This window comes from Pyrus communis, chromosome 15, assembly GCF_963583255.1.
Source record: "Pyrus communis chromosome 15, drPyrComm1.1, whole genome shotgun sequence".
Lineage (NCBI taxonomy): Eukaryota > Viridiplantae > Streptophyta > Magnoliopsida > Rosales > Rosaceae > Pyrus > Pyrus communis.
This window is the reverse complement of record NC_084817.1, coordinates 2,504,721-2,614,539: the sequence shown is the minus strand read 5'-3', so window position 1 is coordinate 2,614,539 and position 109,819 is coordinate 2,504,721. Positions and strand designations below refer to the sequence as shown.

At 37.2% G+C, this 109,819-nt stretch overlaps 15 protein-coding genes, 1 long non-coding RNA gene and 2 pseudogenes across 18 annotated transcripts; 6 read left to right on the top strand and 12 right to left on the bottom strand.

Annotated features, from left to right (window-relative positions):
- Nucleotides 1-4,993: 4,993 nt before the first annotated feature.
- Nucleotides 4,994-6,460, bottom strand: LOC137718760 (E3 ubiquitin-protein ligase AIP2-like; annotated as a pseudogene).
- Nucleotides 6,461-9,982: 3,522 nt separating this feature from the next.
- LOC137718745 (uncharacterized) lies at nucleotides 9,983-12,243 on the bottom strand (annotated as a pseudogene).
- Nucleotides 12,244-19,979: 7,736 nt separating this feature from the next.
- Nucleotides 19,980-24,355, top strand: LOC137717345 (putative disease resistance protein RGA3). The gene is made up of 3 exons (XM_068456676.1): nucleotides 19,980-23,328; nucleotides 23,415-23,480; nucleotides 23,906-24,355. The coding sequence occupies exons 1-2, from the start codon at nucleotides 20,426-20,428 to the stop codon at nucleotides 23,422-23,424; spliced, it is 2,913 nt and encodes a 970-aa protein (XP_068312777.1). The 5' UTR covers nucleotides 19,980-20,425; the 3' UTR covers nucleotides 23,425-23,480; nucleotides 23,906-24,355.
- LOC137717346 (uncharacterized) lies at nucleotides 23,973-25,035 on the bottom strand. Its single transcript, XR_011065769.1, has 2 exons — nucleotides 24,992-25,035; nucleotides 23,973-24,876 (listed from the first exon to the last, which is right to left on the bottom strand). It is a non-coding gene; the product is annotated as an uncharacterized lncRNA (long non-coding RNA).
- Nucleotides 25,036-28,030: 2,995 nt separating this feature from the next.
- Nucleotides 28,031-28,705, top strand: LOC137718089 (copper transporter 5.1-like). Its single transcript, XM_068457601.1, has one exon. It carries the CDS (start codon nucleotides 28,152-28,154, stop codon nucleotides 28,593-28,595), a length of 444 nt encoding a protein of 147 aa, XP_068313702.1. The 5' UTR covers nucleotides 28,031-28,151; the 3' UTR covers nucleotides 28,596-28,705.
- Nucleotides 28,706-29,242: 537 nt separating this feature from the next.
- On the bottom strand, nucleotides 29,243-31,576 carry LOC137717376 (uncharacterized). Its single transcript, XM_068456735.1, has one exon. It carries the CDS (start codon nucleotides 31,433-31,435, stop codon nucleotides 29,342-29,344), a length of 2,094 nt encoding a protein of 697 aa, XP_068312836.1. The 5' UTR covers nucleotides 31,436-31,576; the 3' UTR covers nucleotides 29,243-29,341.
- Nucleotides 31,577-31,869: 293 nt separating this feature from the next.
- Nucleotides 31,870-35,032, top strand: LOC137717377 (uncharacterized). The gene is made up of 9 exons (XM_068456736.1): nucleotides 31,870-32,014; nucleotides 32,564-32,644; nucleotides 32,938-32,987; nucleotides 33,463-33,540; nucleotides 33,922-33,979; nucleotides 34,065-34,114; nucleotides 34,287-34,395; nucleotides 34,473-34,534; nucleotides 34,745-35,032. The coding sequence occupies exons 1-9, from the start codon at nucleotides 31,931-31,933 to the stop codon at nucleotides 34,782-34,784; spliced, it is 612 nt and encodes a 203-aa protein (XP_068312837.1). The 5' UTR covers nucleotides 31,870-31,930; the 3' UTR covers nucleotides 34,785-35,032.
- Nucleotides 35,033-35,655: 623 nt separating this feature from the next.
- On the top strand, nucleotides 35,656-36,908 carry LOC137717375 (uncharacterized protein C6G9.01c-like). Of its 2 annotated transcripts, none has more exons than XM_068456733.1 (2): nucleotides 35,656-35,775; nucleotides 36,170-36,908. In XM_068456733.1, exon 2 carries the CDS (start codon nucleotides 36,194-36,196, stop codon nucleotides 36,653-36,655), a length of 462 nt encoding a protein of 153 aa, XP_068312834.1. In that variant the 5' UTR covers nucleotides 35,656-35,775; nucleotides 36,170-36,193; the 3' UTR covers nucleotides 36,656-36,908. The 2 variants fall into 2 exon arrangements, with proteins under 2 accessions (XP_068312834.1, XP_068312835.1); XM_068456734.1 differs by lacking the exon at nucleotides 35,656-35,775 and adding an exon at nucleotides 35,804-36,018.
- Nucleotides 36,909-40,389: 3,481 nt separating this feature from the next.
- LOC137718305 (ferrochelatase-2, chloroplastic) lies at nucleotides 40,390-43,760 on the top strand. Its single transcript, XM_068457828.1, has 9 exons — nucleotides 40,390-40,587; nucleotides 41,086-41,389; nucleotides 41,490-41,633; nucleotides 41,821-41,922; nucleotides 42,129-42,232; nucleotides 42,316-42,442; nucleotides 42,624-42,776; nucleotides 42,934-43,034; nucleotides 43,133-43,760. Exons 1-9 carry the CDS (start codon nucleotides 40,517-40,519, stop codon nucleotides 43,446-43,448), a joined length of 1,422 nt encoding a protein of 473 aa, XP_068313929.1. The 5' UTR covers nucleotides 40,390-40,516; the 3' UTR covers nucleotides 43,449-43,760.
- Nucleotides 43,726-44,494, bottom strand: LOC137718086 (uncharacterized). The gene is made up of 3 exons (XM_068457599.1): nucleotides 44,310-44,494; nucleotides 43,979-44,179; nucleotides 43,726-43,840 (listed from the first exon to the last, which is right to left on the bottom strand). Exons 1-3 carry the CDS (start codon nucleotides 44,492-44,494, stop codon nucleotides 43,726-43,728), a joined length of 501 nt encoding a protein of 166 aa, XP_068313700.1.
- A 1,483-nt stretch (nucleotides 44,495-45,977) lies between these two features.
- On the bottom strand, nucleotides 45,978-52,011 carry LOC137717457 (uncharacterized). The gene is made up of 6 exons (XM_068456839.1): nucleotides 51,655-52,011; nucleotides 51,112-51,398; nucleotides 50,823-50,912; nucleotides 50,669-50,740; nucleotides 50,346-50,462; nucleotides 45,978-47,342 (listed from the first exon to the last, which is right to left on the bottom strand). The coding sequence occupies exons 1-6, from the start codon at nucleotides 51,956-51,958 to the stop codon at nucleotides 46,161-46,163; spliced, it is 2,052 nt and encodes a 683-aa protein (XP_068312940.1). The 5' UTR covers nucleotides 51,959-52,011; the 3' UTR covers nucleotides 45,978-46,160.
- Nucleotides 52,012-53,242: 1,231 nt separating this feature from the next.
- Nucleotides 53,243-55,086, bottom strand: LOC137717459 (NADH dehydrogenase [ubiquinone] iron-sulfur protein 7, mitochondrial). The gene is made up of 2 exons (XM_068456842.1): nucleotides 54,592-55,086; nucleotides 53,243-53,761 (listed from the first exon to the last, which is right to left on the bottom strand). The coding sequence occupies exons 1-2, from the start codon at nucleotides 54,996-54,998 to the stop codon at nucleotides 53,527-53,529; spliced, it is 642 nt and encodes a 213-aa protein (XP_068312943.1). The 5' UTR covers nucleotides 54,999-55,086; the 3' UTR covers nucleotides 53,243-53,526.
- Nucleotides 55,087-56,452: 1,366 nt separating this feature from the next.
- Nucleotides 56,453-62,595, bottom strand: LOC137717458 (serine/threonine protein phosphatase 2A 55 kDa regulatory subunit B beta isoform-like). 2 transcript variants are annotated; one of them, XM_068456840.1, is made up of 14 exons: nucleotides 62,210-62,595; nucleotides 61,383-61,486; nucleotides 61,147-61,245; nucleotides 60,911-61,030; nucleotides 60,412-60,603; nucleotides 60,170-60,261; nucleotides 59,683-59,801; nucleotides 59,204-59,327; nucleotides 58,937-59,060; nucleotides 58,296-58,364; nucleotides 58,093-58,184; nucleotides 57,912-57,989; nucleotides 57,704-57,771; nucleotides 56,453-57,424 (listed from the first exon to the last, which is right to left on the bottom strand). In XM_068456840.1, exons 1-14 carry the CDS (start codon nucleotides 62,328-62,330, stop codon nucleotides 57,288-57,290), a joined length of 1,539 nt encoding a protein of 512 aa, XP_068312941.1. In that variant the 5' UTR covers nucleotides 62,331-62,595; the 3' UTR covers nucleotides 56,453-57,287. The 2 variants fall into 2 exon arrangements, with proteins under 2 accessions (XP_068312941.1, XP_068312942.1); XM_068456841.1 differs by having other exon boundaries at nucleotides 60,415-60,603.
- Nucleotides 62,596-72,165: 9,570 nt separating this feature from the next.
- LOC137717923 (protein NDL2-like) lies at nucleotides 72,166-76,093 on the top strand. Its single transcript, XM_068457428.1, has 11 exons — nucleotides 72,166-72,381; nucleotides 73,168-73,267; nucleotides 73,731-73,828; nucleotides 73,969-74,057; nucleotides 74,359-74,419; nucleotides 74,513-74,599; nucleotides 74,686-74,763; nucleotides 74,854-74,910; nucleotides 75,029-75,084; nucleotides 75,331-75,466; nucleotides 75,569-76,093. Exons 1-11 carry the CDS (start codon nucleotides 72,322-72,324, stop codon nucleotides 75,785-75,787), a joined length of 1,041 nt encoding a protein of 346 aa, XP_068313529.1. The 5' UTR covers nucleotides 72,166-72,321; the 3' UTR covers nucleotides 75,788-76,093.
- A 1,157-nt stretch (nucleotides 76,094-77,250) lies between these two features.
- On the bottom strand, nucleotides 77,251-79,678 carry LOC137716842 (homeobox protein ATH1-like). The gene is made up of 4 exons (XM_068456210.1): nucleotides 78,425-79,678; nucleotides 77,893-78,239; nucleotides 77,717-77,777; nucleotides 77,251-77,632 (listed from the first exon to the last, which is right to left on the bottom strand). Exons 1-4 carry the CDS (start codon nucleotides 79,553-79,555, stop codon nucleotides 77,468-77,470), a joined length of 1,704 nt encoding a protein of 567 aa, XP_068312311.1. The 5' UTR covers nucleotides 79,556-79,678; the 3' UTR covers nucleotides 77,251-77,467.
- Nucleotides 79,679-87,591: 7,913 nt separating this feature from the next.
- Nucleotides 87,592-88,280, bottom strand: LOC137716853 (abscisic acid receptor PYL2-like). The gene has a single exon (XM_068456217.1). It carries the CDS (start codon nucleotides 88,195-88,197, stop codon nucleotides 87,592-87,594), a length of 606 nt encoding a protein of 201 aa, XP_068312318.1. The 5' UTR covers nucleotides 88,198-88,280.
- A 4,969-nt stretch (nucleotides 88,281-93,249) lies between these two features.
- On the bottom strand, nucleotides 93,250-99,394 carry LOC137717522 (K(+) efflux antiporter 6-like). Its single transcript, XM_068456912.1, has 20 exons — nucleotides 98,895-99,394; nucleotides 98,553-98,596; nucleotides 98,256-98,314; nucleotides 98,071-98,149; nucleotides 97,926-97,987; nucleotides 97,757-97,832; nucleotides 97,565-97,639; nucleotides 97,256-97,327; nucleotides 97,034-97,117; nucleotides 96,630-96,698; nucleotides 96,425-96,502; nucleotides 96,210-96,298; nucleotides 95,717-95,813; nucleotides 95,578-95,631; nucleotides 94,988-95,083; nucleotides 94,502-94,690; nucleotides 94,329-94,406; nucleotides 94,137-94,181; nucleotides 93,827-93,916; nucleotides 93,250-93,709 (listed from the first exon to the last, which is right to left on the bottom strand). Exons 1-20 carry the CDS (start codon nucleotides 99,163-99,165, stop codon nucleotides 93,626-93,628), a joined length of 1,791 nt encoding a protein of 596 aa, XP_068313013.1. The 5' UTR covers nucleotides 99,166-99,394; the 3' UTR covers nucleotides 93,250-93,625.
- A 2,369-nt stretch (nucleotides 99,395-101,763) lies between these two features.
- Nucleotides 101,764-105,114, bottom strand: LOC137717929 (histone deacetylase 2). The gene is made up of 13 exons (XM_068457437.1): nucleotides 104,831-105,114; nucleotides 104,696-104,751; nucleotides 104,211-104,328; nucleotides 104,054-104,116; nucleotides 103,833-103,901; nucleotides 103,565-103,731; nucleotides 103,383-103,447; nucleotides 103,249-103,295; nucleotides 103,063-103,107; nucleotides 102,920-102,970; nucleotides 102,682-102,768; nucleotides 102,440-102,527; nucleotides 101,764-102,183 (listed from the first exon to the last, which is right to left on the bottom strand). Exons 1-13 carry the CDS (start codon nucleotides 105,074-105,076, stop codon nucleotides 102,083-102,085), a joined length of 1,203 nt encoding a protein of 400 aa, XP_068313538.1. The 5' UTR covers nucleotides 105,077-105,114; the 3' UTR covers nucleotides 101,764-102,082.
- Between the last annotated feature and the right edge of the window lie 4,705 nt (nucleotides 105,115-109,819).

The following is a 109,819-nucleotide window of genomic DNA, read 5'->3' as shown; positions in this document are numbered from 1 at the left end:
ATATATATAATAAAAAGAAAGAAAAAAACAATGATGGTGCTTCTGGCACCATCTGAAATATATATATATATAAACGAATGGTGGATCAGTGCCACCGAAAGCAAAGAAAAGTAAAAAAAAAAAAAAAAAAAAAAAAAAAAAACAAATAAATAATAGTAAATAATAAAATAAAATAAAAAGTAATGATGATGGATGGTGATGTATATGTTTTATCTGTATTTAGCACAATACACTGAATAAAATAAAACATGTCCATTAATCTCCAAGAAATTACAAGTGTGTACAAAAAAAAAAAAAAAAAAAAAAAAAAAAAAAGATGGAGCTTTCACAAAGGGTGCTCACGTGAAGCCCCATTACTTGGCAAAACTCTAGAAGCGGAAGGCATCGAAGCGGGAGGCATTGAAGCTAGAGCATTCCAGGCCTCAATACTTGGCCAAACGCTGGAAGACCCAGGAAAAAGGTGCCTCTGGAGGAAAGACGAAAACCTTTGACGATCACTTTGAATCCGACCTTCAGATTCTTGCAGCTCATCAAGCTTCCTCTTCATGCCCGTCGAATAGTTGTTTGCAAGCACGTGCAAACTTCTATTCTCATACTTCAGCTGCTTGATCTCTTGCTTGAGACTTTCCACCTCTGCCATCAACGATTCAACCTGACGGGAGCGAGCAAGTAGGCGTTGGCCCATGTTGGACACAGAGCCTGCACACTGAACGCTGAGAGCGAGGGACTCTTGAACGGCCAACTCATCGGACCGTCCTGACAGCAGCCTACTATCTTTTGGAGTGAGGAGGTTCCTAGCTACTATTGTAGCTGTTGTGGCGTCCTGCATCACGGAGTCTTCACCTGTAAGAGGACCGTTAGAAGATAAAAAAGAAGGGCGCCATACATTACCTTGACCGGGTGCAACCGGATCGCTGCTGAGACTCAAATCTAAGCAAAGGTTCGATGAGTTAGTCATTTTTTTCAAAGGTGTTCAGAGAGAATGGGTGGATAAAGATAATTCTCAAAAGGCCGGAGACAATTTTCAAGAATGGGCAATTTTCAGAGTGTGTATGTTGGAGTGATCGATACCTCTGTAAAAAGCCAAGCGACACGACCACCGATTCAAAAATCCGGATTTTCCTGCGTGAAGTTCGGCGACGCGTTCGTGGCTTTTCAGAAAATGCGTTCAACTTTGTCAAAAGATATCTGACAAAGTCGAGAACACGTGGAGGCCATCATCACAACTACACGTCTTTAGCCGACAAGCGCAAAGTTCGGCGACGCTTTCTCTGCTTTTCAGAAAACGCGTGCAACTTTGTCAAAAGTGGCGCTCGTTCAGAAATCGAAGAGGCGTCGTTCAGAAATCGAAGAGGCATCGTTCAGATATCGAAGAGACGTTTGTCGACAAGGGTAAAAGAACGGTACCACCACTTGCTATTAAGAAATCCCTATATGTGTCGACCTTCGTCTCTTATGGCAAGGCAGACCTGAAGAAAATGCCCATCTCTTCCTCACCTCTGAGGGCGCACTCCCAGCAAAGCCTCTCGAAATACACAATTCTTCTTCTTCCTTTGAGAAAACCTATTCAACCTTTGAAGATACCAGATGCCTGGAGTACAGATGACCCAGGAGGAAACGATAGATTGAAGCATGTGCTGATTCATTCACCGCTTCTTCAAAAGCAAAGGTATCTCATATCATCAAGGGCGAAAGCAAAGGTATCTCATATCATGCTTTTTCCCTATCTTTTCCTTTGCCCTTGTTCTCACCTGCCAAGACAAGGACAGAGGAAGCAATATGTCGGAACCTCCACTCAAACCAGTTGCCACCAAGGAGTGAAGCACCATTTAAATGCAAAGGTTGCATTCAACTCCTGCATCGGAGGACAAATACTACAAGAGAAGATGCTAAACCTGCATAAGGAAATACCACTTCTGCAAAGGGGAGCAAGTAAGGCAAGTGAAAATGATACATCGAAGCATGTGGAGACAAGCACAACAAATATATGTGTTGATTCATTCGCTGCTTCTTCGAAAGTAAAGGTATCTCATATCATGCTTTTTCCCTGTCTTTTCCTTTGTCCTTGTTCTTACTCGCATGGCAAAGTGAAAGAAGCAATCAGCCGGCACTTGGAGTCAGTCTTCCGATCTGGAACCGACTACCTGGAACCTATTCCTGATTGCTTACCTAGTATTGCTCTCGAGTAGTCATCTTCAACGGTTGATACACTGCCAGAGAAGGGACAAGGAAACTTCAATCTTTCCGATTCGTATTCAATACGATTTGGAAAGATTGAACAAAGAAACAGGTCAGCACCTCCACTTCGTACTTGCCTGCCATATCCTGAAACCGCTCGTAGACCTTCGGGGGGAGACCAAAAGAATCCTGCTGCCCAGTTCAAGAGTAGCACAAAGGAAAATCAACGATGGGAGGAAACCAGAAAATCTTCCAGTCGAACTCAAGATCAAGCCTCAATGGCCCTTGAAGAAATCACAAGTCCGATTCAAAATCAAGTGTTCACCACCCTTGAATCAAATTCAACTCCTGATAAAAGGAGTAAGTTCAAACCTTCGGAGGAGACCAAAAGAATCTTCCAGCCCAGTTCAAGATTAAGCTTGTGGAAAATCAACGATAGGAGGAAACCAGAAAATCTTCCAGTCGAACTCAAGATCAAGCCTCAATGGCCCTTGAAGAAATTTCCAGCTCAATTCAAGATCAAGCCTCGACGGCCCTTGGGTTGACATCTACATTAAGGGACTTCAAAACGCATCTTCTACACGTGACAAGCACATGTCTACGACGCGCCTTGAAGTGGGGGCATTTGTAGACATCGAAATTTCGGTGAAATGAATGTTAACCAATAATTAAAATTTCAACGCTTACGTGTCACATAAATTTTACATGTAGCGTGTGACTCAACGAAAAATCGAAATAAATTGGAAAGGTCATCAAATAGGACACGTGTCAATATCTGGCAGAAATGATTTATTTCATCTGATTATTTAAATCCAAAAATCAAGTTTTGGAATTCTATAAATAGGAGGCCAAGGCATTCATTTAAGAGGGGAGGAAGGAAAGGAAGAAAAAGAAAGGAAGAAAGAAAGGAAGGAAGGAAGAAAAAAAGAAAGGAAGAAGCCTTGAAACTCTAAAGCTCTCAAGCAAATCCCGAAGGATCAAGAAAGCTCTCTTCGTTCTTCGTCAAATCCTCCTTCAAGATCAAGCCCCAACGGCCCTTGAAGAACTTCCACCAACTCAAGATCAAGCCCCGACGGCCCTTGAGGAAAGTGTTCATCGTTCATCATCCATTCATCCTAAGATCAAGCCCCAACGGCCCTTTGGATCAACAACCTCAACAAATCCACACATACACTCAGTCTTCAAGATTAGGCCCAAAAGCCCTTGAAGATCCGTTCATCCATCAACCTTCAAGATCAAGCCCCAACGCCCCCTTGAAGAAATCTAGACACCCAGTCTTCAAGATTAGGCCCAAAAGCCCTTGAAGATCCGCTCATCCATCAACAACCTCAAGACATCTGTTCAGTCTTCAAGATCAAGCCCCGACGGCCCTTGAAGAGAAGTGTTCATCATCCGTTCGTCCTAAGATCAAGCCCCAACGGCCCTTTGGATCAACAACCTCAACAAATCCACATATCCAATAAGTCTTCAAGATTAGGTCCAAAAGCCCTTGAAGATCCGCTCATCCATCAACCTTCAAGATCAAGCCCAAAAGCCCTTGAAGATCCGTTCATCAACTGTTCATCCCTAGATCAAGCCCCGACGGCCCTTTGGATCAACAGCTCATCCACAAACCTACACCCTACGAAGATAGAATCAGAGGATCAAATTACAAAGAGATTGTAACCCCAAAATCATTAATACAAAAAATATATTTTGTACACGTATTCTTGTCTCTTGTTTCAGGAATTTTCCGTGTTTACACATCTTACTGATTTATGAAGCACTTTTTAGTAACTGTTCATACGTACGTACCAAATTCGATATCAAATTTGCACGGCGCATAATTTTCTTATCTTAGTTGCTCAAGTTTTCGCAGAAAATAGTAAGACCTGAGCAAAGGTGAGCCAAATGAAAGAGCGTCAGTTGAGGTCACCTTCAGGTTTCTCATGAGGTTTGTTGTTTGGCTTTAATATACATTATTTGCTTGTTTCTTAGGAAAATTTAATTCTAGGACAATGTCATAGAGATGTTGCTGAATCGGTAATTTACCTATCGTTTCAGGGATTCTGTAGATCCTAAAAGCGTGATGTCGACCATTAACATACCACTACTGAAGCTTCCCCACAAATTTTGATCTTCTTCACCGAAGCCATGAGAACTTGCAGGCACTGGAAAGTGATTCCTCAAAGCATTCCTCTGCTGACTCCTCATTGCTCGGACCTGCGCTTAATGATCCTTCATGGCCATATTTCAACAGGTCAAACACAATCATGTGAACAGGGAAGCTAACTGCATTTCACATGGACGTAGTTTGGTTTGAGGAGCTTACATGATTGTAGATCTCCTTGTAAAGGATAGTCATACCATGTAATTTTGGTGTGTACAGTTCTTTTCTCCTTCGGTTGGGTTGAAATCCCGGACAAAGTTTTTACTGAGGTCCCCTTTCAGTGGTGCACCCCATCCTCTCTTGTACGTATTCTCTCATAACGCTAATGAATATCGTACTTCTTTCCAACAAAAGAAAAATGTTCCGAAATACACGAATTAACCACTATTAAGACGAAGTTGGGGGTATAGTATAGTTGGGCGACCTGGAATAAAAGCCATGAACCTGGAATAAATGGTTAGCTCTCTACCACCTCGGCCTTGTCTTAAGAAAAAGGCCAGTACTTGAGTTCCAAGCAAAGAAACTCAACAAATAGCTCACAACAACAGATGCATTTATAACAGTTTAAGTTGTCCGAACGCACTTTGAGCAATTCTGAAAGCACTTCAAAACAGGCTCACATCAAAACACACTCAGAGACATGCTTAATGTGATGGACTGAATTTATTAATGAAGCTGCAAATTTGACAATTGTTGAAGCAAATGTCATCATCTAAACATTAAACATACATGTATTCACCACCTCGAATCGCATTCGCAGCTCCTTTTCTGTCTTCTTCGGCCTCATTCTCCCTCTCCTTCCAGTTCTCGTACACATGATCATCCGTCTGCAGCTCATGCCAGCATGTCGGACAAGAATTGTGCTCATCCTGCCACAATCAAAACAACCCAAAAACCCCAGTCAATCAGCCACATCAAATTCGAATTGAACACAACCAATGAGATACATTAGCAATACAGCAAATGTTGAAAAATTCGAATTACCAGCCATGGCTTTAGGCAAGGAGGATGAAAAGTTGTGCTTGCAGAGCGACTCCTGCATTTTGTCATTGACAACCAAGTTTTCCTTACAAATGCAGCAATCTGCGTCCTCTCCGAGCTCCTTAAACACTTCCTCCGGGATCATGATCACCGGAAGATTCGCCACCACCTGTTTGCTCGCAGGCGGGACCGTCGGAACCTCCATCGCGTCATCCAAAATCCCCTGAGGCAAAACGCTGTCGAGGTTGTCAATGAGCGACTGAAGCAGATTCACTGCGCCTTCCGAGTTCTCTTCGATTCCGGGACCCAACTCAGAAGACGACCCCGCCGCCATGGCCGCCGTCAATATTTTTAAAGTTTTTGCAACTTTCCACGAAAATTCAAACAAATTTCCCAAATAATTACCCAAAAAAAAAAAAAAAAAAAATTCAAAATCAACAAAAAAAGAACAAGGGGTTTCTATAATTTTCTGAAAAGGGAGATATTTCATACCTTGATTCGGAGAAGACGACGGCTGCGGGGGGTCCTTTTCCTGATGAACGACCTCTCTTGCCTCATCGATGCAAGCGAGCAAGTGGGCCTTCTCGGAAGCGTCTGAAACGATGGAATGGGCGAGCTGAAAGAAGGCGAGTCCGGCGGCCCAGAAACACGGGGAGGTGTACCGTGTCTTCAACACGGTGGAAACCCGTCAAACGACGCCGTAGTACAGTTTCCGCAGCAACGGAGAAGCGGAGGAGTAGTGGCCCCGGAGCAGCGAAGTAAGAGCGGCGACGGCGTCCTCGAACTTCTGCTTCTTGGAAACGTCCTTGTGGAGCTCCTCCAATCACTGCTCCAATTTCTTTTCGTCTTTGAATTTGACTTCCATTTTCAGATTCGGGTTAAATCGGTTTGTATCGTATCGGATTTTTTATTTTTCTGCGTTTTTCGGTTTCGGATTATTCTTATATTTCTGTGAGTTTGGCTTGGCGGGAGGTCACCGTTGGGAGACGGAGGTGGCAATCGGATCGTCTGCGCGCCGTCTCACATTCCAACTGTCTGTCCACGTCACTGCGTTCTCACGCCTTCTCGTTACTTCATAAACGACACCTTTATCAACGTCGTTTGATTTACATTTGTTCACTTGCTTGAGTTGCCTGGTGGGTGAGTGGTAGGGTTGGGTTCATCTAATTCAATGTTTGACACTCAAAAATTTAATATGAAGCAAAAGATTACCAAAAAGTTAGGACATGCAGGAAGTTGTTTGTGCTTCAGTTTTCTTTTATTATTTTTGCTTTTAGATTTTTTTCTTTTTTTTTTTCATGTTATTTTATTTGAGTTCGTTTAGTTTTCAATCATGTTAACATAAGATTCTTGTAGACCCATTAGAATATGTAGTTATTGTGCCCATGGGTTATAGAGAGCCTACTAAAAGATGAAAAGATCAAGTCATTGGGCTAGTAAGCTAGTCCAAGGAATCTATGTGACAGAACACCACCACGAGAACGAAAGACGACCGCTCATAGCTATGGATTGTCTACCAACAAGGAGAGACGAGCGCAAAACTTAAATTATTGTTTATCAATCTTCAATTATATGGTGTTTGATGATATAAAAGTATATGAGTCTAAGCCATTTGAAGATATCAGTCAAGATATCGTGAAGAAATTGTGAAGAAATGCAAAGGTTTACCTCTCGCTGCAAAGGTTTTAGGTGATCTCATGTATAATAAGAAAACAAGGAGGAAATGGCTAGATGTCTTGAACAGTAAAATATGAATCGAAAAGAGGTGGAGCAAGAAGTTTTTCAACCACTATGCTATCATCATATTTGTTTAATTTGCTTATTTTTCTTTTTTCAAAATTCAGATAATCTTCAAAGGACATGAACAATGACAATCAACTGGTGACTCGCAAGCTAGGCATATCTATTAATCTTCTTTGAAAAGGCATTTTCTTTCCTTTATGTGTGTATATATATATGTTGTGATATCTTTATCAAATGGGGTGTGCGATCCACACATCACTTTTTACTTCTCACGCACCTCTTGCTGATTTTTGTCATTTGATCTTCTTCAATTCATCTAATCCGACGATTGAAAATTAAAAGGATGTGTGAGAAGTAAAAAGGAGTGTGTGAATATCACACTCCTTATCAAATTAGTAATGTTATATAAATATAAATATTAGATAATTAGGTGTACTTGATTAAGTGTGTATTCTACAATTGCTTTTTATGTGTCTTTGTTCAAAATACAATGATTTATTAGAAAATAAAGTCCAAGTGTTTTTCCAACCATCGAGCAACTTTTTATACAAAAACAAAAAAAGAAAAAGAAAAAAGAAAAAAACCCATAAAGCAATTGTATATTGTGATTCAAATTCCTAGACAATCAAGAAATTCATGGATTGTTGAATATGAGAGAATTCAACATGCTTGAAACATGAGGCGTGATACTCCAATTATATAATAACATGTGATGTTTTGTTTCGTATACTAAGTACATTGAAAAATTTGTTGTAGAATAGCGAGCAAAGTTGCAATTCACTCTTGATGGCCATCCGCTGAAAGTCATCATTCAAATTTTGTTTGTTTGTACTATCTAATTTTTATTTACTATTCACCTAAATAATTGCATTTGCTTCATCTAAAGAGAGCAAGAAGAAGATAAGGTTGGTTCCTCTCTAGAATTTAGTGCTCCGAGTCTAAGGACAGGAAATCCGTGCTTGTGTGAAAGAGAGAAATAAGAGTCATTGATTTGTGAGGTGGGCTAGCGAAATGAGTTAATAGGGACCATCATATTCAATTTTGAGTAGTCCAAATTGCCCGATCCTTGAGCTTTGGACAATTAGATACAAAGTGGATCTCTACCCTAGGTTAGTACTTCCTGCATATCAAAATCTAAGACTTAATAGGAAGTGAGAGGTTTTAAGTTCGAATCTCGTGGATGGCAAATTCGATACCAAATTAAGTTGCCCGTTGTGTGGCTTAGTCGAACTCCCTCTCTCTTTAGTGTAAAAATATCTATGTACTAAAAAAAAAAAAATTGTAAGACTTAATAGGCCTAGTCTCCTTTGATGTAGAAGTTTTGATTGAATATATTGGATTGGAACAAGTGAGACTACATTCATAATACCACAATCCAACTTGAAAAGATTTGATCTTATTAAAAAGGCACTTGAAGAGATCAAAATAGCAAAACTTGCCATTTACAAGAGGACTTGCATAAAGCTGATTTCCTATCTTGCGACCTCCTGATCTAATAATTCAATGTTATATAAAAAAAATACAAACAACATCAAAACGTCATAATAGTGATAAATCCGATCCAGACAAGTTGCTCTCGCTTTTGGAGAGAAAGGGAAGAAACTACGTTGGGCTTCGTTTACTTTCTTTACCAACTTCGATCCTTGTACTGCATTTTGGGTTTTTTTTCCTTAGGACAAAATTGCCATCAAGCCCAAATACTTAGCGGGGCCCCATATTTTCTAAATTCCAAATCAGCCCCTCTAAACACTGTTAATCATACAGAATCAAAAGACGTCTAGAAACCGATGGAGACAAAACCGTAAATAATAACAACTCCAAGGGTACATCCCAACGCACATCTCGTACCAAACAATTAACAATGTAGTAGTACTACACACCAAACGGACCAAACTTTTCATTTTTCTAAATTTCTTACCCGTCTCTCGCGAGTCTTGTTCTCCAAAAATCCGCTGCTTCTACTTTCTCTCTCTAGAAATCGAAGAAGATGATGCATATGACCTTCTACTGGAGCCGGCAGGTAACGCTCCCTCACGCTGCTCGCCTGCCTTCTACCAGTACCTCGAGGACCTGCGCGTGCGCATCAAGCTCGCGGCCTCCTCATCTTCCCTGAAATCCTCGTCCGACACGCCGATCCGGGCCCCGTTGCTCAGTGCCAAGCTCGGCGGCGCCGGAGGTAGGTTCTCGGCGGGGAGGCTGGCGGAGAGCGTGCTTTTCGGAGTCAACGCGGCGATCGGGTACATGATTATGCTGGCGATCATGTCGTTTAACGGCGGAGTGTTCGTGGCCATCGTTTTGGGGCTGGCGATTGGTTACCTGGCGTTTCGGAGTGGGGACGATGACGTGGTGGTGGATAATCCGTGTGCGTGTGCTTAGAGATTTTTGGGTGAATTTAGTAAATTTTTAGATACTATTCGAAAGGCTGCAATTCGCATTTGCCGATGTGCTATGAATTTAGTAAATTTCTATAAAAAAAATCTTGTATTATTGTTGTTGATTGTAATTTATACGTTGCTTGATGCATTAGGAAGATATGAATCCAAAAGCAAATACACGTTAGCTTTCAAAATGAGTTAATCACTTTCGTTTTAAAAACATTTCAAGTGTTTTCTACACGGAATATCATATGTTTTTTCTAATTTTACTAAAGATTGATTTCAAAATATTTACACGAAAATATATTTTAAAACATTTTCAAACGAACACTTTGATTTAAAAGTACCTTTTAAAAATTTTCAAGTATTAAAAACGTTTTTTCTGAAAATATTTTTATTAAAAGAGTAATGTTATTCATACCATATTTTTATACTATATTATCATTATTTAATTAAATAATTTTTTTTAATTATTAATTTATTAAATAATGATCTAAATTTAAAATTTTGATAAATTTAAATAATGTGGCTGTCATCAAATGCAATCTAAATAGTACGAAAATATGATATAAAAACATGGTATGAAACTATGAATAACAATACTCTTAATAAAAACTTTAAAAAACACCCAAGTATTTTTTTATAAGTGCTTTAATAAAAAAAAAAGTCTAAAATTAAAATCACTTCCAAACGATTCTCATGATACCCGAAACATACAATGTACTATGTTTCTTTATCGTCCCCATCCTCCGCAGAATAATCTTTTCGCCTCTTCCAATTGTAGGCAGCTTCGAAGAGCTTGCAGTTTGTGTTAAGAGCTTCTTCTGGAAAAAGATGATCAATGTATTCTTCAAACCCAGCAGAAACACCATCTTCAATAACTATTGGCCTCTTCCTCTTCAATCTCCGCGGCAACTTCGCTTGCACCAACGTAACATCACCGAAATCCCCAAACTCCTTCTCCATGTTCAGCCATTGTTCTAGCAGCATACTTCTTTGTTCCTTAAGTTCCGGTGCTGAAGTCCTAAAATAGTCCGACGCTCTCTCGAAAACCCTTCTGGCGCGCTGAATGCATTGTTCATTTTGCTCAATAACATCTTCTGAGTGCATTCCGTCTCCTCCCACCATAGCCGATGCCTCGAATGCTGCGTAATTGATCCAGACTTTAACGTGTCGGGTCCGTTCTAATAGTCGCCCGTACAGATTTCTAGCTCTCTCAAACTCTCTCTCTGCTAGTTCAAAGTCAATGTATGACTTCCACAGCAATTCGGGCTTGTCGAGTTGTTTTTGGCCGATGGCAAGTTCATAAACCGATCTGGCTCGTTCTGTGTCGCAAATTCTTTTCTCAAACTCTGCATACCTCATCCACGCGTAGCAATTTTCCGGCGACCAATGCAGATACTTTTCATACAGTTTGCGACAGCGATAAGCATTACATAGTTGCCACTCAATCTCAATGTACTTCTTAAATATCTTGCCTTTAGCTGCCTTGCCAACTGCAGTACCAAGTATCTTACGTGCAGACTCGAGTTTCAGTTGTCGGATCTCAAACTCGGCTGCGAGAATCCACATTTTTGCAAATGTAAACTTCTTATGAGGAATCAGTTCAAGGCACATTCTATAGACAGCGCGTGCATGGTCCTCATCGCGAGCATCAATCTCCTCATACAGTGCATAGTTGATCCATAGATAAATGTAGCGTTGCCAATACCGCTTTTCTTGAGCCGGTGGAACATTGGCAATCGCTCGATCATAAACTTGTCTAATCTTCTCTTTGTTCCCTGCATTTTCTTCTAGCCTTATATAACCAAACCAGGCATCATAATCCATAAGATTCTTCCTAACCTCCTGCTCGTACTTGAACCTTGCCTTGTTCAAAATTCCATCCTCGATCGCTTGTCTGTCCCCATACCGCTCCTCAAATTCCTCGAACATCCTATGTAAAGAATCAGCCTTTCCTTTTGGTATACGATCACGCCCTAACTTATAAATACTCCTCGCACGCTCGATTTCTTTGCACCCTTCTTCAAATTCAGCAAAAGCCAGAAACAACTGTTCGGCCCCCTCATCATTGTCTAGCATATCCACTGCCGTCTGAAACACATCCCTTACCCTTGCAAGGTCACCATTCTTCATCTCAAACTTGGCATACCGAATCCAAGCGTCAGCTTTTGGATGACATTGTACGAACTGCTCAAAAATCGCTCTCGCGTGATCTACTTCATTATACCGAAGCTCAAACTCGATGAATTCGATCCAGCCTTGCCGGTCCAGCATCCAATCCATCCACCTCCGAAATATTTCCCGAGCACGAGCCACATTCCCTATCATCTTATCCATGTGAATATATTTGTACCAAAGCTGATCCACCCTCGGCAAGAGTTTCACAGCACGCTCCCACACATTCCTCGCATGGTTGATCATCTTATTCTTCATCTCCATCGCGGCATACTTGACCTAGACGGTGTGGCTTCGATAATCTACCTCAAGTAGCCGCTCCCAAACAGAGCGTGCACGGTCCAATTCCTTCTGGGACTCCTCCCACCGAGCATACTTGATCCAAACGCAGGCATTCCACTTCTGGCGCTGGACTTGGTCCTCGAATCCATTGCTCATTCGGAGGCGAAAATCAGCAAGCTCGGTAGCATCATTTATTTGCTGTTGGGGAGGACGGATTTCACCCTCCTGACCCTCACGCGCCTCGCGGAGGAGTTGCTCTGCGGTGATTTGGACAGGGGCTGGGGCTTTATTCTTAACCCTTCTCGCCTGCGGCAGCTTGTCATCGGTGTCCTTGTAGCCATTGCTGTCATTCGCCATAATTCTTTAGAAACTAAAAAGCTTGAACTCGAATTCGAAAAAACCCCAAATCAAAGTGTGGAATGGAAAGAATGAGAGGTGTGATTTTTAATTATGGTTACGAAAATCACAATATATAAGAGACTGAGAGTCCCAAATCAAATAGGAAATCGAGAATCCCAAATCAAACAGGAAACTGAGTCCGCGATAAAATTGGACTAGGAGTTCCCCTCTGTTCCCTTTACTTTTGTGCCAATTTCGTAAGGGTAAATTGTAGTAACGTTTTTTTAAAACATCAATGGGTTTCGTAACTAAAAATTTATTATTATTAATTCCTTAATTTATCAAAACATGCACACTTAATTAAAAATTCATTACCATTAGTTCTTCAATTTTAATTTAACTAGAGAAATTGTTCCTCAACTCTAACCAAATTGGAGCAATGATCCTTTAACTTTAACTAAATTGTAGTAATGATCCTTCCAACTTAGCTCATTTTGATACAAATGTGACGAAAATGACCATAGCCACACGTTTTGATGAGTTGAGGGATCCCAATTGCAACAATGATCATTCCAACATAACTTATTTTGATAAAATTCTAACGAAGTTGATGAAAATGACCAAATCTACATATTTTGATGAGCAAACATAACTCATTTTGATAAAATTCTAACGAAGTTGACGAAAATGACCAGATCTACACATCCGCGAGGATCATGATCGTTCGTAATTTTCTTGTGAGGGAAAGAGGGATGGCTTGCCTGTACGACCACAGCCGCGAGGATCATGATTGTTCGTCGGGTTGGACTCTTTACGAGCATATCGACCTCCCCAAGGTCCAAATTCTCTGCCTTTCTCCTTTAATTGCTCTTAATTTTACTATTCTTGCGTTTTTTATTTTTCCCGTGAGCTATCACACTGCTGCTCTATATATGTAATTTTTTGGATGGTTTTTTGGGTTCGTCGGAAAGTACCCAGATGGAAATTTTTAGTTGAAAGATCAGTGAGTCGGATTAACCCGTTGAGCTAAAGTTCTATATCTTGCTAAGCGTTTTGGGTAAGCATTGTGTTTGTTGTGTATGGATTTCTTGATTTTAGTGGAACGTTATGAAATGGGTTTGTTGGGTTTTTTTGTGTGTGGTTGGCTTTGCGAGGAGTATTCGATGATTTCTGCTGTGGGTTTGTTGATACTTTGGAATACTTTCACACTTAATTGTTCTGTAAATGGCGTGTTTCATTGGAGCTTGTCTTTATAACGTGAGCTACTGACTGCATGAAATGAAATGGACGGGGACCGGTAGATGCAGTGTTTCAGTAGTTTCACCCATTTTCCATCCTTCCGTTCGATGTCAATGGTAACATGTGCCTGATTCTCCTTTTATAATCTGGTCTGTATGAGTTTGAGCAAGGGACTTAACCTCAGTAGCATCTTCAGGTTCTTCCAAAACATGGCACATAATATGTGCATCATTTTATGATTATCCTTTTTTCTTGCACTCATAGCTTCTTTCGTTGTTCTTGAATGGCTTGTCATTCCTGTGAAATCCGTAGGAGATACAAGTCATGATGTTGAGGATTTATTACTTTTCATTGCTTGTTTCTGCAGAGATTTTATTAGAACCTAGTATTCGCTGATGTTCTAAAATCGTCCAACGCTCTCTCGAAAACCCTTCTGGCGCGCTGAATGCATTGTTCCTTTTGCTCAATAGCATCTTCTGAGCGCATTCCGTCTCCTCCCGCAATAGCCGATGCCTTGAATGCTGCGCATTCCGTCGCCCGTACAGATTTCTGGCTCTCTCAAACTCTCTCTCTGCTAGTTCAAAGTCATTGTATGAATTCCACAGCAATTCGGGCTTGTCGAGTTGTTTTCGGCCGATGGCTAGTTCGAGTTGTTTTCGGCCGATGGCAAGTTCATAAACTGATCTGGCAAGTTCATAAACTAGATTTCACTGGGGAAAAAGGGTGTTGGTGTGCTACAAGGATACGCCTAGGGCTAAATCTCACATTCGTAGCGACAAGTGCTACAAGGATACTCTCACGCGATATGACACGGTGGTCAATAAAAGTCAACGTTTTACCTCAAAGGGCATTTTCATAAATTCACTTTAAAATTATAGATAAAAACGTAAAATTAAGGACGGGTCGTTACAATCTACCTCCTTAATAAAATTTTATCTCTGAAATTTGAAATAACTTGCTATATGTAAAATACCCGAAAATATGGGGAAAACATATATATATATATATAAGGAAGAAATTAAGTTAGAATGGTTGTATAAAAGAGAATGTCATTCCGTCGCGATAGGATTGCAATGATTCCTCTTACATGGCGCCAAGCTCATACCTTCTTTCTTTCTTTCTTAATATGGTAGTATAGTATAATACTCGTATAAAATATAAAGTTGAAAATACAAATTATTATGTAGTAACATAAAGTCAAAAATATATATACATATAATAAGACGACAATAAAAATAGATATATAAAAACGTACAATTCCAATATTTGTACTGAGTTTAAAATCGAAAGTAGAAATAACTACCTTACCAGAGAAACCAAATTTGCTGTATTATTTGTCTGAATCACAACATACCTTACCAGAGAAACAGAGCACACAATCACGGCCATGCTTAATGCGATGGAATGAATAAGAATTTATGGACGAAGCTGCAAATTTGACAAACTGTTGAACCAAATATCATCCTTTAAACATTAAACATATATGTATTCACCACCTCGAATCGCATTCGAAGCCCCTTTTCTATCTTCTTCGGCCTCCTTCCAGCTCTCGTATGCATGATCATCCATCTGCGACTCATGCCGGCGTATCGGACAAAAATTGCGCTCATCCTGCTACACTCAAAACAACCCAAAAACCCCAGTCAGTCAGTCCGTCGAAAATCGAATTGAACGCAACCAATGAGATACATTAACAATATAACAAGTGTTCAAATATTTGAATACAATGCAAGGAGGGTGAAAAGTGTGCTTGCAGGGTAACTCCTGCATTTTTTTTTTTTTTTTTTTTCATTCACAAACAAGTTTTCCTTACAAATGCAGCGATAAGCCCACGCCGAGCTTTTTCAACACCTCCTCCGTGATCGTGATCACGGCAATATTCGCCGCCACCAGTTTGCATGCCGGCAGAACCCTCGGAGCCGCCTCACGTCATTCAGAACTCCCTGTTTGGACCCAAAATTAAGAAGTTGGGCCTAACCAAGGCCCAACATCTCACTTAATTCATGTTTCGCTGTTGGGTATTTATTTTTACCATAAATGAACAGTGAACAGCCCAAAGGTTTGAAAGTACTTCTGACATGGCAAGAATGGGCGGCGAAGATGCTCTCTTCCACACTGAAAGAGGCTTACTCAGCGAATTTTGCAGAGCCATGGCAAAATCTGTAATTTCGAGAGGACTAAAGCTCAAGTATCCAATTGGGAGCTCATGGCAAAATCTGTAATTTTGCAGAGCTTACTCAGGGCTTGACCAAGAAACCTTTAAATTAACAACACTTTCTCACTCACTTTCAGGGGAGGTTGTGTGGGATCTCGCATCCAACACCCCTAGCGGCAAAACATTGTCGAGAGATGCCAGCGATCCAATAATATCCTCAAAATTTAGCCAGGCACAGTCGAGAATTATGTTTGTCTTGAATGCATATTTCCATTGAATTGTGTACGTATATACGTATCAGATTCCTTGTACAATGGGAAAACCAAAATTCTAGGGATACAATGTAAATATAAAAAAGTGTTGTTATTTCTATCTCAATGTTTTATATTCCCACCCACATTTTAATGTATTTGTTAATAACAAGTTTGCCCGTTTATAAAATGACCGATAATGACCTTAAAAAATATATAATAACAAACTTAATACGAAACAGTCATGTATTTTTCTTATGTTAGATGAAGCAAATGAAATTTTATAACGATTATGTCCTTAATCTTAGTTTTATATATAATTGTTTATATTCTATTTTCTAAGAGGATAAGTTTATAACTTTAGATATATATTAGAGGTTATTTTAGGAATAATAGTGGGTGAAGAAATAACATTTCAATTTTTGAACTCTTTACGGTGGGTGGAATTATAGTGTAGGTGAGAAAATAGAACATCATGGTGTGTATAGCAACTCTCATACATAATCAATCATATATAAGTTTCCTATCTAATCACCGTGACTTTCTAACAACCCCATCAAGTTGGAGAGTGGATGTCAAGAACTCCCAACTTGCGTAACATCACCGAGAACATTTTCTTGCCCAATAGTTTCATAAAAACATCGGCTAATTTGAGAAGAATTCACATGTCATGGAATTTTTGTGCCATCAACTATCTTGTCCATGATGAGATGAGAATACATCTCAATGTGCTAAGTTTTTTTATGAAAAACTGGATTCACCTCTATACATCTCAATGTCCAGAATGCGGCAGTTGTAAACCTTCCAAAATAAAATGTAGCCGAGTACACAAGAAGTACCAGCCATAGCTCTATACTCGACTTGACCTTTAAAATTTACACAAAAAAAAAAAAAAAAAAAAAACGTAAAACCAGATCTAGTGTTCTTTCTATCGGATATGATGCATATGATTAATGAACAAATGTTTACAAGCGGTGCCGACATGAACTTTAAAAACAGAGATTTGGATGGGGATCTTAGAGATCCTCATATTTTATCTGTTTATTACATATTGTGGAATCCAAAATTATTTTGAATTTTTTAAGTTAAAATTAAACAAAAATAATAATTAACGAAAACTGATCGTATAATTTACAATGATAATTATAATATGAAAATTCCTAATACCTCTACAAAGAAGGGAATCCTCTTCCCAAAAACAGAGCTAGTGTTTGAATACAAATTACCAAGTAATAGTTGAACGCTTGTCGTTTATAAATGGCATGGTAATGAAAGCTAGATGATTTTTGTCCTTTTCCTTTTCACATGATCACTTTATTTATGCGGTGTGAGTTGGAGTTGGCCTCCACAGAATACGACAGCACACCGACCACTAACTTTACTTTACTTTAATTGACTTGATTGACTTGGAATAATATGACAGCACACCAACCACTAACTTTACTTTACTTTAATATGACAGCACACCAACTTTTCTCCTTTTCACACCGAATTACTTTATTTTTGTGATGTGAGTTGCAGTTGTCCTTCACGAAATACGACAGCGCACCACTATTTATCGGAAACGATGCATATGATTAATAAACAAATGGTTACAAGCGGTACCGACATAAACTTCAAAAACAGGGATTTGGATTTTATTTTGATCTAAATTAAAATGTGAGTAGAAAAATAGTAAGTCATTGTGGATCTAGCAAGTATCATACAAAATCAATCATATATAAGTTTCTTATCTAATCATCAGTGACTTTCTAACACGTCTTAAGTTGGAGAGCAAATGTCAATAACTCCCAACTTGCGTAACATCATCAAGAATATTTTCTTACCTAATGGTTTCGTAAAAACATCAGCTAATCTGAGAAGAATTCTTATATCATGGAGTTTTTGTGCCATCAACTATCTTGTCTGTGATGAAATGATAATACATCTCAATATGCCGAGTTCTCTTATGAAAAATTGAATTTACCCGTATATGTAAGGTTGACTTATTATCACAATATAAAATAGATGCTCCATAATGCGGCAATTGTAAACCTTCCAACATAAAATGTAGACAAGTACACAACAAGTACCAGCCATAGCTCTATTTTCGACTTCGGTTGAAGACAAAAAAAATTGTTATCTATCTTTTCATTCACCATGAAATTAATGAATTGCCCAAGAACACACACTACCTAGTAGTTGAACAACGAGTCACTAGACAACCAGCCCAATCAGAATCACAATAAGCAACTAGATTTAATTTGTTGTTTGATGGAAAGAACAAACCTTGGCAGGAGTAGATTTAAGATATCAAACAACTCGAAGAGCGGCATCCATTTGGGGCTGCTGCGTTTCATGCATAAACCGACTAAGTACACGTACGGAATATGTGATGTCCATACAATTGATGGTAAGATAGAGTTGTCCAACCAAACGTCAGTATTTGGCAGGATCCTTGAGTAGCTCCTCTTTATAAAAAAAAGTTTAATTTCTTCCATCGGAAACTCCACAGGCCTTGCAACCAAGAAACCATGGTATTTAAGTATATCAATTGCATATTTTCTTTGTATCAAGGAGAACGATAAGCAGTAAGTGGAGTGAATAATGCGCGATAGTTGTTATTTAAGCAAGGTAGTTTACGTGATAACGATTTGATCAAAATAGATTTAATAATCAGAATAAGAGTTTAGAACGTGTTGAAAAAGATTGTGTTGAAACGATTTCTCATAGTCTAATCATGTATAGTTTCATGTTTTCTACTTTAACCATAAACATAGAGAGATTCTTGGTTGTCCCCGAGTATATCCCAGTCATTCAATCCCTCACGCATCAAGTGTATCAGTTCAAATGCAATTCATAAAATATAGTTTGGTAAATGCTCCAGATGAAAATTTACATAACAATGGATTTACCATGATTAAGGTAAAAAGTAAAAACAGAACTATATTTTGCAAATTACCAAATAATAATTGAATACTTGTCTTTTATAAAAGGTAGGGTAAACCAAGACATGATATTTTTCTCTTTTTTACACACAATTACTTCATTTATGTGATTTGAGTTGGTGGTGGCCTCCACAAAATATGACAGTGCACTACCATTTAATTTACTTCACTTGAAATGATTGACATCGCTTTAAATTTGTTTTTTTATTTAAAAGATTTTCTTACTACTGAATACACACGAGAAAAGTTGCACAATCCAACCAACGATCAAAGACCATTTACAATACCAAGCAAGCTCCAGCTGAAAATTTACACATAAAAAAATAAAAGGTAAAAACAGAGCTACTGTTTTTTCTATCGGAAACGGTGCATATGATTAATAAACAAATGGTTACAAGCGGTGCCGACGTAAACTTCAAAAACAGGGATTTGAATCCCCATTCAGATTTAAATTGTAAAAATCTTATGACCTGTTTGGTATCTTACTTAAAAACTTTAGTTGTTCCTAAAAATAATTTTTAAATAACATTAATTAAAAACAGTTTTATTTTAAGTCTCAAATTTTTAAAAATCTGTTTGGTTGAATTTTTAAAAATAATTTTTTTTAGTTTGAATTCAAACTTCCTTGAAGAAAAATTGGAGGAGAGAAAGAATTGGGAAAGAGAAAAGAGAGGAAATAGTTGGCGAGGATAGAGAAAGACAGGAGGAGGATAAGGAAAGAGCAAAAAATTTACGATGAGAAGGTGAGGAGTGAGAAGAAAAAGATACTGATGAGAGAGAGAGACAAGACAAAGGCTGAGGAGAGAGAGAAGACGAGGTGTGACGTGGGGAGAGAAGAAATAAAGGGTTGGGAGAGAAAAAAGAGAGGGTTAGGAAGGAGCAAAGAAGATGTTGAGAAAAGAGGAGGAAAATTTTAAAAACTCATTTTTAATGTTTTTAAGAAATAATTTACATTTTTAAGTTAGTTTTGAATCTAATTTTTAAAAAGGATCCTACTAAACAAGAATTTAAAGCCTAAAACTCAAAAAGTATTTTTGAGTTAAAAAAGTTGAACTCAAGTAAGATACCAAACAAGCCCTTAGAAATTTTCACATTTTAGTTATTTATTATACATTGTATGGTTAAAACTTATTTTAATTTTTAACTTAAAATTAAACAAAAATAATAACTAATAAAAATTAATCAAACAATATAATACGAACATGATTCGAATCCCCTTTTGATGCCCAAAAAACAGAGCTAGTGTTTTAATACAAATTACCAAGTAATAATTGAACGCTTGTCGTTTATAAATAATAGGGTAGCGAAGGCTTGATGATTTTTTTTTCCTTTTCTTTTTCACATGATTACTTTTTTTTTTTGGTAGACTTTCACATGATTACTTTTTACTTTTTACTTTTTTTTTTTTGTTGTAAACTTTCACATGATTACTTTATTTATGCGGAGTGAGATGGAGCTGGCCTCCACAGAGTAATGACAGCACACTAACCACTCACTGCACTTTATTAATTGACTTGATTGACTTGGAATAGTCGTATAAGCTGGACAGGAGAGAGGCAACAAACCATTCTGCATTTCATCTTCATTCTTTTTCCACTTAGTGTCAACAGATTCCGGACGCTGAAAAAATGGCTGACGGAATCATTTCCATGGTACTGGATCGGGTGTTTTCAACAGTTTACGAGTACGTTGACGGAGGGGTGAAACTTGTTTTGAACGCCAAGGAAGATGTTGAAGAATTTGCTGACAATCTCAGAGCTATTCAAGCCGTTCTGGAAGATGCAGAGCAAAGGCAAGTCAAGGACGCCAGCGTGAGGATCTGGTTGGATCGGCTCAAAGACATATCCTTGCAGATGGTGGACGTGCTGGACGAGTGGAACACTGACATGCTGAGACAACAGGTTAAGAAGCAAGAACGAGAAGGTGAAAATGCTCCTGTTCCCGAGAAGAAGAAGAAGAAGGTAACTTTCTCTGTCTCCCCTAGCTGCTTTTGTTTTGGCAAAGCCAAAGAGGTGATTTTTCGCCGTGAGATTGCGAGTAAGATAAAAGATCTAAATGGTAAACTAAGTAGGATCGATGAGCAAAGAAAAAGGTATGGGTTTCAACACATAGAAAGAGGCATTCAAGAATTACCTGAACGGCAGAAGACTTCGTCTTTTGTCGTCTTGTCAGAGGTATTTGGTCGAGAAAAGGAGAAAGACAATCTGATAACAAAGTTGTTGAGTAATGGTAGAGAAGATCGGAGTCGGCTTCTTACCATCCCTGTTATAGGGATGGGAGGAATGGGAAAAACAACTCTAGCCCGACTTGTTTATAATGATAAAAATGTAGAAGCCTATTTTGAGAAGAAAGTGTGGGTTTGTGTCTCAGATCCTTTTGATGAGTTTAAGATTGCCAAAGCTATAAGCGGTGACGATGCTTCAAGCTCGGATGAGTTGAATAATGTCTTGCAACGCATGTCAACATCCATCAAGGACAAAAGGTTTCTCCTTGTCCTAGATGATGTGTGGATCCACGATCGTAAAAAGTGGGAAAAAAACTGGGAAAAAAAGTGGGAAAACTTAAGGGCATCATTAATTCAAAGTGTTGCTCATGGTAGTAGAATATTGGTGACCACAAGACAACACGATGTTGTTGATGTGATGAGAGCAAGGGACAAGATCGATTTGGAAAAGTTGAGTGAAGAATATTGTTTATCAATCTTCAATCGCATGGCGTTTCATGATACAAAAGTAGAAGAGTCCAAGGCGTTTGAAGATATTAGTAGGAATATTGTGAAGAAATGCAAGGGCTTACCTCTCGCTGCAAAAGCTTTAGGTAGTCTCATGCACAATAAGAAAACACGGAGGGAATGGTTAGATGTTTTGGATAGTAAGATATGGGATAGAGAAGAGGTGGAGCAACAAGTTTTTCAACCACTTTTTCTAAGTTATTATGATTTGGTCCCAGCAGTCAAAAGTTGCCTTTTGTATTGTGCTTGTTTTCCTAAAGATCATGAGTTTGAGAGGGATGAGTTGATTAATCTTTGGATGGCACAAGATTATCTTAATTCAAAGGGGAATAAAGATGAGGGAGAAGTTGGTCAAAGAATTTTTGATAACTTAGTAGCACGGTCTTTTTTTCAAGATTTGGAGAAAGACAGTGTTAGTGGTAAAATTACAGGTTGCAAAATGCATGATATTGTTCATGACTTTGTGCAATCTCTCACCAAGGATGAATGTTTGGTCACTGATGCGGATGTTGCCAATGAAATAGAGGGTTTGGGTGAAAAGGTTCGTCATTTGACCTTCACCTTTTGGTCAAAACATGGTGAGTCGCTGCCACTCCCACCTTCTAATGCATATGACAATTGCAAAAACCTACGTTCGCTCTCATGTTTTGGTTCATCCTCTGGTAAGATAGCCTCAAACTTTATTCTACAATTGAAATGTGTTAGGACATTAAATTTGAGTGACTGTGGCATAAGTGAAGTCCCAAAGGAAATTGGTGAATTGATACATTTGAGGCATATTGATTTGTCATGGAATCATAATTTGAAGATATTGCCGGACAGTATCTGTGAGTTGTACAATTTGTATACCTTGAGCCTCACTGGTTGCTGGTCACTTGAAAAACTACCTGATAACATGGGAAAGTTGATTAGCTTAAAGCACCTGTATGTTGAGGCCTGTCATATGCTGGAGTACTTGCCAAAAGGAATTCTCAGATTAAAAAAATTGAAAAGAATTGATGAGTGTGTTGTGGTTCGTGGTGAGGATGAAGACAGAGCAGCATTACAAGTGGGAGATCTGAGAGTCTTGAACCTTGAGGGCAGTCTCACCATAAAATTGAAGGGGAATGTGAACGACGAGAGGGAGCTTGAGAAGGCACAGTTGTGGGACTTGAAGCAATTATTTCATCTTGAAATTAATTCTAAGAATGTCTTATACAAGCAGACAAAGAGCACAATAGAAATACTAAATGCTTTACGACCGCACGACAATCTGGAATCCTTAGATATTTCTTATCATTCAGGCACCACCTGCCCCAATTGGATGATGTCTTTGCACAACTTAAGAATCGTCCTTCTGTATGAATGGAGTGAATGCAAGTTTTTGCCTCCTCTTGGGAAATTGCCCTACCTTGAAAAGCTGACTCTGTGGTGTATGCAGAAGGTGGAAAAGATTGGTGGTGAATTTTTGGGAATAGTTGACTCAGATGAAACGTCATTGACATCATCATCATCCACCTCATTTTTTCCAAAGTTGAAAGAATTCGAAATTCGTTCCATGTCAGCGTTGGAGGAGTGGGAAGTAGGCGTGGAAGGATGGAACAAAGAGGATTCAGAAATTTCAATCATGCCATGCCTTTCCTCTTTAGAAATTAGTTACTGTAAAGGCATAAAAACACTGCCAGACTTCCTCTGCAAAACCCCACTGCAGGATCTTGTCATCGGGGTGTGTCCGAGTCTTTCAGAGCGCTGTAAACATGGCAGTGGAGAGGAGTGGCCCAAGATTTCTCACATCCCAAACATCAAAATCTCAGAATACCGGTAATTGAGCTCTATCTATCTTATTTACACATGTATGTATGCTATCATCATATTTGTTTAATTTTCTTATTTTTCTTCTTCGAAAGATACGAGTAATGTGGATCAACTGGTGATTTGCGAGCTAGGCATACATATTAATCTTCTTTTAAAAGGTAATTGTCTTCCTTTACATATTTCAAGGATTATTTAACTTTAGCTGCTCATTTCTAATTTCTTTGTGGAACAACTGAACGAAAGTAGTGATATCAATAAACCATCTAGGAAACATATCATGCGTTCATCTTACTGATTTATGAAGCACTTTTTAGTAACTGTTCATACGTACGTACCAAATTTGATATCAAATTTCCACGGCGCATAATTTTCTTATCTTAGTTGCTCAAGTTTTCGCAAAAAATAGTAAGACTTGAGCAAAGGTGAGCCAAATTAAAGAGCGTTAGTTGAGGTCACCTTCAGGTTTCTCATGAGGTTTGTTGTTTGGCTTTAATATACATTATTTGGTTGTTTCTTAGGAAAATTAAATTTAGGACAATATCATAGAGATGTTGCTGAATAGGTAATTTACCTATCGTTTCAGGGATTCGGAAGAACCTAAAAGCGTGATGTCGACCATCAACATACCATTACTGAATCTTCCCCACAAATAAGCCATGAGAACTTGCAGGCACTGGAAAGTGATTCCTCAAAGCATTCCTCTGCTGACTCCTCATTGCTCGGACCTGCGCTTAATGATCCTTCATGGCCATATTTCAACAGGTCAAACACAATCATGTGAACAGGGAAGCTAAGTGCATTTCACATGGACGTAGTTTGGTTTGAGGAGCTTACATGATTGTAGATCTCCTTGTAAAGGATAGTCATACTATGTAATTGTGGCGTGTAGAGTTCTTTTCTCCTTCGGTTGGGTTGAAATCCCTGACAAAGTTTTTGCTGAGGTCCCCTTTCCCCTTTCAATGGTGCACCCCATCCTCTCTTGTACGTATTCTCTCATAACGCTAATGAATATCGTACTTCTTTCCAACAAAAGAAAAATGTTCCGAAATACACGAATTAACCACTATTAAGACGAAGTTCGGGGTATAGTATAGTTAGGCGACCTGGAATAAAAGCCATGAACCTGGAATAAATGGTTAGCTCTCTACCACCTCGGCCTTGTCTTAAGAAAAAGGCCAGTACTTGAGTTCCAAGCAAAGAAACTCAACAAATAGCTCACAACAACAGATGCATTTATAACAGTTTAAGTTGTCCGAACGCACTTTGAGCAATTCTGAAAGCATTTCAAAACAGGCTCACATCAAAACACACTCAGAGACATGCTTAATGTGATGGACTGAATAAGAATTTATTAATGAAGCTGCAAATTTGACAATTGTTGAAGCAAATGTCATCATCTAAACATTAAACATACATGTATTCACCACCTCGAATCGCATTCGCAGCTCCTTTTCTGTCTTCTTCGGCCTCATTCTCCCTCTCCTTCCAGTTCTCGTACACATGATCATCCGTCTGCAGCTCATGCCAGCATATCGGACAAGAATTGTGCTCATCCTGCCACAATCAAAACAACCCAAAAACCCCAGTCAATCAGCCACTTCAAATTCGAATTGAACACAACCAATGAGATACATTAGCAATACAGCAAATGTTGAAAAATTCGAATTACCAGCCATGGCTTTAGGCAAGGAGGATGAAAAGTGTGCTTGCAGGCAAGTCCGGCGGCCCAGAAACACGGGGAGGTGTACCGTGTCTTCAACACGGTGGCATCCCGTCAAACGACGCCGTAGGACAGTTTCCGCAGCGACGGAGAAGCGGAGGAGTAGTGGCCCCGGAGCAGCGAAGTAAGAGCGGCGACGGCGTCCTCGAACTTCTGCTTCTTGGAAACGTCCTTGTGGAGCTCCTCCAATCACTGCTCCAATTTCTTTTCGTCTTTGAATTTGACTTCCATTTTCAGATTCGGGTTAAATCGGTTTGTTTCGTATCGGATTTTTTATTTTTCTGCGTTTTTCGGTTTCGGATTATTCTTATATTTCTGTGAGTTTGGCTTGGCGGGAGGTCACCGTTGGGATCGTCTGCGCGCCGTCTCACATTCCAACTGTCTGTCCACGTCACTGCGTTCTCACGCCTTCTCGTTACTTCATAAACGACACCTTTATCAACGTCGTTTGATTTACATTTGTTCACTTGCATGAGTTGCCTGGTGGGTGAGTGGTAGGGTTGGGTTCATCTAATTCAATGTTTGACACTCAAAAATTTAATATGAAGCAAAAGATTACCAAAAAGTTAGGACATGCAGGAAGTTGTTTGTGCTTCAGCTTTCTTTTATTATTTTCGCTTTTAGTTTTTTTTCTTTTTTTTTCATGTTATTTTATTTGAGTTCGTTTGGTTTTCAATCATGTTAACATAAGATTCTTGTAGATCCGTTAGAATATGTAGTTATTGTGCCCATGGGTTATAGAGAGCCTACTAAAAGATGAGAAGATCAAGTCATTGGGCTAGTAAGCTAGTCCAAGGAATCTATGTGACCGAACACCACCACGAGAACGAAAGACGACCGGTCATAGCCATGGATTGTCTACCAACAAGGAGAGACGAGCGCAAAACTTAAATTATTGTTTATCAATCTTCAATCATATGGTGTTTGATGATATAAAAGTATATGAGTCTAAGCCATTTGAAGATATCAGTCAAGATATTGTGAAGAAATTGTGAAGAAATGCAAAGGTTTACCTCTCGCTGCAAAGGCTTTAGGTGATCTCATGTATAATAAGAAAACAAGGAGGAAATGGTTAGATGTCTTGAACAGTAAAATATGGATCGAAAAGAGGTGGAGCAAGAAGTTTTTCAACCACTTTTTTTGTGTATGCTATCATCATATTTGTTTAATTTGCTTATTTTTCTTTTTTCAAAATTCAGATAATCTTCAAAGGACATGAACAATGACAATCAACTGATGACTCGCAAGCTAGGCATATCTATTAATCTTCTTTGAAAGGGTATTTTCTTTCCTTCATGTGTGTATATATATATATGTTGTGATATCTTTATCAAATGGGGTGTGCGATCCACACATCACTTTTTACTTCTCACACACCTCTTGCTGATTTTTGTCATTTGATCTTCTTCAATTCATCTAATCCGACGATTGAAAGTTAAAAGGATGTGTGAGAAGTAAAAAGGAGTGTGTGAATATCACACTCCTTATCAAATTAGTAATGTTATATAAATATAAATATTAGATAATTAGGTGTACTTGATTAAGTGTGTATTCTACAATTGCTTTTTATGTGTCTTTGTTCAAAATACAATGATTTATTAGAAAATAAAGTCCAAGTGTTTTTCCAACCATCAAGCAACTTTTTATACAAAAACAAAAAAAGAAAAAGAAAAAAGAAAAAAAAAAGAAAGAAAAAAACCCATAAAGCAATTGTATATTGTGACTCAAATTCCTAGACAATCAAGAAATTCATGGATTGTTGAATATGAGAGAATTCAACATGCTTGAAACATGAAGCGTGATACTCCAATTATATAATAACATTTGATTTTGTATACTAAGTACATTGAAAAATTTGTTGTAGAATAGCGAGCAAAGTTACAATTCACTCTTGATGGCCATCCGCTGAAAGTCATCATTCAAATTTTGTTTGTTTGTACTATCTAATTTTTATTTACTATTCACCTAAATAATTGCATTTGCTTCATCTAAAGAGAGCAAGAAGAAGATAAGGTTGGTTCCTCTCTAGAATTTAGTGCTCCGAGTCTAAGGACAGTAAATCCGTGCCTTTGGTTTGTGTGAAAGAGAGAAATAAGAGTCCTTGATTTGTGAGGTGGGTTAGTGAAATGAGTTAATAGGGACCATCAGATTCAATTTTGAGTAGTCCAAATTGCCCGATCCTTGAGCTCTGGACAATTAGATACAAAGTGGATCTCTACCCTAGGTTAGTACTTCCTGCATATCAAAATCTAAGACTTAATAGGACGTGAGAGGTTTTAAGTTCGAATCTCGTGGATGGCGAATTCGATACCAAATTAGGCTGCCCGTTGTGTGACTTAGTCGAACTCTCTCTCTTTAATGTAAAAATATCTGTGTACTAAAAAAAAAATTGTAAGACTTAATAGGCCTAGTCTCCTTTGATGTAGAAGTTTTGATTGAATATATTGGATTGGAACAAGTGAGACTACATTCATAATACCACAATCCAACTTGAAAAGATTTGATCTTATTAAAAAGGCACTTGAAGAGATCAAAATAGCAAAACTTGCCATTTACAAGAGGACTTGCATAAAGCTAATTTCCTATCTTGTGACCTCCTGATCTAATAAGTCAATGTTATATAAAAAAAATACAAACAACATCAAAACGTTATAATAGTAATAAATCCGATCCAGACAAGTTGCTCTCGCTTTTGGAGAGAAAGGGAAGAAACTACGTTGGGCCTTCGTTTACTTTCTTTACCATCTTCAATCCTTGTACTGCATTTTGGGTTTTTTCTCCTTAGGACAAAATTGCCATCAAGCCAAAATACTTAGCGGGGCCCCATATTTTCTAAATTCCAAATCAGCCCCTCTAAACACTGTTAATCATACAGAATCAAAAGACGTCTAGAAACCGATGGAGACAAAACCGTAAATAATAACAACTCCAAGGGTACATCCCAACGCACATCTCGTACCAAACAATTAACAATGTAGTAGTACTACACACCAAACGGACCAAACTTTTCATTTTTCTAAATTTCTTACCCGTCTCTCGCGAGTCTTGTTCTCCAAAAATCCCCCAAAAATCCGCTGCTTCTACTTTCTCTCTCTAGAAATCGAAGAAGATGATGCACATGACCTTCTACTGGAGCCGGCAGGTAACGCTCCTCTTCGACTCGTGGAAAACCGACACGTGGACGAGCTACTCCCTCACGCTGCTCGCCTGCCTTCTCGTCCCTGCCTTCTACCAGTACCTCGAGGACCTGCGCGTGCGCATCAAGCGCGCGGCCTCCTCATCTTCCCTGAAATCCTCGTCCGACGCGCCGATCCGGGCCCCGCTGCTCAGTGCCAAGCTCGGCGGCGCCGGAGGTAGGTTCTCGGCGGGGAGGCTGGCGGAGAGCGTGCTTTTCGGAGTCAACGCGGCGATCGGGTACATGATTATGCTGGCGATCATGTCGTTTAACGGCGGAGTGTTCGTGGCCATCGTTTTGGGGCTGGCGATTGGTTACCTGGCGTTTCGGAGTGGGGACGATGACGTGGTGGTGGATAATCCGTGTGCGTGTGCTTAGAGATTTTTGGGTGAATTTAGTAAATTTTTAGATACTATTCGAAAGGCTGCAATTCGCATTTGCCGATGTGCTATGAATTTAGTAAATTTCTATAAAAAAATCTTGTATTATTGTTGTTGATTGTAATTATACGTTGCTTGATGCATTAGGAAGATATGAATCCAAAAGCAAAAACACGTTAGCTTTCAAAATGAGTTAATCACTTTTTAAAGAAATGTTTTTTTCGTTTTAAAAACATTTCAAGTGTTTTCTATAAAAAATATTATCGATATGTTTCTTCTAATTTTACTAAGAATTGATTTCAAAATATTTACATGAAAATATATTTTAAAATACTTCTAAACGAACTTTTTGATTTAAAAGTACCTTTTAAAAATTTTCAAGTATTAAAAATGCATTTTCCGAAAATATTTTTATTAAAAGAGTAATTTCATTCATATCATATTTTTATACTATATTATTATTATTTAATTAACTAATTTTTTTTAATTATTAATTTATTAAATAATAAATTAAATTTAAAAATTTGATTAATTTAAATGATGTGATTGTTTACATCAAATGCAATCTAAGATAATACGAAAATATGGTATAAAAACATAATATGAAACTAAGAATAACAATACTCTTAATAAAAACTTTAAAAACCACTCAAGTATTTTTTTATAAGTGCTTTAATAAAAAAAAAAGTCTAAAATTAAAATCACTTCCAAACGATTCTCATGATACCCGAAACATACAATGTACTATGTTTCTTTATCGTCCCCATCCTCCGCAGAAGAATCTTTTCGCCTCTTCCAATTGTAGGCAGCTTCGAAGAGCTTGCAGTTCGTGTTAAGAGCTTCTTCTGGAAAAAGATGATCAATGTATTCTTCAAACCCAGCAGAACCACCATCTTCAATAACTATTGGCCTCTTCCTCTTCAATCTCCGCGGCAGCTTCGCTTGCACCAACGTAACATCACCGAAATCCCCAAACTCCTTCTCCATGTTCAGCCATTGTTCTAGCAGCATACTTCTTTGTTCCTTAAGTTCCGGTGCTGAAGTCCTAAAATAGTCCGACGCTCTCTCGAAAACCCTTCTGGCGCGCTGAATGCATTGTTCCTTTTGCTCAATAACATCTTCTGAGCGCATTCCGTCTCCTCCCACCACAGCCGATGCCTCGAATGCTGCGTAACTGATCCAGACTTTAACGTGTCGGGTCCGTTCTAATAGGCGCCCGTACAGATTTCTAGCTCTCTCAAACTCTCTCTCTGCTAGTTCAAAGTCAATGTATGACTTCCACAGCAATTCGGGCTTGTCGAGTTGTTTTTGGCCGATGGCAAGTTCATAAACCGATCTGGCTCGTTCTGTGTCGCAAATTCTTTTCTCAAACTCTGCATACCTGATCCACGCGTAGCAATTTTCCGGCGACCAATGCAGATACTTTTCATACAGTTTGCGACAGCGATCAGCATTACATAGTTGCCACTCAATCTCAATGTACTTCTTAAATATCTTGCCTTTAGCTGCCTTGCCAATTGCAGTACCAAGTATCTTACGTGCAGACTCGAGTTTCAGTTGTCGGATCTCAAACTCGGCTGCGAGAATCCACATTTTTGCAAATGTAAACTTCTTATGAGGAATCAGTTCAAGGCACATTCTATAAACAGCGCGTGCACGGTCCTCATCGCAAGCATCAATCTCCTCATACAATGCATAGTTGATCCATAGATAAATGTAGCACTGCCAATACCGCTTTTCTTGAGCCGGTGGTACATTGGCAATCGCTCGATCATAAACTCGTCTAATCTTCTCCTTGTTCCCTGCATTTTCTTCTAGCCTTATATAACCAAACCAGGCATCATAATCCAAAGGATCCTTCCTAACCTCCTGCTCGTACTTGAACCTTGCCTTGTTCACAACTGCATCCTCGATCCCTTGTCTGTCCCCATAACGCTCCTCAAATTCCTCGAACATCCTATACAAAGCAGCAGCCATTCCTTTTGGTATACGATCGCGCCCTAACTTATAAATACTCCTTGCACGCTCGATTTCTTTGCACCCTTCTTCAAATTCAGCAAAAGCCAGAAACAACTGTTCGGCCCCCTCAGCATTGTCTAGCATATCCACTGCCGTCTGATACACATCCCTTACCCTTGCAAGGTCACCATTCTTCATCTCAAACTTGGCATACCGAATCCAAGCGTCAGCTTTTGGATGACATTGTACGAACTGCTCAAAAATCGCTCTCGCGTGATCTACTTCATTATACCGAAGCTCAAACTCGATGAATCCGATCCAGCCTTGCTGCTCCGGCATCCAATCCATCCACCTCCGAAATATTTCCCGAGCCCGAGCCACATTCCCTATCATCTCCTCCATGTGAATATATTTGTACCAGAGCTGATCCACCCTCGGCAAGAGTTGCACAGCACGCTCCCACACATTCCTCGCATGGTTGATCATCTTATTCTTCATCTCCATCGCGGCATACTCGACCCAGACGGTGTGGTTTCGATAATCTACCTCAAGCAGCCGCTCCCAAACAGAGCGTGCACGGTCCAATTCCTTCTGGGACTCCTCCCACCAAGCATACTTGATCCAGACGCGGGCATTCTGCTTTTGGCGCCGGACTTGGTCCTCGAATCCCTTGCGCATTCGGAGGCGAAAATCAGCAAGCTCGGTAGCGTCATTTATTTGCTGTTCGGGAGGACGGATTTCCCCCTCCTGACCCTCACGCGCCTCGCGGAGGAGTTGCTCTGCGGTGATTTGGACAGGGGCTGGGGCTTTGTTCTTAACCCTTTTCGCCCGCAGCAGCTTGTCATCGGTGTCCTTGTAGCCATTGTTGTCCTTCGCCATTATTCTCTAGAAACTAAAAGGGTGGAAAAATTTACCTTAAGCTTGGGAGAAGAAATTCTCAGGCGAAAGGAAAGAATGAGAGGTGTGATTTCTGATTAGGGTTACGAAAATCACAATTTATAGGAGACTGAAAATCCCAAATCAAATAGGAAATCGAGAATCCCAATTCAAATAGGAAACTGAGTCAGCGATATAATTGGACTCGGAATTGCACCGACTCACTGACTGACGAGTTACTCCTCCCCAAAGCGACTCGCTCGTCTCGACGCCCCTGCGTCGAGGACCTGCGCCGGCGCCTCAAGGTCTGGAGTCTGCTCCTTGGAACGAAGCTATAACTTCTACGGGAAGATGAAATTCGCCACAGGGTTAAAAATGTAATTTAGTCTTAAAAACGCGACGGCTCGGCTCGGCTTCTATATCTGGTTGCTTCTATTTCTTCTTCCTTCGTCTTTCGTTTATTTCTTGTGAGAAGTTCAGTGATCGAGGAAAAGGGAGATGGCTTGCTTGCACGACCACAGCTGCGAAGATCATGATTGTTCGTCCGGTTGGACTCTCTATGAGCATATCGACCTCCCCAAAGTCCAAATTCTCTGCCTTTCTCCTTTGCTCGCTCTTAATTTTACTATTCCTGCGTTTTTTTTAACTGTATGAGCTATCAAACTGCTGCTCTATATGTGTGATTTTTGGGTGTGTTTGCAATCTGCTTACTATTTTATATTTTTTGGGTTCATCTGAAAGTACCCAGATGGAAATTTTTAGTTGAAAGATCAGTGACTCGGATTAACCCGTTGAGCTGAAATTCTTTCTCTTACTAGCGTTTTGAGTAAGCATTGCGTTTGTTGTGTATGGATTTCATGATTGTAGTGGAAAATTATGAAATGGGGGTTTGTTGGGCTTTCCAATTTCTGTATGGGTGGCTTTGTGACGAGTATTTGGTGATTTCTGATGAGGGTTTGTTGATACTTTGGAATACTCTCACACTTAATTGTTCTGTAAATGGCGTGTTTCGTTGGTGCTTGTGTTTGCTGGTTGACATGATGCCACTTTCAGCGGAATTCTGTTTGGATTATAATCATCAGTATGCACCATGGTCCCTCCTTGAAAGGATTTCAAATTGTGTTGTTGTAGGTTACTGCTTTGAATGAGGCGGTTCCTGGAAGCGTCAAGTCGGTTTTCAAAGCTTGGGAGCAAAGACTGAATTCTAGTGGGGTAAGGGATATGATTGTTTGTTTTATCTTCTTTTTCTGAAGGTGTTTTGAACACTTTCCTGTGGGCGAAACAATGGAGCGATTCACGAACATTATTTGTAGATGTCATTGTTAATGTATTAATCCCAACTTCATAAGTTTTTATAAATGAAATCTGAGATTGATAAGTCATGACAATATTGTAGCACAAGTTTAGGAAGTTACTGATTGAAGGTTTACCATATATTTTGGTGGTAATTTATGTTTGAATTTATAGGCGTAAGAAGGCTCATTGGATCCTACTTTCTGCTACAGGGACACTTGGAGAGCAATGAGGGTGATCCTGAGTTACTTGTTTACATTCCGTGAGTGTCCCATTTTTTGTTGTTTTATATGTTGTCTTTTAAACATGAGTTATTGACTGCATGAACATGAAATGGATGGGGACAGGTAGATCCAGTGGTTCAGTAGTTTTACCCATCTTTCCGTTCAATTTCAATGGTAGCATGTGCCTAATTCTCCATAATCTGGTCTGTATGAGTTTGAGTAAGGAACTTAACCTCAGTAGCATCTTCAGGTTCTTCCAAAACGTGAAACTTAATATGTGCATCATTTTATAATTATCCTCTTGTCGTGCACTCATGGCTCCCTTTCGTGTTTCTTGAATGGTTTGTCATTTCTGTGAAATCCGTAGGAGATACAAGTCATGATCTTGAGGATGTATTTCTATTTTAACTTGTCATTGCTTGTTTCTGCAGAGATTTTATTAGAACCTAGTATTCGCTGATGTTGTTACATACATCTAACTGAGTTATATTTTCCTCATTTATATTTTTATAGATTTACATCAGATGTAAAGATCAAGAGCATATCAGTTGTTGGTGGTGTTGATGGAACAAGTCCTTCCAAGATGAGGGCGTAAGTTTGACCGTTTATATCTTCTACCTAAGGCAAGGCCTTCTTATATTGGTGTAGTTAGAATGATGAGGATTTAAGTGATAATTCGTTTTACTCAAATAAACTCATTGGTAATTTTTAATGTACTGCATAAAATTCATATTTTCTTGTCTCATCCATTTCATGTTTATGTAGTCAGTGCCTATGATTTGGAATTAACTTGGAATATGCAGGGAATTTTTGCGTTCTTTTCATTATATAGTAGTGATCGTGAGCGTAGCCCTGTATGAGTTTTCTCAGAAAATATCTATTGAAACAGCCTTTGATGGATGTCCAATATTCACTTCATCTCGTTTCATATATTTGGAAAAACTAAAATTAGAACTGCATTGCTTGAATTAGGTTCATCAACAAAGAAGGCATTGACTTTTCAGATGCTCAAGGAATGCAAGCTGTTCAGGTATTGCATTCGTACTAGCTTGTTGGAAAGCTAATTGATAAGTTCAACTTTTCAGCTTTGAAACATGTGTTCTTGTTGTTTTAAGGAGTGGGATCTGGTCGAAAATTTCCAAGGAACGTTGGAGTACCAGACAAGGTATTTATTTATAGCCTCCTGTACTACAAAGATCATGTTTTGTAATGTTTGAGAACATGATACCTGTAAAAATTGAGGGGAAATCTTATTCCTTTTCAAACTGACAGCACCGAAGGTAATCCGTTTAAACCATCAACTATCCTTCTGATACTACTTATGTGCACTTAATCAGATATTCCAAATTTCAAAACGTGGCCAGCATCACATTGCATTTTCCCGATAGTTTTGGTGGTGATACAACTAAGATAGAGTACATTGGCTTTAAAGGCGAAGCTACAAAGGTAATTTCATTCCATACGAGCAGATTTTGTTGTGCTACTTCGGCAAATAATACATTTTTCTTGTCTACGATGAACAGTTGAAGAGGGATGTTGTCGCAACAATTGTTTACGAACTCAGGCCAAATCCTTCCGATCACAAGTAAGTCTTCGTTATCCTTGTGGAATCGTAAAATGTTGATGACTCCTTTATTTAGACATAGCAGGCGTCATTAAATCTCGCTTCATGAACATTGTATTTTCTTTGGCATGGCGCTTTATCAGTACAACTCCAACCCTAGAATTTCATGTCCTGTCAAGTGAACTGATGCATGTATATATTTCTTTTTTTGCCGATTGTTCTTGTCTGTAGGACAGAGGCTGAAGGTGGGGGTCTCTCACATATTGAATGAACAAGTCAAACGCTAGCTGCGATCTGCGGTGTTTCTTAAGGATTAAATACTCTCTGTTGTTTGTATGTTGATACCTTAAAAACAAGGAAGTACTGAATTGTTGTCACAATTCTTTTATTTGTGGCATCTTTATGGTTGGGAAATGTTACTCGAAAGAAAACCAGATGGAGCTTCTGTTAAGGCTTACGCTATCATATGCTTCAGTTTTAAGTCACACTTTGTTTGGAGTTAAGTGTGCACATTTTTTACTTGTGACTCTTTCCTTTTAATTTTCTTAAATCTTTCGAGCTAAGCTACACAATGCTCTATCATAATAATTTGATTTCGAACTTGTCATTGCGAAATTGAACATGAGAAATCTCGGCTGCAACTTATTAGTAAAGATGATTATCATTGACAAATTAACCCATAATTAGTTTTAAAACACAATCTTGGGAGTTACAGCTTAATTTAATAACAAATAGTTCAATAAAAACCCAAAATTGCACTAATAGTAGTTACTCTATCGTCTTCGTAGTTTTTTTGTTACCTTTCATCTTTGTAGTTTTGCTTTGTTTTCGATTTAGTTCAATCCGTTAAATTAGTTTTCCATCTATTTTGTGCACATCTTATTTGAAATAATTTTTCTTCAATAATCTGAGACGACTTAATTGTAAGCAATCGAACAATAAAAAATATTTAAAATTTCAGACTACTCGATAAGCCAAACCACCGCAGACAAACCATTTGAAAAACAAGTTGGAATTTCTTCGTTTAATTGTTCAGGGACATAAATGCAACTAAACAACTACAAGGACGAAAATGAAAATTATAGTAAACTATAGGGGTTATTAGTGAAATTTACATAGTCCTAGTTTTATACTTTGGTCCCGCTCTCTCTGACAAAGCTCGTTTCTAGTCCTAGGGTTTAGTCTCAGGGCTTCCCTGCAAACGCATCGAGCTAGGGTTTTCTGCGACTCACTCTCTCTCACCGTTTCTTCGCAAGCTAAAGGTTAGCTCTTCTCAGCTCCAATTTTTTTCTCGGTGCATCTACCTTTACTATTAAATATCTGCTTCCGTCGCTTCGATTGCTTTCGTTCCCAAAATCCTCGATTGCTTTGAACGAGTTGTCGAATTCTCAAAAATTGATGCTTTGTTAAAGATATTGAGCTCTTTGATAATCGAAACCCTAAAGATCTCAGTATTTTCTGTTTGGTTGCTGGGAAAGTTGAGGAACAGATTTCCCAGAAAGGAGGTTTCAACTTCATTCGTTTTTGTGTTTTGATTGCTTTCTGGGTTTTCCAATTGTTGAGTCATCTGATTTTTGAAACTTTACATCTCATGTTTCTTTTTAGATTTCTGTTTTTTGTTTCAATTCTCAGCAATATGATATGGATGTGATGCAGGTTTGGGAATTGGGATCTGAAAAGATGGGAAAAAAGAGTAAATCAAAAGCTCCCAGAGAGGTGAAAGATGATACACTTGTAGAAGAGGAAAAGCTGCCATGTTCGGTGAAAAAGCCTACTTCTGAGGTTGATGAAACATCTGCCAAAAAGAGGAAGAAACCCGAAACTGAGAAGGGCGAGAAGTCTCCATCTTCCGCGAAGAAGCCTGCTTCTGAGATTGATGATATATTTGCAGCGAAAAAGAAGAAAACCGGGACTGGAAAGGCTACAAAACCAAAAGAAAACTCGACTGAAAAACCGCACAAGCTCAAGACGACGAAGAAGGATAAAGGGATTAGAGATGGCGGATTTGGGGACCTGTCTTCTCAGCCGAAAAAGAGAACACAGGATGGTCTTGCTGTTTATACAGAAGATGAATTGAGAATCAACAATGCAGATGCTGGAAACACTCCGCTTTGTCCGTTTGATTGTTCTTGTTGCTTTTGAGATGCCTGCAAAATCCTAGAGATTTTCTAGTCTTAAAGATTTGCTTTTTCAATTCGAGGATGGCTGAGTGTAGTTTTCGGCATTTGTTTTAATGTATACCAAAACCTGGTTAAATGAATCGCGATCGTGTTCTGTTAGCCTCATCTTATAAATTCGTATCCTTCTATAACGAGTTCTTCAGTTTTAGTGCCAATGAAATGAAAGAGGATGTTTTGCTGCAGCTGCACTTCCCTTTTGTCTGCAGCAGACTCAAGTCTCTGATGTTTTTTTTGGCTTGAATTTCACTCACAGAGATTTTCTAGAATAACGGTGTAGCAGGATACCGAGTGTCGAGTCGATTGGCACCATACACCTGGACTAACCGGCCACTCATATCCCGCAACTATTCTGCATTGGAGATTTCGTGGATTCTATCTAGTGACTCGGCTGACTTGAAATGTTTGCAATTGATTCGGCATTAAAATGCGAAAATTTTAAAATGTTTGGTATATACTATGCACCAATAAGTAGAGTGTTGATTGTTGAATCCTAATAGAATGCTAAGGATCTTTAGAACAATCAAGGTTACTAGCGTATACTAAGGTTCTAAAAGACGCTATACTTAAAAAAGATACATGATTGTATTGAGTCGTGACCTAGGCAGGCACCTAGGCGCGCTAGGCGGACTCCTTAGCCGGTCTAAACGTCATTTCTTAATTTTGAAACACCTAGGGATTAATCGGGACAGTGACTAGCTGCCTAACGCCGCCTAGACGCTAGGCGGGAATTTTTAGAACAATGGTGTATACTTACTGGTACATACTAGAAAACCCCTTTGTTCAAATGATTCGAAATTTCAAGCGTCAAACTGAACATATATGACAATAGCTACTTGCTCAAAATGTGCATAGTTGACACTCAATTTTGATACCATTCATTGTTTTAAAATACAAGAAAGTTGTAGCACAAAAAACAAATATGCAGCAAATCCTTCAAATATTCACCACTCAAATCCGCAACCTGCAACGACACAAAAACAGCTGCGTAAGGGCACTGAAATAGCAGTTGCAAACAGATGAATGAACAACGCATCGAATCCAGTCACTTAAATCTCCGGATTTAAACATTATCAGTGTTCCCGTCCCATTGCACCAGCGTCCGCATCCCCCATCCTGTATACTAGTTTGAATTATCGATTTCGTATACTAGAGTAGTTTAGAATGTAGCCAAAAATTGTAGCATGAAAGCAAAGAGCATTTGAAGCTATCTTCTACTGGCAATTTCACATCGGCTCCAAGCGGCAGTCAATGCACCATCAAACCGGTTCTTGCTGTTGACTCGTATGGACAGAGCTTCCCAACACATTCACTATATCCTCGTTCAATCTTATTATTCACTTACAGGATTTCTAATCTTATCGAAATTTTTTTTGGTTAATTCACCATATGACGGAACATTTTTATCGACCAATACCATCGTTAAAATCAGTAACCTGTAGTCTGACAACGTGATTATTATCCTAGTTGAAATAGAATTCTTAAATTGTTTTTGGGGTGTGATATCCACGTACCATCTTTTACCTTTTATACATTCTTCTAATTTTTTATCATCGAATCGAATGAATTGAAGAAAATCAAAATGACAGAAATCAACAAAAATGTATAAGAAGTAAAAAGAGTGTGTTACACACCCCTTATTTTTTTTATTTTTTTGGAAACTTTTAACGAAAAACTTATGATACTGTTCATTTTAATGAAAAATCACATTTTTACACTAAAAAATCAATCTTAATACTATTCATTTTACCTTTACTTTGTCTTTATAGTTAAAACTCAAAATTTTCAAACATTTTTCATTAATTTTTTTTTTTTTTTTGGGTAAATTAATCCTTCGAGGACCAACAAATTAATCTACCATTCCATATATTTCAAATACTCGGGACGTGATTCAGTTTTAAGGGTAAACATTTTTATCGACTAATTCCATCGTTAAAATCAGTAACCTGTAGTTTGGCAACCTGATTATTATCCTAGGTGAATTAGAATTCTTAAATTATTTTTACGATGTGACATCCACACACTATTATTTACACATTCTACTCATTTTCGATAGTCGAATCAGATGAATTGAAGAAAATCAAATAACAAAAATCGACTGATGTGTAGATAGCACACCCCCTATTTTTTTTAGTAATGAATCAATCGATGACTGACACAATAAAATTTCATTAAATTTGACGGTAAAAATTAATTACCCAATTTCAAATAATTCAGTATATTAAATTTCCCAAGAAAATTATTTAATTTCAAAATAATATATTAAGAAAGTCAAACAACAATTATTCATTAAAATATAGCGATTAATCAAATTAGAGGTCTATCTTTCAGCTACATTGCATCAAATGCAACACCAAAAGCTAAAATCTTCTGAATCTTCACAATGTTTTTACTAACAAAGAATCAAGATTTAGATTTAAAACACAAAACCCAACAAATTATTCATAAAATTTGAAGATTTAGCTGCTTTAAATTTGAAGGAAAGCGTGGAAAAAATACATCTTTCCTCCAATCGTGACAGTAGCTATTTCTAGGCACCATGCAAAAGGTCGCTTGTTATTGGATTTAGCAACAAACACCCGTGTCTGACTGGAGTGCCCTCATTTATTCATTCACAAATTTTAATATTTTTCATAAATCCAACCTAATTAAAAAAAAAATTTTTAAAAAAAAAAAAACAGAAAAGAAGAAAGATTTAGAAAAATGTACAGTGGATATTGTGTCATGAAACAAATTGGTTTTTCGGTTTCATGGATCTTCACCCACTACGAACTTGTACTATCGGCTCCAAGCGGCAGTCGGGTCGCCACCAATCGGGCGCCTGCTGTTGACTCGAATATGGAGCCCCGATCACATCATAATCCACAAACAAAAACCCAGATACTAAAACGGTATAAATATTAAATCAGATAAAAAATGAAATTTAATTACCCAAATTGCAAGGAGCTTTGAGTTTCAGATAGAACTCGTGGAAGTTGGCAGAGATTGAAGTAGAATGGCATGAGAGAGTAAGGAAACTACTAATTTATAGCTGCTGAGGCCACCTAACCCTAAGTGTACGGAGTAGTACAAAGTCGAAGCCCACTTCAAAAGCCCGCGAGATTTTCGTCCAATTGGGCCGAGCCCATTTAATTTGGTTCATTGTCTAACACCAGCATTCACAAACCACCCTCGATCCATCCTCAAGCCCGACCGTTACGGCACGTGTTATCACGTGACTGTCGACTCTCCCTCGAAAAAAATGGGAAGAGATCCGGTCCGGATCTCTTCCATCAAAGGTCCAGGATCAAGTAATTTGGACCGTTGAAATTTGATCTAACAGTTACAATTATTATAACTTTAGAGGGATCTCCTTGTTGCTGTTAGATCAAATTTCAACGGTCCGGATCACTTGATCTTAGGCCTTTGGTAAATAAAGGTAGTCGGAGTAGGATTCTCTTAGCTCCTATTTCCATCTCCTTTCTCGCCTTTCCTCACATATTACTTTTTGTCTTCTTCTAGCTATTAATAAATGAATATAAAATATTAATGTAACTCAACCATAATTTTTCAAATAAAAAAAAGGAAAGGAGATGAAAATTAGGATGAGAGATAATTCTACCCTATGACAACCACCTTTTTGGTTGGACTTGTACGCGTGGACGTTGCACTCTTCGGACACGTATTCTCAACGGAAATTAGAAATCTCAGAGGAGAGAGAGTGTGTTAGGTAGTGGAGTTGGTTAGAGTCGGGCGACTTCGTTAAAAGGAAGCGCTGAAGACGTTACGCTTCTTCAACGATTCGACAAAAGTTTTGGGTTTCTTTTTTTTTCCGCCGTCGACCGCCATGGACGCCGCCACAGGCGCCCGCGTTCTTCCCCAAATCAATCTCTCCCATTCAGATCGTAGATTATCCTCGTAAGCACTCGAAATCATAATTTTTTTTCTGGTTTGTTTTGCAATGTGGATCAGTAAATGGCTCTTTTATTTAATTAGATTCGTGTTTAGAGTTAATCGCGCGAGAAAATCCTAGTAATATCTTGAGCGAGAGCTCTATATTGTATGGCTATCCAGTTTCCATTGTATTGAAAGTTCGCATTTTCCCTGCAACCAAACAGAAATCGAATTATGTTTGGGTTTTGGTTTATTGGCTTGACTAAGCTGAGATTTTGGCTATATGTGTAAATTGCATTTTCCCAGCAACCAAACAGAAATGTTTGCATTTTTACGACAACAAAACAGAAAAGTTTGCATTTTTACGACAACCAAACAGAAATTCAGCATTTTAACGACAGCCAAACAGGAAAACTGAATTATGGCAATCGAATTATGTTTGAGTTTTGGTTTATTGGTTTCAGACTTTCATTTAAGCTAGCTAAGATGAGATTTTGACTAACCGTCTAAATGTAATTTTAGTGGTAGGTCGGGATCTGCCTCTTGCCGTTCATCCGAGGGATTGAAAATTTCGAAACAGCTCACAGTTTCATGCTCTGCAGCGAGTGATAAAGGAAATGACATGTTTGGATTATCACATTATTCTAAGAAAAACCCTGTTGGAGAAGTATTATGTCCAGCGGGTGTATGCACTTATGGTGGGACTGCTGTAGAGTCTCATTCCCATGCTGGGGAAGAGAAGGTTGGAGTGCTGCTTCTGAATCTTGGAGGACCCGAGACGCTTAATGATGTTCAGCCGTTTTTGTTCAATCTTTTTGCCGACCCGGTATGTTCATCTGCTCTTGGTGCCTTGCCTTACTGGTGTCAGCATGAGTTGTTCACTTAATGCACTCATTACTAACATATTCACGTGTTGTGTGAGACAGGATATCATTCGCCTCCCAAGGTTGTTTCGGTTTCTCCAGCAACCATTGGCGAAATTAATTTCTGTGCTTCGAGCCCCAAAAAGCAAAGAAGGTTATGCTGCTATAGGAGGTGGTTCACCATTGCGTAAAATTACAGATGAGCAGGTAGAGCAATATACATAACATGCCTGATGAAATGTCATCTTTTGTTTTTATTTGTATAATCTTGTCCTGTTTCCTTACCCAAAAAAAAAATTGATTATGTTCTACAAGAATGTATCATTTGAGAATATTTGGTGGTTTGTTAGGTACGTTTTGTTATATTTACTCATACTTAGGTGGCTTGTTACAGGCAAATGAACTCAAAAAGTCTCTGGAATCTAAGGACTTGCCTGTTAATGTATATGTGGGAATGCGTTATTGGTACCCATTTACTGAGGAAGCAGTTCAGCAAGTGAGTCTTAAATTTCAGTAACCTAGTAATATTTTTATATTTGCCGTTGGTTCCAGGCAATGTAAAGGATATGGGACAATAGATTGTAACCTAAAAGTCTCCAATGTTTATATCGGTTAGTCATTGAATTTGTAGTTACTCATCATGGGGCATCTTCTAATTGAATGGACCAAATGACTATCAGTTTCCCACATTATCTATGACAGATTAAGAAGGACAGAATAACCAGGCTTGTTGTCCTGCCTCTATACCCTCAGTTCTCTATCTCTACAACTGGATCAAGCGTTTCTGTGCTCCGGGATATTTTCAGGTGATAGTTCGCTGTCAGTTTATGAAACTACTTATGTTTGTTTACAATGGTCAATTTTCTGAATGTGAGTGCCCATCTTGCAGGAAAGACTTGTACCTATCAAGGATGCCTGTTTCTATTATAAACTCATGGTATCAACGTGAAGGCTATCTTAAGTCAATGGCCGACTTGATTTCCAAAGAGCTAGAAAGTTTTTCTGAGCCTGCAGAGGTGCGCTTGATGCTTCTATTGAATATATGCTTTAAATTCATCAGAAATGGCTCTTTTGATGAAATTAAATTTCACTCTCTTTGGTTTATAGATTTTGTTATTGAACGTATGCTTTCATTGTACGGTTATTCCATGAAATTCACAGCTCAGGTAAGCGTTGCTAATTTTGTATGAAATTCAGGTCATGATATTCTTCAGTGCCCACGGAGTACCGCTGAGTTATGTGGAGGATGCCGGAGATCCTTACAAAGATCAAATGGAGGAGTGCATCTTCTTAATAATGAAAGAGCTGACATCTAGAGGAATTAACAATGAACATACCCTTGCTTACCAGGTGGGTTGTAAAACTCTTTTTTCTGAGTCCTACATTTTACTTTTCTACCTTTTTCGGTTCTCAGAACTACCATCAGTTGTTGTCTATCACGTATGGCTACAACTTTATGTTGTTTTCTGATTTTCTTTCCCTTATTTTGGGGTCGGGTGGTGATCAGAGTCGAGTTGGTCCTGTGCAATGGCTAAAGCCCTACACTGATGAAGTTCTTGTTGAGCTTGGCCAGAAAGGCGTGAAAAGTCTCCTAGCTGTTCCAGTCAGGTACCTAACTTTGTTTCTGGCCCCGGGAATTATTTGGTTATTTCTCTCTCGAAGTATAGTAAGTTAATTTGACATCTATTTTTTTTTTTTTTATCCAGCTTTGTGAGTGAGCACATAGAGACTCTTGAAGAAATTGATATGGAGTACAGGGAATTGGCCCACGAATCTGGCATTGAGAATTGGGGCCGAGTCCCTGCCCTTGGTTGTACTCCTTCGTTTATAACAGACCTGGCAGATGCAGTAATAGAAGCCTTACCACTTGCAACAGCCATGTCAACCCCACAAACTACCTCAGAAGTAGTCGATCATGACCCCCTGAGATACGTTATCAAGATATTCTTTGGTTCCTTTTTGGCATTTGTTTTGTTCTTCTCCCCGAAAATGATCATGGCGTTCAGGAACCACCTGATTTAAGGAAGGTATTAAGCTTTCACTTACACAGAAAGTAGATTAAGAGTCAGAACACTACGAAGAATCCCCCCATTCGCTTCCAATTGATCCTCGGCTCTATACGGAACAAGCTTTGCAGTTTCCAAGAGATAAGTTTTGGATTTAGCCCATTCTTCCGAAATGTAAATTTTTTGATAATGTCTTGGTGAACATGCTTTGATTCGTGAGGCATATCTTAGATTCTACTTTGTACGTTTTGGATGTTATGATTTGTACGTAAAGCTGGTTTACGATAACTGTTTTAAGTATAATCATCTGCTTCTGGTTTCTTACGTCCATCTCCGGTCGGACTGACAGTTTCCCTTCGATTTCTCCCTTGTAGCCGGTACCCAAACTCAGATGGTCCGGCATCCTCGCTAACCATTATACAGGTTTCCAGTTCAGATGTAAAATAAAAGTACAGAGCATTGTATGTTCTGAAAAGGGTGCTAACATATGAAAATCAAAATAATTATTGAAATGTGTATGTGAACATCAATACTACACGTGTTCACAAGCTCAGCAGCGTCGAGACTCGGTAACCTGTGAATGTGAATCCTCGACCTATCATCTCACCGGCACAAAACCAGGCGAAGCATTCTAAGCCAAACAGGGCAGCTATTCCGGCATCCTCCACCCTCAGCGCCTGCCTGTTCTTCCAAATTTGCTTTACCGAATCAAGCTCCTTCTGAAGTGTTTCATACCGCCCCAGTATACTGCATGAGACAAAGATAATGATTAGAGACTACCCGTATGGCATCCATCTATCATATTTTGACGTCACACTACCCTAACCAACTAGCCTAACTTTCGTCTGCAAGAACTGAAAGTTATTAAACAGCTGACCTAGCAATACGGGTATAGAACAAGTGTTTGGACAAAAGGCTGCATTTTTCAACAGTGGGAGGCTCCTGAACGTAATGCCTGTTCTTCTCCAATACCTGCTTGTAATAGGAAGATCCGTACTCTGCCACAACCCTTGAAGCTTGAGTTGCCTTGCCTTGCAACTGAAGAAACACCTTCGATGCCATCACTCGTCCCTGAAATCCAAATAACCCCACAAAATGGTAACTTTATTTTTTGATATCTACATGCAATAGTGCGGGAAGAGGGAATCAAACTCTGAACTTGGGTGCAAAGATAATTGTTCTTATTCAAATGCATCATGACTCATCTCAAAATTAAATCACCATATCGGAATGAAAATTAATCCAAAGTAAAAACAAAATCCGATGTAAAAGAACTAAACCTAGAATTTAAATTTAAAATTCATTAAAAAAAAAAAAGAAAGAGAATGATTGTATACCTTAGTGCTCTGGTTTTTTAGCTGAGGGGAGAGGAAATTAGGGTTTTCATTAGGGTGCAGCGGTGGAGTAGCCACCAAGAAAAGTCTGATGCGATATTACCACGTCATTAAAGCCACTTATATTATAATATAGGATGAAATCGGACTGCCCGAATCATAAGGATATAGTTGCAATTTACCCATTTACGTGTGTTTTTTCTTCCCATTTATGTGTCATTTGTAGAATTTCACAAAATCAGGTTTTTCAAGATTTACTTACATACGCGGTAGTAGGATAAATGTTACAGGTCACCATCTTATTATTTATTGAGTAATATATGCATGCTTAATCAAATTTTAACTCCAATACTAGACACCGAAAATATAATCGAACACAATTTGGCAACTGAAGCATATAATGTAATGTCCTCCTTTAATTTTAAGAAGTTTAAATTGAACTAAAAACAAAATCCGATGTAAAAGAACTAAAACTAGAATTTAAATTGAAATTTCATTAAAAAAAAAAGGAAAGAGAATGATTGTATACCTTAGTGCTCTGGTTTTTTAGCTGAGGGGAGAGGAAATTAGGGTTTTCATTAGTGTGCAGCGGTGGAGTAGCCACCAAGAAAAGTCTGATGCGATATTTCCACGTCATTAAAGCCACTTATATTATAATATAGGATGAAATCGGACTGCCCGAATCATAAGGGTATGGTTGCAATTTACCCATTTACGTGTGTTTTTTCTTCCCATTTCCGTGCCATTTGTAGAATTTCACAAAATCAGGTTTTTCAAGATTTACTTACATACGCGGTAGTAGGGTAAATGTTACAGGTCACCGTCTTATTATTTATTGAGTAATATATGCATGCTTAATCAAATTTTAACTCCAATACTAGACACCGAAAATATAATCAAACACAATTTGGCAACTGAAGCATATAATGTAATGTCCTCCTTTAATTTTAAGAAGTTTACAGTACAACGAAAATAATCCTCATATTAAATATCTGCAAAACTAATTTATACTCAAGTTCGGATCATCCCTTAAAATTAGGTCAATCAAAATAGTTCTTGAAAATACAAAACGAGTTTACACGTCTAAATAAAAATATTTTTAGGGTTTTGGGTTCATTTAGACTTGTATTTTCACATTTTTTGTAGAGACTCGTTTGTATTTAAATCTCCCTTGTAAGAACATCAATAAGCAAATAGGAGACTAACAGAAACATAAAACGAGAAAATTTGCATAGAAATCAATATATTCAACCAGTTCTTGCAATTACCAAATCCTCACAGATCCGAAATACCGAAAACACAAGTACAATGTTCACCAAATACTAACCTCACTAGCCTTACTACTACAGAAAATACAACGAAACATCACCAATTACCCAAAACGCCATAACACATCAACTCTGAGGGGAAGTTTTGGCAACTCCACTTGGGGGGGCAGTCTGTGAAGCAGGTGGCGGAGCATCATAGGTCCCACGAGCGTTCCCATTCGTGCTGGTATCAGCAGAGTAGGGAGGAGGTTGTGCATATCCAGCACCATAAGATGCGTTGTAGGGTGGTGGCACCTGCCCATATCCTGGCTGGCCAGCTGGTGGTGCGCCATAGGATGGAGGCCCGTATCCGGTCTGTGGTGCTGCAGCACCGTAGCCAGATGTAGGGGGACGGGTAACAGGATCTGACTGAGCATATCCAGAAGCTGGAGGCTGAGAATGCGGGTATCCTGGCTGCACAGGTGCAGGCTGGCCATAGCCTCCTGGAGTGCTGGGGGACTGAGCAGTTTGCCCATAAACTGCAGGATTTGCAGGAGGCTTTTGTGCTGGTGGTGCTCCATATCCAGCTCCATATGTAGGCTGAGCCGGTGGTTGGCTTCCATAACCAGTTTGAGAAGTTGGGGGTGCTCCATAACCTGGCTGAGTAGAACCTTGTGGTGGGTAACCAGCAGGGTTAGGGCTAGGCTGTTGACCGGCATTGTATCCTTGCTGAGCAGGAGGCACCTGAGCTGAATCCCCCTGAGATCCATAAGAGGGTGGATGCCCATCTTGAGGTGGGTTACTCACATTACCATAGCCTGCTGCAGAATAACCCTGCTGTTGATCATATGCCGGTGGCTGACCGTACCCAGATTGAGGTGGTGCATGATATCCACCATAGCCATCTTGAGCATATCCTTGTCCTTGTTGATTATAGCCTGAAACTGGCGGCGGGCCATAATTGTAACCAGCACCATCAGCAGGAGCAGGAGGAGCAGCAGGACCTCCAGGATTTTGCTGCTGATGTGAAGGTTGTTGCTGGCCATAATAATCGTAACCACCACCCTGGGAAGTCTGCTGGGTTGGCGCAGCAGCTGACTGGTCCCAACTGGACGGATAGCCACCAGATGTTGGTTGAGGAGGATAGCCTGGGTAAGAAGGCTGAGACGCATTATACTGATGTGGTGGAGCAGAATACCCTCCAGACTGTCCATATCCATAACTAGGTTGTTGCATTGAGGGACCAGAAGGAGCCCATCCTGAGGGAGGTCGTGCTTGATAACCTTGCTGAGAGTATCCTCCAGACATTGCTGGATTTCTAACACGGTTCTGCAATAAAATTATTCTCACAAATAACCATGGCGTACTTCCCATGATGTTGGGACATATGGAGGAATACAAAAACACAGAATGTACAAAAGCAAACATTGGAAAACATGTATAAAAGAAAAATTCTATGATTCAACAGAGCACATAACAGATAGGAAAAACAAATACATTCATATAGTGATTAATGGATTTCATTATTATATTGGGAAGAGGTGTAAATGCCCACATACCGTACCAGTGGTTGTATAAATTGAGTTACTCCAGCAGAGGTCCACACTCTCCCTATTTGAAGTGAATGGGTACGGAAAATAACAAAACACTATATAGAAGCTTTTATATAAAAACAAACTTCCATATAGCCTTAATTGTGACGATGGACAGTCATAAAAACAAGTGCAAAATGCACACAGTAGAACATTACCAAATATCAAAGTATGCATAGGTATTAATTAAACATATTATAAGAGACCGAAAATTAGACATCTAAGAAAGAACTCCAGACCAGAAGACATTGTCCATGCACTAATACATCACAAATGAGCTACCACATGTGGGATGATCAGTAAATTCCAAACAAAAGGTATCTAAACTTATGTGAAAAACGTAAATCATCAGTATAGAAAACCTGTTATGTCAACCAGGGACATTAGTTCATAGATCATCTTAGATGCTAGCATAAAAAGACCCTTAGATCCTCCCGCAAGTGTGAAGCTGAATCATTATTGGCCGAATAATATCCCAAATAAGCAGCAAGAATCTCTCCAGGATATAATAAAAAGAACAGAAATATAGCAAGAAAAGGGACAAGAGGTTCTGAACAATTAGGATGAAGGACCCTCAATATGTGTACTCAACAAAAAAAATAAGAAAATACTCCTTTGAAGAAATAAGCTATAATATAGAATAAAGAACAATGCAGATAAACAGGAAAAAGAATGAAGAAATAAACAGAAAGCAGGTGAGGCTGACTGATCATAAAATTCAAGTTCAGCAAAAACAAGCTGGACTTCAATAAAATGGTACTCGGATATTAAATCCAGCAGAAAGACAGGAAAACAAATTTTATGGAAGCCAACCAAAACTGTTCAATATCTTGACAAAAGATTTGAAGAAATTCTCACAACTATAAAGCTATAAAACATTTTAAAAACACTACAGAATAAACAGTATAAATACTGGTAAAATAATACCAAGAAAATCTAATAATTTGATAGAGGCTTCAATACAGCTAAGCACTACATAATTATGACAAAATAAAAATACTCGATAGAACAACTATGATTTAAAGTCCAATATTCCAACATTAAACTAATTCACAACTAATTAATATATTTAGAATAAAATGGTTCAAATTTTCTAGGAGTTATACTATTAACCTTCAATCCCTCCAACAGAAAGCTTCACTCCGCAATATCATTACTAAATACCAGAAAACGGGATTTAGAACCATACCAGAGTGATGCTAAGGGAACACCAACACAAAGGATTCCATGTTGGTGTCACCAACAGTCCAATACAAACTAACCCTACAATAATTCCCAATAAGAATCAGTTATATAATATAAGAGAAATAAGCATAGTGATGGTAGATCAAGCTGTTGTCCCAATAATTTTTCACTTAATGAACCAATAATTGTAATGTTAAACATTATGAGAGTTAATGAAACTTTAATGTAACTTAATAACCTAAACCTGTAATATGAACTCCCGTAGACTAAATTCCCAATAAGCGCAAATGGTCAAGAACAGCCCAATTTGTTGTAATCACTCCTCCAAATATTTGTTCAATCTTAAGGTCAAATAAGCCAATATCTGCATCAATCATATGGGAAGAAGAAACTTATTGCATCCATTTATGATAACAATTCAGATTACCCTGCAGGTTTATACAATTAAAGCTAAATCTATATGACATCCAAATGGATTTCGCAGAGGTGAAATCGCGCCAACTAGTTTCTTAAGTTGAAACTAGATCCCAGCAAATGCTACAAAACCCAAAGAATAAATACTTGCATAAACAGGCTCCTTCCAGTGTTCACTTGACATGTTAGACTCAATCTCTGCCAGCCACACTGTGCATGGCAAAAAGATCAGCACAAAAAAAAAATCTGAATTAATAAGATCTAAAGCCAAAAAAGACAATTGAGGACCATACAAACTTATCCAATCCTCATAAAATCATAATATTTGGGTCATAAACATATTCACAATACCAAGTGACGTAACCACTAACCAGTACAACATTAGGGATACTGTGGTCCACCATTGGCCGAAAATATAAAGTCAGCAATAGTTCAACTGGAATTAGTATCTACAACTTACATGACACAGTGGAAAAATTGCACAACCAGATAGACTACAAAATACATACCTAGAACAATTGTACAATGTAAATGCAACTAACCAGCATAAAAGTCAAATCCATAAAACAAAGAGAACGAAAAGGCAGAGAAACTCAATTTAGAGACAGAAATGTAGCATCATGCACAACATAAATGCAAAATGAAAATAAAAAAAAGACGAACTCAGTATCAGGGAAAATTTTTAACAATATCACAAGATAAAACTGTCCAAGGGCTTATCAGAAAATGGTACGGATTAATTGAGCTCAAAATTTAAAATTAAAAAAACATACACAAAGCCCTGCAAGAAAAAAAATTAATACCAAAGAAAAATGCAAAATGGTAAATCTAGCAACCAGGTTGGTTAACCTAATTTGAGCAAGCAATATGAACAGTATGAATATACAAAATAAGTAACATCGCTACAACAGGGAACCTCAAATATCAACAAAAAACCCCAAAATCTGATTGCAGAAAGTAGTCGTGTGCAAATTAAATGCATTGACAGAAAACAGAAGTTTAAATGGCCATGCAAAACTATACATCCTAGAGAATCACATCTATTGTAGCCTACTCCTCCTGAAGCTAACAACTTCTGACTACTAAATATATCAGAGAGGCGTACAAGCCAAATTTTAAGGCAAACACCAATAAAACCAACCTCACTGATAACTTCAGCTACCAACTGTTTTGCAGCTTCAATTTGTTCAGTAGTACCATCAATCTGTAGCGTCCTTTCTGTTGATGGGTCACCAGGTGGCAGATGCAAGGGAATAACCTAAAACAAATGAAATGTCAGCCCATAAAACCATTTCTTATATTTGATTCCACCCAGATGCGTTACTCAAACCGATATACCAGAAAAGTTATGTGTACAACATGTATCAAGAAAAATGATAGAAGAATACATAGAGTTCCATCCAAAAGAAGACAAATAAAAAACCATAAAAAAGACCAATATTCTGCCCAAGATTGAAAACAAACCTGGATACGAGCTCCAGACCCAGCTTGCATACTTTTTATTGTTTCCCCTCCTTTACCAATTACAAGCCCAACCTGAGATTACATAGTCACGAATCCTCAATAACTAAATCACCAAAACACGCAGACAAATATATAAAAACTACATAGTCTGTACCTTGTTGTTAGGAATTTTCGTAACATATTGTTCACCACCAGTATGTACAGTTAACCTTCGAGAAGCTATGGCAGGACCTCCTGATTCAGCCTGGAACAAACATAAGAGCTTATATGTGTAAGCCATATTTCCAAGATCATATGTACCAATTTGATAAAACTCAACTATCTCAAAATTAACAAAAATGATCACAATGTGGAGGATTTCAAACTTAAATGTGTGAACTTTTTTTAATATATCACAAGCAGATGATAAAACTCATCTAAAAAAATTAATGCCCAAGCCGAACCTCAGCAAGAACATCATTTATCAAGTGCTCGGCCTTCGCAATCTGCTCCGGAGTACCCATGAGCTCCACCATCCTAGTTGGAAAATTGAGGTCCGCATCAGAATCTCGGGTAACTTGAATCTTGGCGCCTGACTGAGTCTGTAGATACTTGATAGTCTCCCCACCTTTACCAATTATGACACCAACCCTGCCATTGGGAACCTCAATCTTTTTGCTTGGTCCCACGAACCCACCGTAAGATACAGGGATCGAAGAAGGAGCTGGGTTTGAGAAGTGAGGCTTTGGATCTGTATCATTTTCACAAAACCAAAATTATAATTGTTGCATTGATATTCACATTCAAAGCATAAACATGTACAATCAAAACACAAATAGCAACTCCGCATCACCCTAAAACACTAAACCCAATCAAATTCTTGGATGTCAAGCATATTAAAAAACTAACCGAAACCCTAACAATATAATAAACAAGCATAAAAATTAAATAAAAAGAGAGTAAAAATTTAATGGAAAAAAGCAAAATTCAAAAGATGGAAGCCGAACCTGGCGGACCAGAGCTAAAGCCCTTGTCAAAAGAGTCGGAACCACCATTCTCAACCCTAGCACGCTTAGCATCGCCGCCGTTCAACAACCGAGCAGCGATCTCCTGCGCCTTCTGCTTGGCCAGCTGGAAATCTTCCATGGGCGGAGGAACGCTGCTGTACGACGTTGGCGCAGAGTCGGGGGACGATGACTTGATGGGGGCCGAGAAACCGGTGACTCTGCGGGTGGACGGCGGCGTTTGCTCCTCGTACTTCCGCTTGTTCCCTGAATCAGGACCGGATGAGTATTGGGCTTCGTCGGCCATTGTCGTAGAAACCCTAGAAGATAGAGAGAGAGAGAGAGAGAGAGAGAGAAGAGTGAGGGATAAGGTGAGGTGGAAAAACACCAGTTGGATATTTATACGTAAGGATACTTTCTCAAGAAAAATGATGAAAATGTTTGAAAACTTTCGAATTAATCAAAGGATAAAAAAAAAGTATTATAAGTAAATAATACTAAAAATGAAGTTGTAGGATAAAAATGTTATTAACGTTAAAAGTGAATCATGTTCGTTAAGATTCTTTTTTTTTTGCAAACACCTTTGCTTGCTTACAGGAATAAAGGTCTCTTAATTTTACCGAACGGAAAACGCGTCTTTAGTAAAAATGTAAAAGTGAAAAGAATTTGTAAGGTTTTATACTCTTTCTTTTGGTCAATTAATTTTATTTTTCTCAACGCAGTAATTGTAAGTAAAACGTAAAAAAAGTTACCAAAGAATATATACATAAGAGTACATAATTATAGACGGTTAAATACAATTATGTTTGCTTTTATGCTGTGAGAACACCATATAAGATTTACGTTTTAATTGGCGAGAACACCGAATAAAATAATCTAAGCAATAAGCACAATCATTCGGAGAAGCAAAAGTTAATGCTAAGTTTTGTAATGCAATATTCTGAGGATTTTGTCATCTTTTTTATTTTTAAAATTTTACTATTATTAAAGGGAGGGGAAAGTTCAAAATTATTACATTAATTAGGAGGGGAGAGTTTCGAATTCGGGGTACATTAGTAGAATCTCGGCACCTTACCTACTAAGATATTGCATGCCGGAGGATTGATAATCCATAATGTCCTGTTTGTTTAATGGGATTGGACTTGATGAGGAGGTTAGGATTGAATTGGACATGATAATACTAAGCTATGTTTCACCCTTCTTAATAAACAAGCCAAAATGATCGTATGATTGGGGCTACCAAACACAGGTTCTGAGTCCAAATCTCATGCGTCGAAAGGTCCCAGATTTGAGTCCCAAGCTTCCAGAGGTCCCCAATCCCCGTCCCCGGCATTTGGGTTTCGGGAGATGGGGTTCATGTCCTGCACATTGAAGTCCTCGGGCACCTAGGTGACCGGGTTGGATCTTCAACACATGACCTCCGAGTCGAGTCCTAGAACCCTTGGACCAGTCTCAGACAACAAGATTTCCAACAATAATATGACTACTTGAAACTGAAATCACAAACTCAAGGGTTTACGAAAAGCACGGCTACATTGCAAAAGCACGGCTACATTGCTTAATCTTGGGTTAAACAAAAAGTATAAGCAGCTTCCAACAATCAATCAAACAAGTAGATAAACATGGGAGATTAGTTCAAGCACCCAGATTGAAACAGAAAAAAGTTTTACAGAATCTGTGGCTACTATTATAGCTCCAAAACGACGGAAATATGCAGAAAGCACAATACAGAACACCCTGGGATCTAAAATTGATAACAAGTAAATGCAAAATCTCTCCCTTTACATGGTGCTTAGCTGGGGCAAACCTCGCCAGATAGACTTATTATTGGATAAATATAGCGAAAGCAGCTCCCCAAACACAAGATGAAAGCCCTCACTTGGTCCACCAAAGGAGGAAATCCTTGCGCCGGTTGATTTTCTTCTGCAGCTGGAGAAGGCCGTAAAGTAGGGCCTCAGCGGTGGGAGGGCAGCCTGGAACATAGATATCAACGGGGACGATCCTGTCGCAACCCCTAACGACAGAATAGGAGTAATGGTAGTAACCACCTCCATTTGCACAGCTTCCCATGGAGATGACCCATCTCGGCTCAGGCATTTGGTCATAAACCCTGCAATAAAATTTCACCATAAAGATCAAAACAACTCATACCCCTTTGTTTACTTGTACACACATTACAACGCCAAGATTGAAAGGTTAGCGAGGAGCTTTTAACTCCCAAAATTGAAGGCAATTATGCACTTCCCAAAAGAAATTCCTAAGAAATCCCATTTATCAAAAGACACAACACGGTAGTTTTTTCTTCGATACAAGTGATATTGTGGAAGGCAAATCCCATGCATTGAAACACACACAATCCTCTTAAATATTTGAGCTACAACCCCCTTGGAACTAGTTTTAGTTATTCAAGAGCTAATACATTTTTTATATTCAAGCGATAATCTAGTCTAATCTAAACTAGAGTGGGGTCGAACTTGATGGGAGCGGGAGCATACTGCTCTAACGAACTTGGCTAATCACCATAACCAGCACTTCATTGGCAAAATGCATCTCCTAAGTCCTAATAACGAACCGGAGCTAATACATTTTTTATATTCAAGCGATAATCTAGTCTAATCTAAACTAGAAGGTGGTCGAACTTGATGGGAGCGGGAGCATACTGCTCTAAAAAACTAGGCTAATCACCATAACCAGCACTTTCATTGGTAAAAAACATCTCCTAATAACGAACCGGAGGAGAATGGTGTACATGTTATTCCCATTTAATCGGAGATTTCCTTAAAATTGAGCTTAATCAAAGCCCCCAATTGTTCCAATTTGAGATTACATTAGGTAAATACAAATCTAATTATCACCAAAACATTTTCTAAGCTCAAAAATCCAGAAATCCTAAAACTGCGATTCAGAAAATTGAGAGGGAAGGAAGGGGTTGTTGCTTACTTGCGGAGAGCAGGTGCCATCTTGTTGGTGAGAGTGCCGGCGACGATCATGCAATCGGACTGGCGAGGACTGGGCCGGAAAATGATGCCGAATCGGTCCAAATCGTAGCGGGCGGCTCCGGTGTGCATCATCTCGACGGCGCAGCAGGCGAGGCCGAAGGTCATTGGCCAGATGGAGCCGCGACGGGCCCAGTTCATGAGATCGTCGACCTTCGAGATCACGAACTCGGCGGCCTTAGAGAGGCCAGGAGGGGGCGGGGAGGCGGAAGGGGGAGGAGGGCGGGCATAGGTGGCGGGAGTGGAGCCGGAGGGGGCGGAGGACGAGAGGGAGGGGACGGTGGTGTGGAGAGAGAGGGCCCGCTGGGCCGAGAGCTGGAGAGGGATGCGGGCTCGGGTCAGCAGAGCCATGACCGTGGAGCTTCGGAGGAGCTGTGAGAGAGAGAGAGAGAGAGAGAGAGAGAGAGGGAGAGGAAGAAGAGTTTTGAGGAAAGCTGAAATATTTAGCCTGAAGCCTGTGTTCTCCGTGTCAGTTTTGAATCTGGGCGTAAACGAGAATTTCTAATTTCTCAGGATTAGTCTATCTTTTAGGTTGCTAATTGGGATTAACGTTTACCCATTTTTGGACTTCTAAATTTTGGATTTTCCTAAATTACGGTAGTGCGATTACGAGATTTTGAGAACCTTTTTTAATATAGAAAATGTGTTATTTTTACTTCTAACACATCATTTTATATTTATATGATTTAAGATTTTTTAATTTATTTGATTCGACGATTAAAAATGAAAAAATGTGTGAGAAGTAAAAAATAACGAGTAAATAAAACCACCATTTAGCATTACCTCAGACATATTACTTATTCCAGTTTGAACTATTGAACTTTTAATTTGGGTACAAATTTTGTCCGTTGAATTTGTAATTTAGTTCTAATATTTTAGAACGTGCTAATTCGCTCCTACTATCAGTTATGAAATTATTCCGTTAAATTTAGAATCATTTTCATCAATTCGATCAAAAGAGAACTAATAAAAATGTAATAAATTTGAAAAAAAAAAAAAACTAATTGGCAAATTTGCACATTTTAAGAGTCGAAGGGAAAAATCAAAAGAAGTCACTAGATTGAGAGGGCATTGCTAATTTTATGGTTTTAATGTGATGTTCGTATTTGAAACCGACCAAACTAGAAACTGTTCCAAAATCAGACACGACTTGAGTTGTTACTCAACTGTTTATAAACTTTTAGGCTGCCAATGTGGCAAAATTGAGACCACCAAACAAAAGTCCACCGCCATGCCTAACGTCCATCTCATAATAAAAGCTTCACCAATATGACGCGGGAGAATCACTTTCATGCATCCGTTGCACGACATAAATTTCTCACAGATCATGCTATTCACGTAATACAATAAGTAGAATTTGTTACACGAAACGAATCTCTCACAAATCGTGCTACTCACGTAATACAACAAATGTGATCAGTTGCACGAAACGAATTCTCACAGTGAGTTACTCACGTGATGCAACAAAAATTAGCATACCACAGAGGAAAGACTTCACCACAGTAATTTTGTGAAAATTATGCACGGTAGATAAAAAATGAATGGGAAATCGGGCTTACAAGCATTTTACAAATACACCAACCAAAACTAGCCCTCCTCGCATAATGCAATCTCTACTTGTCCTCTATGACGAAAATACCTCGAGATTGAGTCAATAATCTACCAATATTGCGTCGGTAATGAGGGTATTTTCGTCAAAGAGGGCATTTCGAGACGAATATTTTTGGTTGGTGGGTTTGTAAAAGGGCTACTAACCCCAATTTTCCAAATCAATTCACAAGGGTTTGGAAAACATAAACAAAAAGAGGATAGTTCACCATATACTTGATAAAATAGTGGTTTAAGAACAAGGGAAAAGTTTGTTACAGTTCCTAGCCCCCAAGGGCTATACTAATGTCAGCACAAACTAAACGAAGGAAGCACCTAATTCACCAAAACTAGTCCATATGCTTTGATATTATGACCGAACCTCGTACAATATAGAGATGATCAGTTTGCCTACACCAAAAACATTTACCTAAAACAATAAACACCCGATAACCAGACGATTTAAGACCGACAAATCTTTGAATCCCAGTGAAACTGTCGAAGGAATGTCTAACATGGAGCCTTCACTGTCCAAAGGAACCGATACTTGCTAAACAAAGAAAATCAGCAGACTCTGAAAGAGGGGGAAAGAATGGTTAGAATAAAAACAGTGATAAAAGTTTCACAAACCCTTTTTAACTTTACTTCAAATAATACAAGGTTGAAGGCCCCGGTATCAATGAGCGTTGATGGCACCACTACAGCTTCTCCCCGCTTCAGGATATAGGACCCAATTGGTTTCTACTGTGGCAGCAAAGGTATTCTTTCGGTAGGCGGATGAGCTAATATCACATCTCTTCAACTAACAAGACACAATTAGGACTACAGCATTCTCCTTACGAGTTACCATAATCAGCAAGGTATCGTCTGTATGGGAGGGGCAGATACTACTTTCTTCTTGAAAATGTTGGCAGCAGAAAAATGCTTCCTGATTTTGTAGTTAGGTAGGGCGCAGCTTAACATCACTAGCCGGAGAAGAAGGCAAAGAAGCCTTTTGTCAATAGATATCAGAAGAGCTTTGCTGGCCAAGACATACAACTTTCCGTACTATTTTTACGCATAATACATGTAAAGGCTGTTTGAAGCAGCACAGGCGATTGAATTCTCAGAAGGGTGCCATGCAAGATGTAGCAACTTTGTTGTGAAGTCAAAAGAATTTCCGTTTGCATCAGCTCCAGAGTTATCTGCACCTTTTATGTTACAATGGAAGAAAATGTGCAGAGACAGTGGTTAGCAGATAGGCTACCATCAAGTACCAAACCTTGTTAAATCATTAATTAGGATTAAAAGAAGAGAACTACCGAACCCAAATGATTCAAATCTGAATTTTATTCTATCTTTTACCAAAAAAAGTTAAGTTCATTCGAGACTTTGAGTGGAAATCAATTATGTTAAATTTTATTTAGACCACTCAAAATTTTCAGACAATGGACTATGTATACAAAGTTTACATGCAAGCAAGAACATACCTCGCCTGAGAACACGAGGAAGGTTACCCAAAGATCTAGAAGGCCTTGCTGGCGTTTGAACTTGTCTCCTGGAAGTTCATGAGAAAAATTATAAGCACATTTGACCAAGAGAACAAAAGAAAATAAACAGGAGTTTTTCTTGGACTAAATGATACTATGCCCTAACAATAGCATGCCTGACAAGCATAAATAGAATTTTAAAAACTACCTCATGGGGTTTTTGCTGGCCTCCAATGTTGTTGCTTCTGTGCTCCCTTCAGAACAACCAAACACTCGAAACAGATTGCTGGAATCACAGAAATGTGTTTCTTCATATGTTGAGCCCCATACTACTTAGGTCAAGGTGTAAGTATAAAAGCAACAAAGGATGTGTATGGTGTAAGTCTAACCTGTAAGAACCTGTTCCCACTCGGTGTCCATCTCCACTTAGACAGCACTCAAACTTATCGAAGATAGAATCATTTTCGTATAAATCACAGAGCTGAGAAAGGTAAAGAACTTATTAAGTTGCATTGTATGGTATTACTTAGATAGTCTCGTCTTCTTTTAAGATCACATGCGATCAAACAAACTTTTCGAATGAATACATTACCTTTGGTCTTAGATGTTCATGAACCTGGAAAGTGGCAACTGGGCCAGAATCCATGTTGATGTCCCATAACTGAGAAACCCCAAAAAGAAAAGGTGAGAACAAAAATTGTAACGGACAGGGTTAAGAATCAGAGAAATCTGAAGACAAGAAGTAGTTGCAATGCCCAAACTCACCACAAGCACAAAATTGAATATCATGATATCAAGTAGTAACTCTAAACATCACAGTAACAACATTAGCATATTTTAGCTGAGGAAGCAACAGAAGCAGGGAGATATTGGGGGTTGCACCCATAGAGGGGACTGCCCACGTCACCAGTCCACTGAAAGGAAGGCAGGGAAAGAGAGAGGGCAGAAACGGTGAGATTTTGAGGCGTGGCACCCACAGAGGGCATCGCCCATGTCACCAATCCACTGAAAGGATGGGAAGGAGGGACGGCAGTAAAAGTGAGATGTTGAAGGGTAGCACCCATAGAGGGCATCGCCCATGTCACCAATCCACTGGAAGGGACTAGGGAGGGAGGGAAAATAAGGTTTTTAAGTGTTTGTTACTTGCAACTTTGTTTCTAGGACTAATGATACTGAAGTTTCAAAATATTGAAAGTATGAACCATCTTATCATAAGAGTATGAAGATATGAACCTTAAGAGTCATGTAATCCCGACTTAGTATATGTCTTCCATTCTTAGCAAACTTAATATCTGAAATTGATGCTATTATTTCAGTGAAAAAAGATCTTGAGCCGGGCGCTTCTTGTTCTTCAAACCTGCACCATTACAAATCATAATTACGATTCAAAGCAAACCAAGAAATTTTGTCAAAAGATTTCTCATACATTTATTTTATTATAATACTATCATCGTTGATGAGTGCAAGAATGGAAGGAAGGAAGAATGAAAGATGACTCACAATTTGCTATGAGTGTCACATAAAGCTGACTGCCGCAGATCTATAAGACGAATTGAGCCTTTTGAGCTACTGTATGCCAAAGTGTTACAATGAGTAGGGTGAAATTCCGCGGATGTTATCACCTCTGTGCATAGATTTCAAGTACGTAAAGATAAATAATTAGTAATTACACATGTGGAGCTGTTTGACAAACAAAGCATATAAATAAGGCATAATTCAAGTTTACTACATGGCCAGAGCATTTCAGCCATCCAAACCTAATGAAAGGGAGATCAAAGTAAATAGAAACAGATGAAATCTAAGAAAGACATAATAGCATGCCACTTAATGAAACATTGTCCAGAATATGACGGAAAACCAGGAGCCTTGTAGCAGGCCCAAATAATTGGGTCAAGGTTATGTCTACTGCCATTTCTCTTCAAATGATAGTTAAAAGCTAGGAAAGTAAGCAATTGTCATCATAGTGTTGTGGGTTCTACCAGTCAGATCCTCCATGTTTGCCGGCTTGACGTCAACAATATTAAAACTTTGATTGCTAATCTCTAGGTTCCAAAGATTAATTCGAAGGTCATCAGCTGATATAAAAGTTTCACCATCGCTGCGAAACCAAAAGATAGCTACGTTATTAGTGACCAGAAGATGGAGACCAAGTTATATTATATCCATGCAATAATACCAAAGAATATATTGCATAATACATATAAGCAAGACTCGACATTAAGATAAATCTTTTTCATCTAGTGACATAAATTGTTCTTTAGTGTCACCGTGTACTACAGAAACTGGTTTTTTTCTTTTGGGGGTGGGGGAAGTCCGACAACTACACAATTTGCTCCTCCATGATAAGGTAATCAAATAATAAAATTTTCAGATACGAGCACAAGCATCAAGGCAAACACTGAACATACACAACATGATTAAAAATAGATGAAAAGGTGAAGGCATATTCCATTGAAAAAGATGTACCTGTTATTTGAAATCGAATTAATATGATAGTCATGAGCATGGGCATAGACTCTTCGACATCTAGCCACAAGGCTCGTCTCTTGACTGGTAACCTGGATGCCACAAAAGGTCAAGTGTTACTGTGTTAGTAGGATGTCATTCACCAAGAAAGTTAAGCACAATTGACTCTGGAAAATTTTCTAAATACCGTAAAGGCAAAACCATATGCTGTCAGAAAATAAACAAATCAGATAGTGTACAACTACCACTGGCAAGTGCAGAGCTGGAAATGAAGTGTCATTGCTTGGAGAACTGACGGGTCTGTCTTTACATGCTCCATTTGCAAGATACGGTTTTGAGCTTGCTGACATAGAACTAGCAACTGCACCATTTTCCATAGATTTAGAAGCATCCACATTCATCTCACATACTTTCTTTATCTTCTTCTCCTGGACCTGCTCAGCATTAGAGCAGGATTAGAACGTTTCTTTCCACAATGAAAAAAATTAAAATAATTATATCTTAAGTCGTTGTACTGCCTATTGGAAGCCATAACAATTCATCAATTACAGTCTGCATGTGCGTATGTGTGTGTTAAATGAAATGGCTGAAGTAATTGCCATCTTTGTTCCGAACAATATATAAACGGAAAAGGCAATGCAACTAATGTTGCTAAAAATTACTCTGGAAGATGTGATATTGAGAGAAATCATCTTCTATATAATAATCCAACCACATACGAGTTCAAAAGGTTGGTGCTACCTTCCAGTATTTGATGGTTTTGTCATTAGTGGAGAGGAGAAACAGTGCACCATTAGCTGTTTGACACCATCGGATCTTGTTGATTTTTTCCTCAATTTCCAAGCTCTTAAGATAATCAAACTGAGTTCAGGAAAAACCAAGTAAGATGCAAGTTAGTCAAATCCAGATTCCAGCAAAGAGGAAATCTTCATAAGCCTATTTATACATGTCCTCGTTAAGCACAAAGAAAGCCATACCTCGGGTTCATGACTCTGGAATTCGGTTTTATAGCGGAACTCAGGATGCCTACTGATTGAATAATCCATTCTCTCCAGATCTCTCCGGTGTCCACCATGCTAATTATTTAAGTTTATACCATAAAAGTACAACTAAATCACACCAGTGTAACAAGCAAAATATAACGGCAGATTAAGTACAAGGAAAATGCACTCCCATGCCCCAAACCCCTCAAAAGAAAAATGTATTAACTTACATCCTTTATATCAGTTCTTTCAAATAAAACCACCCGGCCTCCACGATCTCCAGTGGCAAGGTGTTCCCCGGTTCTATCAAATTCAATAGCGGATATTATATCAACTGCAAAAACAACCAGCAAGTAAGCAAACCTAAGTGATTCTGCACCAAAGCACTTCAATGCCCTCAAACAATCTATAAAGTATCTTTTTCAGAAATTCAAAAGCAGGTATTCAAGTATAGCTATTGATCGAAAGTGACACATTCTTCACACTTGATTAATAAGTTCACTTATTTCTCAAATCTAGGGCCCTTAAGTTTAAAAATATAGCTCTACATGCCTCACATCCCGAAAATGAATCCCTATACTAACCAACATAATAGCTCGTTTGGAAGTGCTTTTAGAATGACTGAAAGCGCTTTTGGTGGAAATGTTTTTGGAACCCAAACACATTTTCTCTAAAAGTGCTTTCAATCATTTTAAAAGCACTTCCAACGAGCGCAAAATGTGGTGATTTAAATTAAAAGAAAAATAAAAACTGACAACTACACAAATAGACAACCTCCAAATGTATAGCTTCATCAATTAATAGCCACAAAACCACCAGCCAATAACTTAAGTATTCAGCTCAAGTGCTTCGGTCATCAAAAGATCAAACTTTTTCGATTAAATTTCATTGTCGTCTCACGATTCTCATCATTCAATACACAATTTCTGTAACTAATCATCCGCTAAATGTATTTTACATTAAATTAATAGTATTAAACGTAATGAGAACGAAAGCAATAGTGAATCCCTAACGATACGAAACGAAACGAAAATCAGGGGAAGAGTATTACTGTTACCTTCCTGAACTTCTTCGCCGGCGGTCCTTTCCCCGAAGACCTGCGAAAACTTCCACTCGAGCGGGGATACGGCCGCCCCCGACGTCGCCGGAGCCGCGAGGCCCTCTCCGCCGCCGTTCATTTGTTTATTCCAAAAAAATTGACTAGGAAACGAGCAGAGAAAGAGAGAAGAGAAATCAATGCAGAGCAAATCGATCTGAGGGATTGGATTTGCGTGAATCTCACGGATTCGGACCAATCTTCATCGAAAAATCAATGCAGCCTCTTCCTTCTTCTTCATCCATTTCCAGCCTTACGCGTACGGTCCTCGCAGCGATTGAATTTCCACTCTCTCCCTCTGATTCTCTCTCTCTCTCTCTCTGATCGCCTTATTTTTTCTTTTTTTTTTGTTGCTGAAATAGAGAGGAAGAAAACGACGCAGCAGGACGTAGCTTTTTAGTTGATTTTCGTGGATGTCCAAATAATTCAGCGTCCTCACTATTGATATTTTATTTATTTATTTTTAACATACCACTTTTTATTGTTGAAATTTTATAATTGAAATGGTTCGAATTTCTTAATTATTGTTTACAAATCTTATTTGTTTCATATTACTTGAATTAGTTAGTATTTAGTTCTTATTAGTTGTTTTTTTTTTTTCTTAAAAGGGGTACAACTTGTGTCAAGTCACGGTTATTCATCCTTTCCGGGAGTCGAAAAGACTCGTAGAGACATTTCAGCCTCTCCTTGACCACAAGTCTGGCTTCCAGACCAGCATTGGGTTTCAAACCTGAGACCTCCAATTTTTAGTTTCAAGAAAGCCTCACAATTCATCATTTACCACTAGATCATCAATTCATGGTTGTTCTTATTAGTTATTTAGTCATGCATATACGTCAAAACAATTGTGAGTTTATTGTGGAAATTATTGTAAATTTAATTGAGTTGTTTTGTTGACACTCGATTAAATTATCATTAATTTAGTTGATTTTCTTTTCCTTGTGTAGTGATGGTAGTCACGTAGTTATTAATAGATCGTTTGACAATTATTTTTGGGATGTGCTATCCACACATCTATTTTTACTTCTCACATACCTCTTGTTGATTTCTGACCCTTGATCTTCTTCAATTCATCCGATCCGACGACCGAAAAATAAAAAAGTGTGTAAGAAGTAAAAAGGATGTGTGAATATCACACCCCTTTTTTTTTTTTTCCTTTTTAAAAAATTAAAAATTAGAAACTAAAAACGAAAGTCAATACGCGGCCCCAAAAAAAAAAACAATTTCAACAGTAAGAATATATAAATGAATGTCTTAATAGTTTTGTCTTGTTTATTTTTTACAAATATGATATATGAATATGTTTTAAACTATAAGACGGTTCAAAACATTAAAATACATTACAAAACAAGCTTCACAATTCGTTATGTAATTTAATTATTTTCATCTTTATTGTGTTTATGTTTTGGAGGAATATTTGTTTGGGAAATTATGGAACTTTATTAAAGCAAGAGACAATGCCAATTTATAGTAATGAAATCAAAAGTGGTAGTGGTATATTTAGATGTGATGACTAATGAAAGAGACATGAATAATATTATAATTTCTTTTTCTTTCTTAACTTTATGGATATGGTCGAGTGAAATTCGGCGTAGCTTACAACGAAGCTGTCTTTCTTTGATCCAACGTTGTTTGTCGGACTGTGGCAAGAAAAAAGGTAAAATCAACGTTGGATGTTTTACTACTGTGAGCAATACACAAATTTATTTTGCTTTTGTTTTTTTTTTTTTTTTTTGCAATTAAAATTTAATCTATCGAATTATTCTGAAGGGACAGTTTTATCTGTGTAAGATTGATGCGAGCATTTGACACTCAAAAAAGTTGATGTGTGTGTTTTTGTACACTAATAGAGAAAATGTGACCGTAATTGTGTTATTCTTTTATAAATTCAATTTCGATTTTATGTGGCGTTGTGGGTTCAAAAATGTCGTCTGTGACGAATTTTTTTTATCTGTAAAGAGAATTCAATAAAACTAACTAAATTCATTGAATAATTGTACTTAACTATTTGTGTCACATCCCGATCCGAGCTCGGGACTCCACCATAGCACAATATTGTCTGCTTTGGATCCGACCACACCATCACGGTTTTGTTTCTGGGAACTCACACGAGAACTGGGTCACCCATCCTGGGATTGTTCTCGCGCTGACTCACTTAACTTCGAAGTTCCAATGGAACTCGAAGCTAGTGAGCTCCCAAAAGGCCTCGTACTAGGTAGAGATGAGAATATACATATAAGGCTTACAGAATTCACTCCCCTGGGTGATGTGGGATCTCACATTCCACCCCCTTAAGGGAATGACGTCCTCGTAGGCACACATCCAGCCAAGGATTAGTTCTGATACCAAATTATCACATTCTGACCCGGGCCCTCACCACGTCCTGGACTCGACTCCAAGGCTTGCAATGAGTTGAGCCTGGGATGTGGTGGGGCTCAGGTTAAGATGTGACAATTTGACCAAAAGTTAAATAATTTTATTTTCATTTTGTTGGCGTAAAGGTTTGTCTTATTTACTTGAATCATATTTTGTAGACCACATAATATAGCAGTTGATGGTTGAAATTTTTGTTTATCACCTGAGTGAAAGTTAGGTTCCTAAACTTTTTTTTGATAAAATAAGTCTTTAAATTCATTCAAAATTGCTAATTTTTATTTATCATATGACTTAAATTGATGAAAATTTTAAATTGAATAACTTCAAATCTAATATTAGGGATATAATTGACAAATAACAAATGAGATGCATTGATTGTTAAGGCCCAAACTAACTCCAGAAGCAAAACTATTGACCCATTTAATATGGGCCTGACCCATGGACTCAATGGAGGACAGAAAGCGCCCAGCAGTATCTCTTGTGTTTGTGTCGTTGTTTAAATAGATTGGGTGATTTGGGTCATCGTACCCATAGGATATTGGGTCGGGCCTGTTTCAACTGTGGCTCCTGACAAAAATACACGTCAGATCTGAATAAAGTCGTCTTTATGCCAGGAGGATCCTTCTCGAATCCTCAAATTACATCTATTCATTGTACATCGTGAGGTTATAAATTATTATAAATTTTTTTATTTAAAATTACATATAAACAATATCTAATAAAAATTGATCAAACGATATACGATGAAGGAATGTAAATGAAAAATTTCCGAAACCTTCACAAGAGAGGATAATCGTCTTGACAAAAGCCATGGAGCTTTAAATGGGGCCCATTTGGCCAGGTGCGAACACTTAAAACTTTTTCACGCGTAATACATGGGTGTTAGTTCCAAGTTTCGACGGAAACGAGGTTCACATGTCTGCCAATTGCTATGCAGTGCTGTCCAACTTTTTTTTTCCCTTAAAAACCGACATAATTGATCGTAAATTATGATTATTTATTTTTTTATTTATTAAGGGTTGGTTGGAAATTACATCCTACTTGTGATCACGATCAAACATAATCAAATCTATATGATTATATCCACAAAGGATAGGGATGGCAATAGTTCGGTTTAGAAACGGAAATGCTGTATTCATCCTCATAACCACGAAAATTAACCATATTTATAACCGTAAATTAACCATCGGGGATTATCCATAATCATATCCACCGGGTAACGGATTTTCAATCGATTATCAGTTATATCCATCTTCGTCAAAAAAAAAAAATATTATATTTATTCAATTGACGCATTATAAATTTTAGTAGATACTAATTCCGTCATTAAATAGCAACATCCAATTACATAAAACTAACAATATATTTGAAGTTGTTCATGATAACATGTACAAATATCTTGACAGTGAGACTCTTGAAGAGAGATGAATCTGATAAACTTGTAATATTTGATAATTAATATATAAAATAATTTCAATGAATTAATTTAGTTGAGTATAACAATAAGAGTATTGAATTGATGAGGTTGTTGGTATGCCCCATGCATGATGTTTGGTGCATAATAAATATAGTATATGGTTTGATACATGCATAATGAATTAGTATATGGAGGGTTCAGTAAATTGAATAAAATTATATTATATATCAAATATATATATATATATATATTCGGGTTGGATTCGAGGACGGATACGGATTGAGGATCTCTATAACCATATCCAAAACCATAACCGAATAAAGTTCATAGTTTTTCCCCATATCCATACCATACTAGAATTTTCATATTCAAATCCAATCCATCATGGTGGTTATTCACGATTATCAGGTTTAACGGTTAGAATTGTCATCCTAAACAAAGAAGAATTAGATGTATCAATTATTTTTTCGAAAAAAATAAAAAAATAATGCGTCAACTATTTTTTCACATAGAAAATAAATAAATAATGCATCGACTATTGTGAGAATTGTTTTAATTATACACTTGTCCCGAAGTTTTTAAAGATAAGACATAAAATATATTTTGTATACAATTATATATTTATTTTAAAAGATAAAAAAATTAAAATTCATATAATCAAACATAAAACTTGTCACTTATAAATAAAAAAATAATACATCTAAAATATAATAATATGAGACATAAAATAACATATTACCAACTTAAAAGTGTAAGTGTGGCTTCGGCTCAAGCTGTATGAGGCAGAAACTCGTCCCACGTACAATTCGGAGGCCAAGCCCTGGGTGCGTTTGTTGCACCGGACTATCTCGGACTGGATTAGCTTCAGGGACTAAGCTGGATTGACTTAGACTAGACTAAGTTGGACTAACTTAGTAAAGCGTTTGGTGCAGTGTCGGACTAAAAAACAGGATAATTAATAAAATATAATATTATATTAATTAATGCATATATAGTAATATATTATATTATTTAATATTTATATAATAATATTTTATGTTTTTTAATGCATATTTATTCCCCTTTTACTTTACTCCAAAAAGACTACCCTCCAGAACCATCTTTTCTTTTCTTCTCCCTCTGGCACCGCCCCATTTCTTCTTTCCTCCATATTTTTCCTGCAAAACGCAGGTGTAAAGGTCACTGCAAATCCTTCAAAACAAGCTCATCATCTTCACTCTCTTGCTGCTATTAAGCATTTCCGCCTTCCTCATCCTTTTTTTCCCAAAAAAAATCAGATCTCTCTCTTTCCTCAAATACATGCATTGCCTTCTCCGCCTACAAAGTCATCTCATAATTTTCTGGCAATGGGTGGATTTTGAATTTTTGGTTGGATTTTGTTGTTATTTTTTCGCCTTTTTTTTTTTTTTTTTTTGTGTGGTTCGATTTTGAGGTTTGGCCGGTAGGTGGAGCTTTATTTCAGATCTAAGCGGTGATTAAAGGGTTTTGCAGACGATGCAGCGGGCAAACATAATAGGTTTGAGGACGGGACTAGCAATCCCATACATATTGGGGGTCCTCACTAAGACTACCTAATGAAGGACTTAGTCGGTGCGAGTCCGACCTAGTCTCATTAATGGTAATCCTTGTTCACATCAAACACTGGCTAGCAATCCCAGCTAAGCCAGTACAATCCAAGGAAGTTTAGTGAGGGCAAACAAACGCCCCCCAACAGTACTGGTGCAGCTTAGGTCAATTGGGCTTCTCCTCACAAAAGCTCTACTAAGCTGGGCACATAAAGATTGTTTGTCTACTTTATAGACAAAGGTTAACAAAAGTGTATGAGAGGTAAATAAAAGGTGTGTGAATAGCACTGCTCAAGCGTAATAGTTCCATTTCTCCATAACTCATGGATGCAAACAGAGTAACACTTATTATATAATGAATATTTAAAAACTAATAATTAGCGTGAGTTTTAAAATTTGTTTTAGTTTTAGTTCTTACATTGTATCATCAATGTGTTGTAACAATTTTTTTAGAAGACTATCTTAAGAAGACCCCTTTTATAAATTTCACATGACTCCTAAAATCTTCTTTAGAGATAACGTTGTTCAACGTTGCTACCACTAACATCATTGATATTATTCCAACTTAACCGCCTATTACTAGGTGTCTCACCAAAAATCTCAGTAATACTAAAAGTGGAATCTCTCGTATATTAGTTTTATACTTTTTTGTCGTATACCGGATGTGGCTGTTCTCAAACAAGCAATCAACAACATGCCAAATATTAAAGGATAAAAATGATAGGAATTATATAATTTGATTAATTTCTCATTGTTGGTGGTTAATGTTGATGGGATGTTGGAACTTATGGTGTACTTATATATGTAGGTTTTTGTAGTCATTTATGACCTTAATTACAAGAGTGTATCTTAAGTATAAGTAATTCCAAAACAAATTCAATTTGGCATATGATTGGGTTACGAATTAATTAATTTTAAAGCAAATTCAAGACAAACACATATATATAGAGATATAGATATGGATTATGAAGTTGGTAAGTGTCATATGGACGCCCGATGAAGGGTTTTATCTTTTATATATTGACAAGATCCTCTCATGTTGTTTCCAGTTTAATTAGCTATTGAGATTGAGTAGGTAGAATTTAACTGGTGAATAAAAAATGGAGCACATTTTAATATACAATAAAAAAATTTAGAGTTCCGTTTGCCTCTAGTGAAAGAAAGACTTTTTTTAAAGACTAGTTAATGGTTTTGTCACAACAATTCACTATTTTAAGGGTACATTTCATTTTTTTCATGGCCGCCATCCTGGGATTTATCAGTGTCTGAATTTGAACCCAACACTTGCCATATGAAATCCGAGCTTGAAATTCATTCTCAACCATTGAACTTCCTATGGTGATTAAAAGAAAAGCTTATTTGAAACTAGTTAGCCGCCATTGAAAATCTCAATCTAATGATATATTGTTGCGTCTAATTTTATCTCTACATTTCATTCATTGTTTTAGAACAAATAATATTATATACACTAAAAGATAGAGAATTAGGCTAAATCTCACAATAAACTAGCAATAATATGATTCAAATTCGCTTTTAGCAAGAATCGAACCTAAGATCTCTCACCAATCGCTTATAAGTGAAAATGAACATCACTAGACTGTCTACTAAATAACTGCATTATTAAATTGAAATTAGATTGAAAATGAACACGTTCTGGATAAGTTAGTGTCACAATTTCATTAAAACTATTGAATTGAATAGTATAGTCAGCTTTATATGCAAATAATTATGATTATATTCCCATTTATTGTACTTCTAAATCATTTTTTAAAATTATTAAATAAGATCATGTGTCCAAGCTGATCGTGACTTATCATGACAATTAAAGAAAAATATCTGATGAAGCACAAATGTAAACACTTATTTCAACTCGGTGACTCGTGGGCATAAACAACTCGTATCTGAATGTAATTGGCCTTGAATTTTTCTTTAAGCAAGCGTGCTCAATGATACAATAATCTTCAATTAAAAATTTTAAACTTTAATTAAAGTTTGAAATATTTTTACGCCCCACCAAAAATAAATATCATCTGGTAATTAGAGGAATTGATTGTTAATAATTAACAGTTAGTGTGGGGAAATAATTTGAGAGAGAATAACGAAAATTTTTAATAAGAATTTCGTAGTGTATTACAGTGTGAAGCATAACCACTTTATACAATGGTATGGTTACCCTGATAATTTACACAAATACTCCTAATTCAATAAGGAGAAATCAATTGAGGAATCAATAACCTATTGAATCGAAGAATTAATGGCCTAAACATTATATCAATTAGTGGACGGATGTAAATGCCTACGACCAGTTTAAAATGTCCACGAAATTGCGATATCTCTATCGAAATATCTGATAAATCAATGATCGATATAGAAAGAGGGATGAAATGCAAACTTCACCTTATATCAGCGAGGTATAGAAAAATCAACGAGGATGATATTTATCGAATCACTATAGAAATTTTGCCGGAACACATTGCAAATTTCAAACTTTTGAATTTGTTTTTGTGATTTTTTTAAATTTCGACTAAATTTGAGTGAGTTGATATACTCACATTGTAAAATTTCATATTTTTCATTGAAGTCAACTGATATTGATGTTGATATATCCATCAACATTTCAAAAAATTTACATATCAATATTTTCATCTTTATCTATATTTTAAACATGGCCTACTACAACAGTAACAATTTGTTTGAGAAAAAGAAAATTGTGACGTGGTTGTGTTTGCCTGGCAATTTCCGTTGAAGGATCGTTGTCTGTTCTGAAAAACGTTTCGGTAAAAGGACCGAAAATTGCGTGAAAACTTAATGTTTGCATTGCTGTCTGGTGTGTGGTAACGACATATACCAATAACTTGATGAAAAAAAATTAAATAAAAAAAAATTATAATATATAATTGCATGGTTGCACTTACAAGTTATTTCTGGCCACATGATGTCTCAGCGGCTAATCCTTCGATTGTGATTATGAAAGCTTACCATGCTTTGCAAAAAAAATTAAATAATAATAATAAATAAAAATTAAATAACAATAGGCTTGCAAATCTTTCTACGTCATTGAATATGAGCAATACAATCCATGTGTGTATTCGAATTTTGGCATCATGCATAAGTATTTAAATTGAAAGGACTATAACCACAACAAGTGGCTCAATGAAAAAGTGTTCAATATTATGTAAGATGTGAATCTACTTGATCGTGGTTATGTAGTACAATTCTCAACCAACTTCCAACAGACTCGAAAATAATGAGTAACTGTGGTTCGTCACCAGTTGTGTTTTGTTTTTTTCAAAGAAAATGGACCACAACTTGGTCCTATTTGTGTGCTAGTACGATTATGTTTTGACTAATATGCCTTAATATGGCCGAAGGCGATAAGTGATCAAAAGTATTTACCTGCATGCTATTTTTGTTATAATGGGCAAATTTCTTGCTGCATTTAATATATAACAATCAAGAGTTCGTAAAATGATTTTGAGGTTTCATTTGGTGTTTATGAATGATTTGGATAAACTAAAAGGGTTTGAAAACGATAAAATAAAAAATAAAGTGAATAATGTTAGAATTTGTTTTTTAGTATAAAAATATAGTTTTTCGTTAAAGTAAATAGTATCGAAACATTTTCGTTAAAGTTCCTTAAATTTAATGCATATTGAATGAAAACATGAATGTTCATTATGCAGTGCGTCCAAATGAACCTAAAAGCTAAAGTAAGAATGCAGAACACGTATTTCTCATGATCCCCACAAAATAGTAAGATTAATTGCTAGATTCAATTTGTGCCATAACAGATCTCTAATCTGAAACACTTTGTCACTTAAAGTCGATCCTTCCCAAATTTCATTGTCGGGAATCTAAGGATTATTCCGCTAACTGATCTCACACAAAATAAAAATTTTGATTTCTCTTCGCACAAATAAAGATTCGAATTTTCTAATTTTTAGATTTCGAACAATAAGATCATGAGAGTATTCAAATTCGCCACTTATTATCTGCCCATTGCAATTAATAGGATTAATTACTAGGGCGTAGTAATTGATCCACCCAAAATCCACATATATTTTTGAAAATAATATCCTTGTCATTTTGATACGGACACGTAAATAACACCAAATGCTTGATGTACCCCCAATTGCCAACATCATGGCTAATTTACAATCTAGCCCTTGCTTCAAAAAGCAACTAACATTCCTTTACTAATTTTGTCTCAAAAAAAAAAAAAAAAAAAAAAAAACAACTCCAAATCCGAAAAAGAAAAACAACTTCAAATACATAACTAATTCACCGGTAAAAAAAACCCAAAAATAAATATAATCTGTTTTCAAAAAAAAAAATAAATTGTTAGGGTTTGGATCTTTTAAAGAAAATAAATAAATAAATAAGGAAAGCAAGGGCAATTTAGTAAAATTGCAAAAACTGTCGGCCTCTCGGTCTTAACTCTGGTTAAATCAAACCCCCGTTCATACGTACGAACAGCAAGTGAGACATCTCGGGGGATTTAGCGTCGGTGACTCGGTTCGCGACTCGTTCGAGTTCACAGTGAGTCAACGTTTAAAGGAGACAGACAGAGACATTAGTAGAGAGAGAGAGAGGAGAAAGATTTGTATTTTCATATTTATATATAAACCATGGAAACCAAACCCAATGCCTCAGCCATTTGAGGACTTTAGAGAGAGATAGAGAGAGAGAGAGAGAGAAGAGAGGAGAGAGGGAAAATGGGGGATTCAAGTGATTCAGTGTCGGTGGATATGGAGGGGGTTTCTCTTGGCGGAAAGGTAAACAAAACAACCCACATTCCTGAAATTTTGTATTGTATTTTGCTTTTATCAAACACTTTGTTCTGTTTGGCTGCCGAGAAAATTTTGAAATTTGCATAATGCAAAACGTATTGCGTTTGATTCTCCTATTTCCGAAATGGCCAACTCTTTGATTACGAAAAATGCGTGTTGTTGAGAGGAATTGACTATTATTTACTTGTTCATCTGGAATGATTACTGCAACATTACTTTTTCTTAATTGCAGGCTAATTAATTCTGATTGTCTATTTATTTTTGGGTTTTTGTTAAAATTTTGTTTCTGTTGAAAAGCAAATGCATTTTTTCTCATTTGGAAGCTGAGTATATAAGTCAATTATCTAGAAAATAGTTAGTAGTTTAATTTTTCTGCGGGAAATATATTCTATTTGGTTGGCTAGTAACTGGAATGATGATATTCTTGGAGTTAAAGATTAAAAGATTCAAACTTTCTTTATTTTGATGATTGGTAATGTGCCCATATCAGCAAAAGTGGTCAATTTTCTACGTTGTTGTTAAGGGTGCTAACTGCACATGAACACTCTACTTTTCTTCTTGATGGTAATATACTTTGGTATGGTTGGTATTCTCATGATCTCATCTCCTTGGAGTAAATTACTTTTTAACGTGCGCCGTCTAACTCCTGAATGCTGATTCGCAGTCATAAGAATGTCACTATTCTGTTTTTAGAACTTCATATTTGTTTTGCTCAATTTACTTTCCTGAAATGTTTTCTAAATTGTATCTGGTTATGGAATATCTCGGCAGGAGCATCTTGTAAGAACCTGTCTTGGTTATGTGTCTGTCGCTGTGTGGGGAGATCCGGACAAGCCAGCTCTTGTCACGTATCCTGATTTAGCCTTAAATCGTAAGTAAAACATAGCTTAGCTACCGGTAATTGTTGTTTTGGTTGGTTGTACTTTTGGTTTGTCTTTGTCTTGTATACGTGGACGTGTGCTACTCACGAAATTGAACTTTATTGCCCGGTAGTTTAGTTCATTGATCTTACCCATTATTTTCAATTCCAATTGTTTTAGTAGAATCAAATTGTTCATAACCCTGAAATATCATGTGTGGTAAGAAAATATGTTTGATCAATTTCTATCTCTGAAATTTATTTGTTATGAATGCAGTTTCCTAACCAGGCTTTGCTTTTTTATTTTTGCCTAAATTGGAGAAATTCTGTCTAAATTTTTTACCACTTAGTACAAGTATTTAAAATCTTGAGCATCATGGATTATCTCAACCAAACATTTCAACGTCATCATTCCTTTTCGTGGCATTACTTTGAAGGTCCAACTTAACATTTGTCTTATTATCTGATTTACCAGATATGTCCTGCTTTCAAGGATTATTCCTTTGTCCAGAAGCTTGTTCCTTGCTGCTCCACAACTTTTGCATATATCATATCAGTCCTCCTGGGCATGAGGTTTGTAATTCAATAACTTGACTACATGTATGGCTTCCACTTGATTTTCCTGACTTTAATACTGGTCAGATTTTCTCTTGTATTGAGTGCTATTATTCACATCGTATCTGATCTCGTGCTTTCTTCAAGAACTTTTTCAGTTGGGAGCTTCTGCAATCAGCCTTGATGATCCTTTGTATTCTGTTGATGATTTAGTAGATCAGATTGCTGAGGTTCTCGACTTTTTCGGGTAAATGAAATTTTCATTTCATGCTCTATTTTATTGATGATCCTTTGTATTCTGTTGATGATTTAGTAGATCAGATTGCTGAGGTTCTCGACTTTTTTGGGTAAATGAAATTTTCATTTCATGCTCTATTTTATGTGAATCAAGAGCTTGATTTCAAGTGATCTGAATTAGTTGGCTGTTCATTAGAATGCTTCTGGTTTAGTCTCTCATTCCCATTTACTAAACACACAAATAAATCATGATCCTTCGATGGATTGAAAAATGAAGGGAGTTACCCTGACCTCTCTTTCTCTCTTCGTAGACTCGGTGCAGTGATGTGTATGGGGGTTACAGCTGGAGCTTTCATTCTCACCCAATTTGCTGTAAGATAGTGCTGATTAGTGCTTATATGTGTTCCTTATTTTTCAATAAGTCCTTAATAGATCATCTGATTTTTCTATAACTCTTGGCAACAGATGAAATATAGACCACGTGTCATGGGTTTGATACTTGTTTCTCCTATATGCAAAGCAGCCACTTGGACAGAATGGTTGTATAATAAGGTTTTCTTTCTCCCCTTTCTGGACCTTTAACTATATTGGGTTTAAGAAAAATCTGGTTCTCACATGACTTTTCATGTCATTTTCAGGTGATGTCGAATTTGCTTTACTTTTATGGCATGTGCGGGGTGGTTAAGGAGATATTGCTTAACCGGTACTTCAGCAAGGTCTGCCACTGTTCTAGTTGAACTCACATATATTTGTGTCCCGGCATCTATTTCTGGTTTGATTGTTTAAGTTTTAAATCCTGGCTTCAGGAAGTTCGTGGTGGTGTTCAAGTACCAGAGTCGGATATAGTTCAGGCATGCAGAAGAGTTAGTGTTCTAGCCTTTATTACCTTCTCTTATTATGTTATGTTCATTGTCTGTTTAAAACCAACAATGATGGTGGTTAAGTGCTGATCACATGTCGAATGTGTGTATGCTCTTACAGTCGCTAGACGAAAGGCATAGTTCGAATGTTTGGCGGTTTCTTGAAGCAATGAATGGGTAAATTCCTTTCCGGATATTTTTCTTTATATTTTTATTTTATGATCAATCCCATTAGGCAAATCACCCTCTTGGGTAGGGGTTGTCCACAGCAGACAAATTATCAATGTGATATTTGCAATCAGTGTGGCATTCTGTAGTGTGAACCTCACAAAATGCATTCAGGATGCTTAATTATAAGCACTTCATATTCGGAGTTTGATGCATTAGGTGGCATGGGAGTAATTCTGTTTTTTTGTCTCACAGGAGGCCTGACATTTCCGAAAGATTGAGAAAGCTACAATGCCGTACGCTAATATTTGTTGGGGACAGCTCTCCGTTTCACTCAGAAGCTCTGTACATGACCTCAAAACTAGATAGAAGATATAGTGCCTTGGTTGAGGTATGCAACCCGGATCTAATTTGTACGTTCATATCAAGTTTTAGTTGTATCTTTCCATGAATTTGAAGTTAGCTCATTGTTGGACGTGTGGGTGACCTGCAGGTTCAGGCATGTGGGTCAATGGTGACAGAGGAGCAGCCACATGCGATGTTGATACCGCTAGAGTACTTCCTCATGGGATATGGTTTATACAGGCCTTCTCAGTCTAGTGTCAGCCCAAGAAGCCCCTTGAGTCCTTCCTGCATCGCGCCTGAGCTTCTTTCACCAGAAAGCATGGGCTTGAAGTTGAAACCGATAAAAACTCGGATTCCTCATTCCTGAAAGAAGTTGAAAAAGGGTTTGCGAAACGCGTTTCTTTTCTGTAAGCTATCTGAGTTTTTTCATTTAGATTTTTGGGGGTTGAAAAATGGTAAGGGGATTATTAGCGGTTCTGTAGATATAGAGAAAGAAAGAGAAAGATACAGGGGATAAAATCACAGGGGAAGCAGATATGATTCTTTCATTTGTAAACACAAATGTTAGTTGAGGAAGGGGGAGGTCTAGTTGTCTGTATATCGTTGAAATAAACATTTGGTGACAAACAAAAACGTAAATCTCAATAATGTTATAAAATCGATGATGAACTTGTATCTTTCCTCGTGTTCTCGATATGGTTTTTCTGTTGATTGATCGATTTTCTTCTTTTGGTTTAGTTTTTGTTCTTATAAGTTGATTCTATCGGGTGCCGGTTGCACATAAAACTTGCTGATCTTTAGTTGTTGATTCATCAATTTTCTTCTTTTAGTTTTATTTTTTGTTCTTCTCGTAGTTATGATATGTTGATTAAAGCGGGAGCCTGTCGCACTCAAAACTTGCTGATCTTTAGCTGTACTACAAAACCGAAAAGTTACGTGAAGGCCGGTTTCTTTTAGGTTTCATTGATGTGGCACACTATTCAACTTTTGGTGGTGGATAATGTGTCAGCCCAAGTAGCCATCGATCGTCGTTGGCACAAATATGACTCAATTAATCACTCTGCGGTAAAAGGGAGGGGCTTGATGGAGTCTGTCATGGCCTGCATGATATAAATGGTTTGGTAGTGCATGCCTATAAACTATTGGTTCATTTCTTTTACATGCCACTTGTTCTCTCTTGTCGTTATGTCATCAACCTGTAAATTTATATTATTGGTCATATTAATTATTGCTTCAACGTGCGACTCAAATTCATAGTTTAACAACATAACTATGGCAATAAAAAAATAGAGTGGTAAAGCTAAATCATTCCGTAGACGTAGAGGTACACAACAGAGTTGGAGCCTAAACGAGTAGGAAATATGGATGGTATTGTTGGTGTCCCAAATCCCAACCACTGGCAAGGAATTGTGCCCACACCCCCACGTTAAGTCAGTCAATCAAGACAACGTGCTTTCTTTATAGTACTCGACTTTGAATTTTCTTGTAGATTAGAGTAATTTAGAGCACTATCTTATTTAACGATTTTCGGCAAGGAAGCGAAACTGGGAGGGCATTTTGGAAGGCATCATGGGCAGAGGCAGATGCCGAACAGCTTTGAGACTCGCAATCAATTGGAACCAAATGATTACTCGTCTCCTTGCCAGACTTCCTTCAACGAAGAATACCTTCACTGTGTTGAGCAAAGAAATTTTTGACGGGTTTTTATTAAGAAGAGAAATAATATATTTCTAACCCAAATCGAAGCTAGATCAATGAACAGAAATAAACAATGACATGCAGAAGAAGAAATTGAGTATTCATAAATAATTTTTCCATTAAAAAGGTAATTAAGGTTAATATTTGGGTTAAGGGAAATAAATTATTTAGAACCAAGATTAGGCATCGGTTATCAGAACTTCAATTGTGCTATTGCTTACAAGAAACTACTCCTTAAAACTTTTAGCATGCATAGAGGAATATACACTTGCAATATTTGCATTGTTTCCCTACAAAATGATCCAGAAATGCCCATTCCTTCCATTTGCTATGTACCTTCCAAAAACCTTCAATTGACACCAAATTTGTGAGTGTTAATCCTAATGTGGTGGCTTTTGTGGTTTCTCTCGAGGTTTTCGTTCTGACGAGTCTTTCTTCGGTTCATCTCCGAGTACATTTCATCTATCATCGGTTTCCATAGCCGGACACGAGCATTTATGAACCAATTGGATACCTAGTATAGCCAAATATATAGAAAAAATAATGAGTTCTTAGAAGCTGTGGATTCAAATGCCCAATATTATCAGTGATCACGTACCTGGTTTCTTGTCAATCCACTTTTTACTGCAAGAACATGCTTCTCCGAATCTTTAGGGTACCTGAAAATCGATTAAATTGATAAGACATGTTATTGATAAGAGATTGTTTGAGCACATATGCGAAGACGGGCATTATAGTAAGCAAAACTCTTAAGACGTTCGTGAGAAAGCTCACGGATGAAGGAAGTTCTGAAACATCCAGGCACGTAACACTGAGACGGATCTTTCAGGCAAGCCTCTCTGAGGTCTCCATATTTGATGTTCTTTCTTCTTCAGATGCTGAAGAGCCAACTGCTTTTGGATTTCGAAAGACCTTTCACTCTCACTGGGGGATGCAGGGCTTGAATTTTCACTTATTGAAAGGAAATGCGTGCTAATCCGCTCCCTCAGACTTTTATACAGCAAAGAGACAGTTTGAAGCGCAAAACGAGCGTGTATATGAGGATCTGTCTCGGTTGCAGCATGAAATGCTGATACAACTGTATGAATCTCATCGGCACATTGGTTGTAGCAGTCATCAAGCTGCATCAGAAGGAATAATACCGATCCGTTAGTGCCCAAATACAATTTCTAAGTCCAACACATTTGTAAAGAAATGTTTCGGAACAAGAAAATGTGGATTGTCTACACCTTTTGGATATAGAAAATTTAATTCATTACCAAATCAGATAATTTATACTAATTAAGAGCACAATACAACTACATACCGTCTGTAAAAGGGCCAGCAATTTGGTTTTCTTTGCTTTGATTTCCTGTTTTCGCACTGCAGGCTCCATTGGTACCTCAAATCTACCATCTAAACCATCATCCATCACTGACATCCCTCTCTCAGACACGAGCCTGACAGATGAAAAACTCGACTGGTCTAGATTTTCTAGCGAATAATTTGCGATATCAGAAAGTATTTCCTGAACCACATGGAGATATCTTGATCCACATATTACTTGAGATAACTGAGGTGGTTTGCAAGAACTGTAACTTGGGGAAGGCTTCTCACTGTTGCTAGAATTTCGCTCGAGTGAGGCAAACCTTGTTTGATTCAGACAAGGCTGAGCAATCCCTGAAGAACCAACATCGGGATATTGGTTTCCGATATCCAAAGGCCTCGACATGGCAAGAGTTAGAGCAAGCTCGTTACTAAATTTTGCGGAACTGTAAGAATTATATGTCATCACACTTGCACCATCTGATGATAACCATCCATTTGGATCCACATTTCCAATGGATGAACAAGGTTGAAGTCCTGTTCTTACTGAAGATCTTTCACCAAGTTCCGAAAGAGCTGCGTATTTGTTGATCTCCCATTGTCTATTTATGCTACCAAGCATTTCATCATATCCACAATTCACAGAGGTCGCGAATGGAGAATTCGAGTTGTTAGAGCAGTCATTCGAAACATAAGCTTCTGAAGAATTAATCGGCATTGCGGAAATTGCTAAATTGTTGAGATTTTCTTGCAGACTACTATCCCTTGCCGCAAAAAGTGCAGCAAGTGAAGCAGAAGATTGAGGTGTTGCTTGGAACACCGTACTATGTGTGAAACTTGAACTTACGAATGAAGAGTCTCCCACATTGTTCCTTCTTTGAGAAGTAAGAAATGGACTCGTTTCAGCCACACTGACGCCGTTTGCAGCGGTAAGATCAGAATCAGAATCCACGACAGGTTCTCCATGAAAGGTCGAAAGCCCTGGAATCAACGCCATCATACGGTTTTGATGATCGAGATCAAATGAATAGGACTGAATAAGTGAGTTCATTGTTGTGTGTGGTACAACCCCATCCATGACAAGAGAACTTCGGCCATCCGCCGGACAAGTATACATCTCATTATCCATCATATCACAGGGCAACAAACTTCACATTTCGTTTGGCATTACTAAAAAATCAGGGAGATGAATATTCTATCAGGCAACTCTCTTCCAATCATGAGCTAATCAATTTCAATCAATCTTTGCCTGGAAAAATTTAAAACTCAAGTTAATTTGCACCTACATTTCAGATTTATAACCCAATATAGTTTCTTTTCATAAACTAATCTAAACTACGAAGAAGGCGATTAGTAACTTTGCCAGAGAGGCGGGAGCACATTACTCTAGCCAACTTGGCCATGTCAAAGATTAAATGTATAAACTCAGTGAAAAATTTAACAAAACTGTGAGCTTAATACTGCAATCAGTAGCAAATTATGTGCTTGTCACAAGGAAAAGTACAAAATTAACTGCATAATTAAGGAAAAACATATAACAGTTTATAAACTAAATATTGCAATCAGTATCAAACCATGAATGTGACAAACCTGAGAACGCAGATTCTTCCCCAAGAAACCTTCTCTGAAGCAAATCAAATTTATGAAAAACCTTCAAGCAGATTCATGGGACTTTTCCCATATCAGACCCCCAAAACTTCCTATGAAAAGAAAGATGGGAATGTTGATTGACTCAGAATGTATGTATAATTATCGTAGCAAGAATAATAAAACCAGAAAGCTCACAAAAGATATGATTCTTTTGCTTTGTCCTTAAAGCCTAAAAGGAGCAAAAGAAAAAGGATGGCAGAATATGCAGTGGTGAGCAAGTAACTTTGTTCCTTCTTTAACAAAAAAGAGCAAGGAGAGAAAGCTAATGAGGCCTCACGCATTCTCCTTCCCTCCCACCTTTCTCCAATCACAAGAAATATAAAAGCAACGCAAAAAGTTGAAGTCTTTTGTTTTGAATGAACAGAAAAGTGGGATTTTTTTCACATTCTTTCAAGCTAAAAACCAAAACCCAAGAGACTGAAATAGTTTCAGGAATCAGGAGGACCCATCAAAGTTTCAGAGTTCATCTCTCTCTCTCTCTCTCTAGCTTGAAGCCACAAGATTTAAAGGAAGAAACAGAAATGGGTCTGAAAAATAAAGGACACCCATCTCAGAGAACCCTATAAAAGAAACAATGAGAGGGAGAGAGAGTGAAAAAAGCCAAAGAAAACTAAAACTCACAAATGAAAAAAGCTTTTGTCACAGAATTTAAGTGCTTTTGTCACAGACGTGGAGTTGAATGCATGAAATTATGAAATGGACCCATTAATTTAATTAAGCTATAGAGAGAGAGAGTGCGAGGGAGAGAGGCGCTCATTTGCTCTGCAGAGTTTGGAGAGGGCCCATGCATGTCTTTGCTTTCTCACATTCTGATCTCTTTTGTCCTCCTCACCACCTCTCATTATCTGCTGCTTCTCTGCAATCATCACAATCAAAATATCTGGATTCTCTCTGATCAACCCACTGTTCTTGGCAGGTCCCCTCACCCCCCGTTTTTTCACACAGAGAGAGAGATGGGAGGAAAAAAGAGTAAAAAGCCCTTTGCTTTTTATCTATTTTTGACCCCCAAAACCCTGATTGATTGAAAACCAAGAGTAAAATGGCAAAGAGCTCTCTTACTTTCTCCCCAGAATCCAACAACTAATGGCTTTAAAAGCAATCTGAAAGGTGACAATGCTGATTAGGGGGAGAGAGAGAGAGAGATGAGATTGAGAGAGAGCCAATGCACTGTGGCAGCAGCTAGCTACCTGTGTACTTTTGTACACAAGCAGAAAAGATGAATAAAAAGAAAAAAAAAATTAACAGACAGTGCTGATGCAAGCAAGACCCCAAAATCTCTGATCAGAAAATCTTGATGATGAATTTATGAGAGCAACTGCAAATCACGCCTTCCTTTCTTTTTTTTTTTTTTTTGCATGGATGTCCAAATCTAAATTATTTAACCCTGTGGCCTAATTAATAATTTATATATAGACTAATTATTATTATCTAAGTAGGGTTTTTTAAAATCTAGCAAATGATGATGAGAATCTGCAGAAACTGGAGAGGAAAGATCCCACAATGATGAAACAGTGGGTTTTGTGCTTGAAGTGATCTTGTTTTAAATTCTTGGATCATGAATTTAATACTGATAAATAATTAAGTAATTTCCTTTTCCTTTAAAAAATATAGATACTGGGGGGTCCGGGTGATGTGACAGTACATGCAACCTGCTCTGAGATTTTGCTGGTCATGTGCCTGTACATGATTTGGCGGATACAAATTAGATACACTCAAGTAATCAACCACTGGAAAATTAGAAAGGATGGGGATATCTCTGTATCTATTTTTACTTTATCACATATTTTTGGTAATTTTGATCTGTTGAATTGAATGAAATGAGAAATATTAACAGTAAAAAATTAATAAGCGTGTGTAAAAAGTAAAAATAACTGTGTGAATAACACTTTTCAACTAAAAAAACCGATGTTTTTTTTTTGGCTACGAGAGAGTAACTTACATCGAATGTTTTCATTATCACGAGATGATTTTGTGATAAGAACTGGTATGATATAGATGCATTATTACAAAGGAACTTTAACGAAAAATTATATTTTTACATTAAAAAGTCAATTTTTATACTATTCAATTTACCATTTATTTTGTCTTTATCATTAAAACTCAAAGTTTTCAAACATTTTTCATTGGGTTTCCTTTTTTATAATAACATCTCAAACTAATAATAAAAAAAAATTGGTTAACCTCTCTTTGCTTGGAGTCCGGATCCTAACCAGATTTTCTTTGTGAGGATTTCCGGATTTATGAATCGTGTCTATTCATCGTATATCATACGGTCAGAAATTGTTTTAAATATTTTATTTAAAAATAAACATAAACAGTACTTGATAAATATTGACCATATAATGTACGATAAACGAACATAATTCACGAATTATCAGGATCCTCACCAAAAAAATTCGAAGAGGATCATGTTGGCTTTACTTGTTCTTATAGTATCACATACTGTCAATATAGTTTTACACTCAGGCTACATAATTTTCCCTCAGCCGTGGCACTTAATATGCTATAGAAGTTCGTTTCCTACCTTAGACCATCTCCGATGGTGATCTAAAATCTAAAAATATTTAGCCCAGAAAATTTAGGTTTTAACCCAGAAACAACTTTTCTGCTCCAACCCTTCTGATCTAATTTTAGCCCGAGATTATCAAATAATGAATTAAGGCTTATATTTTTTTTTTAAGTTAACTTTTAAAAAAAATTAAATTAAATTATGTACACTATCCTAAATTAATTATATGAACATTTTAACTTAAAAATATTTAAATTTCGATAAATTTTAAAAAATCACTAAATCAATACATGAAAATCATGATAAAACACATAAACTTAATACAAACGACATTTAATAAACCACATAAACTTAATAAAAATGACAATTAATAAACCACATAAACTTAATACAATTGAAAACTCATAAACTACATAAACTTAATAATAATATCCACCATCTTGACTTGGTGATGGACTTGGGTGATAGTCTTGAGATGAATCATCATCTTGAAATATACTCCTTGTGGCATTCTTTCTTAAAATGTCATTTTGCTTACCACGTAAGTATTTCTTCCTATCTGGAGTGTATTTGTCGAGGTCCTCCATCATCAAATTAACTTCGAACTTTTCTTGCTTTCTATCCCCTTCTTCCTTCATGGCCAAACGCATTTGGGCCGATTCTTCTTGCCGAGAGATATGGTTTTCGTTTAATCTTACCATTTCGCAAGCAAATTGTGCACGTATCGGATCTTGGGACTTCCCTTTTCTCTTTGCTTCCTTTTGCTTATCTCTACCCAGGGGCCTTGCAAAAGAAGAAGTTGGGGTCATTTGTTCGACACCTTCATTGTCGGCAAAATTCACACCTTCATTGACATCATTTAGGGGTGGGGCTTCAATATGAAATAATCTTCCACATTGTTGGTTCGCATCGGTTCCCCACCTCGGATAATCCTTGAGGATGTTCCAAGCATGATGCAACTTAAAAGTTTGATTTTTTGGTGTAGTTCTTGTCTTGTAAATTGTCATTGTTTTGTCACCCTATGCAACAAATACATAAAAACAATTGATTGCAAAATACTATTATGTACATGACAACTAAAATATCAACAAAGAAACTCACAATTTCTAAGGCACCTCTTCCACTAGGCATGTCAACCGTGACTCTTTCCAAGCTTCCCTTCCACAAAGTGCATGCTTTGTTGATAATTTTCCACTGATCATAAGCACCACCAACTTCCCTTCGACCGGCGTCGGAGTTTTCATGGAACTTATCAACGATTTTACCCCCACAAAACCTTTCTATTTTGATTCGTGTCGACGGCACCATCTTCGCTAATAGAAATCCATGCCTAACATAAAGGAATATCTTCGTCAAAGGTCCAATTACAACCTCTAACATGCTCTTTTGCCATCTTGAAAATTTTGGAAATGAGAAGAAATGGTAGAAAGAAAAATTGGAAGAATTGTAGGAAAAAAGTGAGTTTTGTATGAATGTTTGAACAAATACATAGGTATTTATAGAGTTTTTGGTTGAATTTTAAGTTAATTTTTTTTATAATTATTTTAGCCATTGGATTTAAAGTTGGATCGTTAGATCTTTTTTTTTACTGTTAGATTTGATTATATTCGATTTAAGCCGTTGAATTCAATAAATATATAAATATAAAACTAAAAAAATAATAATTTGAACCTGGACCGTTGGATTAACCAACGGCCCATTTAAACGTAGCTGTTGGGTGATAAAAAGTAGCCGTTGGGCTACTTGATGGTCTGACAACCGGGGGAACACCCCCACGTGGGCTTGTCCATATTTCAGCAAAGCCTAGCGCGTGCAGCGCGTAGGTGTGTAGGATTTGGGAAGTGGGCTTCACAGCCCTGGTTTCAGTCTCAGTTGGTGGGGCCCATTTTGTTTTGTGGCCTAAAATTGGGCCGGAATTTGACCCCCATTTGGATTTTAGGTTTTAAGTTTATTTTAAGTTATGGGTTGGAGTGGATTTGGGGGGAGGGAAGGGAAAGTTTAGATTTTAACCCACCATTAGAGATGGTCTTATATACGTACACTGCTATCTGGAAAGCTAGCTATCAGCAAACCTAGAAAGGAAAAAAGAAAAAGAAATAAACGTGTTTTCATATGGACTCTTCACATCAACTCCACAACTGTGACAGTGAGAATACCAGTGCAGAGGAAATGGAAGACATGAATTGGGCTAGGTTCAAGACAAGTTTGAGGTACTATATATGGACCTAAAGCCGAATGTAAAGTCATGCATACAAATATTGAAGAGTCCAAATGAATAGTGACCTACAAATCGTGATGATTGAATATTTGGAGAAAATTAGGAGCACGAAAGCGACTCAAACCGTTACGTATTATTACTAGTATTTATATGTTATAAATAAATTTACGTGTTACAATATGAGTTATTATATGTTTGTGAACTAATAGATTAGTCTTGAATCCAAACATCTAAAAGTGAAAAAACGAGTATTGAATCTAAATTTGTTTAAACAAGTGACTTGAATCCAAACATCTAAGAGTGAAAAAACGACTATTGAATCTATTTTTCATTAAAATTCTGGCTCTACTTCTGCTTTTAGAAGCAATCCCAAACGAGCCATTTGTTTTCTAAATTTCTTTATTTAACCTATCTAGGTTACTACCACACCATACACTCAACTAATAGTGAATTATTCATTTGGATAAATGTAAAATGAACTCAATAGACTATATAACGAAGAATAAGTAGCCAAAATTTTGCCGATTAACTAAAGTTATGAAGCATCACATGTTCCTCAAGGTTTGCTCACAAGTCTCACCCTAATTTCTTTTCTTCTTCCTTTTTCATGGCCGATTGCCGTTGAATTCAGGGTTGACATTTACGCCACAAGAAAAAAGCACTGGACCAAATTATGCACCTAATTTCTGCCCTCTAAAAATCTCAATCGCCCTCTCTCTGTCTCTCTTGGTCTCATTTTCTTTATTGGTGCACAGCTTAATGGCAGATATATATCAATTTTTTCTCCGGATTTAAGATCTCAGCCGCTTCTTTAATATGCATGGAAGCTACTTAGAAAATATGTGTCCACTCCTTACCATCATCTCGATCGATACATAAAGTTGAACATATATTAGATGACATGAAAGTGATTTTAGAATTTGTTTGAAATTATTTTTGTAGCAAAAACACTTATAAGTGTTTTTATTAGAAACACTAAGACTTTTTATTAAAAGTCAAGTATTTCACGAAATAGCTTTAGAAGTGTTTCATAAAAAAAGCCATTTGAAAGGTGATTTCTAAAAAATAAATAAAAAAATAATAAAAAAAACGTTTCTAAGATAATAAAAAACACTTTTAATTTTTTTTATTTTATCAAACGCTGTCATAAATGTTTTTTACTGTCATAAAATTTTAAGTCCCTTTTAAACTTGTGGCAGGTTTACATAATCATGTATAATCAAAATTGAATAAATTAGATTGAAGAGGAGTTGAATTGAGGAGAATCAAAATTCAGATTTTCATAAAAGTTGTTTACTAAAATGTTTTGGGATTAGAATAGAATAAGTATTGATTCTATAAAACTGTTTACTAATTCAGCAAAATTAGAATATAAACCAGTATGATTATTGATATGCCCTTATCCCAAATCAAATATTTTATACACTTGTTTTTTTTACCTTTTTTCCTTACTCCTCTCCCTCCATTACCTAGCTAGCTACTCCTTCGTCCGTAAGGAGAGATTTTTTAGTGTGATCGTTACACGAGGTGGTACATCACGTGTCTTTATAGAAATTGTGGGTTATGTGTGTTAAAAGATTAATAACTTAAAAATTAAAATTTTCCACCACTTACATAAAAACACGTGATGTACAATCTGTGTTCCTGTTACAACTAAAAATTTTTCGTCGGTAAGATCATTCCATAAAATTTGACACAAAGATCATTGCTCTCCTCATTTCTTTGCTTTTTTTCCCACTACTCGTTCCAGTTACCCACTCCTTCGTCGGTGCAGGTTAGATTTCAGGGGAATGAATCGTCAAATGTAGGAATTCACGTGAGCCAGGTTTCGCGGGTCACCCCGATTTGGATGGTTTGTCATAACCTCGGAGTCGTGCAACGGTGCAAGCACGGTTGAACTTCTGACGACAGCTTCGAACTTTACTTCGGTAGGGTGCATGTGCAGATGGAGGGGTTGGGTGCTGAAGCCTTTTAAGGGTATTTTGGTTAGAAAAGTAGGATTCCAGATGGAGGCTTTCATCCAAAGTGGGATTACCATCTCTATCTCAGCAATCCAATTCCTCCAAATTATGGAGTTGAGTTCTTATTTTTAAGCGAACTCCACTACGTTTTAATTCCCAAAATGCCGAGTAAACATTGGAATCCTTTCAAATGGGGAGCGGTTCCTGTCATTTATTTCAACCCCCATTGGTAAACACACCATTGATTCAATCTCAAACCAGCCGAATAAGTTGGTCTGATGCCATAAGAATTAGAGCATCCAAACTTCCATACAAAACTTTAATTTCTCAATGTAGGACATATAATTATCAACTATTTATTTAATTGAAGACATGTTTCAAGATCTTATGGTTCAAGTCTAGAGGAGGCCGGTGGATTTCAATAAGATAATAACGAAAAGCTTATAATATGTTGAAACCTACCAACCATGCGTCCCGAGTTCCAATATCCTAGTAGAAGTGTTAGATTTTCATCCATTCGGTTCCGAACTTTCGGATTTGAAGTCCCCCCTGTCTTTTTAATTATTTAATAATAAATTTAAAAAAAAAAAAAAAAAAACAACCAACCATAGTGCTTTGCTCTTGTTATTTTATTGAAGAGAGGATAGCATTTAAAAAATAATATCCCCCATTACAATATATCTCGGATATATCCCAATGTCCCAATGTACATTATTGACAAAGTAAATAAAAATAAGAAATGGGAACAATAGTCAACTTGAATCAAAATTAACAACAATGCTAACCACTAAAATTTGACAAAAAAAAAAATTAGAAAAAAGAGAAGCAATTTATGATTGATCATGTCCTCCTACAGTATTGCCATGCAGATTCGCCGCCATAGCCACCACCCCAAGCTTTTGCAAGTTCAACTTGATCACAGTGTCCACAAACATCTTTGTATCCTCCTCGGTGTTCCCTTCTGGTATGTCCACCACATACGACTCCAAAACAATCGAGTAAACCTGATTATCCCCCTCCTCGCCTTTGCAGTTAACGAACTCATTGACCGAAGTAACCGACCTATAGTTATTAAGCCTGTGCTCCCCTCCCACAACCCTAAAGCTTATTATGTGCTTCTCGTCGTCCAAAATCTCCAGCCTCTCGGTGCTCGTCGACGCCGGGAGCCCCGAAACCACCGTCACCTCCCTTATGCTCCCAACTCCGCCGTCGCCTTTCATGTTGCAGCTCTTGATGAAGTGCTTGTATCTTTGAGGGCTGTCGAAGCTCCGGACCAATGGCCAAACCTGCTGCGCCGGAGCTTCGATTTTCTGCGTTATTAGCGACGTGCATGTGTTCGGCGACGGCTCGAATTTGTGGTACGTGTCGATGAGGCTCTCCAGCTCCGAAAACTCAGCTAGGGTTAGACCATATGGGGGCGCGGAGCTAGCATCCATGTTTTCTGTGCTCACACGTGTGAAAAATCAACACAAAATTAATTAGAGCACAGAAGGAGAAGAAGACAATGAATGAGATCTGGTGGTTCTAGGGCTAGTGAACCATCATATGAACACGAGATGGGGGCGCATTTATGCTTGAAGGTATTTTTCTTTTAGGACGGATATGCCCTCGATACACATATTTTATTCTACTATATTTTTTAATTAAGGTGTTTAATTCCAAATGAAGAGAATTATGGGTGTGGACCCTCCCATAACCACATTGGGAAAGGTCATGCCTGGTTGGATTAATTTTATTGGAATGGGACAACCGCAATGCCCAAAATCTGATGATATAAAAAGGTTGCAAGTAGATGAACATGAGGTGGTGATTTCGTGAAAGGATTGTTTATAGGGTAGCGTAGCGATATCCACAAATCTATTTTTATTTTTTAGATACTTATTTTAATTTTTTATCGTCGATCGAATAAATTGACATCATAACTAATAAGAATGCGTGAATTGTAAAAATGAGTATGTAAATAACACGGTGTTGTTTATATATGAAATATGAATAATACTTTATAGTGGTTAGAATAATATTAGAATACATACAAGTTGGGAGAGTGATTATTAATCTTTTCATAATTCCAAGTTGAGCACTTCATATATATTGTTTATTAATACCCCAGTTTCCAAAATCAAATCTCATTTTTTTAATAGAAATTCTGGCGTACGTTATCAAATTATTTACTTTTAATTTAATGGTGTTTTATTTCTTAATGGTGTTATAAGAGTTTATAAGTTATTTTATTTTTGTATATAATGATATTTTATAGTATTGGAGTGAGGAATTTGGGGTAAGTCGTGCAATAGGTGATGATCATAATAGATGGGTATTCATTCACAAGAATTGGCACAATAAAAAAGTTGTTTCTTTGTGACTCAAAGGTTACGGGTTTGTGTCGTTGAAAACATTTATTTTCAAAGCAAGGGTAAGACTGAGTGTGAAAGACATTTTTCTCAAGACATTCGCAAAGCAAAAGAGATTTATTGGTTTGGGATTGACTTTAACTTACATTTTTTCGTTAATTAAAATTGTTAAACTAATTATTTATAAAAGTTGAACTTGAAATCTCTTACTTTTAAGTGTATTTAATTTGCCACTCATGATTAGGAGCAAGATTAGTACTTGTGTCTCAAAGCATACGTGTCATCATCTTCTTTTGGATTGAAGCATGCATGTTAATTGTCTTGATAACTCAATTGATTAGTCTATGAGATCAAATAGGTTTTGAGATAATATTGGATTAGCAGTAGTTGGTGATAATCTTGGGAGGGGCATGCATGTAAATATGGAAAAAAGGCGGGGGTAGATAAGGTAAAACAAGAAAAAGGACAAAAGGACTGTAAACGGAGGGCGGAGTAGTCGCGATCGTTGAAAAGGCAAGCTGGAGATTCGCGGATCATGTGACTAACCCAACAGACTCCCGCGTGATATCTAATTTCAACTTTTATCAAAGTTGGTCCATTTTTTGCGAACCCAAAAAAAAGAAAAGAGATAAAATGTCTAGCTAATATTCTTTTCTTTTTAACAAACGATAATCGAGATTGGAATCGAAATCAAGATAGCCAACTCGGTTGTAAACTCCTTTTAATGTCTTTACAATTTTCGTTATAGTGATTTATCGGGTTCAAAGTTTGTCTAGTATGGACTATGTTCAGATTTGGCAAGAAATTCTTGGATCCTTGAAAAATTCATTATTTTAAGGCTTGTCCAGCAATAAATACGAATGAAGTTATAATGTGTTGGTTTTTTTTTTTTTTAAAGAAAAAAAGATTAGTAGGTGGTTTTGTCACGTCAGTTTACTTTTCTAATCGCTAGGAAGACTTACATAGGCATTTCAGTATTCACTGACCAACATCGTGTAGTTCATCGGAGCCAAATTTGAACCCAGAACGTGTCGTTTGAAATATAAATCTGAAAGTCGTCTCGAACTACTGAGCTACTTGTGATGGTTATGGTGTGTTGTTGTTGGTTGCAATATTTGATGAAAGGGATAGAACACTTTATATGCTTTTTGGTTTGAACATGTTGTGTAGTGTGGTAGGCTGTTAGTTATGATGCAGTCGTGGGGTTCTTGGATTTTATTCCGAAACACAGCAAATCTTTTGACATTTTCTTTTGTAATAAATTGATCGTGGATTATTCAGTTCTTCTTTACGCAACTGTTCAATATTTGTTAAATGATAGGTTAATTGTTGATATATTGCCAAAACATTAGTAAACGTGTTTACCACAAAATGTATTGACGTAGTATCAATTATAGATATAAACTCCGTTATTTATTACCTAACAGACATCTTGCACATAAAGGGTTTGCTTGAACGTACTTTTAAAATAATTGAAAATACTTTTAAAGAAAATGTTTTAAGTTCTAAAAGCACTTAAAGTGCTTCTTCAAAGAAGCATACTTTTAGGTTTCAAAAGCACTTACAATGCTTCATGCAAAAAAGCACGGGTTATGTGCTTCTTGTATGAAACACTTAAGCGTTTTTTCATAATTCACTTATTATGAATTCGGTCAAAAAGCATTTCACTAAAAATATTTTTTTATCCATTTTAAAAACACTTTCAAACGAGATTAATTTTTAGTATTTTATGGATATTGTATTTTATATAATATAATAGAAATCGTGCAACAACCACTCAACTTGTATGGTGGCCATGCAGCCGTGCTCATCTGGGTGAGGGTCATGGTTTCACGCAAAGTGGAGAGAAAAGAAGAAAGGAAACAGATAACATACAGCTCAGCCTCTGCATGGATGGCGGTATCCTGAAATCTATGACGTTGAATAATTCTTTTCATTTTCCAGATTTTTTTTTAAGAAAAATCTTGTTTTATACGTCAATTTAAGTTTCTTAAAGTTGTTCTCTAAAAAATGAGACGCTCAATTTTTCTTATCTCATATTTTTAACATAATATTTTATAAAATTAACACAAAAATTAATATTAAATTATGAGATGACAAAGAATTCGAAAAGAGTTCTATTTTGAGAAAATCTGTAAAAAATTTCACATTGAAAGAATATTCTTATCGTTTATCGATTAAAGAGAGTTAATTAAGTAATTAATTAATTGGTCCGCGCATTTTGGTGAAGATACTATAAAGTAATCTTTGATCCAAAAAAAATGATAAGGCAATCATCAACCCTACTGGCTATAAATTATTGGAAGATTCAAGTGAGATGAAAATTCAACAAAGCACATGCAATACACTAAATTGATTCTGATTACGGATACATAAACATGTCATAATATTATTTGTTGTTGTAATGGATTTGTGGTCCTTTCTGATTCATCATCAAACTTAAAATAAGGTTGGAAGTAACTAGTTAGATCTTATCATATGATTTGAGGATAAAATATAATGATGAATGCTAAATCTAATGTTAATTATTTGCTGACAGTACTGGCACGGGAGATCACGATACGGAGATCATATGCGAGATTCAAACAGAGAACTTTATCAAGTCTAAAATTTTAGTTGAAATATTTTTCCTTTACATTTTATATTGTTTTATGGTTATGTACCTATTTGCATCCCTCATGAAGCACGGTGTAATGGTTATGTACCTATTTGCATCTCTTATGTAAAGTGTTCAAAAACACAAAAAAATAAAAAATAAAATAAAATAAAATAAAACAGAAAAATATGCCCATGAGGTATTTGAACTAGTTGGAGCTGCATAGATAAAAAAGTGTGAGAATACTTCAGCTAAGAACTCAATTTAGTTAATTGGTGCAACTTCGAATATATATACTTTATATACAAGTAAAACAAAATTGTAAATGGTGTGGGAATACAGATTACAATTCAAGGACTTCCGGCGCCGCCAACACCACCACCAAGAGGCAGCTGAATATACATTCTGGTGGTGGCCTCGAGCTCATTGGGGTCCAACTTGATCTGCTATCTTCTTCTTCCTCATCTGATTCACTTGTAGTTGTAGCAGCTTCGGCTTCAACACCGCCGTCATCTTCTACATCTTCACGCATGAAGAGCTTGGGATGCGGGAATTCTGAAAGAATATTGTCGAATATAGGGGCTTCCCGTTTGATGACCGCACACCATTTCCCCAACCAAGAAAGAAGAGTAGATAATTAATAGTAGATTAGAAAGAAGCAGAATGCTAATTAAGTAGACTCTCAATAGTGGATTTATCTGTGTACTTTTCGTCACCTTATCTTTTTGACACAATTTTCGTGCTAATATTATGAAGCATTGCGTCAAAAAGATGAATTGGCATAAAATACATAAAGAGTCACACTATTGAGAGTCTCCTTAACATTTCTCAAGAAAAAACATTATCAATAAGTTTTAGAGAAGTATTATTGGTACTTCAAAAATCTCATTCTACACTCCTCACAAGTATATTTTTCTTTGATAATATAGAAAGTTTGGAGTGGAATGTGATTTTTAGAGTGCTAATAATAATTCCATATGTTTTATACAAAAACACTTAAAAAAGTTGTATACATCTGTATCACACATTCAGGCCAACTTATCCATATATATTTATTCTCACATGAGAAATAATAAGATTAAGAAAAAGGATATCTGAGATAAAGTAGGAGCAACGTAATTGAAGATATGATGAGAGAAAATCAGTTAAGATGATTTGGACACATGAACCAAAGACCTACAAATGTTGCAGTTAGAAGATGCGACTAAGAAACCAAGGCTCAAGGAAAAGAGGTAGAGGAAAACTTAGAAATAGACTTTAAGAACAAATATAGAATACTTAACAGAATAGTTGACGCAAAACCAAACACAGTAGCATCCTAATATTTATAAAGTCAACCCGCTAGGTGACATAAAGCTGATTGTTTTTGTCACAAACAATCGTACCCTAGTAATTATTTAGGTCTTTTCACTCTAAAAAACAAGAGGAGACTACATAGTTTGAAGGTCAGATGTCGACACCTATGGAAATCGAAATTGCAGAAGGAAAGAAACCCCATTTAATTTAGTGTGTGTTTGCAATTAAGCGTAAAGAAAGAAAGGAGGTATGATATACAGATTACTTGATGTATCCAAAATTCTACACTTGCCAGAGAGGGAAGGGGAAAAAAATTACAAGAAAAAATTATGTTACAATTCCAAAAGAATTAAGTAACCGGGAAAGAATGAATATTATAAAGGTAGAGCATCCTGTGTTCCTTCTTTCAGCAGTTAGTCTCTTTACTGTTCTTCCATTACTGAGGCTCGATTTGAACCGTTGGCTTGGGCCGGTAACGTGAACGGAAAATTACTCCGGAGTAGACTTGTATGAGAAGTAAAGATAATAGTTAACTCCTTCAACTCCACTCCCCAAATGTGGCTGGAGCAAAACATTTTGGATAAGCCGGAGACTGCCTTTACAGTTTACTTTATACAGAGATCACGAATCATGTGATTCTCGGACCATCAAAATAACGCGTTGTTTGCCACTTTCTGAGCGAAGGTTTTCTCCTTTAAACCCAATCTGAAGTCGACAAACGTATGTAAGAGACGTCAAGATAAAGATGTAATGCGAGCGTGGAATTGTTGATTTCGATCAAGTTGTATGGAACCATTTCTAAAATTGAGTTTAAGTCAATACCTCAACAGCACCGTCGGGAGGGAACCATCTTAAAAGCACACCAAGATGCACTAAACCAGGAATTAGCTTGAATAGAAAAGGAGTGGTCACCTACAACAGATTTCAGAAAATATTTGCGTCATAAAACTAGTATACGAGATGTGATCAATATCCATGACCAGGTTCACACATATAATGCTCGGGTGATCTGAATTTTTTTTCATCAACAAAATCACATGCATTAGGGCAAAAAAGGAGAGCTAGGTAGATAAGTAACAAGAACGAACTAAAAAAACCACATTATAACACTGAACAGAGAGAATTTTTATACCAGACTAAGTGCTGTGGTTCCAAGAAGCAGCAGATATAATTTCCCCTGAAAATGGTCAAAGTTTCAGCAAACTAGCTCATAATTATCCTGCTATTGTGCTAGAAGATTGAGGTTAAAGATCCAAAGAACACGGCCAGTGGTGTACCGTGAGCCTTAAGTATCATCATAAGCTACTTCAATAGTAGCACTAACCTCAACAAGATGGAGATTAGAGGCGCGACTTAGAAGAACAAAAGCAAATTCGCCTATCTGTGCCAGAGAAATTCCAACCTATACAATTACAAATACAAGAATTCATTAAATGTCAAACAACTAAATTACTAGAAAGAGGCAATATGAAAAGGTGACTTCCAAATCAAACTTACAAGAAATGATGCTTTGTTGTTGTAACCAAATCCCTTGACAACCATGGTGATAATAATTGTTTTTATGATGATTACTAATATAACAGATGCTAGTAATATATCGACGTGGTTCCAAAGAAATTGAACATGGATTAGCATCCCGATGCTGGCAAGAAAAAGCGCAGCAAAAAGGTTGCGAATGGGTTCAATCTGCAAAAAGCAACAAACTTCAGTGCTGCTATCTTACTATCAAGGAACTTCAACATTATCAGTAACAATTTTTCATCCACATATGGACCACAAAAGTAACCGTATAATGATTGTGATACTGCTGGTTGTACTCCTTGTTATGCCAGAATAACTTATATGTATAATGCATCTCAAAAATCAGAAAATCAAATTGGCATGGGGATTGAAGGAAGTTCACTTTCCAGATAAACATGGAAGATCAGTTGAGCAATTGAAGTACCTGTTACTAATTATACAGTATAAAGTATATAGCCTTACTTGTTCTAGTGTATGTTGTGCAAGATCAGTTGTTGATATCATCACTCCCGCAGCGAAGGAACCCAGTTCCAGACTTAGTCCCAGCTTATCACTACACTGAAATTGTAAAAGCAAATAGACTACAGTGGCATGACTAGAACCTGACATGCATGTCAGGCAACTCAAGCATTCAACTATCTTTACATCATTTAAATGAACTCATAAGATGCACAAGGACCCTATTAACCAGATGCTGAGGGTCTAAGCATACATGGTGTGATGGACAAAATTTATAAACATGACTCATGAGACACAGTAGGACTAGGACATGTTGACCAATTTAAGGATGTTTTGGGTGCAAAAATTAGTAGCTGAAAATTATTCTTAGGTCATCAATCAATCCGACTTGTTATAGCTAAGATTAAGTACAACACCAGATGTAATGCTCCTAATGCATTAGAAAAGCAACTTGTAAAAAGGGAAAACAACCATAAAGTATAATAAAAGAAACACTAATGAATATGATTCTATAGCAAACAGAACAAGAGAAATGAGAAGCTCGGTAAGATGGAGCAAGGTTCCAGACAAATAAACCAAGAAGGAAAACATACCCAGGCAACAAGCAAGCAGAAAGCAACTGATGCCAATTGGTAGAGTTCATTGGTCTGCAAAGATGACATTTATAATTAAAGAAAAATGTAGCTTACAGACAATTAGCAATTTTCTGGGACAAAGAAAAGGAAATGGTACCTGTGAAGATAAACTTATCATCAGTTTAAGTAACCAAGGAACACAAGTACGAGATGAAATAGAAAGAACAGCCAAAAATGTAATCAACGTCACCATCCTGTTTAAAAGAAGAATTAAGATGTTATAAACATATAATCAGTGTATGGATTTGTCACTCGTTAATTAATTTCATAGAAAAAACAAGAAAGATTGTAAATATCTTCAGAACCTCATCTTCAATCATATAAAATTAATATGATAACAGAGCTACCAGCCAGTTCACTTTTTTATAAACTATAAGATTCATAAACTAAAAAAAGTGGCCCAACCCATTTATATAGAAATCATAATGGGTGACAGCAGTGGCCATGTATGCCTTCAGGAGATTTAACATCAAGCTAGAACATGTAATATATATACTACCACACATATCAAGTGAGAATGATACGTTGGTTTTCAAGATTGTTCCACAAGGAAAAGGAACAAACATAATTAAAAGAAAACGCAAACTCACAGCTTAGCCATAGACATCACTCCTTGAAGAATACCCGAAGTCCCACCCAAAACTGGAAGCAAAGCAAACAGCAAACCCACAGCACAATCCTGCAAGCAAAATCTTCTCAACACATATTTAGAAGATTGATAAATCAGTGCTAAAATGCAGAAATTCAACACTCAAAAAGGAAACCGAAAGTACATCAAAGGAATGTGTATATAAAACCAACAAACCTGCAGAATAAGGGTGCCAATGGTGACTTGGCCATGAAGGGCATTAGTGGAGTTCTTTTCCATCAAAAATTTCAACACCTAGGCCAAAAGAAAAATAATGTGACCTGTGAATAGTATGCATAGAAAAAAAGGTTAAATAGGAGTGAAAGTAGGTGCAAAGCTGTGTGGATGTGGGTGTGCATGAGGTAGGTTTATGGTAATTTACCACTGCTGTTGAAGACATAGAAAGGAACACACCGACGAATATCCCCTCAGAAACTTTACCACCACATAACTGCAAACAGCATCCAATCAGAACTGCAGCATTGAGAATGAGAAACATCTACAACACAGTCTACATTAACAGAACATTTGGCTTCAAAATACTTATGTCGAGAAAATTTATGGGAAGTGCACACTTACATATACGAGATATAGTAGACTAATTACAAATTACTCATACGATTCAACATAGAAAGAATAAGAGTGTCAAGATGCAGGAGAGGAGCATAAAAGAAGCATATTCTAGTCCAACTTCATGTGGTATACATAAATGTATCACAGCTCTATGTTCTAGTTTTGAATGGATTTTTCAATAGCCAGAAATCCTGTAGAAATTAGTAGACATACTGAGGCGGTAATACCACACAGGCACATAAATAGGAAGATTTGTAGCAGCCCTCCTGGAACAGCAACCGCTCGAACAACTCGAAGCTACAATAATGTAGGGGTGAATTTGATTAATTTTACTCGGTTATAAGCATATCAAAACTGCAGAGGGAGGGAGGGGGAGACAGAGAAAGAACTGCAGAGAGAGAGAGAGAGAGAGTGAGAGAGAGAGAGAGAGTCTACCTTTGCTGTGGAGAACTCCAAACCCAGAGCAAAAAGAAGAAAGATTACCCCAAACTGAGCCACAGTTTCAACCTGCACCAAAAAAACCCAGAGTGAAAACGGATGTGAGACGTATAACTATGTTTCCATAAGAAGATATATTAACAATCAAATAGAAAAAATCCTCTCTCTAAGATAAAGCATTGTTTCTTTTATTATTTCATAACAGAGGCATACTTAAGATGCCTTACTGAAAACTTTTATTGTTCACTACAAGATTACAAATGAAGAATTTCTTCTTGGATAATAAAATTGTAGGGTAAAACATACTTGAACCATTTCACTGACGAAGTTGAAACCTCCAGGTCCAATAACGGATCCAGCTAGCAAATATCCACTAATAACCTGTCAAGTTTTAGTATCAAGGAAGCAGAATATGAACATTAATATCATAGCATTATATTTTCTCTATTAAGTTTGGAACTATATGAACATGCGTATGTATGTGTGTATGTATCAGACCGGTTGTCCAGCGCAAGCAAAGGCAATGCCACCACAGGTTGCAGATACAATAACAACCACCAAATCCGATATTAATCTACAATACAACCAGTAGACGAGTTCAAATCAGCATTTTTGTTAAGCGAAGACTAATGAACTTAACGAAACTGTAACGAGCCAGTAAGTTTACCTCAAGTCTAGTTGCAGCACTGGATATTTTGATTTAAAATTCGATATTATGAAGACATTGTCCTAAAAATGTTAAAACAAAGTTACATTTAGGACCGTGAAGATAAATACCTGCAGCAATTATATTTTCCATGAAGAAATCTTACCTTGCGATCAATCAGTGTTGGTGTATCTTCTCCTCTATTATCATTATCCAGATTGAAAACATCATGTAGTTGAAACGACCTATTTATTCCACAACAGAGTTAGTGAGAAACAGGCCATAATGGCTAGAATCAAGTGGTAAAGAATACATGAAAAATTGTACTGATTTCAAGTTAGAAGCATGTACTTTTCTTCTTTCGTCTCATTTTTCTTCGACTTTACTCTCGCAACTGTTTCCAGTACCGCCTGATCCACACAGAGATAGGTAACAATGCAATTAGAAAGATTTACAACATATCACATTTGAGACCGAATCAAGTATGAATCAAAAGATTCAAAACATTAGATTGCACTATATTTTGCGCTAGCAACCCATGAATTACGATAAGAAATGGTTTGATGTAAAGGTTTCGAATTTCTTGAATAACACCGAATCAGATCTTAAGAAATGGTTCAATGCTAGATAAATTAGTTTAGTATTCACCTGCTGGCCGGCGACGCTGTTGTTGAAACTTCCAGGATCAGTAGCTGCAAGTACGACGAGCAAAGGGAAACAATATAATTAATTTTAATTTTAGACTAAAAAATGAATTAACTAACCATAACAACTGCATTTAACAAGTTAAGCATGATCTGATGGATTTTTAAGAATGAAATTTCACCAGAACCAACTTTTCTTAAAAAATTTCTTATCTTTTCCTCTCAGCCAAACACAAAATCCGAAGATCCTTCAAATTTCTTCTCTTTTCGTTTCGGGTTTCGACCTAAAACCCTAATTGAACCAACATGCATAGAAAAGAGGAAGAACATCGGATCTACTACGAACCTTCGTTCTGGTCATTCTCTTTGAACTCGTTCTCCAGAGCTTTGTCGATCATGTCAGCAAAGCTGCCTTCTTTGGGCTTGGAAAGCGAGACATTGGACTCGGTGGCGTTGGCGCTGAGGAGGAGATCTGAGTCTGTGACTGAGTCATCAACAGCAGCGAGCGGGTCAGCGAGCGAGAGTGAGAAAAGCAAATCTGAGCTGAGAGGGAGCAGAGCAAGGACGACAACGGCGAGGAAGCCGAGCGAGGAGGAGGACGAGCTTCTTCTCAACATTGCAGAAATGCAGCTGCGCGGCGGGGGTGGTTAACGACGGAAACCGCGAGGGTTGAAATGAAAAGCTTCACGAATGGGAAATCGCGATTGGCAGAGAGTGTAGAGAGAGAGGGGGGAGAGAGAGAGTGGGGACTAACCAGAGTTAGGGTGATGTGGTCAACATGGAGTCATAGTCTCATAAATCTTGGAATTAATTAAACAAAATGGGTGGGGGGCATTCCGTCGTCGTTAGAAACTGTAAATCGTCCCGTTTGTGTGAGTTTTATACAACCGCCGCCGGGTCACCATAATTAATGTGTTTTATTTGGGGTCAAAAAGGTTAGTTTAGGGTAGAGGCGGGTGTAGTTCGGTTTGGTTCGGTTTAGAAATTCTGGTAGTGAATTGTATCTCAAAGTTTTGTTGATTTTGTTTCGAAAATTTTTAGAACTTATAAATTGTGTATTGAACAGTCATAATAGGTTAGCAATAATGTGGTTCAAATTTATCTTTGGTGAGAATCGAACCTAAGACCTCACTTACAAGTTACAAGTGAGGAGAAATACCACTAGACCGTAGTATAAGTGGCACAATAGCTTGTTTGTTAATCCTTAAATATAATTGAGAAAACTGAATTGAGGACGAATTAAGATTTCGTTAAGTTTTTGTAGTTCTTTAAATAGGTCAAACTAAAGTGCTTGTGATTTGATTCAATTGAGTGTAAATTTTAGTGTACAAATTGAATCAAAATCGCTCGAATTACCTGGGTATAGTCGATTTGAATTGTTTCAATGATATGTCCACACTTTTTTTTTTTTTTGCCAAATCAGTGTTTGTGCATCCTAGTTCTTCTTCAACCCATACAATTGGATAGGAAATTGAACGCAAGATCGTGAACACTCTAACCGTTCGAGCTACAAGCGTCTTTTATTTTGCCCATTTGAGTTGAGGTTGCCTCTTTTGCAAAACTAGTAACCCTAAATATAGTTTTAGCCAGAAAAGATACCAAAAATAAGCTTCATTTGATTTTCATTTTCTAGTATCCACCTTTATGAAATATTGAAAATGTCACACGAAAGTTTAATGATTTTGAACCAACCATGTTGTGCAAATGATACCGGCCTATGAATGTATAATTTGTTGGGAAGAAAAATTGGGTTGGTATAGCATTTGAACATCATTGCACTTGAGTAGCATAATATGTCAAACCCAATATAATCGAATTAAAAATAATCATCACGGGATGGCTCAGTGGTTGTTGATGAATTTTAGGTCCATATTCCACACGATTCTTCCTATGTTCGATTCTTGGTGTTGGTGAATCACACGATTGTGGACAGAGGGAGGCTAAAATGTCTCTATGTGTCTTCCTAGCTCTCAAAATAATGAACTGCTATGACGAAACTACCAACTGATCCCTTTTTAAGAAGACAAACATACTAAAAGTAATTTTTGCACACATTTTTTATTTTCAAGCACATCCATGTTTATTTTTAAATAGTTCGATCAAATAAAACAAATAAATATGGATGTATGAAACGAGAAAAATAATTGGCGGAAATCATTTTCCAACACATTATCCATTATTTGGAAGAATGAAGTTTGGCTGTTGAAAAATCAGTAGTAGCTCTTGCTACTAATGAATCACAGGTGAACACGTGTTCAACTAATTGATTTTTTAATCACAACTTGACCACATGTCTACCCGTGATTCGCTAGCAGCAGCTGCTGATTTTTTAAGCAGCCAAGCTTTCTCCTATTTTGAAACGTGAAAGACATATGTGATTGACCTCCAACTTGTTCAATGCCTTCGGCAATTTGTCACAACTCAAGAAAATGACGTGGTTTGATATCTAACACGCCAACATAATTCTTTTATGTTTGAGATGGACTTGTGGCCAACTTGCCACGCAAACCACTATTTCTTTTGACAATGAGGAAAGGCCACAAAAGGAGATAGGATCATCACTGGATCCTCTTTCTGAGAATTTTAGGGATCATTTAATCATGTATTTTCATCGTATATTGTGCAGTTAGAAATCATTTTAAATTATATTATTTAAAATTGAACACAAACAGTACCTGACGAAAACTGATCACATAATATACGATAAACAGACAAGATTAAAGTATCCCGAAAATCTTCACAAAGAAAATCCGGCGAGGATCCTATCTCCACAAAAAACATCTCTTAATATATTTACCACCTATCAAACTAAGGGCTTTCCCAATAATATAAGCTAAAAACTAATACACTGAACAATATATAGCAACGTAGACAGCATTTTATCGTAGTGATAAAAAACAATCATACCTATACCTATGCACCCTGATGCTTGGGTTCAACCCCACCGATCAGTAAAAATAATACGTACTTAGTTTTGTACGGCAACGGATTCTTTATAATGTCAAGTGTGATACTTTGATAATTTCACCATATGCTAAAAGCATATCTCAACGTAAGTCCAGGCTTAAGCATCAGAGAACGGCAGTCGACGGCAGTCTTTTGACCTCATTTCGAGATTTCGTAGGAAATACCGATGAAGAAGGTTTGATACATACATAATGCATAACTATGAACCAAGTACCTGTAACCGTAAGGGGAAGAGAAGAAGAAGATCGAAATACCGCTAATTTTTTTCATTCACTGGATCGACATCTTAACTCAGATCTCGACCGGCTGCAGCTCAAAAGCTATACAGATATCCGGAGGAATGTGACAAGCCATTATGTCTCGGAGAGTAGAAGTTGGTCAGCGCGCAACTGTATATTACAATGGATGGTGCTATCCACATGCATTTTTACCTTCCATACCTACTTACCTACTGATATACACAGCTTTTGCTAAATATACATGCCTAGCTTATTTCAGATTAATACCTAATGTGCGAATCTGAACACCTGTGCCACGGCCTCTTGATGTTGAATGATGAGGAATACTTCATCTAATAGTGATGTTTTTACCCGTATCTATCAGGCTTTTCTTCGAGAGATTGGTTATTGAGTCTGCTATAACTCTGGCACTAGACTTCATGTAACCACCTGAAACACAAAAGGGCTGGATTAAAATTTTGAAGAATGCCACATTACCATGTGTGTCTGCGTAGAATCATCATCTAACCGGCATGAGCAAGATTAACCAATAACCTAGTTATACTTTGAAAAGGTGGACAAATTCTTGTGCTAACGAACTTATAATCATAATTAGCTATTGTAATGAACCGGGAAATCAGCAAAAGTTAAAAATTTCATTTCTAGACTTCAGACATCTTTTTCGTAACAGAGAGGGAGAGAGCACCTGATGTGAGCATGACAATAGGAATGTTTCTGTTGCGAGCAAACCTAAACACTTTCTCATCTCTATTAGTTATCCCATCAGGACTGACCTACAAATCAAGCCAACATGAACACACGTCAACAAAGAACTGATGAAGAAAATCCGTGTACTTGCATTTCACGATTATGTGCCATATGTGGAACTGAAAAGAATGGAGGAAAGTGATATTATGTCTGACCAAAAAGATCAACGAATGATGATACCTTCAACTGGCCTAGAGGATCTCCATCTAGAATATCAGTTCCAGCATTGTAGACTATCAACTCAGGATCAAAACTACGCACAGCAACCTAGCATACACAAACACAGTTTTTATGTAGTTCTTTTCACATTCTTTTTTGAAGCAATAAGGTATACCGAGTACTTAACCATAAACAGCGTATATTATTAGAACAGGAAATGAGAGGTCAAGCATATCTGGCGACAAAGTTAACCATATACCTCAAGAGCTTCATCTAATTTTCTCAAGTACTCATTTGTTGTCGTTCCACTCTGTTTAAATTCAAGAAAAAGGATTACACTACTGAAGTTTATGGTAGCAAACAACTATAATCTGATATGCAAGTGTAATAATAATGGCTCACCGCTACTGCAACCTTCTGATCAATGTATCTGCTTGCTTCATAATCCTACAGAAGATCAAATGAAGGTGGAATTAGACACTTGGTCTGTGTTAGAGTCCTGCGTTCATAGTCCTTTACAGCAGTACAGCCAGCAGCTTTGGTGCAAAAAGCTTGCATCTTAGAACATTAGAAGAGGAGGAAACTTACAAATGGATATATTCCAGGGTTGTACATATCCAGTATATAGACTCGACCTGTTCATACAAAACGGTTATTGGAATTCCAGAAGAGAGTCAAGTCAAATGTTCAAATCCCCTATGAGGACCAAGAAGTAACCATACTGTCATTGGCAAAATCCGTCTCATGGCCGTTTCCTTGATGTGCATCAAGATCAATAATCATCACCCTGTATCGACAGACAATGAAAGATCACATCCATACAGTTTTATTTAAAAAAAATACTAACTAAATTTTCAAAACCTCACTAATTCAACTATCACGCCCGCAGTCATAAAGTTAGTACCTTGATATATTTAACAGCTCAAAGGCAAAGTGTATGCAAAGAGAAATATCTGCATAAACACAGAATCCCCCTCCTTTCTCCCCAGAGCAGTGATGAAACCCTCCCCCAATATTGATGGCCCATCCTCGCTCTTTTGCAAGTTTTGCAGCCAAGACAGTCCCCCCCACCTGCAATAAAATATGAATGGCATAAAACCATATTGTTTGTTTTTCTTTTCCCTTCTCTCCAAATTACTGAAAAGCAAAACCTCAACGTGGGTGATACTTACCTGGTTGACAAATGGATAAAGAACTTTCTGCTGCACAAGGCAATTTGGGAATATGGCCACCGGAGGTACCTTAACCATCGTAACTCAAAGAAGTCACAATCTTCATAGCATAAAATGAAACAAGCCTCAGCCGGAATGATTAGTTCACGTCAGAGACACTCGGGAATATTTATACCAACTGAACCAAACCAAATTCGACTTGTAATCTATAGCATTATTACCTCAATTATCATAGCAACATTTGCACTTTTCTTTAGACTATTCAAGTATGCTTCTGAATGGACCTGTTCAAAGTTAACTACTAAGTAAAATCCAAATGCCAAACAAACAATCACAAAGTAAAATACACAAACTAAATCAAAGAGACATATAAATTACCACAAGGAGATCATTCTTTGAAGCTTCCCGAGGCTCAACGATGCAGTTTTTATCGACAACATTATCCACCAACAGAAAACCACATATGCGACCCCACTTAGCCGAATCAAACGGGTGCCTAAATTGGTATGGAAGTAAGAAACTAATTAGGTTCCGTTTGGAATTGCTTTTAGAACTAAATGGGCTTCAGAAACTTCGCTTTTGGGACTGCTTTTGTAGGAAACACTTCTTCTCAAAAGTGATTCTGCTAGAAGCTACCGTAAAGATGTAAACATGTCGAATTATTTATTAAAATTCAAGTGCTTCTTGTAAAAGCAGGCGCTGCTCCAGACAAGCGCTTCCAAGGGATTTTCCAAGAAGCGCTCCCGAGTGCATTTTTATCAAGATAGCAAAAGTGCTTTCTAGAGAAGCATTTCCAAATGAATCCTACAATTCTAAAATTTTGAACTAAAAACAAACACAAGAACTACAAACTGATCACTCACAGTTTCTCGATGCCAAGAAACGAAATATCATACGCGGACGAGTAAATCAACGGCACCTGATCATTCACAAAAAAATCAGACTCCAATCCAAAGCACAAAATTCAAAACGCAGATCAAATCAACGTACAGATTTACCTTGGAGTTTGGGATGTCGAAGTACAGCTTGCTGGAGCGAACACGGCTGCGCCGCACGTCGGCTTCGTTTCCAGACGAGGAAGCGGACGACATCGTTTCAGACCGATTTCTCGCACGGCGGCGGCTGTAGCGGTAGAGAGCCTGAGAGAGTTTGACGGTGGCGGCGAATGTGATGACCAAAACGACGACTGGTTTGATTAGATTCCGAGTCGACTCGGTCCAAATCGGCACGACTGAGTTCTTCATGTTCGTGAACAGTTAAAAAATAAAAAGATTCGAATTGGATTAAATGGTAAGCGCATTCCAGGCACGTTGATGCAGTTGGATTAATCGGACGGTTAGGAGGTCGAGATTTTGGCGGCAGATCGTCGGATGGATTTGAACGCGCCAACTGCCGAGTAGTTAAATTAGATTCGGATAAGATTGAGTGAGATGCTGATGTTGCCGTAGTTTTGCGACAGGGAATACTACACGTGTCGTTTGAGTCGGTTGTTAAGGTAATACGACAACGTGGATCGCCTGAGTTGGGTTAAGGCTTGGGCTGGCTTTGGTTAAGTCTTGGGCTCAGTAGATAACCATCTGCTCGGCCCATCATGGGCCTTTTTTGTTTTTATTTTCCTTATCTTCTCTTCTACTCTATTTTCTCGTGTTTTTTTTCCCTTCTTTTTTCTTTAAAAAAAAAAAGAAAAAGAAAAAAAAAACAAGCTGATGGCTTCGTCACCTTAGTCCATCATTCCGGAAATCAGAAAACTCACAGGCATTTCAGTTTATTCTTAGCCATCATCGTGTGATTCACTAATGCCGGAAAGATTCGCAAAAGCATTTCTTCTGATAAATAATAATTATTTAGGGAGAATAGAGATAAGAGGTTTGTCAGCGATATCTCACTTACATTCTCAAATCAACATTTGTATTTAAATTCATGTCACGAATTTTTTATTTTACATGTAAAATTGAAATTTTAGCTTCAAGTGCTAGTAGGATATATGTGATATAAAGTGAATTGAGATAAGAATATCCTAGTATTTCTCTAGCGATAATTTTTGGATGGATTAGATTAGAAAACATTTTAAAATGAAATTTGAATTTTCATATCAGAGTTGCTTTGGATTTTTGTAATACATGCAATATTATTATTCTAATCTACACTAAAATGAAGGGGAAGAGTTTAAACCAGAGAAATCATTCACATGCAATTATCATAAAATATTTTTTTTAAACATAATTTGAAATTTATATATTTTACAAGCTTTTAGTTTCAGATGATCTCGAACTATTAAGCATATGCAATTTTTTTTTCATCTTTCTTTGATATTTGATCTAAGTTTTTTGTCGTTGAAAATACTTGGTATATGCGTGTACCAATTTAGTTTTTCTTGATTGAAAATTTTTAGTGCATCTTGTAAACTAGTATGTTTATCATTTTTAATTTATTTTCAAAGAATAACAATAAACATGATAAATACAAAACATATTTCATCGGATGTCCCCGAAGGGACGATAGATACAAAACATATAATTTGATTAATATTTGGCAAGATATTCAATATTTTCAACTTAATCAATGATGGTAAGAATCGATATCACGTTATATCAAATATTAGGTTTAGACACAATCATACAAGGCATAATCATTTTATATAGATAGGATTAAAGAAAGAAAAAAACGATAATAATGCATGCTTTGATATTTATTTCCCCACAGAAGGGAATTGACGTAATTTTAAATGACGTTAAGTGTTACTTGAGCGGGCCGGTTAGGGCCTAGCGCCTAGGTGGTTAGGCGGTGGCCTAAACGGATTAGACAGATTTAAATAAATTCATTATACATTGTATAAATAAGTATATGTGCTAACCTAAAAATTATAAATCATACGTGACGCACAGGCCGAGTAATTAATAAGCTAACTACGTCATTCGGTTGAATGTGGGGCGTGCTAACTCATTGGCCGAGCTCGGTCGAGGAGTAAAATTTGTTGATGTTGCGTTGAGTGCGTCACTGATTTCTTTATCTTGCGACTGCGGCCGAGGAAGGAACAAATCTCGACCTTTGGATTCTCGAGCCTGAAGACAAGGCTGCTAGTTTTGCGAAGTCCATGAATCGTTGGCGTCAGATTCGATCACGGTGATTATATTTGTGAGAGTATAAGCACGTCGAATCGACACCAGAGTATATGGACACAAGTATTCAAAGGTAATGTGTGTCTTAATGGTAAATGTGGTTCAGCCCTCAGAATGCCGAACTCTGAAACTCACTTGGGAGTATCCAATCATAAAACCACTCGGCGTTTAATGCGTTGAATGTCATAAGATGACTTCTACCAATAAGGACTCGGAAACCTTTCTCGACCGAGACTTGTATAGGTAACCAGTCGGTCTCGACGCAGTGTTGTTTATCCAAATTGAAGGTGCTCCTCGGTCGATTAATTCTACGGCAACAGTGTTGTTTATCCAAATTGAAGGTGTTCACCGGTTGCCTTCATAGTGCTGTTTATCCAAACTGAAGATGTGTCGGCGGAAAAAGAAAATAAAAAAATCTCAAGATGTTTGAGAGGTTTTGCGCAGGGCAGTTGTGTGTTGAATTGGAGGTCATTTTTACATTGCACAACGCCTTGTATTTATAGGGTTGATATTTGCTTGACACGACTAGATAATTGTGGAGTCCAACTGCAACTCTAACTTGCAGAATGAAATATGATCCGTGTGGCTAATTTTTCAAATAAAAACCCATCTAGGTTTATCCCATCATGACCAAAGACCTAGCCTACCTAGGCTTCCTATCATAACTTCATCACCATCAAATCCTAGGCTTATCACATCACCACATCATCACCAAAAACCTAGCTTTCCTAGGCTCTCATCATCTTTTACCAAAACTGCCGCATGCATCCTGACCTTATGAATATTAAATTCATTTTTAATTATCACGATATTTAAATGGATAATAATCTGTTCAGAATCCAATCCCATTATTAGTTCCAAGTGACCTTATAATATCATCATGTTCTGCATGCTTCATTATCTGATGCCATGCATATCTGTTAACCAAAAACTAATCCAACCACACACCCATATGCCAAACATCCACATCAACTTGAATTATCTTGAATTGTGCCGCCTGTTTCCTAGCTTGGAGATATATTATTTTCACATGAAAATGTCAAGATAAATCATTATTAAAAGATAATTATGATAAAAATCATAATGTTATCTTTTAATATCAATAATATTATCTTCATGAATTCATCGACGGTGTGGAAGTACACTTACTCAACGATCTCGATTACTCGAGCCGATGGTGCTATTTTGAGTCCAAACAGTATGTTATACTTAAAAAACATAATTGCATTGGGATACACAAATTGCAAAATAGGATGTCATATAGATTATAAAGTTTTTATTAAAAAAATAAAATGCAAAATGAAAGTTATCTATTTTTAGTCTAAGTAAGAATTGTGATTTAGGCGGGGGCCTACTCTGGTTTAGGCGGTCTAGGCAGGCGCCTAAGCAGGTCTATGAGCCATTTCTTAATTTTCAAAAACCTAGGGATTAATCGAGGCGATGGCCACCCGCCTAGCGCCTAGGCGGCGCTAGATGCAGATTTTAAGAACAATGCTTGTTTCTAAACATGCTTCTAGCAATATGAAAAAGACTTGGTATAATATATTTTGATCCAGCTCATGTCTCTTGTCGGTGTTTTTTTACTGACAGGCGCTGCTTGGAAGATTTGACGCAAAACCGAACGTAGTACCGTGTGATAAGGTTCGTTTGTTGTTGTTGTTGTTGTTATAGGCGCTGCTTGGACCCTAAGGCTTCATGATATTTTAAAAGTTTTACTATTATTAGAGGGAAGGGGGGGGGGAATAGTTTGAAACCATTACAATAATTTAAGAAATGAGGAGTTTCAAATTTGTAGCGCATGAGTAGAAAATACTATATTCACTAGTATATCGGACCACATATACCCTAAGACCTCATGATTTTCTTGTCCAGCGTTTAATCTCGTTGTTAAACAAAAAAAAGAAAGAATTATATAGAAGAAAAGTAAGAAATTAAAACTATAAATGGATGTTTTCATATACAACTATAATAACAAATTAGTATCGATCGAATCACACTCACGAAATTCATACAAAAATTTCTCACTTAAAATGAAAGACGGTATAATATTTGATTATACTATTAAGTGGCGTGATTGCTTTATATCCAATCTTAATCAAATACATACAAAGTTATAAAGTGTGGATATGTATGTGCAGTCATCATCCAGACACCTTTATTTTTGTATTCTTGTATGTTTTTAGGTAGGCAAAGCATATCAACCATATTAAGTGGCGTGATCAGTTCGAACTATGAATTTCAATTATTTATAAATATGGCCAGGAATTTTCATGTGCTTGACAGAAAGGTCCAAACCATGTGTCCAAATTGTCCTCTCCTTTTATTACCTGCATTAACAAAGAAGAACCGGAGTACTCTGGTACATATACGATGAAGGCATTCAAGTTTCTCTCAACGTGACAACGTCTAATGTCTTTTTCGAACAGATTCCATAGTACAGTGATGAAACGGAGGGTTTTAACATGGTTTTAAATATAGGTGCATTATTTTTTACCCATTGCTATTATGAAGAAAGACTAAGAGATAATACATACACACACACACACATATATATATATATATATATATATTTGTTTTTTGTTTTTTTGAGGTTAAGAGATAAATTTACTAAAAGAACAACAAAAATACGAATAACAGGGAAACACGAAATCTAACCCTAAATACAACATTGCTATCACATGCCTTTAATATAGATTTACGGAAAATTGATGAGCGTGATAAATTTTAATGGGAGTACTCTGGAAATATTTTTGGGAATACTTTGCAAGTGATGGTAAACCTCACTACGTTATTTATTATAATTAGAGCAGTGAGTATTTCTTGACAGTATTAGAGAAGAATAAGACTAGGGAGATTAAATTTTCAAAC

Coding starts and splice junctions, on each gene's coding strand:
- LOC137717345 (XM_068456676.1), top strand. CDS start 20,426: ATGGCTGACGGAATCATTTCCATGGTACTGGATCGGGTGTTTTCAACA.
- LOC137718089 (XM_068457601.1), top strand. CDS start 28,152: ATGATGCACATGACCTTCTACTGGAGCCGGCAGGTAACGCTCCTCTTC.
- LOC137717376 (XM_068456735.1), bottom strand. CDS start 31,435: ATGGCGAAGGACAACAATGGCTACAAGGACACCGATGACAAGCTGCTG.
- LOC137717377 (XM_068456736.1), top strand. CDS start 31,931: ATGGCTTGCTTGCACGACCACAGCTGCGAAGATCATGATTGTTCGTCC. Junction 33,541..33,921: donor AGTCCTTCCAAGATGAGGGC/GTAAGTTTGACC, acceptor TGCTTGAATTAG/GTTCATCAACAAAGAAGGCA. Junction 34,115..34,286: donor ACGTTGGAGTACCAGACAAG/GTATTTATTTAT, acceptor GCACTTAATCAG/ATATTCCAAATTTCAAAACG.
- LOC137717375 (XM_068456733.1), top strand. CDS start 36,194: ATGGGAAAAAAGAGTAAATCAAAAGCTCCCAGAGAGGTGAAAGATGAT.
- LOC137718305 (XM_068457828.1), top strand. CDS start 40,517: ATGGACGCCGCCACAGGCGCCCGCGTTCTTCCCCAAATCAATCTCTCC. Junction 40,588..41,085: donor TCAGATCGTAGATTATCCTC/GTAAGCACTCGA, acceptor ATGTAATTTTAG/TGGTAGGTCGGGATCTGCCT. Junction 43,035..43,132: donor CTCCTAGCTGTTCCAGTCAG/GTACCTAACTTT, acceptor TTTTTTATCCAG/CTTTGTGAGTGAGCACATAG.
- LOC137718086 (XM_068457599.1), bottom strand. CDS start 44,494: ATGGCATCGAAGGTGTTTCTTCAGTTGCAAGGCAAGGCAACTCAAGCT. Junction 44,180..44,309: donor TTCTATACCCGTATTGCTAG/GTCAGCTGTTTA, acceptor TGTCTCATGCAG/TATACTGGGGCGGTATGAAA. Junction 43,841..43,978: donor GTCTCGACGCTGCTGAGCTT/GTGAACACGTGT, acceptor TATAATGGTTAG/CGAGGATGCCGGACCATCTG.
- LOC137717457 (XM_068456839.1), bottom strand. CDS start 51,958: ATGGCCGACGAAGCCCAATACTCATCCGGTCCTGATTCAGGGAACAAG. Junction 50,913..51,111: donor TAAATGATGTTCTTGCTGAG/GTTCGGCTTGGG, acceptor TGTTTGTTCCAG/GCTGAATCAGGAGGTCCTGC. Junction 50,463..50,668: donor GGTCTGGAGCTCGTATCCAG/GTTTGTTTTCAA, acceptor CATTTGTTTTAG/GTTATTCCCTTGCATCTGCC.
- LOC137717459 (XM_068456842.1), bottom strand. CDS start 54,998: ATGGCTCTGCTGACCCGAGCCCGCATCCCTCTCCAGCTCTCGGCCCAG. Junction 53,762..54,591: donor ATGGCACCTGCTCTCCGCAA/GTAAGCAACAAC, acceptor ATTTTATTGCAG/GGTTTATGACCAAATGCCTG.
- LOC137717458 (XM_068456840.1), bottom strand. CDS start 62,330: ATGAACGGCGGCGGAGAGGGCCTCGCGGCTCCGGCGACGTCGGGGGCG. Junction 59,802..60,169: donor AATTCGATTTCAAATAACAG/GTACATCTTTTT, acceptor TTGGTTTCGCAG/CGATGGTGAAACTTTTATAT. Junction 57,990..58,092: donor GTGGGAACAGGTTCTTACAG/GTTAGACTTACA, acceptor CTGTGATTCCAG/CAATCTGTTTCGAGTGTTTG.
- LOC137717923 (XM_068457428.1), top strand. CDS start 72,322: ATGGGGGATTCAAGTGATTCAGTGTCGGTGGATATGGAGGGGGTTTCT. Junction 73,268..73,730: donor TCCTGATTTAGCCTTAAATC/GTAAGTAAAACA, acceptor CTGATTTACCAG/ATATGTCCTGCTTTCAAGGA. Junction 74,420..74,512: donor TCATTCTCACCCAATTTGCT/GTAAGATAGTGC, acceptor TCTTGGCAACAG/ATGAAATATAGACCACGTGT.
- LOC137716842 (XM_068456210.1), bottom strand. CDS start 79,555: ATGATGGATAATGAGATGTATACTTGTCCGGCGGATGGCCGAAGTTCT. Junction 78,240..78,424: donor TGCTGGCCCTTTTACAGACG/GTATGTAGTTGT, acceptor CTTCTGATGCAG/CTTGATGACTGCTACAACCA. Junction 77,633..77,716: donor GTGGATTGACAAGAAACCAG/GTACGTGATCAC, acceptor TGGCTATACTAG/GTATCCAATTGGTTCATAAA.
- LOC137716853 (XM_068456217.1), bottom strand. CDS start 88,197: ATGGATGCTAGCTCCGCGCCCCCATATGGTCTAACCCTAGCTGAGTTT.
- LOC137717522 (XM_068456912.1), bottom strand. CDS start 99,165: ATGTTGAGAAGAAGCTCGTCCTCCTCCTCGCTCGGCTTCCTCGCCGTT. Junction 94,407..94,501: donor ACAACAAAGCATCATTTCTT/GTAAGTTTGATT, acceptor GTAATTGTATAG/GTTGGAATTTCTCTGGCACA. Junction 93,710..93,826: donor CTCCCGACGGTGCTGTTGAG/GTATTGACTTAA, acceptor TGTCGACTTCAG/ATTGGGTTTAAAGGAGAAAA.
- LOC137717929 (XM_068457437.1), bottom strand. CDS start 105,076: ATGAAGAACTCAGTCGTGCCGATTTGGACCGAGTCGACTCGGAATCTA. Junction 104,752..104,830: donor TCGACATCCCAAACTCCAAG/GTAAATCTGTAC, acceptor GTGAATGATCAG/GTGCCGTTGATTTACTCGTC. Junction 103,108..103,248: donor ACCCTGGAATATATCCATTT/GTAAGTTTCCTC, acceptor GATCTTCTGTAG/GATTATGAAGCAAGCAGATA.